General features: G+C 44.3%; 1 protein-coding gene across 1 annotated transcript; it reads left to right on the forward strand.

The window, feature by feature from the left end:
• The first annotated feature begins 48,018 nt into the window (after positions 1-48,018).
• Positions 48,019-107,783, forward strand: SPRED2 (sprouty related EVH1 domain containing 2). The gene is made up of 6 exons (XM_082302746.1): positions 48,019-48,133; positions 81,030-81,207; positions 82,531-82,699; positions 85,430-85,494; positions 103,816-103,965; positions 104,374-107,783. The coding sequence occupies exons 1-6, from the start codon at positions 48,087-48,089 to the stop codon at positions 105,022-105,024; spliced, it is 1,260 nt and encodes a 419-aa protein (XP_082158872.1). The 5' UTR covers positions 48,019-48,086; the 3' UTR covers positions 105,025-107,783.
• Positions 107,784-128,124: the final 20,341 nt, after the last annotated feature.

Genomic DNA, 128,124 nt, shown 5'->3' on the forward strand with positions numbered 1-128,124 from the left:
ACAATACATGTACAAATCACTAGCATGACACATCCTAGTGAAGATGAAGTTAATTTACAGGATCTAGCCTTTAAAATACAAGGATTTCACAACAAATCTGTTGCTATAGCAACAGAGTAAGCTTATGTGAACTTCAGGCATTCATATTCATAGAAACTCCTGAAGCAAGACTGACTGTTGGCCATAACATCCCTACTCTTGCCAAGTTTCAAATAGTGCATGAATTATGCCAAAAATAAATGGGTGTGACTAATACAAGCACACAGAACACCAAGGGAAAAAGAAACACCCAAGCTTTTGCCTCTAAGGCAACATTTGTTGATAGAAAAAATGGGCATTTGGAGAGTATGCCTTTTGCTTTGCTGTATCTTTTTTCTTTACTTGCACATCATAAAAGCCCTACATGCACATTTGCCTGCCATAAATTGTACGACTGCTAGTAATCGCACATCTTTGCAGTCTATAGAACAAATCTTTTTTTAAAGACTTGCTCCCTTTGTACTCCCCTGGTATTTAAGGAGCACGTGTGTGCTGGAGGAGGAAAGTCAATCTGTTTTAACTCATACCTTTCTCTGTCACATAGCTGCAAGCAATTCTTTTTGCAGCCTCTGAAAAAAGCATGTCCAGCCTTAGCCTGTGACAAGCTCTGTGACATTAAATTCATCTCTCTCACATCCTCTCCTGCCCATCTCATCTCTGCACCCCAACCCAGCCTGCCCACTCTCATTTAGCAAGGTCAGATTTTTCCAAGGGCCAGACTGCATTTAATGTGCTGTATCCAGACCCAGAGACTTCCTGCTAATTACTGTGGTCACACTTCCTAATCCAACAAGCATCAAACTGCACAGCAGTCTCTGAAGTGGAATAGGTCACCTGGCGATGTGCTGCAGGTCATTCAGTTGGCAGATTTTTCTTGATGAAAGACAGTTGTGTAAGGTAGCTGTCCCAACATGAACAGCTATGTAGACTAATTACATGTGATACACCCACTCTGACTCATGAGATAGCACAGAAGTAAGGGACAGAGGAAGGGGAAGAAGATGAAGAGAAAGAGGAAGAGGAACCACAGTAAGTTCTTAACGCACCCAAAGAAAAAATGAAACTTTCACCCTTGCCATTCTTCCCTAAGGCACAGAAAAGTTCTGCAAATTTTGGATTCCAAGATCTTGTTCAAACCAAGATGCAACCTCTCTTTTTCTGTCCCAGCTCCTCTGCTGTATAGCAGCTCCATTTCCCATTGCAATTCAGCCCAAATCACACTTCGTTCTCAGAACTCAGTAACTTCTTTTGGGTCTGATGGACTCTATAAAGGCTAAGCACATTGAAAACAAACAAGAAAGCAGTAGAGGCATCTCTCTGGCTTTCATTTCAGCCCATGCTCCCACAGATGACTTTACAGCCTTTCATTTTGCCCAAATCCTGATTTTTGCTTAATGATGGAATTAGCCCAAACATATGTTGAGAGAAGAATGTGTAGACATGGGAAGGCTCAGGAGACTAAGGCAGACCACCACGGACCAGGGGTTTTGCAGTAGGAAAACATAAATCCCTCTAAAAACTGATCTTGAAATTCAGAGTGGGAGATACAGAATAAGGGTTTCTTCTTTGCATGCATCATCTCAACAGTTAGTCCACCTTTTCATATCAAGTGTTAAGCCCTGAACCCAGGATCTTTCCCAGCATGTTTTTGACAGAATGGTGACCTCCAACATGCCTCCTGTTAGGCACGTCAACCTGTTTTCCCTCTTTTCAGGTGTGATGACATCCCCAAAACTTCAACTCAGCAACAGAATTTTAGCCAGGCCTCAGGATGATCCCCTCACCTTCCCTGTGAGTTTATTAGCATAGTTATTTTCATTTATCTTGACAGTTAGTTAAGTTCAATTTGTTTGAATAGTGTTCATTAGAGAATCTCAAGATAAACTATTTGATAAAAGTTAGCCAGGTCAACTGAAAGCAAGGACATGCCATCTCCTCAGAACAAAAGAGTTGGCCCAATGGAGTAGATTAAGTAACACACAACTTGTTGCAACAAGGTTGCTTCAGGAATGATGACACGTGGCCGGTTTCCGTGCATGTGACCTGTTCTTGGGGGAGGTTTTACTGATCTAGTTACTAAGTTGCAAATGAAACAACTTAAGTGTTGCTTACTAGTTATAGTATCTTCTGTTAGCATGGAAGGAATTCTCAAGAATGGAAAGCTGTGAAATACGCTACATCGGTATGAGTAAGGATGATGAGAACACAACTTGATGATCCATTTTGACAGTCCACTTGTGCATGATAAAGAAGGCTGTTTTCAGTTTCCAGGATTTAGGCCTGGAAGCTGGGAGACCTTGTATGAACACAACAGAAAAACAAGGGGGAGGGGAAGAAGGTGAGAAATCACAAAAGCTACTCATGGTCCATGGATTATTTAAGAATACCTGTGTTACCTGAATGCTTGACCTTGCTTTGCCCTGGATTATTCATAATGCTGGCATCAAGTCACCACTTGCCAGGAAAATCGTACTGGGTTACTCACCATCACATGAGACGGGCCTGCCTCCAAACAGAGCAGATTCAACCAATGCTAAAAATTGCACGTATCCATAACCCTTTGCCAGCTGACTGCCTATTTCCCAGCCATAAGGGTTTTGGTAGTTTGGCCTCCAGCCCTGTTGCTAACAGCACTCAACTGAACAAAACAACATCTCTTCTGAGCATGCTGGGGCACTAGCAGACACCACAAAGCCAAGTATGCCCCTGAGGACTTGCTCAGAGCTCCCAGAAAGGCTTACCTTGGCTAAAATATGCCTTGGGTCAAACTCTGCTGCCTTATATCAGGATACAAGGGCCAGGAGAGGAACCAAGAAGTGGAATCACCCACTAGATTTTACACCACCAGAAGCCATTGACTTACACTAAATTTGTGTTAGAAGTCGCTCAAATCTAACTCAGTCCTCCCTGTCATCTCATTCTGAAATGCTGGCTATGGATTTTGTCTTCTTGTTTCATAACTACATTTCAGACTCATTTGATGGCTTCTTGAACTCTCATGCAGCACTTTGACTCTGACTTGGTCACAGCATAGTACGGTATCCTATGAATACACTTTCCTCTTGGAGTTTTCAGTGAAGGACTTCTGGAGCATGCAAGCCTGCCCTCACTCAGGCTCTTAACCATCCATCCTTTCAGGACTATAATGCCAGCACCCTGGGGCAGTAGAGACAGTCCCTGGAAAGGACTAGCAAGAAGATCTGAAACTTGCTTTCAGTTCTACCCATTACACATTTTTGATGACCAACACCCTTTGGGAGAAACACTAACTACTGGAAAGCAGAAGCAAATTCCTACAGCTTCACTCTAACAGTAGCCAAGGCTGTGTTGGTGGGCCAAGTAGTGGCCATTCCCTTTAAATGTATTAATTCTGCTTTTTAGAGAAACATGAGTCTTGGCAGAACAGGTGGTAAGATTTCAGAACAGTTATGTTATAATTCTATAAGCTTAGCTTACAGAATTACAGCTGTTCCAGATGTGGGTCACTATATTCAAAGTGGTATTCTTAATACCAGTTCCCAGAACTGCTCAGGACTTGGAGCTTAATTTTCTTCGAGTTGAGATTAGTTGACTCCAGTGGAAACCTTAGTTTTTGTCCCAGTCAAGCTCTCATTTCCATTTCTGTCCTCTAGAACAGCTAAATTTATCTCAACCTGTTTGAACCTATTGCATGTCTTACTCTTTTCTTCCAGAAAGATGTTGGTTGTTTATAGCCTGCAGTTTTTTGGAGGGAAAGAGGTTTCAGGCCAAAAAAAAGCATGTAAGTGAGATGGTGGCATTTATAGCCAGGAAGACATTGTTCTGTGAACAATGAAAGGCAGCCTCTGCAAAAGAGCAGGATTCTGGGCACCCCTACCAAACTGCCCACCATCTACACAGCCATGTCAGAGACTGCCTATATAAGCCAGCCAGGAGCACCAGCAGGCCTAACTACCTCTAGAAGAGGGAGGTTTGCTCTTAAGTGCCTCAAGGCTGCCCTTTCCTAGACATACAGGCAATATCCAAAGGTCCTTTGATACTTTGCTCCCAGGCAAATGCCTAAATTCTTCTGGGAATTGAGAAGTCCTCTGCTAATTTACAGTGTCAGAAGTTTGAGTGACACAGGCCATGCTATGTCTTAAGGCTTCCTGTTTTCCAGCTCAGGGGATTAAAAAGGCCACGTACTAAAATTTAGTAAAGACCACACTGACTTCAAGATGAACTATTAAGGGGCCAATGGAACAGACTGCCACAAATACTCCTAGATGTGAAATGGAGCCACTGATAAGGTTTTGTTGATGAGCTCTATTACTCACCATAAAGGACCTTAACTACATCTAGAAGACAGGAAAGAAACTGCATTCCTAAGCACCGTTTTTAAAAACTCCAATGCTTTAAGTAAGAGCACTAAATATCTATTGAAGTGTCAAATTCAGAATGACTCTGCTCTTGGTAAATGAAGGCATTGGTTTTCCTGGTAGCAAGATGGAGATCTGGTACATAGAGATGAGAAACATTTCCCTCATTAATCTCTATGGGTCTGCCTGGAGACCCAAACCTTAAGCACATGCTTATATACTTGATTGAACACAGAAAAAACTTAAGCACACGTTTGAGTATTTTGATGAGTGTTGCCATATGAATTTCAACATGGCTTTACAGATCTATAGTTTGACTGACAGACTCAACCCTTTCAAACATATATTATCTAATTAGTGCCTGAAGGGAAAGGCCTAGATATAGAACATTTGTCTTTTAGCACACAACTCACACAGCATTTCATGATGTCTTGACAATTATTAATTGCATTCAGTTTGAATATAAACACTGTCACATGATCCTTAATCGAGCATTGGCTGAAATACCATAAACAAAGGATTACAAGCATAGAGCAGGGAGGATGTGTCTCAGGGGATGCCATGGGGAATTTTGGTTGTGTCCAGTCTTGTTCTCACACAATAAGGAAAACAGAATTATAAACAAGCCAAAATTTGTAGATGGTAGAAAACAGACATGAGAACAGCCAGAAAAACAGGCAACCTGGAAATGTTTGAAATTTGGTGGACAGAGAGAAAGAAAGAAAGAGTTGTAATGGAAAGGAAGTAAGAAATTTCTATCTTCTTCTCAGCTGGAACAAAGAAAATATTTTCAACACTTTCTGTCCAAAGAGTTAAAAAAACCTCCAAGGATTATCCAAAGTATGCACAGGACTCCAGTAGAGACAGTATCCCAGTATCATACAGATCAGTAAGACTGGGTTACTCTCTCCAGGAAGAAAGGCAGAAGTAGAAAGGTTCTGTAAAACTACCACGTCTTCTAAAAATCTCTAGCAGCAGGAATGGCACCAGCATAAACCCCCTTCCTGCCTCCCCTCCATCTGCCAAGATTCTTCCCTGAGGCTGTTCCAGCTTTGCCATCTCCAAGTCTATGGACTACAGACTTCAGTCATCCCAGCTCCCGTTACAGGATGGGACTTGTTACAGAGGCAAGACAAACTTATTTTCCTGGCTTGGTCATGATATCTGGGAAATTCCTTCCTTGCTCAAGCAATCAGAGCCTGGGACCCCAAGATGTGACTGCCACCAACAGGCAGTGGAAGAAGTGAATGATACAAAGGCACTCCAGGGTCTGAGACTCTCCTACAAGTGTGTATGACTTTGAAGGTGTTCACAAGAACATGGAAGGTCCTGTGGGATTGAAGGACAAGAGCCTAAACTTGCAATGAAAACTAAAAGGACCACAAACTTTGGCAACCTCTTTCTGGATAGAATACACTCTACCCTTCAGCTAAGATGAAGCCAAGTGCAGGAGCCTCCATTGTGTGTTTGTAGAGCTGCAAGAAGCTAGTCTAAACACATTTTTTCACATTAGTTTGGCATTTGCTAAAAGCCACTACAGCTGCATTTATAGCAATACATTTTTTCAGATGACCAGAAGACTTATTTTCATCTGCCTATCAATTAATTCATTTATCATTTCGACCTTTCCTTTAAGTAAAAGTGTTCTCTGATAACTTTCATACCATTGTAAATTTTTACCATGAGGGGGAATCAAGTAAAATTCACCAGAGCTTTCAATCAGTGTGAGAGAGAAAGAGATGAAGAAAAGTGCAGCAACAGTGTATTTCAGAGCAAAATAATTTATTCTGCCTAACAATAAAGCTCCTATCTAGAAACAAGACTGATTATTCATAATGCTACCCACTGCTATTACCAGAACTCTCAACAGCCCCGACAAGTTTCTATCCATGTTTAACATGTCAAAGTCAATTTGCCTTTCCACGTGTGTATTTCATAGCATTACTTCAGCTTACAACCAGCCACCCAAGTAACAAATCAAGTACACATTTGTTTGTATGTATTTAATATTACCCTAGCTCCTGACAGCTTTAAAAGAACACACAGATTAGAAATAACTGAGCTTTCTTTAGGAAAAGATCTGCCATGAAAAGTTCGTTTTTCTCTAAGCAGCCTAATGGTAGAGGGTTACTATTTTAAAGTACAGATTGTGTAATTGTATATCTTTACAGTTACATATTGCAATAAACAGCATGATTTATAGCAAGAGTAACAAAGGACAGGGATATCTCCCCTAACAAACACCCTGCAATGGCAAACTCCAGATAACAGGAAAAATAAGGGATACACCAAAGAGCACACAGCAAGCAAACTGACCATACAGATTCAGCTCAGATCCATCAGGCCTCCTAACCCTTGCAACATCACCCACCCCAAGCCAGCTACTGGAATCATTGATAGCTCAAGTAAAGCAAGAGTACATAGACATAGATCATGTCCATACAGTCAGAATCAGACTTTTCAGCCCCAGTGACACAGGACCAGGCTGTCTCTGCCTGTGCTCCCACTTGTAGGGGCACCAGCTCTTTCAGCTAACTGCTCAAGAGCTGTTTAACAGCAATGCCACCACTTCTGGCATCAAGCTACTCTTGAAAGATACGTAACTATTCTTGCTCCTGCATCTCAGCCAACACCCACCGTATCTCTGCTCAGTTTGCCCCACGTCCGGACAGCCACTCACAGAAGTCTGACAGCATCCTGCAAACAGTTTCATCTGCCCAAGAAGCACCCCAGCTTCAGCTGGAGTACCTGAGGGTATAAAGTCCACCATGTCCTCCTCAGCCCCATGACTGCCCCCCAGCAAGCACATCCCCATCAGCTCCCACACAACCAGGAGAATTAACAAGGGTTCACTCACCCTTCAGAGAACAGCTTCTGCTGCCTGGTAGCCTCAGGATCCTGCTGCACCTCAAACACAGGGCCCAGTCTCCATAACCCTCACAGCTCTCCCATTCCACTCCAACTGAGTATCTTTTTATAGCCCAGCCTCCTCACACTGCATAAGACTCCTAGGCTGACTGAGAGCCTCTAATGCTCCTCTGCCTGGTAGAGGGTGGGAATGTGCCTCCCCACATGGCTTTACAAATACTGAACAACTTCACATAGTCTCTGCAAAGACAGAGAAATTGTCATGTCCCCAGTCAGGGAAACCAAGGCAGCAGTTTCAGCATCACCCCTGCTGCCTGTCAGCACCAAACCTGTGCCTTTCTTACATGAGCACAGGCAGCCAGGAACAGCTGTGCAGGCCATAAGCAGATCAGCTCCTCACGCACTGAAAAGCTTGTCTGAAGTGCCCAGTGCCAATGAGCTCTGAAGCCGATTTCCACACAGTACTAGCAGGGCTCCCTTTTGGATGAATCACCTTCACAGCCAAAAAAATGAAAGCCTCAGGAAAGCTTATTATCCATGAAATGCAGACTTGCCAAAAAATACAAAGCCCCCAGCATTGTGAATTTAGCTTACCTTGGAGCATCCCTGCTATTTTAATGGAAAGACACCTAAGCATGCAAACACTGAAGTACAGGTTAAGAAAAGCTAGCTGAAATCTCCGGCCCAATTTTCTTCCTGCTCACATTTCTGAAACAAGCCCATTTGGGTCTGGGATATTCCTCTGCTTTCATATAACCAAAATCAGGACAATCTAAACTATCCCTGGACATTCAGCTTTAAAATACATGTATGCCTCCTTCACACTGTACACTGCATGTACCTGCTACCACAAGAGAATAACAAAAATCAATGGTTTTGTGTGCTCACTTGTGTTCTTCTGAATAAATACACAAAATACTGAAGATTTTCCTCTAAGTTACTTTGGGACAGCTCCTGCAGTCATTCTTTTTGTCTCGTGAGCATTTCCTCTAATAAACACAACACCCAGAGATACTGAGTTTGTGTCACAGAGACACTTCCTTACAGCTGAGAATCATCAGGCTTTGAATCCAGCTAAAAAGAGATGAATTAGCAAATACAGATGACATGTTACTATTTCCTCTAAGAGAAGGCCTCACCAGCACACATGATGAATTCTGAGACCCATACATGATATAAATAAATAGCAATGATTTTTTTTTTTAAATTATTATTTGGAGCATCAGGCAAGCTTTCTCCATTTGAGATTTGAACAAAAGGTATCATACTTTTTTCCATTTACAGCATATACCTTGGACAGCGCTGACAACAATTAAAATGAGGTAAAAAAGCTTCCCAAATACTTTGGCATTGTCTGGATGACCACTGAATTTTAATAACAATTTCAATTAATTAAGACAGGAAAACACCAGAATCATAACAACAGTGGTATTTTATTGGCAGGCTGTTGTGGGAAAGAGTATTCATCTGTTGGCCAGCAATAAAAATCAAAATAACTGCAAGTAGCCTTGGGGCTAGAATCTGCTCTTATTTACACCATCCAGGTAATTCCATTTATTGCAGTGGGACTTCTCCAGACAGATATTGTGGTTGTGCAGCTGTTTAACACCTCGTGCAAAATAGAGCCCTCCAAGGAAAATCTGGCTCTGTACATTTATGCTTTCTATCAGGCATATACTCATATGGGGCTGTAATGAAATGTTAAAAAATAAAGTAAAATAAAATTGGGAACTTCTGAATCAGGTTTTAACTCTTCCCTCCTGCACAAGGTTCCAACTGAATTACCAAGTTCATATTGTGCCTGGGAGGCACAAGAAAGTATAAGGGGTAAAGAGCTCATTTCTCCATTACTAATTCCAATTATTGTTAACTGGAGTGAAAAATAAGGTGGATCAGAGTGAAGATGTCAGAAGAAAAAAAGACCAAATAACTAGAACAGGCAATAATAGTACATTGACTAGCTATAGCAGCTGGATTACAGGTGTTAGTTTTTCCTCCCAAAGAACGGCTGGCATAGGAAACAATTTCTAAGGTGAAACAGAGGACACTACTCACGAGAGCAAGAGAACTACAGTCTTTCAATGAACCCACCACTGCAGCAACACGGAAGTAAGACATCCTTCTGGAAGGAGGAAGGTAGACTTGGCATTCTCACGTGCCCTTATGTTTCCTCCTGCTCCCTGGTGTTTCTCAGTAGCTGTGGCAGAAGTGCCAGATCAAATGCATCACTGGAAGCGAGTGAGTGAGATGGCTGGGGGGTCCGTCCCCTGCAAAGGGCCTTTCTATCAGGCTACACATGAAGATGATGACTTTGGTTGAGGACAATGCACCAGGAAATATTGCCTTGCAAGATTTCTCACATACCTGGAATAATGTACCTGCTTAAGTTTGAAAGCAGTAACTGTTTTGTACCTACACTACCCACTGAAGGCCAGGCAGACAAGCTCGTCTTTTGTGGACATGAAGGTGCAGAAAAGTCTCAGGCAAACAGCTTAGCAGAGGGAAAACAGTGTGTTCATTGCACAAGAAAGATGATATTTTTCTTTACAAAACACTTCAGATTGGTGGCAGGGTATTGGTACAGAGAAGTTATCTGTACTTGGTGACTAATTCACCTTTGCAAGATACCGCTTCTACAGCTGATAACAGACTCAGACAGGAGTCCTGCCCCTGAAATCATTTCCCATTAATTTCAATCACTCTGAAAGGTTCAGCCACCAAAAGTTTCCAAGTCAGCTGGCAGGCAAATGTGTCTAGGCCCTGCCAATATTTTGTGATCCACTTACTGTAAACACATAGCTAATGAATGTTCATTCCCTTGATGATTATTTTGGAAAGTGGAGACATGTCTAAGACTATTTACAAGGTATGTGGTCCTCCAAAAAATTGGTAAATAATCTGACACATCTTAAAACAGAGGCACCAATGCCTTCAGCCAAAGAAATAATGCTAATTATGTATAAAGACATGAGTTATCTCAGGAGCCTCAATATATTAATTTCATTACCTCTGAATATTGCAGTTGTTGAATATGCTGACCCCATAACTTGGAAAAGGACAGGAACAAGATTAATGAAGATGAAAATTGTTAGCTGTTGTGGAAACCTTTGCATAATTGTGATGGCAGTTTTGCGTCAGTCTGTGGATTGCATACTTCCACCATCAGCAATGGCCATTGCTAACTCATAATGTCCACTTAGCAGGACCTGAGACTGCAGCTCTTCCAGCACACAGGAAGCTCCAGCTCTGGGAGAAAAGCAGACCTGCAAGTGAAAATGAGATGTGCCAGGGCTCCTGTCCCCCTTTCCACAGAGCTAAGCTAGAATTTGGCAATGCACTAGCAATAGCCTACAAGAAAACTTGAATCCTTGATGCCCAGAGGGGCTGATCTTCTAAATATCTAGGCACAAGATAAAAATTCTTCTATAAATGCACTCCTGTGCAAACAGACATGCATACCCTTAAACAGAAAGTTGAAAAATATGTTTTAACAATATTGTGTTAAGAACCACCAAGAAAAATAAAATTGAGGGTTTTTTTCACTACAACTCTCTAAAGGCAGATGATGAGACCCTCTGAAGACACTGAGAATTTAGCAATATGAAGTAACTTGCAGATGTTGTGTCTGACATAGCACATCCCCTGTAAGGCTGTACTCACTGACTGCCATCTTAAAAAGCTTTGAGGCGTCCAGGAAGTTGAATGCAATCTTCCGGTCCTCGGTCCTTCCACAAGATCTTGTGTTTTCCAAGGAAGGGAACAGGAAACGTGCCTCTGTGTGTGATCATGTTGCCATCTAGTGACCACAGCCCAAAGACCGCTCAAGCCCTGACACTCTTCCACAAGCACAGACAATGCCGTGTGTGAAGCAACTGGATCTTGTATAACTGAGACCTCGGGGGAAATCGGAGCTGTTGCCAAGATATACAGGATTATTCCTCCTAAAGTTGCAAGTCTCACTTAGGCAGAAACAGCAAGTTCCTTGAGTAGGGCGATAGGAGCTAAAAGCTCATAGAGGTTGCAGCTCTTGCAGTATCACTTTCGTGCCACCCTTGAGCTCCAGAGCCAACAGGGGAGTTCCCTTTCCTGAATTCACATGCAGAGTTGGCAAGACCAGCCGCAACAATCAGTCGTGGTCAGCTGGTCTCTGCCATTCCTGTGAGATTCACTCAACTTGCCCTGTTAAGCACAAAGAAGAACAAAACATTCCAGCCTGGGTATTAAGAGTGCAAAGCCTCTTCTACTGCTCTTGCACCTGGATTCAATGGCAGATTTTCTGGGACAGGGGAAAATACAGTTATTTTCTACAGCCCAAAGGATGTAGGTACCCAGCATTCTTTTGTATTACCAAAATATGTAGGCAAATAAAATATCAGTATTACACATGCAGGCACTTCTGAAATCCAACTCTCACATGCTCTTTAGGCACTTTTTACCAATCCTGGCCCACAACACTCAGTTTCCATCAGTTATGATGGAAAACTTCTTTTTTGGCAGTTTGAGAAGGCCAACTTTCTTTCATAAACATGTCCATTCATGTCAGTAAGTATACATATGTGTGCGTGTGCATTTGTGTGTTTATAAATATATGTACACACAGAGCACCTTCCCCAGGGCCCAGTCTTTTTATTCTTTTCCTTATATACACATTGCTACAAAATAAGATGTAAGAAGCTGAAAAAATATGTTGAGATGCCCTTATATGTGACTTCCTGAAGTATCTTTTGAGAGTTTTTCACCCTGACTAATCACTACACATTACCACCCCAAAGTCTCTGGATCCTGAAAATTTCTTCTCCCCACAGTATCAGGGTTTGTGGAATTTATCCTTGTTTTTCCCCCCATTGAAAGAAGACCTTCTGTTTCCACCTTAACAGAGTCACACATCAATATGGATCAGTATCATCTGGATGGTTCTCACTATAAACACACACACACACAAAAATAGCTCAAGTGTCTTATTCCTATTACTATCAGTATTATCTCTTGCTTTTTCTTTAGGATCTGAAAAGCCACCAATTTGTTTTGTTAAAATATAAATAAATTTTAGGTCATGTATTTCCTGATCAAATACAGACAGTGAAAGACTAATTTCAGCATACTTTTCTCCTTAAACTGTTATAGAAGTTTCAGTGTGGTTTCCTGAGAGATATGATACACACAAGAATTGCTAGCAGATATTATTTACTGGCTCAAATTTATTAGAGATCAAAGAATGGGGAAAATAAGCCTCATCTTTCTTGTTCTTCCTGGCAGTGGAACTTTTGTACCACTGAGAAAACCAAAAGGCAAGAGGAAAAGAAAAAACATGAGGATATACAATTGCACTGGGGAGAAAAACATGATCACACTGAAATACCAATACCTAAGGGATCTAAGGACAGCTTCCAAAAGCTATCATAATAATTAAATGAATAAACCAAGTCAGATGCTGATTACCAAGCACAGTGGCCCCTATCACTAACAGGCATAAAAGAATCCTGATGTAGCAATGCCATTGTGAAACAGCTGAAGATCTTCCTGCACTGTGGCAGTGCTCTAGGATTTTGGATGGGATCGTTTCTACAGAAAATGGAGGACAGAATGCAGCCCCATACATCCCTCTCTGGGAATTAAGGGAATCACATTTCTTAAAATGAACTCAGCGATGAAACTAAGCTCTGCCGCTCCTGTTAAGTCTGCTCAGGATTTCCTGTGAAGCACTAAGAAAAAAAAAACATAAAGAAGAATGAAGAATAGCCATGTGCAGGATTCCTATTTTTGCGCTATTAGGCTATATATGATTCACGTAGCCAGTTAATTTTCCCCAAAATAACTTACTAGCTGAGACTAGAGACTGAAATTTTGTTCTATTCTTTCCTATGGGAACTTATATTCCTCAGGCAATCCCTTAAAATCAGGTTTTCTTTTAGTCTCTAGCAAAGTGTTTCCTTTCCAGAGAGAGACCATCCAGAAGAAAACAGGAAGTCCCATAGTTTCATATTCTTCAAGGAGCAGAATGTTCAGTTCCAGCCCCATATTTACCCAGTCACCAAGGAGTTAATGTGTTGAGCAACTACTTCATGTTCTGCAGATATGTATGCACTGATTAGCAGTGGTTGGAATAAAAGACTACAGCCCAAGGAAGGCGGAGCATTCTCAGAAACAGCAGTCTGGCAAGAAGCTGTCAAGGGAATAGATCCAGAACCCCCAAGAAGAATGAGACGGACTGACTGGGAACAATTAAGGAAAATAATTTCGTTCTCTGTAAAGGAGAGAACAGAGCATCCTTCTGAATTTTTGGAGTCCCTGGAAATTCCCATTAACATGGGATGCAGAAGGGAGTAAAAGACCAACAGACTGGACCACTCATAACCTATTGGATGATACCAGTAAAACCTCTCACGAGGGGAGTGGAAAGTCTTCCTTGGCATTACCTCCCTATCAAACATGCTAATGATGGCAACACTGCTTTTAGAGCAGTTTTCATCCCAGTGCAAACCATGCAGCTGCTGGCTGCTTGTTCTGGGGGTCAGTCACATATTACTACCTGGCTACACAACATTTTGCAGAGCAAAGCAGAATGCTCCACTTTCTCCACGCAAACCCTTATCTGACCAGAAGCTGCACAATGCTGCTAGAGAAAGCCATTCAAAAGGCAAAAGAGTCCATCCCCAAGCCCATTAGTTCTTTGATTACTGACAGTGTTAATGATTAGCAGTGTTAATGATTATTGAGAGATTTAGGATTGAATTGGCTGATTGACTGACAATACCAGCTCCTTTTATGCAGACATTGGAACAACCAAACCCCAGACCAACCTAATAATTTTATTACCAAATCTTACCTAATTCCAGCTAGGGAAGCAGACAATAGTAGTCATCTTGGAGAAAGATACAGGATTCTAGAAATAAACAATACTCTGTCCCCCATCCTTGTATTTGTACCCCACCTTCATTCCATCAGGTTTTGTATCTTATTAAAAAAAACATGTTATGCATAATGTATTATGAAACTGGTTATCCTAAACAAGCAGAAAAAGAGGATTTCTTCTCTCTGTCTCTTGCAAAGTTTTGGTCCCAATGTAACCTAGCAGCAATGAGTTTCATAGACTAATTCCACAGTATGTGGAGGTCCCAGGGGCAGGTGCAATCCTTTCTACAAATCAGCCAGTTTGAATTTTTTTTGTTACGGTGAGCATCACCTCTGTGGTTCTCTCTGCTTCTTTCTTCCTTCTGTGTGACTTCAGAGGGCATGGGCATGTTCCTGGCTGGACCTGTGTCACAGGGTGACAATCATGACACAAAAATAGCCCCCTTGCTATGTATTAAAACTAATAAATGATCCAGAAGGAAAAGTCCCCTTAAAGATCAGAGACCCAACTGGACCCACATTTCCAGCTGGAATGATGGGAGGTTTACAGACCCAGCTGATCAGCACTCTTTCTCACAAAACAGGGGTGAATGGGGGGCTGAGTCATGGAAGTCAGAGGCAGAGATATGTGAAAGGAGAGTGCAACGTGCATGGACTCAAAGGTAGGAGTCCCACTGCTGATCCAAAAGATGTGCCAGCAGGTTGTATTCCACAGATGATGGATCAAGGAGAAAATTCCTTTCACCATTCCTACAGTATTCCTTCTTTGGGGAACTTTATCGCATGCCATCTCCTTGATCCTCGTAAGGCAAAGCAATCCGTTCTATAGCAGTGACTCCCTTCTGGTCCATGGGGCCTGCACAAGATGAAGGCCTTACATGACCTCAGCACTTTTGTCAAGTCCCTGTGGGCCCCTGTGGCTCTCTGAGGATGAGACAGGAGCAAAGCTTCGTAAGGGAGTGCTATTAACATTACAGATGGGAAAGCCAAGGCCTTATAAGGTGGTAGGATTTATCCAAGGTCATTTTACAACCAAACAGTAGAAAGAGGAATATAAACTAAATTTCTTAATTCCCAGACCACTGCCAGTTTCCCTTAGCCTTAAGTCTATCACATGCATGACTGGAACAGCAGTTGATAACTAATCTGTTTACTCGTGGGCCCTCACATTGAGATTTTGTGAGAATCCATGTGGAAACCTGGGGGGATGCAACAACACTTAATGACGCTCAACCACAAATCACTCTCCCTTATGCAACTACAGGCAGCAAGATGCAACAGGGGCCCACTTCTGAAAAGCGAGGGCGATTTCATCCTAGACTTGAGTGAGATGACTCGCAGGACTCAGTATTGCTGCTCCCTAGTGCTCAGTATTGCAGATGGTCCTATTTAACATCTTTGTCGATGATTTGGGTTGAGTGCATCTTCAGTAAGTTTGCAGAGGACACATGTTGGGCGGGAGTGCTGATCTGCTAGAGGGCAGGAAGGCTCTGCAGAGGCTGGATCAATGGGCTGAGAACGGCTGGATAAGCTTCAACAAGGCCAGGTGCCCTGCCCTGCATTTGGGTCACAACAACCCCACCCAGAGAGACAGGCTGGGGGAAGAGTGGCTTGAGAGCTCCTCAGGAGAAAGGGACTTGGGGGTGCTGGTTGACAGGTGGCTGAATATGAGCCAGAAGTGTACTCAGGTGGCCAAAAAGGCCAATAGCATCCTGGCCTGTATCAGGAAGAGTGTGACCAGCAGGACCAGGGCAGTGATTGCCCTGCTGTACTTTGCACTGGTGAGGCCACACTTTGAGCTCTGTGTCCAGTTCTAGGCCCCTCAATTCAGGAAGGACATTGAGGTGCTGGAAGGAAATCAGAAAAGGGCAAAGGACCTGGTAAAGGTTCTGAAAAAAACCCTAAGTCCTAAGAGGAGCAGCTGAGGGAACAGGGTTTGTTTAGAAAACGAGGTTCAGGGGTGATCTTATTCCTCTATACAGCTCCCTGAAGGGAGGCTGTAGTGAGGTGATGGTTCATCTCTTTTGCCATGTCTCAAGTGAGAGGGTGAGAGGAAAAGGCCTTAAATTAAGCAAGGGGAGGGTCAGATTAGATATTAGAAAAAAAAAAACACTGAAAGAGTGATTTGGCATTGGAATAAGTTGCCTGGGGAGGTGGTGGACTCACCCTCTCTGGAAATGTTCAAGAGGCATCTAGATATGGCACTTGGGGATACAGTTTAGAGGTGATTATGGTGGTGCTACATTGACTGTTAGACTTGACGATCTTGAAGGTCTCTTCCAACCTTGTGACTCTGTGATTTCCACCAGCGGCTCAGAGTTACCTGTGGGGAGCCACAGCAGAAAACCCCGAGGCAGAGGCGGGAGCCGCAATGGCGGCCGGACCCTCAGCCCGACCCGGGGCTGCCCCGACGGCCGCGCCACGCGCCACAAGATGTCGCCCTCCCCTCAGGCAGGGCCGGGCCGGGCCGGGCCCGCCGGAGACCCCCAGGGGGCCGGGGCCGGGGCCGGGGCTGCCAGCGCGCCCGCGGCGAGAGCCAAGAGAACCGGGAGCAGAGAGTCGAGAGCGGCGAGAGCCGAGAGCGGCGGGGGGCAGCTCTCCGAGGCCGCCCGGGAGCTGCTGGGTCCCGCCTGCCGGCGGCTGGCGCGGGAAGGCGCTGCAGGGCCGCGGCCGCCATGTCGCGGAGCAGCTCGAGGGCCGCGGCCGGCCGTGACCGAGGGGGAGGCGGCGGCCGCTTCTCCGCCCCGCAGATCCACGACCTCATGGAATCATAGAGTCGTTTAGGTTGGAAAAGACCTCTAAGGTCATCAAGTCGAACCATTAATACTGTCAAGTCCACCATTAAACCATGTCCCCAAGTGTCACATCTACTCACAGGGATGGTGACTGCCACTTCCTTGGACAGTCTGTACAAGTGATGGACAACCTTTTTGGTGAAGAAATTTTTCCTAATATCCAATCTAAACCTCCCCTGGTGCAACTTCAGGCCCTTTCCTCTCATCCTGTTACTTGTTACCTGGGAGAAGAGACCAACCCCCACCTTGCTGGAGCCTCCTATCAGGTTGTCAATAAAGATACTAACTAAACAGGAATGGCCCCAGAACTAAGCCGTGAAGAACACCTCACCACCTCCACAGCTGGTTCATTCTGCTCTATTCCTGTGACACCAATGTCCTTAAGCCCAACTTATTTTGCACTGTATCTTCTGTACAGTGAAAAACTCCCAAATCCAGCAGTCTAAGAGGATTCCTGGTATTTCCTGTTGCTAGGAGAGTGCAGCAGCATCTTGTGGTGACTAGGTGAATACCCTATCTCTACTGAATACCCCATATGGGCCAAGCAAGCAACCCTCCAAAAGTGACTAAATCACAGAAATCACAAAATATTTTGAGTTGGAAAGGACCCAGAAGGATCACCAAGTCCAACTCTTAAGTGAATGGTCCATATAGACATAAAACCCATGACCTTGGCACTGTTGGCACCATGCTCTAACCAACTGAGAATGCAAACATTTACTCCTAAAACGGGTCTCTTGCAAGGCTCAGGAGACCCTGCTCCTGTTCACTTGACCCTTGGATGACAGTTGCAAGTTAGGAGTAAAAGACCTGGCTGGGAAGGCAACGGCTGCTCTGCTGGGAGATGTGTCCACCTCCCACTTACTTGTCAGCTCCCATCTGCTAGAGGGTTATCAGCTTCCCGACTTTATAGGTGGGATCACCTTATGTAAGTGCTGCCTACTCCACTTCAGGCACAGACAGCCTGGCCCAAGCAGTCTGAATTAGTGGGCTGAGCTCATTCAGTGGATGTTCCTTGAAGCCCTTTAATGGACAACTCCATTAAATTAATAGCAATGTTATCTTTCTGTAGATCCAACAGGGTGGAGAAAAGAATGAGTGTCCTTCTAGGCTGTCACTCTCCTATGGCTTCCCAAACTGAATGACCCTTTTCAAATGTACCACTACCCTTTCTCTAAAGATGTTTTGGTGATCCTGGAGGACATCTCCTGTCCCAGCCACACATAACATCTAGATCCAGCCCAGCCCACACACACTGGTGTTCAGGTTCTGAGACTGAGAGCTACACAAATGTGACCATAAGTGTGCAGGAGATGGGAAGAAAGAGGTCACCCACAGCAGCCTCTGAGCAATCCTGAAATGATGGTATGTATGTAAATGACATAAGAGGGTTCAGAGCAGGAATCTGCTCTCACAAAAATATTTGCCCTCTGTGACATGAGGAGTCCTGCTGATGTCAATGAAACAGGAGTGGCAAGCCCTGGTCCTCAGTAAGGAGTCAGATTTCCCTATTTTTTTATACTCACAGGATTATTATGAACATCTGGTAAACAAATTCTTTCCTAATGGTTGACAAGATTTTGACCATTTCCTTTTAGACAGCTGGCTTAGAGTAGGAAGACACAGACTCTAGGGTTTAGATTCACTCTTTTTTTCATAAGTAGCTTCTTCCACACAAGATCCAAGCAAAGATTCTGCTTACACATGATTGTATTCACCACCAAAACATAACTGCTGAGGGGAAAAGTTTTCCCTCAGGATCTATTTAAATCCATGAATCCCCCTTCCTTTACAAGACAGACGCAATGATACTAGCTTTGTATGTTCCAATGTTTGTTTGATACCTCTGGAAAATAAGATTTAACAATCCCAAAATCTGTGCAGGAAGTTAAAGAGTAGAGTTACATAGTGATTCAATGCACAACAACGAGATAATTAAACCTGGCACACAGGAGGATTCTTTCTAATTGACTTCCTGGATCAGATTTTGCTGGCAAACATTGGAAGTGGAGATTAAAAGAGTTTAACAGCTTCCATCTTCAAAAGGTGATTTTTAAGGGGAAAATATCATACTTCATTAAGAATTTCATTGGAGCTGCCATGAATTATGTTCTAAACAAAACATACTTCAATACTATCTTTGCTTACATTGGTTCTGTAGGTCCAAGTGCATTCTAGGGGAGCTTATGTTTTGTTACCATGGTGAAAATTATTTTAACGGTATGTAATCACCATTGCCCCCTCTGTTTGCTCATAATCTCTTCTACTCCTCCACTTTCCCCTTCCAAATATATAAGAATCAAGATTTTTTCCTTCTTCCTTTCACTCACACAGGTAACAGAAAAATGATCTCTCAAGCAGTCATGACAGTTGTTTATTTACTTGTTTGGATAAAAACCAGCTCTCTTTGTATTCCAGTATTGAAGACAAATCAAAGAAGTGTAATAACTAGATGCTAAACTCTCTTTTTTTTTAGCCCGCTGAGATGAGGCTTATGTGATCCTTCTGTCTGTTTTCCTGTCCTTTCCCACCCTCCTCCTCCATTCAAATGCTTTTAAACCTGTTGGCCAATTCCAGCTAAATTTGGCAGAGAAGTAGAAAAATAATATCTTTGCAGTCTCACCAAGCCTAATGAGAATCAGAAGTGAGCTGAGAAGAGATGACTGCCTTGGTTTAGGAAAGACACTGTAACTCCAGAGTCACCCATTTGGCTGATAGGGTGACCCAGCAGCAAGCACACACTAGCCAGCCTCCACACTAGTTACTGGAGCTTTCCCACTACCAGTGTCTGCTGCCTGGCCAGCTGGCACTGTAGCATAGGAAAGCAGGTGGGACTCATATGATGGAGGAACAGAAGGTGCTGTGGGACTGTGCAAGTCACTGCATGAAGCTGTATTTAAAGGGTTGTGTGTACAGAGGCATGGGATAAAGATGCATAGGAAGCAGCTTTCACTGCATCATCTGCTCCCAGAACAACTACTCACGGTGACTGATACTACCCACTTGGTAATAGCCACCTTCAAATAGCACAGCAATCCAAACAGGCACGATTCTTTCCCCGTGATACATTTTGCTGTTCTACATAAGCAGTTTGGGTAGGATACATACAAGAAGGTTTCCTGTACAAAATGATAAACAGAATATTCCTTATCATTCATAGTCACTGCCTACAAACAACCTATATTATGCCCTTTGCATCCTGGGTGGGAGCCAGGACTGCTAGAGTGATGAATCAATAGCATCCATAAGGAAAATGAAATGGAGGAAGCTCTTATTCAGTAGATTTTGCTTTTGTTAATTGTTGCTATATTTCATTCCAGCCCCACATCCTTTCAAATGGCTGGGACTGTGACTCAGCTTCAGCGACTTACATCCCCAGAAGAGAGAGGAGTCACCCTCCTGGGGCTGATTTCACTATTGCTTCATAGCTCCATTGCTTAGCAGGCTTGTCCATCACACAGATCCCTTTGCAGATCTCACATATCCCACATCCCACATCCCTATCTTGTCTGAGGCAGCTGACTACAATGAGCAAGGACAGGGACAGCCACAGCATCAGGGGCCAGTAAGATAATCCTGCTAGCAAGACAGCTGCATAGGGAAATGCTGGCTTTGCTCACTTGGTATCATTGTCCTACCCTCAGCAGATACATCATCTAAATGACAGAGCTTGAACTTGGCCTAGAGACAGAGGAGCAAGACCAACTCTCCAACCCTGCCAGCACCTGGTGGACAGGCAATCCAAATTAACAAGGGCAACTATGTCTTTGGCTGTGGCACTTCAATCCAGTAGATTTGGTTTGTCAGTCCATGAGTCAGCTCTGAAGTAAGCTTGTGCCTTCAAGGTATGGTATAGATGCTTCCGAGTTGACACCTCATAAGTCTCTCTGTACGTATAGAAAGCTTAACACTGCTGTTCCTAGGTAGCAATTACACTAGACAGCAGGTTGGGAGGAGGGGTTCACATAACTGGCAACCAGAAAGAAGGAGTCAAAATAAAGCTAATGAGATTTCTTTTTACAATAACTGCTGTGTCCTCTTTAAAATAGATCAAGGCCCCTTAGTTGAAAACTGAGGGAAAAGCATAATGAAAGCAAACCAAAAAAGCAATTAATAGCAGCAGGAAAATAAACTAGAAACATATGTAAAACAAAGACAGAGGCAAAACCAACAGGCCTTTCCAAGTCTCACCCTTTAAGCCCCAGGTCCTGGAACCAGGAGATTGCATATGGTGCCCAGTGTCATTAAAGAAAGTTATTTTCTCCTTCTTGCCATCCTCTCCAAAGAAGACTTCAAAAACCTGACATAGATGTGCTTTAAAGAAAATCCAGACAAGGCACCCAGATCTGGCCAGCAAGTACGGGGTCTTTAAAACCAGATCAATCTCATAATTCTTTGAGATTTGCCCCACAGTTTTTAAACAGCAAGGAAGTGTTCAAAATGCTGATAATACTTCATGGATTGGATTAATTAATAATAGCTTGGGCCCTGGCAACACTATACAATTATGCTGCTTTCTAGACATAATGAGACCATTTTAATTTTTTTTTTTTTTAAGTGCTTATAAAAGGTGTTTATGTGCAAACTTGTAACTTTCAGGTCAAGTTGAAGTCCAGTACCAGAAGGTAAACCACAAGGACTCAGATGTGGACAGACACACTGAAGCCTGTAAACTCCGTATTGTAAGCCCAATGTTTCCCAGTGCTTCTGGAGACAGTGCATTTATGTTGCTAAAAGCCCCAGCTCACACCACAATGACAATGGGACACTATAATGAAATTGGTGGGACACAATAATGATATTGGCAGCTGCCTGCAAGTCTTCTACTGCTAATGTTTTAGAATAGGTCAGACACCACAACCCATATTTAGAGCCTGCTTTTCAGTGACCTTGGCCACCCACAATTCCTACAGCGCTGGGCACAGACACCAAGCCAGCAGCTGTAAAGTTCTTATTTCAAATGTTGTGTTTCCAGTCAACACACAAAGCTTAGGTAGGGAACATATTGTTAGGAATGCCTTCTGGGTTTGTCTTTTTTTCTTTTTTCAGCCTGTTTCCCACATAGTTTTACTGAGGAACAAGAAAATCAAATGACTTGCATGGAGGTCACAGACTGAGTCATCAGCTCAGCCCAGTGACGGTCAAATAATGCTTATTTGTAAGACTATAATTTTATAGTGCTCTACTGCATAGCTTTAAAAATGAATGTATGGGAAAAATACACCCACGTATGACAAACGTACTTATACTTTCTCTGCTTTGGGTGGACATTCTGTTAGTCACAGGGAAGCATCTGTGTAAAGCTTTTTTTGTTGCTGCTTTTTGCTTTTCTAGACATTTCATCAAATGGTCCCTGAGTCAGAAGAAGTGGGTTTTGCTATTAAAGTCTGTGTGGAGGCTGCATTCCAAAGCTGTTGGAGGATTCAAAGATAAATATTCCTACTTTGGGGAAAAATTAAAAAAAAAACCCCTAACATCTTTGATTTAAACACAACAACAACAACAACAACAATCCAAAGCGAATGTAATGTTTATAAAGACAGCAGAAAACCAATGATCCTTCCTGATAGTCTCTGGAACCAAAACCCAAGAGGAGTTTCATTCAAACACAAGTTCCTTTAAAATTGCTTTCAATTGTATAGCATATGCGCCTACTGCGCTAAAAAAATGGTATTGATTCATATTGAAACTAATTCCAACAGCAACAAAATATTAGCCAGCAACCTCGCACAGCCACTATGCAATGAACAAAGCTCCTTGGAGCAGGAGCCATCTCTGTTCAGTGGTTTGTATTTTGTGTGGTGAGGGTGGAATGCAAGCCTGTAATAATCTGTCTCAAGAAAATATTTGGGGGTGAGCATATATGCTATGGCTCCTTTGGCTGGCAATTTTGGAACCCTCATGTATCCATCCTTGCAGATACACATCGAGAAAGTGAGGGAGAGCTGAGCAGTGGAAGACAGTGGAATCACCCCATCCTGTTGAAAGTGTTTCCCATATACATATGCTGCACAGCACACTGGAGGTGTAACACAAGGAGGTCAGACTTCAACTTAAATCTAGGTATGTTGCTCACAGTAGCACCCCCCCTTAGTTCAGGGCAGCTGCTGAGCAGTACCTTCAAACCCACAGTTCTCCCTACTCTGGTCTCCCATGAGCAGCAGAAATGACAAGGAAAGTCTGTGCTCTCTGTACATAGTATCTGTTATCATCCTTCCATGTGGCACCTAGGTCTAGATGGGCTTGGAAAGATTTTTCCCTCCCACCTGAACACATACAGAGTGTTTTCTCTTTTGCCCGGGGTGTGCTGATGTGCAGGATGGAGGGACTGATTTGTTCAAGGACAGAGAAGCCCACAGCAAAGCTGGGCACAGAGGCTGAGTGCAGATTTGTCTTCTTACCCCATCCAAATTTGCCCATGTCCAGCAATATCCCAATATCTGCTTTACAGTAAATTAATGTTCTGGATGATGGGAGGGAGTTTAAGGAATTCATCCAGCCTCCCCCACTCCTGTAGCTTTAACTCTTTCTTGCCTGGCTCAGCAGTGACTGACTGCAGAGCTTTGCCTCACCAGCTGCTCAGGGTGGAGCTGGACACAAGGGGAGGAGGTCTTTAGAAGTGGAGCTTTGCATAAGAAAAGATGTTGAGTGAGACTGCACAGGAAAAGGGGACAATTTTGTTTGAGCTGGCCTGGTCCCAGCCTCATATTGCCACTGTGATCACAGTCTAGGGAAAAACAGTCCTAAAGCCACATCGATCACAAAATCACAGAATCACAGAATATCCTGAGTTGGAAGGGACCCACAAGAATCAAATTTCAACTCTTTGGCTTGCACAGGACAGTCCCAAGAATGACACCACATGCCTGAGAGAATCATCCAAATGCTTCTTGAACACAGACAGGGTCAGTGCTGTGACCACTTCCCCAGGGAGCCTGTTCCAATGCTCAACCCTTTGGGTGAAGAACCTTTTTCTCTAATATCCAACTTAAACTTTGCCCAACTCAGCTTCATGCTGTTCCCTGGGATTCTGTCACTGGCACTGTCCATCTGCTGCCCCTCACAAGGAACTTGTAGATTTCAATGAGCTCTCCCCTCAGTCTCTTCTCCAGGCTGAACAGACCAAGTGACCTCAGCCACTCCTCATATGGCTTCCCCTCCAGACCCTTCACCATTTTGGTAGCCCTCCTTTGGACACTCTTTTTTATGTTTGTGGTGCCCAAAACTGCCCCCAGCACTCAAGGCAAGGCCACCCCAGGGCAGAGCAGAGCGGGACAATCCCCTCCCTTGCCCGGCTGGCGATGCTGTGCCTGATGCCCCCCAGGACAGGGGTGGCCCTCCTGACTTCCAGGGCACTGCTGACCCATATCCAACTTGCCATGAACCAGGACCCCCAGGTCCCTTTCCATGGCACTGCTCCCCAGCCTCTCATTCTCCAGTCTGTACATCCAGGGCTGCACCATCCCAGGTGCAGAATCTGGCATTTGCCCTTTATAAATTTCATATGGTTGGTGATTGCCCAGTTCTCTCTGCAGGGTCTCCTTGCCTTGCAGGGAGTCAACAGCGCATTCCAATTTTGTGTCATCTACAAACTTGCCCAGTATCCCTCCCAGTCCTGCATCCAAGTCATTTATGGAGATGTTGAAGAGCACAGGGGCGAGAATGGAGCCCTGCATAGCCCTGCCAGTGACAGGTCCCCAGTCTGATGTCACCCTGCTCACTGTAACCCTTTGTGCCCCACCCATGAGCTCACCCATCAGAGGACGTGTTTGTCCAGCTGGGGGATGGACATTTTGTCCAGAAGGATCTTGTGAGAGACAATTTCAAAAGCTTTACTGAAATCCAAAAGGGTGACATCAACTGGCTTCCCTTGATCAGCTGGGTGGGCTACCCTGTCATAAAATGAAATCAGGTTTGATAAGCAGGACGTTCCTGTCATGAAGCTCTGCTGGCTGTGACCAAGGAGTGAATTGTCCTTCAGGTGTGTTCTTCAGTTTCCCCCTCAATAATCTTCTCCATAGTTTGCCAGGCAGTGAAGTGAGACTGACAGGCCTGCAGGTTCCAGGGTAATCTTTCTTGCACTTTTTGAAAATTGGGACAATATTAGCCAGCTTCCAGTCAACCAGGACCTCTCTAGCCTGGTGCATCTCATCTCCAATAGCCAGACCACCAAGGCAATTATAGCTCACATCCAAGAAAAACTAAGAAGATGAATGAATGAATAAAAATGTTGAAATATTAGATCATCATCAGAACAATGAAAACCCCAAACAGATACAAACAATGTTATTGCTTTTTTTCTTTTTTTTTTCAACTTCAAGCTGAAAACCTGTTTGGGCCAGAATTCTTTAGAATCGTGCTACTGAATGTGCCTATAGTTAGGAGATAAAAAAAAGAGGCATTAAAGCTGTTAGGAGATGTGATCATCACAATGAGGGACTGGTTGCAGCCTGCAGGAACCTGAAAAGAAACTGGTGAGTGCAGGAGTTAGAAGGCATTGCTATGACAACAAAGCAAACCACCTCTGAAGAGAATAGAAAATATGTACAGCCATGCCAAGATCATAAGCAAAGAAAAGTATATTCTAAGAGGAGGCAAATGAAACATTGGCTTGGAAAACAAAATTATGCCTTTAGCATGATTTCTTCTTTATGCATGGCACCTCTTCAGGAAAAGCATGCTTTTAGCAGAGGGAAAGAAACTTTCACTAAACCACCTTTTTGCCCAGTCCTTATGCTTTGAGGAGGTAGCAGAAAGATCTGTGCTCTGTTTGCACTCTCAGATTTTGGTTATCTATGGTTAAGTTATCCATAAGACGATCTCTATGCTTTTTTCCAACCAATACTTACTGTACTTTTGAATAAATTTAACTTTCTTACCTTTTCCCTCCAAATAAAATTAATCACATTTACCAGAAGACGCCTTTTATTCACATTCAAAGCTCAGAATACTCCATGGAGGGTTAAACCCAGAAATTCCTCTAGCATTCTGGCAGAGAAGGTTTCCATGTTCTTCTACAGCTGCACATAAGTCATTAGCAAGATCGGTCCAAGCAGTTTTCTGGACCATACCTAACAGAAAGCTCCCTGGTGACACTGATGCTTGATGACAGTCAGCTCTTGAAATCAGAGCCAGCATGGATGTTGACAAAATGGTCCACACGTTGTGTGCTCAGCCAGGAGGGAGAAAATCCTCTGTTCCCCAAAGTGAAGGAGCAAATGAGCAAGCCAGAGGAATACACTACAGCAAGAGCCTGCTGAAGAGGTAATGAGCAGCATCCAGGGTTTGTGGCAGAGAGCAGAACTGGGCAGCTTTGTGCACAGGATTGTTCTGCAGAAGGGATGTCCTATACTGGGGAATTGAACAGATACTGCTTGAAACAGAGCAGTATCAGGCCCTACCTAGACAGTCTTATGGTGACTTTTGAGACTTATCTTCTAATTTAGCTCTGGAGTGATAGGACAGAGAGTGTCTTGTACACAGGCTCAAGTGAGCTGCCCTCTGTCTCTACAAGAGCCTCATGATGCAGCCCCCTGCCCCCCTCCTGAGCAGTTCTGCATTACTTTCTGGCATAAATACTTTCCTACTTCAGCCTCAGAGCCTTCATTCCCTAGCCAGAGCCTGAAACACAGAGCTCTACTGTTAAAAACATGTGCTGTACCCCGTAATACATCTAGAACATCAGCAAACCAATGCATGAAAAACATTGTCCTGGGCTAGGAGGTATCTTGCACTAACAACAGCAACAGCAACAAAGTAAGTGAAACTGTCCTTGCCTGTACTACTGCTGTGGAGGGCCGTGGGTTGAATTCCCTAATAGAGACCCGGCCTGTGCCACCAAAGGGAATTTCAGCCTACGGCAACGCCACCAACGTACCCAGACATGCTAAACTGTCAGAAACACTCATCTGTCAGCACAGCTCTGTCTACACCAGCACCTTGCCAGCAGTGGGGGAGTTCATTTCTTTCCACACCCTAGAATTACACTGGCAAACTCTGTAGGTTACACTAAGCCACAGAGTGCAGGCCACGTGTGCGTGCACTTTATTGGCCTTCATTTGATCCTGTGCATTAAAGGCAGCTGGGCTTCCTCTCTTTCCAACTAAATAATAATTACACCCATTGTTCCCAGTGGGCAAAGAGACCCTGTTCACACATATCCAGAAAGACAAGACATATAATTAACACCTTGCTGGGATAGAGAGCTTTTGTTCAGATTAGTCATTATGTGTCTTGCAGCCTGAAAACAGTGCTTCTTACATTCATTTCAACTCACTTCCTCTGTGCCTCAGAGCTTAACTCCTTGCCTCTTCCCAGGTCATTGTACATGCACGTGTCCAGCAGCACTACTTAGTAATCTGAAGCCAACAGCTTCATCCCAATATCCAGAGCAGGGGGTCCTGAGCTGCCATGTGCATCCCATGTTCTGCACATTGGCGGGTGCCATGGCTGTTGCTGCTGCTACCAAACCCATTTGCAAAAAAATGGCAAAGGTTTCTGCCAAAGGCCTAAGGCAGACGACAAGTCTCCTGCCTTGAGACTTGGGCTACAGGAAGAAAGTGAGGTTGCATGCAGTGGATGGGCTTAAATAACAGTTCATTGTTCTCCTGTTCCTCCTTCCTCTTGATTTTTTTTTCCTTATCCCATTTCCATTCTCACTGAACATCCCATTTTCACTCTGCATTCTGTCCCATCCCTTGTGCTGGACTCCACTCTCTTCTGATCAGTGTGGTCCAAAAATCTTTTTGTGAGTGTGTGGATTTAGTTTTTTCTTTTTCACTTCAGGTTTCATTTTTATCAAGCCCTTGGTTCAATGCTTTCAACTGAAGGATCCCAAACAGGCTAAAGAATGGCACAAAAGGGGAGCAGAATAGTCACAGTTTAGGGCAGAAGGGGGGTGCACAGAGAAAGAGGGGTTGCACTCCCCTCTTCTAGCAGCAATCTGCCATTAGATCAGCTCAAGCTCTCTTCAGTAACTTTGACATTTGTTTTGCCAACACAGCGATTTGGGTGGCAGTGCTATGAGCACGTAGGGAAGGCTGAACTACAACATTTTGTCAGTAATAATGGTGCATAGGTACAATTACTGCAGCAAAGAATCACTTTGTTTTGGGGCCAAAATTGCATAGCTAAAAGCCAGAGCAGGGTCTGTTTTTATGACATGAGCTTCCCAGGAAGAGAGCAGGAGCTGAAGAGCAGAAGCTGCATTGAGGAACCAGAGCAAGTTTGTCACAATCAATACAAGTTTGGGCCACTGACTGTCAAAGGAGCAGCTGTGGCTACTGCCTTCCAGCAATAGGTCCTGGCAAGCAGCAGGGCTACCAACACCCAACCCACAGGCATTTGCATGTAGCCAGCATTTCATCATTTCACTTCAAGCTCGGTCCAGCTGGTACTACTTGATTTGGCAAGGTCTTTGCAAGCCCACGGTGAGGTTTTGCCCAATGACAGCTTTAACCATAAATACCCAAAGCACCATACCAGTACAACCTGAGTGAGAAGGAGCACTTACATCAGCTTAAAGACACCTAAATACCAAGTTCCTTTGAGGATGCCAGTGTCTGCTGCCTGTCATCAACACGAAGCTAGAGGTCAGCTCTGCATAAGAGCACTAACAAATCAGTTGGATTAACTTAAAACCCCTTTGTCAGCTCCATAAACTAACATGGTGCACAGCTGGGTTGGTAGCATATAATGTTTTCACTGCCTCAACATAGATAAAGCAGCACTGCTTCTTTGAGGAGTAAATGTCTAAAAGAGACAATTTCACATCTGTACTAACTTAATAAAAAGAAAAATAGCTTTGTTTTGTAAAAGGAAAGTGCAGCCACACTCATGCAAGCCTGGCAAACTAAAAACTCCTGTAGCACACTGTTCTGTCTTCTTTTGCAGCCTCTAAATCCAATGGTGTCTAATTGCCTTGGGGTTTCAGCCCTTCCAATTAACTAAAGAGTTTTATCTGCCACTGGTGCAACTGAAAGGTGATTCTGTGATCACAAGAAGCATTGATTGCTCTTTTGCCCCCCCTTGCCCTAATTTAAATAACATCCAGTCCCACCCTACCAAAGAGCCAGGTGTCAGGAGCTTTACGGAGGTCTGTACTTAGCACAAGGAGATTGCAGCAGACAGGTAAGCAATCAGGCAAAATAAGCCCCAAGTTCTTCTGATATAACAGCCATGCAAAGGTACTGTTTGCTTTATTTGACAGCTGCAGTATCTAGATGATGTAGGATGTTTAAACGGATTTGACATGTAACATTTTGTTAATGATCCCTGGTTTCAGGCCTCAGGTGCTATGGAGTAACATGAAGGCCCTTTGTGTACATACCCCACCAAAACTGGTAGGACCTAGACAAGCATCTAAAACCACCATGACATCAATATCCCTAAAACACGTAGTGGTGTTATTGAACTATGATTTGAAATGTTATTGTTAGAACTAACAGCTTAAAGCCTGATGTAGCAAAAACCCCAAACCATAACAAACCAAAACAAACAAACAAAAAAAAAAAAAAAAAACCAGCTTCAGTTCTCCTTGTTTTCCAGTGCTATGCTCAACAATATTTCAGCAGCTGCCTCTGGAGAGGCTAAAATATCTCTGCAGGAGTCAGGCACTGCCAGGAGAAGGACACAGAGTACTGAAGATGCACACTTCTTCATTTCATGAGGAGAGCCAGGGCAGCAGCCAGAAGAGTGTTATTTTGGATCCTTCTGTAGCAGCAAGTAAAGAAAGTTCAGCAATGCCCAATGGGACAAGCAGAGGCAGAAAATATTTGTCCCAACTGCTCTGGACACTCCTTTCCTACTTTCTGAGGAAAGCATGGGAGGTCCCTAATCGGCTTTTGCTGCTAGTGGCTGGAGATAACAGTAGCTGTACTGCCTTAGGCATTTTTCTCCAAGATCTCATCTGCTCCTTTGAGTGAGGGCAGCAGATGCACTTCTCTGGGTCCTCTGTCCATTCCCTGGATGAAAAGTTACCTACCTTCCCAGTTATCTCAAAAGGACAGCTCTGGGAAGCATGGCTTAACCCTGGAAAAGGCCCCGCTGTGAAGAGACAGGGAAAGTATGATTAAAGACAAAAGCAGCAGCAAAGCTGGACTACAAAATCTGATTGAAATCTCAGGTTTTATTCACAGTTTACTGAAACTTTCCCCCACTTCCGAATTTTCTCATGACAGACTGAATTGCTCTATCAACAAGTGTAAAAGGAAATGATTAATTTACCCCTCCCATCCAAACTGATTAGCAAGACTTCCATATCTTCAGGACCTGCGTAATGAATGAGCTTCCTGTGATTATAATCAGGCACACCGAGAGGACTTTGGTGTTGGCGTTAACGCCGCTGGATCAAAAGCTGAGGACCACACAGCATATCTGTGCTCATCAGAAACAGCAGCAACTTCTTAGCATGGCGAATGGTAATCAGTAACCCCTGTAGTCTTTGACCTTGTAGACATTAGTAATCTGGACTAAAAAACAATTTAAAGAATCCCTGTTTCACACCACAAGATGCACTAGATTAATGGGAAAATGCTGGAGTCCTGGATTCTCTCATGCAGACCAGAGCAAGGGGAGCAATGCCAGCTAGGTCTTTCTTTACAAAATGTGAGGCACAGCTTACTGGGAGAAACACAAGAGGAATCAGAAGCTTCTATCTCTCAGAAAGACAAAATGGTGCCAGCAATTAATGGATGGTATCTTGCTTTCTTACACAACAAGCCTCACTCCCAGTGAGACGGGAATTCAGCGTGAGCTGGAAGCTGCAATTTCTGACAGCTCCTTCTCTTGTGGTGGCATGGTTCCCAGTCACTGATCTTACCATGCGCCAGGCAAAAATCTGTCCTCCTGCTATCTTTGGCCTCCATGCTATCAAATGCTGACCTTGATTCAGAGCTGCTCTGGTCTGAGTTAAGTGGCATCACAGCCAGACAGTAGGGCTTCCGTGCATTAATGTACTCCCTGTTGCTAACAGGGATGGGAAAACCAGGCTGGAGATCCAAGCAGGGACGTGATGGTCACCCTCCTCTGTTTTGTCCTTCAAATCAGATGTTGAGCCAAAGCCTCTTCTCCAGTTGCATTAAAGGTAGAAAATACAAGCTGTCACTGTCACTCTCAAAAGAATAGAAAACGAAGCTCAGCCTTAGCACACAGGCCAGCATCCCCCCTTCCCCCTGGAGGAAAATGGTTTCTGTGTTAAACTTTCACAACTAAACCCGAAACCCAGAGATGTTTGTTTTAGGTTTTGTTACAAAGCTAGAACACAGGCCAAGTTTGGGAAAAAGAAAAAAAAAAGAAAAAAAATCCGGGCACAGTTTCAAGCATATCAAGACCGATTTATGGTTTTGAGTGGAAACCCTACTCAATTCACTACTTTCACAGAGGTTTGATCTGAAACCAGGCACAGTCTGGCAGTCTCAAGCTGACTTTTGCTTCAGGTTACACTGAAAATCAAACCCAGCACATCTTCCCAAGTATCCAAGCCTGTAGGGTCCTTGTAAGAAGGAATCACCAGTGCTCTAGAGATCCCATAATTGCACAGCAGTACCAACAGACTGGTGTCACTCCAGTCTCACATGAGCAATGGATCTGCTATCAAAACAATACTGGAATACACAGTGAGAGTTTTTAGTATAGCAAGTGTTATACAATTCAAATTCTAGTCTGTGATTTTTCATTTGTTGGAGTTTTCCCCCCTCCATTTCCTTTAATTGTTTGTTTTGCTTTTAATCTCTGCTGCTTCGGTATAGTTGGCTTTTTATCAGATTGCAGACCAAAATTCTGGTGGTCTTGTATCAAAGGTGGTAAGTTGTTGCAGTAATTGAGAACACTGTTGTGGCACCGATAGTAATTCACCAATTTTACTGAGCGATAAGGTGCATACCCGTACTATGTGGACATACTACATTATCTCCGAGCTTTCTCTCCCTCTGCCTAACACTGATACTTGTGGATATGTCAAGCCTGCTTTCAAAATATTGAAGGAAAAGGTCCATTTGGAAAAAGTGATGGCAACTGTGCCATTTCTAGATGGACAGCGCAGGAGTCAGCATTTCACAGAGGCAGAAGGAAGGCTAAAGTAAATAATGAACAACCAAAGCCATTATTTAATGATCCTGTGCCTGGCTTCTACCATTATTTCACATCATTAAATGTAACTTCTTGCTTCTCCGTTTCAGCCCTCCATTTTCCAAGTCCCACTTAACACCTTATAGATCCAGACAGTGAGGGTTCAGGCATCCCTGAGTCTGAGGATACACTCCAGACATGGGAACATTCACAGCTGACAGCTCTAAGTCAGCACATCAGTGTTAGGGCCGTGCAGTCCATGTCTTATACAGATGTATGTGTGTGCTTGAATACACACTGGGAGTAGACTTTCATGGGATTAGCCACTGGGAACACTAAATGCATGCTTAAGATTTTGTGGGACTGGCAGGCCTATCTATTAACAAAAGAAACAGATACATAAATATTACTTTGCACATATCCAGTCCCCCATCCTAATTCTTTGTATTTTAATCAGATTAGACTTTGCAGAAACATATTATTTCATGACAAAAACACCATAAGGAACAATCCTTTGTACAAGGTATCAAAGAACCATCTTGAGACATGGCTCCAGTTAAGTTGGCATGGAAGAGGTAAAGCATCCCAGCCACGAATCCTCCCCAAGCCGGCAGGAAGCCACAAGGAAGTTTGCTTGCTGAAGCCAGGCTCCTGGAAATGTGCTGCTCTCTGTAGTGGTTTTGACAACGAAAAAACAACAAAAAATATGACAGCAAGTATGATGGGCTTAGCATATGAGTCTTCTCCATGCAGCCTGCTTGCTTTGCCTCAATAGATGCAGGCAAAATGTTTTGTAGCCCCCTTTTTCACAGGTCCCTGCTGAGTTGGGTTTTGCCTCCCAGGCAGCCCTTTCCCAGCAGGAGGATACGGGTGGAGCTGCACATCCTCCTCCAGCTGCAGCTGTGCTGTTTGAGTTGCTCCTACTGCCAGGCCCCATAGGTCCCTTGATCTGCTCTCTTTAAAATCTGCTCTTTAAGGCACTTATCGTGTCCATTTTCACCTTTCTGTGACAAGGAACTGCAGAGAGGCTGGGAGCAGCAAACATCTGCCTAGACCATCACAGCCACACCTCCCAGTGGCCAGGGGAGCCGGATGCTTTGGCATCCTTCTCTGGGACACCTTGAGCCATAACAGCCACCTCTGGGCAGTCTTCTGAGCTGGGGGACCAGCCAGTGGATTTTGTCTACAATTCTTCACCTCTACATGGACTTTGTAGGGGGTTAAACTGAATTAGTGAATAGCCCAGCACTGCCAAGAAATCTGAGTAACCCCAGCCCTTGCCAGCCAGAGGGCAGTTTGTGTTGCTAGTCCTTTATGTATACTTCCCAAATTTACCAATCTGTGTGATCTTTTCAAGTGCAAATCACCTGAGGTGACTAAGGTTAGGAATGAGTTTCTAGATTTTAATAACAACGACTAGCTTGTGCGTGGAGCTGCCAAGGAGCAGACCAAATTCCTCCCTAATATAATCCCAATGAAAGGAAGGTTATTCCAGCAGGGGTAATTCTTACTTCTTCATGCTAGGCACATGCCATTTCTTAAAACAAGTTTTCTATTTACATTTTAAGTATCCTCCTCAGAAGACAAGTGAGTCAGGCAGCCGTGCTGTCGACTAAGACTGACTGAAAAAATGAAAAGAGAAAAGTAGTCCAGCTGAAGCACAGCTGGACAACTTTTCTTGTTCTTATTATTTGATGCCCTTCAGGATATAAAGAAAGTCTGTGCTCCATTGTTCCAGTGACAGAATAAGGCCTGCTGAGACCCCACCACTTCATTACAAAGCATCTCATGATGGAGCAAACACAGAAGGCCACAGCTGGTCAGCTCTGGGAAAATCAGAAAAAGGGGTTTCTAACTTCAAATGGCTTGAATTCAGAATGTCTGTCCCCTGCTAGTCAAAGCACACAGCATTATTTCTTGGTTGGGAAGGAAATGCCTGTCACCTAAGCTGCCTGTTACCCTACGTCTGGTTTTAAAGGGCTACTGCCTCCACAGTGGATGTTATGGGTAGAAAGAGAAGCTCTAGGACTTGACTGTCCACTGAACATCACAGTGCAGCGCAGTACCCCTGGACCAGCTTCCACCTGTCCCTGCCTCACAGTGCCAATCAGTCAGGCAAACACTTGAGATGCAAACCACATTCTGCTTCAGCCAGTTGCTTGGGTTGTTTCCCTCATGCCTATCAGCATCACCTCTCTTATCTGGAGTGAGCACAAGGCATTTCGTTCCTCCATAGATCCTGAGCCTGCCTGGAGAGTGAGCAAGCCCACATCTAGAGCAGAGGGGTAGCAGCTCTGAGAGCACCTCCAGATCCATAGCCCTAACAGGGCAAACCTATCAAAGGAGAGAGCCCTGCAGATCCCCCCCAGGGGATGGGGTGCACAAGAACAAAACTAGCCCTCAACATCCCTCGCATGACCCGACACATCTGCCTCTCTAGGGCCTGCCAGCAAATTGAGAAAGCTCGGGATGCAAGGCTTTGTGGCGGTGATCTGGTTGATGGAAAATCAGCCCTCCAGCAGCACAGACACTTAAAACTGAGCTCCGTAAGGCTGCACACATCCATCCCCTGTTGCCTCAACTCTTTCCTCACTGCTGCTTCTTCAGTAGCTTTGCTGGGAAACAAGAGAGAGCTGGTCATGCTTTTGCCTTCAGCCATACACTGGCCTCTGCCCCAGGTGATGCAGTGAGCCCTGTCCTGTTCCCTGAAATCTCCCATTCCTCAGGTTACACATCACCCTTTTGTTGTTTCTGCAGAAGCAATTCCTTCATCAGGAATTGAGTAAGGCCAAAAAAAAACCCCTAAAATATCTAGGAAAAAAAAAGACAAACCCAAACCATGCAATTTTGGAGTTTCCAAAATGAATGAAATGTGGCAAACATTTTCATTTGTACCCAAAATTTATGGAGGAAATACATACATATCTACATTTCTTGAAAGAAATTGTTTGTTTTGAAAATGCCACAGCATTTTATTTCACTGCCTCTTAAGCACAACCCTCTGATTTGCTATTTTGAAGTGGCGTTTTCCACTCAAAAGAGACCTGAAATAAAAGAAAGTGTTAGAAACAAGAGGGGTTACTAACCTCAAAACAAAATGTTGCATTCAAAATGCCATTCGGGTTGACCCAAAATAACACATGGGGTTTTTTTCTTGTTTCTCCCAAGCAAAAACAAGTAAAAAAAAAAAAAAAAATTGCCATTTCTTTTGCTTTGACCCAATCTAGTTCTTTTTCTCTCTGTTTTCCAGCTCAGCCCCTGAACTGAGGCAGTTATTATTTCCCCAGGTCTTTCAGAGGTTATATTCTCTGCTTTGTGCCTTCCTGAACCACAGTGCATGGACAGACATGGAGCGAGCAACAAACCTTTGCTCCTTCAGGCCAAGCTGAGCCCTCAAGTGCCTCATTTTTACTCCATCCTTAACTTCTACATAAGAGTGTGTGAAGCAGGCAGGGTAAGGGCAATCTGTTCATATTTAATCTTTCTACCTCTGTCACATTTACAGTGTGGCTTTGGCGAGTTGATTTGCTCCCATGGATCAGTTTACCTAACTCCAGAGCAGAAATGAGCTTTATCAGCACAGCAAGCTGCAGTGCCTACTCACGGGTGAACTCTCCTGAAAACATCACGTTAACCACTGCACTGGTGTGCAGCGAAGTTTCTTTCCCTCTACTTCACCATCTACAGAACACCAAAAGGATTTAATGGACTAAACTTGCCTAGCCATGTGTCTCTTTTGTGATGTTACTGTGCTTGCAAGGGCAACCAAGCTTTGAGAAAAACAGCTTCTTCCCTCCCCGCCTTTCCCCTTTTTTTTTTTTTTTTTTTTTTGCATCTTCCTCCGTGGGTTTCCGGCAGTTCCTTACAGCCCCACAACAGACAGCTGTGCTCACTGTACCTGTGTGTGGGTGTCTGACTTTTCCCCCCAGGAGATTTGTCTGCAAGATAAGCACCAGCTTGCGGAAATCCTGTGTCACCGACCTCAGGGCAGCTTTTCGTAGTGGGGATCCCAGTGACATTTTGTCCTTCTGGACGTCCCACTGACAGACACATCCATGTGTTTTGCACCCCTTGAAAATCTGAAGTAAAGGTTTGAGTGCTTTAGACCATCTCCACAAACACTGGAGGCTTCACCACTGCTCTGTGGTTTTGCTGTGGCCAAGCTTTACTTTCGTTTTCACATGGTGGAGGGGAATGTGGTGTCTGGGTTTTGGCCAGGGAATCCTGGATTGAGGTTCTGCATGATGTACCCTAAAGTCACTGCACACACAAGAATGATCCCTCTGGGTGGGATTGACAGGGAACTTATCCCTTGAGATCTGGGAGAGCAGGGGTACAAATGCACCAGTTACAAAGCTCTTAGTTGGGTGATGACTCTGAAGAGAGAAAGGAGCAGTGAAGGGAGGATGAGGTGGGAAGGATGGTGAGGTGGGTGAGGCACAATTCTCCTGCATGGGAGACTCCTGTCTTCTTGACATGGAAGAAGATCGGATCACTGCAGATGAAGAAGGGATTGCTGGGAGAAAAACCTTATCCGGAAAAAAAAATTGGAACAAAACAATATCACAAAGATGCATGTTAGGATTCCAGAATGGACCTGGGCATTGGACATCTGGTTGTCCTGAGTCAGAAAGAAGTGGGGTGCAGAGTCCCTGTGGTTTTAGAGGAGTTCATGGGCACCTAAGAGCAGGCCTTTCCAAAGGAGCCACCTTAGTGCCTGGAATTGCAGCCTTCTCCTTAACTTTACAGCAAAACTTCCCAAGACTGACTCCTAAATATTGATAACAAAGAAACGCAAATATGCATAAGAAGACAAAGCCAGGCTCTCCTTTTCCTGAAGCTGGCACTGCATATGAGACAAAGCTTTTCCAATTCCATTCCAACTGAACGGGTAAACATATGCATTTCTTTTCCTAGTTTAGAAAAGCAAAAAGTATTTCTTTGGCCTTTGTTTCAAAAATCACTATGCTGTGACATTTTTCAGCAAAATGTTTCAATTAGGGTTTTATTGTTCTTTCTTTAATTTTTTTCCCAAGTAAGATGGTAGTATCTTGTTCTACAGACTCAGAAAGAGAGTAAATTAGAATTTCTAGGAAACTGGGAAGTCTCAAGTGGAAATACCTAAGTACAAAGCAAAGATTTAAGATTGGGGACATGGAAGTAAAAACAACATTTCCTTTGGGAGAAGCAGCTCTTGTATTCATGGCTTCCAGTTTAAACAGAAATGTCTTCCCTCAGCAATTTTGCATTGCTGGCAACCTGAGAGTTGTAGCACAACTAAAAGAGGGAAATCCCTAGGACTCGATGACAACATTAAGGAATTCCAGAGACCCTCCTACAGGAAACAAAAGTCAAAAAATGAAAAGGAAAGAGGCCAACAACACCTTCCAGTTCAAAACTCTCTGTAAGCCATTGTTTTACAGACAAAAATGTCAAGGGAGACAGTGTCTTCTGCTGGCAAATATTCCCATATTTCCTCTTCCTTTTGAGCTTGCCTAAGACATTTGTGTTAAGCCCAGTAACCCCACAGGAGGCTGAGTAACAACATTTACTGAAATGTCTAGACACAGGAGAGCCTTGCGCCTCCAAAATTATCCCAGGATACTCTCCAACCACAGCACTCCAGGCAAGGGATTGCCAATATCTGATACTTGAAAGAGATTGCAAAAAAAAAATCTTTCCCGTGAACAGTTACAAGTGAAACTGACATTGAACAGAGGCAAGAAGGGAGGTCTCACTCAGGCTGACGTTTGGGGGTTCCCTCTGTATACCTGCAGGCTAATGAAGCTGATGGCTCTCTGAAGCTACTGTTTGGTTCCTGGGAGCCATGGATGTGGAGAACGAATTTGGCATTAAACCCATATGAACCCCAAAAGGAGGTCTCTGGTTCTGCAGGAGTGCACAGTCTGTGGCAAGGTTTCCATAGCTGCAGGGAGAGAAGCTAAAGACCAGCTGCTGGTCTCACCATGAAACATCCAAAATAAAGGTGCAATAGTCTTAATCCTGGTCTATACCACCATACCAGAGAGGAAAAGATTTTCTCCAATAGCCTTAATTAGGAGAAAGACACCTAGAGCTAATCAATTAATTCTTTACATAAGGCATGACCAGCCCTTCTCAGCCTGCAAACCACTAAGCAAAGTTTTCATGCCATGGGGAGCCACCAGGTCCTGATCCCTGAGCCTGAATAACATGTGGAGGAGGAGCTGGGAGGGAGAAAGTGAGAGCTGCCCCATCCTTGAGTTCTGCGTCTCCCGGGGTCACACTGGGTGTTGGACCACAGGGGTTCCTGCACAGGCTCACATCCACCAAGCAGTCGACCACCCCCGATCCAGCACTGGGCTTAATTTTCACAGGCACATACATCATCAAACATCTCTAATTCAGTGGGAATTAGAGGCTTTTAGATCCGACTTCCATGATTCAGGAGCTTAAAATTTTGTGGGACGTGGGTGCGCTTCCCTCACGTGGGACATCTGAAAGGCCAAGGCTTGCTCATCTTCAAAATTACATGTAGTGTTTGGATATCTTTCATGTCGCAGTGCAATTTCCAGGATGAATGCATGTGCTGCACCCCTTTATGGTAAGTGTGTTTTAATTTAGGCCTCTGTGATGTAAGACCCTGAAAAGTGCATTAAAATTGAAAAGGCAGCTGGTCCTCAACACTAAAGGCACAAATATGATACCACAAAACATCTTCTGAAGGGTGTGACTTCTTCAAACACACCTTCATTAGAAAGGTTAAAATTCAGAAGAGAGACGGCACATGTCTTACAGTCATTATTAAAAAAAACAAAACCAAAAAAAGTCAGTGGGAGCATTATAACTAAGAATCTAAGTTTAGTTCTTTATCCAAGTTTCATGTTGGCACAAGTGCAAAGGAAAGGCTCTTGTTTAGGCAGCAAGTATTTGTAGGTGAAAACACTACTTTAAAGGGTGAAAAACGTGTTTCATCTGCAGAGTTATTTTTGAACTTGGAAATCAGGGCATAAAGGATTTTCCTAGGATGGAAATGCACACTGCAACACTTTTACTCAGGCCACACAAGGCAAACGACTACAACCATGTTCAGTTTGATGGGGCACCTTCACAGCAGCATTTCATTTTAACCCATGATGATATAAACTATAAGAAGAGAATTAGCAGTGTGCTATTTAGGCTTGAAGCATTTAACTTCGCTCCAAAATTCTTCTAAGTTTGGAGTAATTCTGGTATGTCTCACAAATATATTAGAATTTATTTCTGTCCTTTCCAATAGTACGTTACAGAGGAATGGAGGGTCTCAGGTGATTTATGCACCACTTACAGCCAAGCAACTAGACACACATAAACAAGCGCAGGGAATTAAACTCGAGTGGATGTTGTTTTCCTATCTTAAATGATTCCCAAATGCTCCTGAGTTCGAGTCTTCTTCCTGACACCCAGGTATCTCCTTGGGCTGTAGTTCCGTCTGCTGTAATGGAAGACCAACACTCTCCTCCACCCCTACAAATGACTGTGAAGGATACAAATGAAAATTAGTATATTAGATCAGACATGATTACGCAGATAATCTAACTAAATCAAAAGTCACAATATATATAATTTATTGTATTTTTAAATTGTTTTTTCAAGATCTCATGTTTCTCAGTGATTATCTCCAACCCAATACTTGAAAAATCAGTATAAGAAAATACTGTATAATGAAGTGCCATTGTTAAAAGGTCAAAGCCCCATTTGGGGTAGTTGTGTGAAGCAAAGTTACTGCAGAGCTTCCACAGCTTCCTGCAATAGGAGACGTTATGATCAAAGAAAGCTCTGGCTGTGATTTTGGTGACAGCTAAATGGTAGTGGCACAAAGCCCTTACCACTGCTAGCATTCTTTAGAAAGCACAGGGCAACAGGCTCTGGTGACCTTTCTCAAAAGGTGCCTTGCTCATCCTGTTACTAGGGTAGGTCCATCGGCAGGGGGAATAGAATTGACCTTGCCACAGGAAGGTGGAAATCACCTCTGCTTTCCACCCTCTCAGGATTTAAAGACAGCTATCCCTGTTTCTTTCAAGAAAACAAAGACCTATCCCGCTTTTCTTGCAAGCCAGAGAGAAGCAAAAATTCAGACTGCCATCTCACAGGATTTTGATCAAGTCATGTGGGAGAGCTTTCACGTTTGTGACTTTCTTAGACTGAAAAAACGTCAAAGAGAAGACCCAAATTTCTTTAGAGCTGAGCAGGAACCAATTTATAGGAAGTGTTTCAATGTCAGAGCTATTCAGAGCATTTTGTGCAGTAACAAATACCAGTAGTGTGGCAATGTCTTTGGCACAAGGAAAAGCAGTTATGTGCAAGGTATTGCATCCAGACCACGTGGTTATAGAGCAGTTCTTTCACCCCTCAGTGAGTTTTGGACTACAACTCCTGCTGTATGGAAGGAACAGATCAGGCGGGAGAAAAGAAGCAGAACGCAAAAATTAAAGGAAGAGCCCAGACTCTGATAGGTTTGATAAAGACAAAAACGATGGCATTAAAAAACTACTATCATTCACCAAAACGTCATCTTCATAAGCTCTCTACTCCCCTATTAGATTTTTTAAAAATGGTTACAAAATGCAGAGATTCATGTCCACACTGAACACGTGACCCTGAAGACATGCATGGTTCCAGCATACATGTGTGTTCTCCAGTGCATGAAATCAGGAGGCAGGAATTTTCCATAAGTCACTGAAGGTCGATAATGGCTATTTAAAATAAAATATCTCTTCTGGATCATCTGATCCTGCTGCCACTGCCTTCAGTGGGGCTGAATCAGACAGTTATCATCAGTGCCATGTAACTCCTCCCTTTCAAACCATCCCTCCAGCCATACTTTGCAAAGCTGCAGCCAAATAATTATCATGTGTAAAAGTACGTGCAGAAGGGGATGAAATTCTCTTCCTAAACATAGCTTACAGCACATCCATTTAAGTGTAAATGCTGGGGTTTCTAGACTTGAAGAGAAAAACAGAATCAAAGGCAAATGTTTACCTGCCATGGATCTGGAGGTTTCCTTCACAGTCTCTGCAACTTAAGCCAAGTACTCCTGGTTAGGGAAGTGAAGCTTCTTTTTCAGAATGTCGTCCATTTGCTATTTTCTAAATAATTCTTCTTGGTCACATTAAACCTTAAATTAACCCCAACTCCCACCCGCTTGCAATTTTAGCACGATGGCATTAACTGCAGAAGGAACAAAAAAAGCCCTTCAGCTGCCACTTTAGCACGCCCCATATCTTGGATTGTTTTTACTTTCAGCTTTTAAGGTCAGAACACGCATCCAGCAATAACCAGCCCTTTTTTTCCCCCTAAGAGACTGGAGAGTCTACTGTCTAAAACAAGGGAGTTCTGTGAGCATGATCAAGCTTGTGCTTTTGGTCTTGTAGGTGTGAAGCTCTCATAACCTGGGCTTGCTTTTCTGGGCTTTGTTAAGCCTGGCAGGAAACACTGCTGGGGATGCAGCTGGCAGTGAGCACCTGGAAGGCCTTGCACCCAGTACCTGCAAATGGCAGCTTCTGTTACCACAGCTTCTGTTAACAACCACACACAGAGCAGACCTGTGAGTCTTCATTCCCTTCTAGATGGATCTGGAATCCATACTGGAGTATATGTACAGTCCCCAAAGGTTTTTGTGTGGAGTGACTAATTACTTTTCTCCTTAGAACTGGGCAGGGAAGCATAATGTGTCTGTGATTACCAGAACATAAAAGGAGCATAGGATTATTTTCCATGGGAATCCTTGGGAACATCTTGGAGGGTGGCTGTCTAAGGAGGTGTTCTCTGCAGGACCATTAAACTCTCCTCCCAGTCTCTTCATCATGTGCTGCGACTTATCCCAAAGCTATTCAGTGGTGCATGGGGTTAATCATGAACCTTCTTTAGCTCTAACTCTCCACCTCTGAGTCCTTCCAGGACACTCATAAGCCATGTGCTATATTTGCCTAGCTGGAGTTGTTATGAGGATGTTGACACAAGGGAAAATATCTGCCTCGAGAAGAGGGTGGACTGGCACCCTTTGAAATTAAATATGGCCAAGCATCTGCAAAGGACTGAGTGGGTCAGTGTCACTAAGCAGTGCTGAAGCAAAGGGCTGGGTAAATGAGGATACAGGCAGGGTACATACAAGTCATTTCCCCTGTGTACCATACACCATTAAACATCCGACCCAGCCATGTCAGCATTTCCATATTTCAAAAGCTTAATTTAACTCCAGAAGCCTTTCCTGATTGATACCTGTGTGGGGGTTTCTCCCACAGCCAGGTCTGGACTGGGTAAACCTGCAATTATAACCACTCAGACACTGAATAGGACCCTGTACTCACAGCAAGACACCGGGTGAGAGAAGGAGGTCAAGCCACAAAAACTGGTTTTGCCAAAGTAGTCAGTCAACTGTTCATGTCACCTGCTGAGGCTGATCAAAGAGCTCTGCAATAAAGGGGACGTGGGTGTTCAGAGGGGATGGTCTCACAATAGCTGTGAGAGAAAAGGAGGAACACCCAAGTGAAGTTTGGCTATCAGAAGGCAGCTTTCTGAAATACACTTAAAGGTTTAAACCTAATTCAAATAACCCCCGAGGAGGGGAGGAAAAGGTACGCACAGCTCCAGTGTTTTTCCGAGATCCATCCACTTTTGTGCTCCCTGAAGTAAAACCAGATTATTTGGCATCTGTTCGTTCAGTTCCCATGAGGCCCTGGAAACAGCTGTATCAAAAATGCAGAAACCTCTCAAGGGTGGAAAGGCATCTCAAGAGAAGAGCAGCCCTTCCCTCATGCCAAAAGTAGCCTGGATTTAGGACTAATCCTGAGGTTGCAGTCACACTTGCAAAGTTCCTGCACACTTATTTTTCAATTTGGTGGGCTAGGGCATGCTGAGCCAGGAACGCACAGGAGCAAAGCACTGCTGCAGAACTGGCAGCATGCTGTAAGTGAAGGTTTTGTAGCAGTTTTTCCTGCCAAGCATTCAGCACAAAAAGGTATGCAAAAAGTTCAAGAAGCAGTTGTGGACCCATCTCTTGTTGAGTCCATGCCAGGGACTTGACTCTAGTGGGACTCCCAAAACCATCATCCTCACCACTACGTATGAAGGAATCGCCCCCATCAACACTGCTGTCTCGCTAAACCTGCTAATGCCACCCTCTCACCAGGGTGGAATTTGGGAGTGGGAAGGCTGAAGTGTTGAATGCAAGATTAGAGCATTTTCCTGCTATCTGCACCACAAAGACAATGTGTCATGTGCTTGGGAGACTACAATTTAGGTTTGTTATCATCCCTTTATATCAAAAGGAAGTTATGCACACAAAGGAAACACCAAACCACCATGTCAGGGGGGCTATAAATCACTTACTGCTGAATATTAAGAGGGCAACAGTGCCCAGTGGGAAAGCAAACAAGGTTTTTGAAAGGAAAGCAAGGGCTTTGAAAATAATGCTTTTCCTCGTCATCTCCCCATTTCAATAAACTTTGCTTTTATTTTGGGAGAGGATGAAGGAGAGCATGAGGTTTGATGAACACAGCTACAAATGACACCAGATTTGTCCCACAGGAATGACTCATGCCTGACTGCATGCACTGGTCAGTGCCTTCCCAGCCATCAGCACAGTCATTGCTGTTGCCCAAGACGATCCCATGGTGTCCAGGAAAGCCATACAGGCAACAGCACCGACATCGCCTAAATGTTGCCACTTTCTGTCCTAGTAAAATACAGGTTTACAAAAACCAAAAAATGGAGAAGTGGGATAGTCAGCCCATCTGGCAGCAAGGGTCCTTTCTGCTTGCCTGCTCTGGTCTTACCAGCCTCCAAAAGGACATCCTGGGAAGACTGCAAGGAGCTCTCCACATCCTCTTGCCCTGCAGATGCCCAAAAGGATCCCAACAGTTCTCCAAACCACATGTGGAAATCCCACTCCTGCTGAAAAAAAACTTAGTGTTTCCAAACTTTGTGACCTCCCAGAAAGTGTCAGCCCTGAAAGACTTTACTCTGACTGCAAATGTTGCAAATTGTTTCTGTAGCTCTTAAATTCTGAGCAATTATGATGGGGCAAAACACGGATGTAATCACTGCTTTTAAAATATGATTGCTGCTTGAAAGAATTATTGGGGAGGGGGGGTAATTGTCTGGAGGATGGCATGATTCAGGACTGCTGACTTCCACTCCTCACTCATTCAAAGTCACCAAGTGAGTCAGTGGAAAAATCATTGAATTGAGCACAGTCAACAGGGTACCAACATTCATATTTAGGTTCCTAAATCAACAGTGTGGAAGATTTCAGCTCCAAGGCTGAAAGGTTTTACAAGTGAGAGTAACTGAAGGTAGGAGGCTACATTGCAAGCCTGCAGTAAACGCCATCCTAAACTTTGACACTTCAAATTCCAGTGGTTCTCACCCTAAGTAAGTGCTAGCTAAAGGGGTAACAGCACTCAGGGAAGTTTATTCCAATCCAAGCAGACTCAAGGTTCTCTGCAACAGCTGAAGTATCACTCTGCAAAATAAATGTTTCTTTTGAATATAAAACACAGGACAGTCATAGCAGGCAAATCGTTAGTATGCAGGAGCTGCTGCCTTGAAGCTCTGCCACCAAAGGCTAATTAATTCTAGGTAACGATTGCATCACAGGGAAGCGCTATTCTGTGTCTGAGCAGAAGCTCTGTATACAAACAACACAACACACAAACAGAAATCACACCTCTGAGAGAGAGCCTTTTCATTCAGAAAAGTCAGTCAGCTCAAACACGCTACTTACAAGAACCGGCACAGTAACCTGAATATTAGAAAAATAAAATTCAATACTTCGGTGAAAGTAATAGTAAGAGGGTTGTGCAGTGAGTGAGAGAAATCATTAAGAGAATAAATCACTTAGCAGCTTGCAAACTGGCAGGACAGTGAAAGCAGAGATCAAATAAGAGATCTTGCAAATCCACAGGAAATGACTCAAGAAGCTAGATCAAGTAAAACTTCAGCTTCCAAGCCTCAGATACATTTGCTTCTCACCATCGGGGTAAATATGTGCACACACAACATAAACACATAAAAATACATCCAGATCACACAGACAAGCTCTCAAGTATTAATCAGACAGTGATTAATACCCAGTCCTCCTCAGAGGTATAACCATTATAATGGCCTTTTAATTACATGATTGTGCCCTCGGTTTTTCACATGGCTATAACTCTCCCCATATTCTGCTTCTGTAGTAACCAACTGCTAAATACCACACTCCCTACTTCAGGCACATCAATGTTCCTGCTAATCACAGAAATTTTTGGCATGAAAGATTTTGAGCATGTTAGAGGTCTGTGCAATCTCAGCATCCTTTGGGAAAAAAAAAAGACATAGGATGGGTGGAAATGTCAAATCATTACATCTGGTCTTTTATTGTACAGCAGCTGAAGACGTTCCTACCATTTCCTTGCCCCCGACCCCTTACTCCTGCCCTGACACTTCCTTTTGCTGCCAGCTCAGCTTTTCCAAGATGTTTATCATGCCGTTCTGCAAGCTGGATGCTTGAATAACTTTCCAAAAGAAAGAGGTATTGGGGGGTATTATTAGCTGGGACCATTTAGCAGATCCAGCAGTGTCACTCCTCAGTGACAGCCAAGGGGGTGACAAACTGTGATTTGCAAAGGAATGGGTGGGAAGGGGGTGGGGGGACAGGCAGCATTGCCACCCAAAAGAGCACCCACAGTCTGCCAAAGGGAGGGCAGCAGGCTTGCACTCTCACACATTATCTGGTGTTATGGCTGAACTTCTAGCAGTGACTGGAGCATTACTATAATACTGTGCCACAAAGCTGCAGATTCTGGTACCACCTCCAAAAGCCATGCTGCTTCTCCCTGAGGAGAAGACCTCAAAGCTTTCATCAGCTCCTGCCTCTATCTCATTACTAGCAGTCCACAGATTTCTCTCCGGGATTCCATTTCTGTTCCTGAAAAGAAAATTTACAGCACTTAGAAACTGAAACCCAGTGGAGCAGAAACACAATTTCCACACCAAAATCTGAAAGCCCCTTTAAGACTAAATACCATAGACTAGACTTGAAAGATAAATCAGTATGTGACTCCCTTAGGAACTGCAGCCATATCGAGACTTAATATCCCTATGCAGTGAGAGCAGAGATGGCACATCTCCCTACCTTCAGTGGGAAAGGGATGCTGCAGTGGAGCGGCTTGCAAAAGCTAGAGGGCAAGGTGATGTGCTTAGGTGGTACAGACACATTTCTTCTCCCAGGATTGCCTGATCACAGAGGACCTGATGGAGTAAGCAAACCCAAAACTCACAGCTGGTTCCTCAGCTTCATGAGCCAAACTTTCTTTTCCATAGTTGCCTCCTGTTACCCCTCCTCTGTGGACCAATCAAGTCCTGAGGGCAGATCTCATGCTGTAGCTAGGAACACAAGTTGGGAGAGTGTTTACAGTTATGACACTGTTCATTGCAGCAAAAAACATTTGAACTGACCTACGAGAAAAGCTGTATGATGTTACAAGCATGCTAGCTAGCATGCACCCCACAGCAATTCTGAATGTGACTCTAAGGGGCGATTTGAGCTCTTGTAGAGGGCAAGGTGGGGTGGGAAGAACACAAGGGTGGTGAGAAAACAGCACCTGAACCTCGGGATGCACTGCTGTGGGGGCAACACTGGCTCCCCAGGCTTCTTTACTGACTATCTGCCAGACCACTCACTGGGCACACAGCACCACAGTACGGAAACGCTTCCTGGGGGTCTTATCAGCCACGATGAGGAGCTGCGCAGAGCCAGGCTGCCCTGGGCTGGGCCAAACCCAAGCAAGCTGAGCCAGGCTGGGCTGAACCCAGCCACCCTGGGAGATGTCAGGTTGAGGCGAGCCAAGATGTCCAGAGAAGGTCAACAAAGTTGATGACGGGTCTGGAGCACAAATCTCATGAGGAGCGGCTGAGGGAGTGGGGGTTGTTTAGCCTGAGAAAAGGAGGCTGAGGGATAACCTTATCACTCTACAACTACCTGAAAGAAGGGTGTGGCCAGGTTGGGGTTGGCCTCTTCTCCAAGTCAACCAGTGACAGGACAAGGGGATACACTCTTAAGCTGTGCCAGGAGAGGTTTAGGTCAGACATTAGGTGGAATTTCTTCATAGAATTGGTTATTAGACATTGGAATGGGCTGCCCAGGGAGGTGGTGGAGTCACTGTCCCTGGAGGTGTTTAAGGGAAAACCAGACGTGGAACTCAGTGCCGGGGTCTGACTGACACCGTGGTGTTCGGTCATAGGTTGGACTCGATGATCTCAGAGGTCTTTTCCAACGTAATCGATGTGACTTTGAGCGCGGCCCGGCACGGCTGAGCCAGGTCTTGCTAGGTCCGGCTGCGCAGGGCTGAGCCGGACCGGGTGAGGCTGAACCCGGCGAGCCGAGCCGAGCCGGGCCGGGCCGTATGGCACAAGCCGCAGCTGGGCGGGCCCCGCCGCTCCGGCCCGGCCGAGAGCAGCGCTGGGTGGCGGGCGGGGCGCGGGGGCTGCGGCGCGGGGGGCGGCGCCGGCGGGCGGAGGCGAACGCGGCGGGACCGCACCCCGGGCGCTGCGCTGCGCCGCGCCGCGGGGGCTCGGGGGGCCGGGCCGGGGCGGCGCCACAGCCGGCCGCGTCTCCTCCTTCCCCGCCGCCGTCGCTGCGGCTCCCTCCCTCCTCCCGCCCGGGTCCGGCGCTGCCCTGCCCGCTCCCGGCGGCCGCGGCAGCGCCGCCGCTTCCTGCCGGGGCTGCCCGCTCCCTCCCTCCCTGCTCCGCCGCCCCCCGCGGCGCCCCGCCATGGCGTGATCGCGGCCATGGGGCTGGCCCGGCGCCGCCGCCTGCCCCCGGGCGCTGCGCCGCTCCCCCGGGCCCGGACCCCGCGCCGCCGCCGCCGCCGCCGCGCCCCGCCGCGCCCCCGCGGCGCGCTGACCGCCGCCTCTCCTCCTCCTCCTCCTCCACCCCCGGCCGCCGCCGCCCGGCGACGAGCGCGGCCGTAGTCCCCCCTTCTCCCCCCCCCCCCCCCCGCCGCCGCCCGCGCTCCCGCGCCGTCGGGCCCGGCGCGGCCGCCAGCCCCGGCCCGCCGCGGCGCGGCCTCCCTCGCCATGTGAAGCTCGGGAAGATGCGGAGGCGCAGCCCGGCCGCCCGCGGCGAGGGATGAGCCTAGACGGGGAGAAGATGACCGAGGAAGCCTACCCTGACGAGTGAGCGGGGCCGGGGGCGGCGGGCGGGCGGGGGGGACGGTAGAGGGGGCAGCCTTTGTTGCCCCGGCGGGAACCTGTGCGGGTCGCTCACCCCCCACACCCCGTGCACGGACGGACAGACGCACCGGCCGCGGGCGGACAGAGGGACGCGGACACGCGCGTTCGTGTGCGCGCCGCCCGCCCGCGCATCCGCCATTTCGCGCTCCCCCCGGGCCGCGCTCATTTGCATACGGCCCTTTCATTCATAAAAACCCCCGGGAGGGCGGCGCGGCCCTGCCGGGGTGCGGAGCCCCGGGGCACCGCGGAGAGGGGGCGCAGCCCCGCGCCGCCGCCGCTCCCCGCCCCGGCCGAGGGGCTCGGGGCGCCTGGCGGGGGCGGTCGGAGGCGGAAGCGGCTGCGAGGGGGAAGGTGAGCGGTGTGCGCCCCCACCCCGCAGCCCCGGGCCTGGGGGGGGTCGGGACGCGGAGCTGGGGGGGTACACACGACGTCGCGGATCCCCGCCCCGGCCGCCGCCGTTTTGTGAATAGGAGGGCGGCCGCCGCCGTCGTCACATGACGCCGCATTCATAAACCCGGTCACCGGCGGCCTCCCCATTCACCGTCACCCCCCGCCGCCCACCCCCGCTCTGCAGCCCTCCCGCCACCTTCCCACTAAGAAACCCCCCGAGAGGCCGCACCGTGGCTTTCAAAATGCCTGGCGGTGCCCTTTTGCCTTTTTTAATGCTTTCTTCCCCAAAATAAAACCTAAAGCTATTGCAGCGGAATGGCAGGAAGGCTCTTTCACGCCGTGCTGGCCCAAGGGCTGTTCCTGGCTATCTCCTTCGGGGTTTTGACAGTCAAGAGGAATGACTCACTGGCGTGCAGGACTGGGTTGGTGCCAAGCGCCATAGGATGTACCGTGCTTTAAAACGACTCCTTGCAGGGCTTATAAAGCAGCCTAAGCACTGTGCAACTTTTTGGCTCGGTTTTGAGGTCCGAAAAAATCATAATTGGTGGTATGTGCCACGCTTACACCTTCATCATGGTAAACTTATTTTAGGGCGATTTACTGGAGAAATATGAGTGGTGAAGGAAATGGCTTCTGCCCCCAACGTGCATGTTGAGAGGAATTGTTATTTTGGCAGCTCTTAATGAAGAGACTATAAATACGTGTTTATATGTAGCTTCTGAAATTGTGGTTATTTTGAAGATGGTAAGCTTCTTGCAACAAGAAAAAAATACCCAAAACAAACAAGCAAAAAAAGACAAACCAAAAAAGAAGTGGTTGAGATTCTCACATGCATATTACCATGACCTAACAGGCTGGAAAAACGTGGCCAGCTCATTTCCAATAAAAACCTTCTGGTTCTTCATTTGGTTTGGTTTTTTTTTTTTTTACTTAGTAAATTGCATGAGAGGAAGAGAAGTGGGTCCTTGTCTCTGCATTTGAGAACACGAGGCCAACTGTAACCCAGTTCAGTGGACAAAAATCTGGTGCTCACCAGCCTTTATCTTGAGGCAAGATACTACTCTAAATGTGTTTTCCTGCAGGGCTCAGTGCAGAGGTGAGTGTTGGTGTAAAACACCGAACACTTGGCTCTGATGGTTAGCTGGGGGGGGTTTTTTCCCTTAATTGTAGGCTGCAGTTTGTTTTGGAGTGAATTCTTCTTCCATGTGCTGCTGCACTGCCATGCTGACAGAGGCTTCAGCTGATGATTTTCATCTGTGTGGGAGCTATTGGGTCACGCCACATCTCCTGGGGTCACCTGTCAACCCAGCAACACTGTGCTTTGGTCCCTTGGAGGTGGGGAGGCTGGTGACCACAGGGAGCTGGTACCCAACCCATTCCCAGGCCACTGACAGCTGTTTTGTTGGGGTCTGGGTGTGTTGACTTTCAGGGTCAGTGATGCCTTGTGGTCCTTACATCAGTGCACGTCCCGAGTGGCTCTTCTGGAGGCCGCGGTTGGGCTTGTCAGAGTTTAGTGCAGGCCTTGGCTTTGTAGGGCACAGCGAGGCGTTTTAGGTAAGCCATGGTTTCCTCTGTAAGCTCCTCGCTTCCAGCCTTGCATTGATTGATAGCGTTGCTGAAGCCGGTGACTCATGGGTTGTTTTTTCATTTCAGTGGTGGGTGAAGTGATTTGATTTTTTTTTTCTCCAATATATATGGTGTTAAAAGCAATAAGGACAGGCTCTCCTGATAAGTTTTCTCAAGCTGTCAGAACAATGGTAGTATAGCGTGCTATTTGCCCTAGATATCTGGCTTTCATTTGCATAGCTATTCTTGTTTCACTGAGTGCACTGTGAGCAAATGTTAACAGCCAGATTACAAAAAAAAGGACCACTGTCAGGATGCCTTTTAAAATAACCCTCTTCAAGTAAATAACAAGGAGTTCCTCCCTCCCCTTTTTTTTTTTTTGCCTTTTTTTTAAAGTAGTTTCTTGAGAACAGCTCAATTAGACTTTGAGTTTTGAAATAGTTTATAAAACCGAGGAGGGAAACAAATAGGGCTTAGGATGCTGGAAACTCATCGGTCCCTTCAGAACTGCAGCATTTGAGATCGATACTTAGAGGTCAATTTGTCATTGCCAAGCCAGCGCCTCTTTCTGCATCTCAGCCTTTATTTCTGCTTCCCTCCTTCCCCCTAACCCAGCCCGTGCTGCCTCGCACGTTGCAGGGTGGGGGGAGAATGGGGATGCCAGGTAATAAATCAGAGGCTCGAAGCCGCCGTGCTGGGCGTAAGCGGTGAGGGGATTTCGGGCAGCGCTGCTTGCACCCAGAAGATGGGCGGCTGTGGGGGACTCTCTCCGAAACCATCCCGGATGGGCTGCCCGTGGCTTTTCCGCGGGTGAGGAGGAGAGCGGAGCTGAACCCTTAAAGTGATTCGGATATGCCCGGAGGCTGCCGCCTGCTCGTTCCGATGCATGGTTCCAAGAAAGTCACAGGAAGTAATTAAATGGAAAAGGTCAGAGAACGAGGAAGTGCTGCTGGTCCGCAGCCTTGTGCTGCTTGGGATGGAGCCGCGATGCCCGGGCTGAGCTGTGTCCCGGGAGTGTCTCCGCCACTCCAATGCACGCTTGGTTTATTCCAGCGAGCTGGGAGCGCTCCTGCCAAGTGTTTGCAAGTGGGACCGGTCCCCCGGAGGTTTTTAACGAGCTGGGTTAAGTGGGATATGTGTAGGGTTGCTGTGGTGGTGTCCGGGACAGCAAAATGCAGCGTGAGATCACACCGATGCATTTTTCCAGCCTAGGGAAAGAAAATTAGACTTAGCTTGCTCTTGCTGGTTCTTTTGCTGGTCCCAAAATCTCACTTCCCTCCACCGCTGAGCAGACACCAGCGATGTTTGCTCTGAATACTGAGTCTACCAATATTGCAGTTTGCCCTTTGTGCTGAAAAAAGTGTTTCCCCCCCTTCATTTTCACTACATTTTTGCCCCATTCTGATGATTTTTCTGTAGATATCAAAGGCAGCTCATTCAGCTAAATTATTTTGCTACAAGTTTCAGCCAGGGAGGAAGGCATGGGACACAATGTGTGTTATGACATTATCGCTCGCAAATAGGACAGGAAATGAAGGATTGCCAAAATATAACTGTTTATTTCTTGGCCTGAAAACATGCCTGTTTAAAATATGACATGTAAGTAGCTGCTTTGTTCGGTCTCTGGGAGAAGTTGTTGTTTATAAGGGAATAATAGATCTGTCAGATGAAGAAGAGGGCGAAAGAAAGACGGGATTTACCCTTTCTACTTCTGTTTTGGAAATGCCTTGATAGAAGTTGTAGGTGGAAGATGTATGGAGAGGGTGTTTGGTCAGACAACTGGAAGGGAAACCTGTGGGAAGAGGGTTGCCACAAGCGGAAGGGAGCTAGATTTTTAATTTCTCAGCACATTAGGCCAGGCTATGGCCCCATGCAGCCCATGGATAACCCAGATTCTGCACTGAAAAGGGGAAACCAAACCAACCTGCCTTTGGGCCAGAAAGTGAGGTTTTTTGGTGCAGCTCCCCTCCTTGAAGAGTGTGGTGGGGCAGTGGTGGCGGGACAGTGTTTGAGCGCAGCACAGATGCTGCACCAGCAATGGAATCATCTTTGACCTGGTTTTGCAGCCTGTTTTTTATCTCACTGAGGCACACCCTGGAGCGTGGGTTAAAAGGTAGGTTTTATCTACCTGTTTAATTAAATCCTGAGGCTGCAAACAAAAGTACGTTGTGTGGCAAGGCTCACTCTTAACATGGGCTTGGTTTGCTGTTAGCTGGATTTAAACCACAAAATTGTTTCCTGTTGGCCACCAAATTGCAGGGAGATGATGGTGGTTGTCCTCCTTCTTCTGGACCAGGCTGGAAAATAGGAGCTCAGGAGTGAGACACAACTTAACTATTGGTTTCAATCCCTCCTTTTTCTTTCTTACATGCTCTGGCATGCTTGAGGAACCGATAAATTGAATTTCCTTCCTTCCAGCAGAATGGATATAGGAACTGCTCACTACAGCAAATTCATTGAAAAATGTGGCTTTTTTGTTTTTCCTTTTTTTTCCCCCCTTTTAACAGCACAAGGTGATCTTTCTTTCAAGAGCTGTGCAGGGGTGGAGAGGGCACAAAGATCAGTGAAACTAAAAGTACAGTTCTGTAGACTGTGTTTTTGATATATGCCCTTTTTGCTAAGTGGAGCATTTGATTTTTGGAGGACTTAGGCTTCTAAAGCAGTGTAGAATTTCAAAAAGAAGTAAAATAGAAAAGGTCAGTTGACTAAAAAAAGGCACAAATAGACTGTGGAGTTGACTGACAGGAGATAGGAACTGCAGCAGGTCCCCATTTCTGTAGACTACCAAATGCAAGCAAGAAGCTGTTGTCATATAAATCCCAGCACTGGAAAGAGAGGTCTGCTCCAAGCCTGGCAGCAAGCAGAGCACGGCAGCATCTCCCAGCATCTTGCTTGCACTGGCCATTTCTTTCCACTTTGGCCATGGGTAAACTCAGCTGATGGTTTCCAATGATTTCTTTTTTTTTCTTTTTTTTTTTTTTTTTGTTTGTTTGTTTCTTTTTTTTTCTTTGTTTCTTTTCTTAACCTATTGGTTTTCTGCCAAGATCTTCTGAGTTTTCCTTCCTTCCCGTTTCTCTACCCACGTCCACCCCCTTTCCTTGTCAAATTTCCTTTAATCATTTATTTTTCTGGTGCTTGCTCAGTACTGTAAACCTGACTCTCAAGCTGCAGAGAAATGCAGCTGGGCTGTGCTGGCCGCCTTCTCTCTGCATCTGACCCTCACCTTGGGTTTTGCATCAGCTCTTGGGGGTAAAGGCTGGGTGTGCCCATGTGGTTTCTCAGGATTTGGTTCCTTGCAAGGCAAGGAGAACCATCTGCTGGCCCCCACTGCTGGATGAATGGAGGGCACAGGGCTGCAGGATGGAGCTGGGGTGAGGGGCAAGCCCTGCTGATGCAGTAAGAGCAGCAAAGCAATGCCCTAATACTTCTGCTCAGCAGCACAGCAGTTTGGGGAGGTTTATCACCGTCAGTCTTGGTACCCGCAAATGCTCCCAAGCTCATTTTTCTGCTCCCCCTTGATGTCAGACAAATGTTGCGTGGGCAGGTGGACATCACCTCAAAGTCCAGGAGGCTGTCTTCACTCCATCTCCTTTTCTGTCTGCATTTCCTTTCCCCCACACTCTTGAGGGTATTCTTTTGCCTCTTGCCTGTTTTATATCTATTCCTTCATGTGTCACGCTTGTCTAGAAGCAGGAATTCCACTGTCACCACCACTCATGCTGCAGCCAAGCCCTCATGGCAGTATTTTCTCCTCACATCAGGGGAAGGTGATCACCATGAGCCCAATGTAGCAAAACACTGTCTACCCCATGCAGTAGACATAGATGCTTCACCTTAAAGTAAGGTGTTTTATCAAAAGCACTATTACAAAGTCTGCTTTCAAGGCTGTTGGAGACCTTTCTGCCAACAGCCAGCAGGTTCTACCTGTTGCAGTAGGTCTACAGTGAGATTTAACCCAAATTACTGTTTTTGTCTCCAGCCTGCTTGTTCTTACAGTCTTTGAATAACTTTATTCTTTGACTTTCTTTGCTTGCAGCTTGCACTTCAAGGACTATGTTTTGGGGGTTTGTTTGTGTTTCCCCCCCCCCCTTCTTTGTTCTCAACTCCTATGTATATAATCAGAGGAGAGATCTTGAGTCTATCAGTTGAGTATTGCTGATGGCTATTCCAGCTAGGAAGAAAACTTCTTACTGGCAGGCGTGGGGAGGAGGGTTTACGGGACTTTCTAACAACAGAAGTTGATTTCCCCATCTGTGGTGTGTTCAAAAGTGGGATTGCAGAGTTGCCCGAAGTGCTTGGACTTGGACAGCAGTGCCTGGCAAGGAGAAAAGCGTTTCATGACCTGAAGACTGCGGTGGTGATGGAGCTCGTTCCTTGCTAGGTAGAGCTTTTTGTCTGAGGTACTACAGAAATGAGGCAAAATGCAAGCCAGAAATAACATCTTCAGTGAACTACCCAAAGAATAAATGGGCTTTCGAAAGTAACATCAGGGCTCGTTACCTGTGTACATCTCTCCTTAGGAACAAAAGTGTTTGTCTCCTGTTGAGAGTAACCATTTCCCCCTGTTTTTAAGTAGAAAGGTTGAGTTGGTCACTGTTCCACCTCTGCTGCTGCTCTTTGCCAGGCTGGCACTGATGGTGCTGGGAGATGTGCTGTAAAACCTGATAGCGTCTTTTGATCCTGCGTATGGGAAACGCATCTCCCAGCTTGTAAGGACCTGTGCTGCTGTGCAAGGACAGGAGCATGTTCTGCACACGCACTCAAGTCCAGAGGAGGTCTGGAAACACTTAGGTTGTTGGTTTTTTTAACTGCATTATACATGCATCCTGTTTGGATAGTCCCATTACTTCTTTTCTTTCTAGCTAAAAGTGGCAGCTTCCCTCCTGTACGTTAAAATGTAGAGCATTGATTGCCTGTTTGAGTAGTTGAGAGCAAGATTAGTTTCCACTGCAGTATTTGAAATACACTGAAGGCATTTGTCCAGCAGTCAGTTTCAACAAAGCTTCTTCCCTAAACACTGGAGCCTTTTGCAGCACCACAGTTTGCCTACCAGCTCCTTCCTGGTCCTCCCCTCACCTAGAGAAAAACAACATTTCTTAAATGATGTGGTTTTGTAGGAATTAAGTCCATGTATAGGATTAGTTGATGCCACTAGCAGCAATTAGTATCTGAGCTAAAGCACACCTGTGTAATTTACTTTTTTTGTTCGAGTCTCTAGACTGTTCATGCTTTTTATTTATTTATTAATTCCCATACTGGTGGTGGAAAGCATTTTTCTGGGGGACAGACATGAGGTGAAAGAAGGGTCTCCCACAACCTTGTGTATATCTGGTTTCCTCCCTTTTAAATATTGGCAGCACTTGCTTTTCTGCAGCTGTAATGACTCCCCTAACCCATAGCACCTTGAGCAGGTCCCTGTTTTGAGGGGGATGCTGCCCAAAAAGATACCCATCAGGTTCACCCCCCTGGCTTAAAAGCAGGGAGCTCAGCTTACCTCTGCTCACTGCATTTCTTTGCTGACATGTCCAAACACTCCCACCTGGGCTTCCAAGTGCTTGGAAGGCATGCTGGCTGTTTACCTGGTTTTATGAGTGGAAAGGTATGCCCTGGAGCTGAGAGGAGGTTACTAACTAATGATTCAAGTTGCAGCATAGAGGGAAGCGTGTGCCTTGCCTCAAGTTGGGACAGAACGAGGCGAGGGGCGGGTGAATAGCTGGGATCATGCCTTGGTAGCGATCGGCGTTCTGGGCGGCTCGTCACCGTATCCACCTTTGTAAAACCTTGAGGGCTGTGAAGGGGATAAGTGTCCAGGTTTTAATACTGGAGAGCTGCTGCTTTTGTTTTCCAGTGATCCAAGGGATGCCATAAAAGAGCTGCTGGAAGGCATCAGCAGACCTGGCGAGTACAGTCGGCTGCTGCTGCAGGCATCTGGCTCTGGGCTTGCAGTTATTTACAAACTGTCTCTTTCTTAAAAATTATGTAGAGATCTGAATGTATTACCTGGGTTAATTTAAAGCATGCTTGGAGGTTTTGAGATGTGTAGCTTAGTTTTTGTTCAATTACTCACTTTGTTTCATTTATTTGTGCGGTAACTGTGATGCTTGGACCTTTGCACCTCTCCATCATTCATCCATACTGTGTAGGTGAGGGTTTGAGGTCAGAAGTCCAGTGGTTCAGTGGGATGATGAATGCCTAATTTTGCCTGATGCCCCATGCAGTGGCTCTTGATGAAGTTGACAAGCTGAGAAATTCACCCTCCTCTGCTGCCAGGTTGGCTGTGGAAGAGCTGCAAGGGAGAGCACATTGCTGAAAGTGGGAGCCAAACCTAGACCTGCCTTCTCCAGTTTTCTCCACAATTTCAACAACACTGCCACCTTACATGATCATATTTCTAAAACCCAAGGTGCCTGATTCCTTAGTGCTGATTTCTTTTTAAAATCTTTATTTTCATATTTTACATTGTATTAAAAGCCCTGCTTGCCTTGGTGGCAATGGAGGGCCGGCGTACAGGAGGCCCTGTTAGACCTCAGAGTAAATCTCTGTATTTCAAGAGCTTGTTATGCTCCATGTATTTAAAGTGTGTGTGTTTATAAATTACAGAAAAGCCACTGATACTTCAGTGGTGTGCTTTTTTATTTTAAATACTGGTGAAATTACAGCAAAAACTTTATCACTAGAGGTTTATAATGCTGCCAGCATAATTCATCTGTGACTGAAATTTGGCATGGGAGGTGTTAAGCTGGTTGCAACCCATCATTGCTTTACATGTTGTTACTGTATGTATGCAGTTTGGTGGCTGTAAACATGAAAAGGGTTAGGAAATGGTATAGAGTTTTATAAAATAGTAATTCTGATACTTGAATTGCTTGAATGACCTTGTGTTTTTAAAAAGGCACCTGGTGGTTAGCTGGACTAGGAAGAAAACAGAGTGCAGAGCTTGTGTTCTGTGTTTAAAAGCAAGAATAAAAGGCTGCAGTACAATTAAGCCATTAGAGCTGCTTAAGAGAAAAATTTCCTTCTTTCTTTTCTGTGCAAGTATTTGGCATTTTGGTATAGTAATACTTCATGAGTGTATTGAATGGCTGGAAAATTACTGAGCAGTGCTGGAGATGAGCTTCCGCTTGTTATCTGAAGGAAGTGAAATGTAGAGTTAACCAGATTGGTTAAAAACAATAAATAAAATGGAAAAATTTAAGGGGTATTGATAGGAGAGAGGGGCAGGCTGGTGTGGAGAGGGAACTGGAGGTGCACAGAGAGCGTGATCTCACAAATGCAGTCAGGAAGTTCTAGAAATACCCTTTATAAACACTGCATCCTACAGGAAGAACCTAAAAGCCCAAATAAACCATTTCCCCTTGTGCCTATGTATACATAAACTCCACTGGTTTGGAAGATCTTATCAGGTCAGTGATGTGCCTTTTTACAGTAGTTCCTAAGACAAGTTACATGATAAATATCAACTTTTTTTTTTTAGCTGTTTATCAGGTTTGTTTGTGCTTTTATCAATTATTAAAGTCTGTGTCTCTGTCCCCCTTACCCAGAATTCCTAAACCTTCCCAGGTCAGTCTGCCTGGATAAGTGACCATTTTTGGTTAATATCCTTACAGACTCAGAGTTGTGCAGATGGGCAGAGTCAGGAGGAAGGTGAGGGATTTTATCTGTTCGACTTGATGTGTACATGGGGGAGGATGATCTTCCCCCACCTCAAAGTTATGATTATAGGAATGTGGTACGTGTAGAAATGGTTAGCAGACAGCAGATACAGGGGAGACAGAAATAGGCTTATTTTGATGCCTTGGATTGAACTGCAAAAGAGTTTGTTGATCGTGGGATTGCCATGGCCATCTCGCATGATGCTGGGCTGGATGATGTTAAAATATGTGTGCTTGCCTTACTCTGATGTTTTTACCCAACTTCTCTCCTGTGCTTGCCCATTAAAAATCTTCTTGCTTCTCTCCCAGGCTTATTACTGGGTCCTAGGAATAATTGTGTGCCCAGAGGCCAGGATCAGGATCTAGCCAGGGTCTCCCAGTGTTTGGGTGTGGAGATAGCAGTTGGTGTGCTGGTGACCTCAGCTGTGCTGATCCTCCCCCAGTGAGTAGCTGAGTAGCCCTTTAAAATCACAGCCTATGAATGAAAAGAATTACAGCTTAACAAAGTCTGCCACCAACCATTCATTTGGTTTGGTTCTGCATGCGTGCCTTTAAAAAAAGAGTCCTGAAATAAATTTCCAGTGCATGCAGAAAAGCCCCCTCTTCATTCCAAATCCCCATAAGCAGCAAGAGCGACTGTTCCCTAGAGTTAGCACATGGACTATTTTAGAAATGGTCCTGAAGATCCATAAATTAAAACACAAAAAGCCCCCATCTGAGGCATTTTTAGCTTGGTTTGACTATGGAGCACTGAAATTCTGCAGTGCTTAGTGCTTCTACATCCGTGTACTCTATATTTTCTAGTTAGGAGAGCTCTGGGTGAACTGTAGACTGGGTTAATTTGTTGATAAAATTTGCTGTTCTGCCCAAAAGTTATTAAATAATACATCTAGCAGCTTTGTTGCTGGTTGGGATGTTTGGTGGTTTGTTTTTTTTTTTTTCCTCCTTCCCTTTTCTACATCCCTAAGGAAGCATGAGCTACCTTTATCAGAGTATTGCTGGAATAGCTTCCCCAACCTTTCATAAGGTCAAATAAAAAAACAAACAGCCCTTCTTAAGGGAAGGAAGGGATGAGGAAAGAAGGGTGTTTGTGTACACTTTCCCATTCATGTTTTAAAGAGAAAATATATAAACTTCTGGAGTCAGTGCCGTGTATCTCGTGCGATTATAGGAGTTGAGAGTTGGAAGCTTAATTTGCATTCTCAGTGCTGACTTAAACAAAACCAAAGGGGAATAGCAGTGAGCAGGAGAGCACTTTGTTGCTTTGGGTTTGCCTCTCTTGGCCAAATGCACTCCATGTTCTGCAGTGATTGAAGCAATAAAATCACAGGGTGCTTTTGCTAATCCCTTCTCTTTGGATTGTGAGTGCAGCTAAGGTTTCTGTGTTGATTTGGTGTAAGGTGATACAGAGGAGAAAATATGTCCTTTGTTCCAGCACTTGAATGTTGTGATTTTAAAAGGCATACCTTTTGTGCAAATTTCATATAAAGAAAAAAAAAGGTAATTAAATATTATTAGACTGTTTTCCTCTTTTGCTTGCTCTCTGCTGCAGGAATGGGAGGAATATTTTCTAAGGAGACAGGTTTTGTGGTTCTGAATGAGTTTAGTACCCTCCTGAACATTGTCAACTGCAAGTAGTGCTTGCCTGTACATATTTTAAGAAGGAAAAAGTTGCTCTGATTTCTGTGCTTGGGGTACGAATGGTAGAGGTGGGACTGAAAATGAGCATTCCTGGTTGGACATTCTTCAGATGATCTTCACTTTGGGTCACAAGCAGTGAGCCCTGGCTATACCTGCTCATAGTGTGGGTGTTTAAAACAGCCAGGTGCTACCTTTGTCCGGTATTAAAGAAACCCCTGCCCTTACAGGGGTAAGCAAGGGTTGGAAAACCCAACTGCTTTGCAAGAGGCATCTGGCTCTGTCATCTCTGACCAGTTGTCTATGGAACAGTTAGAGGCAATACATAGCATAAGCTTTTCGTTGTGATTAACGCTGTAAAGAACTCACTAATGGGCCCCAGAGATCTTGCTGAAAGCTGCTGCTGGTGGTTGCAGAGAAGATGCCCGTGTTTGGAAGAGGTTGTCTCTTGAAATGGTCAGCATTAACTCTCCTTCAGTTGAGAACTGAGCATCAAAGACAGATCTTTCACATCCTCTCTTATCTTAATATGAAAGTGACTCTCCAAATCTTAGCATGCGTTAAAAAATACTTGGTAAATAGCTACTGATGTTACTTCTGGGTGTGGTTAGCACTGGATTTATTTTACAGTGGATGTTGAAGTAAACATCCCTGTGTGTAATGAGAGCAGTGGGGAGAAGAGGCAAGAATGGAATGGAAGAGAATTTTATCTTAATTGGTGATGGGTCAGCAGAAGTAGTACTATTTCTTTTGTACTGATTAATTTCATATCATGGTTTTATTAACTGCCATGATGTGAATTTGGGCCAGCTGGGTCACCCTTTGCTACAGAGGGCACAAGGAGGTGGTGACTATTTTTCTTAGACCAGTAGAAGTGAATCTTCTTTGTGTCTGCAGATGGTGTCTTCCAGTGTTAGATGGTGAGAATCTTTGTTAGCTTATTGTTGAGGGGCGCATTCCTTACCAGATACAAAGCACCTGGCTATTTTCTTACCTGTTAAGCCTTATCATGTCTTATGTTCTGCATTCTGCACTCTTTTAAGCTCTTGTTTCCTTAGGTGGATGGAATAAATGTTGAACCCCTTTCCTCGACTTCTGCCAGGAAGAAACTTGTGCTGCTCCCTAAACTTCTGAGTAAAGCCAGCTTCTCAGGACAGAAAAGGGAAACTCCTTGAGAGCACTCTCCAGCGTCGAAATGGCCCGCATAAAAGCACGTTTGTACATTTTGTTACATGAAGGAATTCCTGGCCTTACCCAGCCCTAAGTAAATAGCCAGGGAGAGGCAACTGAAGCATGACGGGTGGCGGTGGTTGGAGAGCAGGGACGTGCGGTGTGGAAGTCTGCGGTGCAAAGCAAACAATGCAGGGACCCGTGCTGTGTTCTACAGAAATGGTGGTGGTGTTAGGACAAAACTGTCCAGTGCCTAAAACCTCTCCTCAAGATCGCATGCAGCAAGTACAGAAAATGCTGAAAAGTTTGTTGAATTTTATTTTTTTTTTTTAATCCATAGGTAAATTTTCCTGTTTCAAGACACTTGAAAATTACAAGTATTCACTGATGAAAGAAGTAACCACTTTGGGGTGTTTTGCTGATTTGATGTTTAGCTTGAAATTCTGGACAGCAAAAAACTTGGAAAGTTTATCTTTTTTTCGAAGTTGCATTATTTAAGGTCCAGGGAAGTCCTACCTGTAAATTGCCAGAGCTGTCCTTAGAGCTCCCTAGGTTAGTGAGGTGGCAGAAAACCAAGGAGGGTTTTCCTTGGATGGCTTCAATGGGATTGCCCTTGGTTGAGCACTCCTTTCAGGCATCTCTTGCTGTATAATTCATAAAGGGGATTTAGAAACTCATTTGACACCAGAGGGAAGGCTTTGAAACCCAGGAAGAAACATATGACTGGAGAGAGGGCGAAGTGTGGCTTGTTGGAAGGTGCTGTGTTCCAGGGAACATGAATGAGTTTCTTCAGTTAATTGGATAAAGACAAGTTGAAAGGTTTGTTCTTGTTTACAGCTTGTATATGTTCCTGCTATTTTATATTTAACTTATTCTGAAAACTAACCCTTAAATAAGGAAATAGCTAAAAGGCTAAAATCCAGTCTCTATATTCATTTTATTTTGGAACATTTTAAATATAGGAACTTCTTCTGCAGCACTGTAGCTTTGTCATGCATGAGCTAATTAAGATGTTAAATATACTAACCTCTTCTGTGCTTAAAAAAGATCCTTGCTTCTGTATGTGATGACTTCCCCTCTGCAGGATAAGCCTTAGTTTTGTCAAGAGTGCCTTGTTGGCAGCTTCAAGGCTTGTGCAGGCTGTGTCCCCACGTTGCATAGCACAGCACTCTTGGCTTGTGTTGTCCATGGCTGTACCTCTAGTTTTGTGAACACTTCTTGACATTCAGCGCTGCGCTGCCTTATGGGTCATGCATATACTAGTCAGCTCATGTCATGAAACAGAGTGGATTTTTGTTTTATTTTTGTTTCTTTAGCTAGGCAGCGTGCTGACTCTGTTCTTCCTTTTGGCTAAAATTAAACCTTCTCCCTACCCCACGCTGCTCTCCCACCCTTGGACTTCCATTACAAAAGGCATGAGAGACATGCAGAGCAGACCATAGGTTGGCATGAAGTTTCAATTGACTATTAAGTTTTTTAGCTAGGGATGTGATCTAATTAAGCTTGAAGAGCGTGCTTGTCCCAGGTGAATAGAAAGCCTGCCCAAACAAGCGTTGTGGCACTGAGCAAAAATTACTCCCTATCAAAGGAGAAGCTTAATTTTATCCCTACAAATCTAAACAGGATGTAGCACCTTCAGCAGCCCATGGATGCAGGTTAAAGTTAATAAAGCCAGCTATTTGGAGATAGTGTGAGCACCTCTGGGCTCATCAGAGCCATCTGGGCCTATTCCACAGCAGCATTTCAGGAAAGCAAGCGAGGTGTCTCTTGGAGCTTGCAGTGCCACATGCTTGGCAGAGGGTTGTGAGGAAGCCCCAGGTGCTATCCAGGAGTGGGATTTTTGAAATAGTGCCTGTGCCATCCTCCATACTGGCAACAGCTGGTATTATAGGCATGACAGGTGTCTGGGGTCCCTGGAACCAGAGCTCAGCCTTCCCCATCACTACCTTGGCAGGACTTGGTTCCCCATCACTTGGTTGGCAGGACAGTCCAGAGTCTGTAAGTGCCATGAAGATTTTTGAAGCTGCTTGAATTTTATTGTTGTTGTTGCTGTGATTTTGTTTCTGATGTCATTGGTGTGCCAGGTACTTGTGGACCTCAAACACTGGTTGATTTAATGGATAAGGCAGAAATGCCTCATGCAGTCAGCAGTGTGCAAAGCGAAGAAGCCATGAGATGTCCCAGAACAAACAATGCTTTCAGCATCATCTGGCTTACAACTGTCCTGGACACTGTGTCCTGTCACCAGAGCTGCCAGAGCTCAGAAGCTGGATGAGGCACCCCTCATTTTATTGTGCTTTGCTGTTACTTCTTACTATTTTTATATGCTTTGAAGAAAAGGTCTTGAAAAGAGCCAGTCCATGACTTCTGAAAGTGTCTCTTGGGTATTGGCAGACAGTGGAGGAAAACACTGTTGTATTTTGCTAGTTGGCTCTCTCCTGATGATCTGCCTCAATGGTAGGAGCCAGAGTTCGGTACTTCTGTGGAAACATTGCACAGGGGTTTTTGGTGGCTCATTCCTTCATCTGGAGCAAAGAATGGGTGAAGTCAGAATATCTGGGTGTCATTTCAGAGTTGAAATGACTTTCCTGGGTGACACATCAGGGTGCAAAACACAGGAAGCCTTGGCAAGCGCTGTGTATGGGCGCAGCTCCTTACCACCACCTCAAGTACTTAATTAGCCAGAGAGCATGAACCTTGACAGTGCTCCCGATAGTGATTTCCTAGAAGCTGGTGCTTGTGGGCTCCGTCTGTTGTTGTTGTTGTTATTATTATTATTAAAATTTCTGCTTGTAACTGATGTGAGTTGTTTAATTACCAATACCAGTACTTGACAGGAGGAGCTACGACGTGGTATAGAACATTTGGTCCCATAAAACCCTGGCACACGAGCACACGTGTGGCAAACAAACCCAAAAGGTAGCAAAGGTAACGACTGGTCTGTTGAGTTTGCTGCAGCTCAGCAGGATTTGAATGTGGAAAGGGAATGTGAATTGGCAAAAGGCAGGTGCCCACTGATGACCATACTGTTACAGGCAGTCACTGTCCTGCTTGATACAAAACCAGAAGGCGTGTGGCTTGGTGTAGTGCGTGTCAGACAAATAGCAACTGCTTAATATTTGATCCAATATATAGATACGTATATATTTGTATGCAATAACCATACAAATAACATCTGCATCATTGTCACAGTTGTGGTAGAGGTCAAATCCAAGTGGAAAGCAGGCCTGATGGTATTGATGGTATTTTTAATGTAGATAATTTCCTGCCTGATAGTTAACTAACATCCACTAACTAACACAGAAATTTAATTGTATTTCTTAAACAGTGAATGCCCTAGTTCAAAGGGATGACTTTCAGTGGACAAAAATAATTCAGCTATAAATGGTACTGAAGAGTGAAGTGATGAGGACATATTAGGAGCATAAATATTTAAACCTTTTTTTCAGGTTAAGTTAAACTTATTTTCTGCATTGATGGCTTTCAGTGCTCTGGGAATTCTGCAGACGGATTTGAATTCTGCTCTTAGGTTGGTATTGAGTACACGTGCATAGCTTTGGTTCCAATGGGAATTATCTAAATTTCTTGCAGGCTTGTGCAAGAAGAAGATGGAGAAGTTGCTTGAAAAAGCTCTTAAGTGAAGACAAATTGATGTGGGGTCCCTGTCTCCTACTCTCCCCACCTCCTTTAATAGCAGAAGACCCCTGGACAGTGCTGTGCCTCAGCCTGACTCACTTAAGGAAGATCAGTTATGTATGATAAAACAGGAGTCTGAGGGCTCCTTGTGGTGCTGCCATGAGCAAGCACAAGATGTTTCTGAGAGAAGTAAAGTTGGTGCCTCCAGACAAAGTGATGGGGTCTGTTCAGCTTTGGTGACTTGTGCTGGTCTGAAAATAGTTGCGCCACCAGGTTGGTGTAGAAGTGGTGGTTGGCCTCAAGCACGTCCCAGCTGCATCCTTGTCATTCACAGCAGTGTTGGTTTTATTTTCATTTGAACAAAAACTTAAGGCAGGAAAGTCGAGAACAGCTTTTCTGTTTGTGGCAAAGCCCTTCATTTCCAACAAGTGCTACCTTAATATTGTTACAGTAAATGCACCGAAACACATATCTGGAGGGAACGCCTAGCCCTGTGGCTGTAGGGGAAATGCAACAGCAAAATAACTTGATTTATTGGTGTCAGCTACAGAGTATTGTCCATGCATCAATTCATAATGGCTTTAGATGAGGTGAGAGCCGAGCAATGGTGTTGGTTAGGGAAACAGTAGATCTGTAATGTGCAGGATGGCCTCCCCATCTGACAGCTCTGGGGACCTGGGTGAGGAAACTCACTGCAGCTGCTTTTGTATAGAGAATAGTGTGACTTGCAGATGGACGTTTTTGCTGGTATCTTAAGCTTCAGAAAAACAAATATTCCCTCAAAATAACATTAAAAAAATAAACTTCCACTTCTTCCTGTTTTTATAGTTTGCTTGTTTCCTCAGTGTCATGGTTTTGTCTCCAGTACTGTAGATCATTAATCTTCAGAGGATCAGGACCTTCATAGAAGTATTTCCTGTACATGTTTATCTGTCTTTTTAACAAATTAGTATCTGCTTGTTCTCCTCTGAATTTTCCTGCAAATAATAGGAAATGCTCTCCTCAGTAATAAGACTTTTTGCTAGAAAAAGATATCTAGATGAATCACTGCCAGGGGTTAAAAGTACCTTTTTTATGATTTTATTGATGGCATCCTTTAGGACATCTGCAAGTAGCACCAAATTCCAGAGGTCACTGTGTTAGTTTTGGCGAAGCATTGTTTCAGCTAAACTTCATTTACTTGGTTGTGAGTGCGTCTGGAAGACTCCTGTCCAAGTGTTAGCTGGAATTCCAGAAGAGGCATGCTGCTACATCCTAGGCTTTCTCTTGAGACAGCCACAGATTTCCACCTAATCCTTTAGCAAGGTGAGCATTGGCCATTAGTCAACAGGGAAGTGCCTGTTTTGCACATCCACATGTTGCATTGCCTTGTTATAATGGGATGGAAACAATCTTCTCAGCTGCTACGCTACTAACTTTTGTTACTTTTAGCTAATCCCAACACAGTTTGTAAATACATGCATTAAATGTGTAAATATATTCCTCCTAAAATGTGTGTGTGTGTGTGTGTGTGTATTGGATGGGAACTTAACTCCCATGTCCTCCCTGGACTCATTGCAGCCCAAGCACATCTGGACAGGGTGAAGACAGGAGAAATGTGATTTCTCCCCTCTCAAAATTGATGGTATGCATCATCCATGCATTTCCACAGGAGAGCATTGGATTTGGATGAGTAACCAACTTTCCCCCTCAGCTTTCTGTTTTGAATGGAGCTGTCGTCATCTGACTCCATCTCTGAATCCGCTGGAGCTGGGCCTGTAACTCAGAGCTCATTCTGGCACTGCCTCGCGTTTCCGCGGCGGAATGCACTGACTTGTGTTGATATCCACAGCATCCTCCTGGCATTGGCCTGGTGGCTCCCAGGGCTGTCCCCATGGTGGAGGAAGCACAGGCTGGGCACCAGCCTCCTCATGGTGCTAAAATTAATAAAAAGGCATCCCTGGATTTTGCAGGTCCTTGCTCCACCTTTCAGATTAATGGTGGAAATAGCCCTTTATCAGACTCGGAGAGGCCCATGGGAGTTTTCTTTGGTTTGGGTTTGGGGTTTTTTCAGACGTTTTGTTGACTTGTGATTTCCCATCATGGTGCAAACTGTTTAGCAGAGTTTGTACTCACCTTGCTTTTGGGCAGTGAGTGCATACATCTCTCCCTTAGAAGGCCATTGCTGTTTTCTCTTAATATTAATTTCTAGTGGAAAAGGAGGCCTTGCAGGGCAGTCTTGACACATCACTCTTCCACTGCCATCTTGTCTGGGAGCCAAAACATCACAGTGGAGTGCTGGGCATGGAGCTGCCCTCCCTTTGCACAACTACAGCAGAAACCCATCTTCAGACCAAGGCTCTTCCTTGCTATAATTTCTCTTGCTCCAAGGTATTAATGGACATAGTGGCAGAGACAGATAAATCCTAAAGTCAGACTTATAGCTGGATGAAACTGCCTTAAGAAAAAAAAAAACAAGTTTATAGGTGGAGCATCAAAGGGTAAGCATGCACCTCCTGTCAACCTTCTGTCCTTGGAGTTAAAATCCTGGTTAAATCTGAGTTTAAGGAGAGGAAAAAAAAAAAAGAAGCCATTTTGGATTGAGATAAACATTCGCGGTTTCATTATCATGCGCTGAACGTGCGTAGAGTGGTTGTTACACAGCTTGAGACAGAGAAAAACCAGTGTGAAGTTAGGGAAAAGAAATCAGGGTATATCTTCTTCCTCCTTTGTAGATACTTCAATAATTTATTGGAAGTCGATAGTATAGATTGGGCTTTACCCAAAGATAAAAGGTAGATGCTTTTTTCCCACAAATCTTTTGCAAGAAGATAATGTTGCTTCTCTTCAGTGTTCATGTTTTGATGTTTTTAAGCAGTGCTGTGGCCGTTTAAATTAATAAACTGGCATAAGCTGTTAGCAGGTTTTTTTGGTCTGATGTTCTGGTATTCCCTAATGAATCCAGAAGATTTGAGGTGGCAGCTCCCAGCTAATAGTGAGTGTACCAAAAACCCTGATGGGTACAGGATGAGAAACTGCTTCACCATCTTTGCTGCTAAAAGGAAAGACCATGGGAGTCTTTGATCTCCTTCATATATATCTGGGGACTCCAGCTGTCCCTATGCTGAACCTTTTTGGAAGGAATGGGTGTGAGAGCATGAACATGCAGTGTGTTGAACAACTCATCCTTACCTGCCAGAATGAGAAAAGAGGATGACCCCAAGATGTTTCCCCTGATTGATTTCTCTGCTGTGTGCAAGCAAAATCCCTCTTGCCAGGGACACATTCAGCGGGCACTTGGCACCACCCTATCTTTCAGCATTTAAAAGATTCTGCCTATTAAAGCAGAGCACAGGAAATGCAAGCCATTAAACGCATGTGACAGTGTTGTGACCAGGCGAAGGACAGTGGTAGGGAGAGAGGCACAGGCACGCAACTGCCGGCATCTTGAGGAAACGCTTGTTTGTTTGTCCTTTTTCCAAAGCCCTTCGGCTGTGCACGGGAAGCGACGGCAGAGATGTAAACAGGAAAGCTGACTGCAGGGAGAACAAAGTAGGGGTTAGGAGATGCACACAGTTGGCCAGAGGAAACTGAAAGGTACTGGTGAGAAATCTCTGCCTGCTATAGGACTTTAATAATAAAATCAGTAAACTAAGAAAGAGAATCATAGAATCATAGAGTGGTTTGGTTTGGAACGGACCTTAAAACTCATCTTGCTCCAAAGCCCCTGCCATGGGCAGGGACATTTCCCAGTAGACCAGGTTGCTCAAAGCCCCATCCAACCTGACCTTGAACACTTCAGGAATGGGGCATCCACTGCTTCTCTGGGCAACCTGTGACAGTGCCTCACCATCTTCTGAATAAAGAAATTTTTTTTAATATTTAACCTGCCTTCTTTCATCTTAAGGCCATTCCCCCTTGTCCTGCCACTGCATGTCCATATGAAAATAGTTTAATGCTGGATGTCCTGATCCAGGGCAGGCATGGTGACACTTGCAGTACCCTTTACAGGAGGGGAAGCCTGCTCCGTGTTGTTTCTGTGCTCCGAAGGAGGCAGATTGTGAGGATCACTGTCATAAATGAGCAATAAAATAATTCCCACATTACTAAAAATGTAAGTGGAGTCATAAGCGTTAACCATCTTCCTTTAAGTCTATAGAATAGCAGCTTGTTCCCAAGAGTACTGAAAAGAAGAGCTGGACAAGGTACATTTTAAGGGCAAGATAATGTTTTACTAACACTGACAGGAGAAGCAGAGTGATCCTGAAAACTTAAGTGGGTTAGTTCAAGTCAGTCCCCAGCAAAACAGGGAGCTGGCTGACAGGAAGCACAGTCAACATCAGATTGAGAGGGTGAAATTGGAGCTGCTCAGCACGGTTTTATGGGAGTTTTCAGTGATTTTAGGAATGTAGGTGGATAAAGATTATCGTATCCTTGTGTCTGCCTCTTGGTCTGCAGGTGGTTTTACCGTGGAGTATTAAGTCGTGGCGTGGGGGCTTTCCAGAAGATAGTGCCAGCCCTCAGAGAGCAGTAAAGATGATTTGAAATCTAGAGGGAAGAAATTGGAGAAGACACAAGATGATATATCTGGTTTAGGATGTGCATAATTAGTCTGAGAGTACTCGCATGGTAAAAAAATTTTATCCTAAAGAAAGGGAAAGCAAAGATGCAGTGGATAAAAGATTCACACTTAAGTACCTCTACTTTGAGCTAAGTATTAAAGTGCAAAAAAAAAAAAGGGAGGAGCAAGGCCTTGGTTTTTCAGTAGCTTGTTTTTTAAACCAGTTTCCTATCAAGAAAATGAAAGTTTGCAGCGTGCTGTGTGATGATTGAGGCCATGTCACACAAGTAAGGCAAAGTACAGGGTTAGCTTTCCTGGAGATACATTACAGCTGTTTGTCCAGGTATCAATTAGGAGCCATGGAGGAAGGGTTTAATTAGAAGAAAAGCACATGAGGCTTTTCCGGCGTGGAGGAGCTTGGTGCATGTCATTTGTGTAACCTCTTTTCTGGTCATGGATGTTTATTTGGAGTCAAGTAAGACGCTCTTGGCGTTTTCCTTTGATCTGTCTGCAGGGAAATGAAATCCATATGGCCTCCACCCAGATCCTGGCTGGGAATACCCATCTATGCTGGGGTCATTTTTTTGTTGTCAGACATATGTACAAAGGTCCATTCATCTATGAGAATGACATTCAAAATAGGGAAAACATGGTCATGATATGTAGGGAGGAGCATTTTGGTGCTCCCAGAATGTTCAGCAGCCTAAACCATATCGTAAAATGTCTGAAGTCCTTCCTAAGGATCTACTTTTGTGCTCTTTTTCCTATTTTTTTGCCATACATTCTGCTCTTCCCTACAACACAGCTTAATAAACCCGGTGTTCAAGAAAGCTTTGTGGACAACAGGGACAGCATGAGTGAAACGGGTGTCTCTCAAGTGCTGGGCATAAAACTACACTGATCATGTTTATGAAGTCTTTTGTTTGGGTTTGTTGTTTGTTTAGGGGGGATTTTGATTTGTTGGGGGTTTTTTTTGTTTGTTCTATTTTGGGTTTTGTTATTTTTTTAAATTTAAACAAAAATGGAGAAAAGTGACCTTCTTTACCTCTTACAAGGCACAGCAAGCAGTGCTCAGGCAGTACTGCTGTGGTTAATCTTGAATGCTACACCTAAGGTGGGTAGCCTGGTGTTCCCAGAGGATGAGGCATAACAAGTTTCAGTATTCCCAAAGTGGACCTGGGCCTACAGATACTCAAACACTTCACACTGCGCTGGAAATGAGTGCAGAGACATCTTTGTGCCCAGTTCACCACTGCCAGGGCTTGGTCCTGGGCACTCTGTTAATGTTTTGCTGCAGAAGTTCAGCCCATTGACATGACTGCTATTAACAAGGTGACCGAATTTCATTCTTCTCACCACAAGTACTCCAGCAGCTGCAGTAAAAATGGGCTCCCCTTGCTCCAGCCACTGTCTCAGCTCTTTGAACCATGCTTGCAGTTGGCTGGCGGGCAGCAAAAGGCAGATCCACCACCTTGCTGGCTCCCCAGGTGCAATGTTTACTTAAGATTTCTAACAGCAGAGCCCTGTAGCAGCATGAATCTTGCTGGGAAGTGGGGAAAATATTCATGTGTTGGCACAGCCACTCTTCGATCCACACTAGGAACTGCAAGAAAGCTTTAGAGGATATTTCACTGTAGCACTGAGCTAGTAGGGTTGGGTGTGCAATCTACTGGACAGGGCAGTATTTAAGGGGAAAAATAACAATTATTTTAATATTAATGTTTTTTTAAGTGCAGCATCATTTCCAGTCTTGGAGCTGAGGTTTGTTAGCTTAGCCTTAAGGTTAAAGAATGTGTGCAAAGGTGAGAACCCAACCAGTGAGTGATTCAGTTGATGCTGATCCAGTGGCTTGATATCTGCTTCCCTTTGGAGAAAACTGTTGGGAGCAGGGCTTGAAGCCAGCTGAATGAATTGGTGGTTCTTCTTGACAGATGCAACAGCTTCTGGGTGTAGACGAAAGCCAAGGGCATAATTTCCATCCCTATGGATTGAGCATGCTGTAACATTTTAACAGAGAGCTTTTTTCCGTCTTGCATTTTCACACACGCCGTGTTTGTCCCCACCTGCCCCTGACGCTGTGCTGAGCAGCAGCTTTGCACAGATTACCCAGGTGGTGGCTCAGCCCAGTCCCATGAGCTGAGAGCTGCCCCACAGCAGCTGCGAGACTGTGGTACCTGTACAGTGTGATGGCTTTCCTATGTAATTGGTCATGCTGGAACTGTTTGTTAATGTTGCTCATTGGTAAGAACCTTCTGACAGTCCCAAGTCTCTCTGTGTGCTGAGCCTTGAGTTTTTAGGAGGACCAGTGGCAGGATGGTCTGCGGACCAGTAGGAAGGCAAGAAAACAGACAAGCTTTGGGGAGATGTAACTGCTCAAGATGTTGTTTCAAAAACTTTATTACAACACAGCTTATTCAAGGATAGTTTTGTCTTACACAGGGAGGCTAATTTCATCTTCCCCTGTCCCTTGGGAGAAAAGCTTTAGAAACTGGACTTGCAGCAAAAAGTGCCAGACAGCTTTCTTGAATTTTTCTCGCTGACGTTGCTTTGGACTTGTGTGCTGAGTTCTTGCTGGAGACAGATGAGGATTGAGCTGATGGGTGCTGCATTAAGCATTTGAAGGTAAAAGCAGTGTTGCTGCAGAGCTTGAAGAGGAAAGTGAGGTGGCAGATTCCGGCACATCTGGATAGGATGAGATGTGGACTGGGGATGTGCAGTTAAAATCTAAAAAAAAAACCCACCTATTGTTTTAATTACTTGCATAGCATGATACTCTGACTGATGAGTTAACCCACTGGTTGCAAATGCACTTCTACTAACACAGACTGCCCTTTGGCCATCAAATTAAAGATCTTTTTATGCTGTATATTGAAATTCAGTAAATGCAGCTGTCCATTGATACCATTGTAACAAATTTGACATGCTGCTTGTTGCCTTTGAGCATCAGGGTCATCAAGGGCTTTGGACTGTGGCTTGATTCCACTGTCATGACAAAATCCAGCCAAGCTGCAAATAGGTGCCTGCAGCTGCACCTGCACAAGTGCTCACTGGGTGCTGGAGAGAAGCAGTGAACAAATGTTAGTGACTTGGAATGTCATGGAATCAAAATAGTTTGGATGGGAAGGAACCTCTAAAGGCCATCTAGTCCAACCCCCTCTGATGTCCCAGCATCCTCCATGCAGCCTGGTGCCTGCTCACTGAAGCTGGGTTCAAGCCTCGTTGGTCCTTAGCTCAACATTTCCATGGTCCAAGCATGAAGTTTTCAGGAGCACATGTGATTTTAGGTTGCCAGTGTCTGTAAAGTAGGGATGTGGCTGTCCTCTAAAGGATGCTTGCAGGCAACATCACCTTGGTCACCATTCTCCACCTTGAGGAAAAAAGGATTTTTGTCCCAAATCAGGATTGAAACCGTTTGGGTTTGAGGCAGACAGAAGCAGCTGAGCCTGGAAACACTTAGTTAGCTTTCTTCTGCCCTCATGCCTAATCATCAGCATAGATTAGTTCAGAAACTGGACAGGTATTTTTAGAAGCTGCTTTCAGAGCCCCAGTGTCACAATTTTTATTCTTCTTGTTGGTGCTGAGGCATTTCTTGAGCAACATTTCTGCTTTAATGAGAATACGTTGGGGATCATCATAGAACTTTTGGGGACATGCATGGCACCCTGGCTGAGTGAGGGGTTCCAGCAGTTGTGAAGGTTTCTGAGCAGCAAGGGAGCATTTGAGACCAAGTGTCCAAAACGAAGCTTGTGTGCAGGGATGTCACTGTTGGCACTTCAGTTGTGTGGGCTGCCAGCAAAGGTGGGGTGTATGAGGATCTATAGCTGATACCAGCTCGTTGCCCACTGGAAGTATTTAAAACCCCATTAAAAGTTGTGATGGAGGCAGACACATTGGGAGGCTGAGCGCTTCCTCCAAACCTTTTGAGTGGTTTGGACCCTTGGTCCCAGTGCTGTGTTGGCAGCTTTTGGGTATAAAGTGCTGACAGGCTACCAGAGGAAATGACACCTGCGTTCAACTTTGGACCTGTTTGCAGCCCTGGGTGCGTGGGTGACATGCCTGCTGGGCTGGGGCAGCCTGTCGGCAGCACGTTTGCCCCATCAGCTGCTGCTAAACACCCCCATCATGAGTTTATGGCAGCTGTATCATAATTATTTTATTTTTTTTCCAGCCTATAACCGGGGTGGGGAAACAAGGATCTTTGGTCGATGTGCTCTTCCGAGCCAGGAGGATATTGCGAATGAGTAATGGTCCGGCTGGGGCTGTAATGTGCAGAATACCTCTGGGATGACTCACCCCGCACAATGCAGCACATCCCTCAAGGAGACTGAATCACGAATGGGGGGAAGCCGCTTGCCTGCCCGGCAGCAGCCAGCTGGGACACGGGGTAACCAGTGCAGGCAGGGAGGCTGGCGGTGGCAATGGTGGTAAAATGGAGCAGTAAAGGTTTAACATGTAGAGGAAATGGCATCCCCCAGCAGGTAAGTGTGCTCTGGATGCATATGATTCCATATTTTTTACTCTTGGGCGTTTTTTTCCTCCGCCTTCCCCCATCTGCCCCCACAGCCCTTCTGAATGTTGTCTAAATCAGCATATGATTTATCAGTGAATATGTATGAATTCTTCTGTGAAACACAGCCTTTCATTTATAGTTACATATCAGGTTTTTTTCAGAACTAATGGTTCAACATTCACCCTTTCTTTAAATACCAATAGGAAAAATAGATGCTGCCTGCGAAGCTGCTTCCCTTATTGTCCCTCTCCATGGACATTTGATGGAGTAGGGGATTTAAAGAGAGGTTGAAGGCAAAAACAATGTGCATGCTGGTTTTGATATAGCCAAGAATGTCTTCTTTTTTATGTTTATTTCTCTGGCAAAAGATGAAAACCCTTTAGATTTAGAGGCTTACTCCCTCACCTCTCCTCTGATACAGACCCAGCTGGAATTGAGTCACAGAATTATTTTATTTCTTTAATATTTGCAAAATATTATCTACTCTTCATAGTTATAACATACGTGTCATTGAGGATGTTTACAGAGGGGTAAATATTGTTGTAGTCTCCACTGATCAAAATGGAGGAGAGTGGGGGAAAATTCAACTTCCTTTGGGTGAGCGATTTTCTTTCTTTTCTTTGTAAACTTTGAGTTTACAGGAATACTCTGTATATGTTTGTGTGCAGACATAATCATTTTTCTGGAATGCAGTTTCTGTGGTTGTGTGTTAGGGAGTTATTTTGCTAAATATTGCTATTTATTAGCTAACATAGGATAGCAGTAATGGAGTGCTTATGGTCAGTTTATGCTAGGAAAAAAATTAGGGCAGAACTTGGTTGTGGCTTTTTTTTGAGGTGGGGGGAATCAATTCAGGATGCAGATCTTATGAATCTACCTGTTTGGCTGGCTAAACTTCAGTGTGATTTTTGCTTATCTTACACGTGATATAAAACAAATACCATCTGTCATGCAACAACAATTTATTAGTCATTACTGTAAATGATAGTGCTAATTAGCTTCCTTGTAATCTTAATATTTTGTACCCTTGCACGAAAATAGGAGGACTTGAGGCTGCAACTCTTGCCTGTACTGCATGAGGTGCAGGGCAAATAATTCAAATTTATTATGCTGTCCCTTTTAACTTTTCAAGACGTGCCACCATGTGCAGCTATAACCATTTGTTGCAACAAATTTGAAGGAAAGTCTTTTTTGAGAGCTTCCCTTGAATGGTTGCTCATTAAAAGTTTTGTCATTAGTGTGCATGTCCCAGTGATGTCATGGCTACCTTTTAGCAGAAAAAAAATCAAAATACTGTTTTGGGTCTTTTTGTAACAAAATTGGCTGTGGCTTTTGGTAGCTCTAGCACAGTTTCAACAATGTTACATAAATGCTTCAATACAGACACAAGTCGTAAGTTAATCTGCCCCAGTGCCATTAGACTTTAATTTTAATTCAATATTGTTTGTGTAATAAGCTGATTTCTGGGGAGAGACTTTAAATTCTGTGCGCTTGAGCTGCATCAGTGAATCTTTGCTTGCCTATCAGCTGGCTTGTAAGCCAGCTTTTTTCCCTAAAAAGCTGCTTCCAATTCACTTGAGGTTTTCTCCACATGTAAGCACTTTGTGGGGATCACTGGGCAAGTCTGGCACAGGAAAAGATGTTATGCTGGTCAGAAAAAAATTGATTTAATCCATGCAGGACTACATAATACATATATTTTTGAATATATATATGTATATATGTATTTCAGGAATGAATTCTCATGTACTTCCTGGAAGGACCTGAACTAATTACGGGATTATGAAATCCCATTTGAGCTAGTTAGGATAGAGCTGTTTCTCGTAAACTCAATAAAATCAGCCTTAAATGTTGAACAAACGTTTTGGTGAAAGGATTCCTTTGTTCCTCACTGCCTCGGCATTTAAGGGAGATGTGGAGGCGGGCAGCTGGGTTGTTGCAGGTGTCTTGGTTTTTTGAGAAGTCCTTTTTCTTCTGGAAAAAAAAAAAAAACCAGACCAACCAAAACTGCTATTAGTTTTTCCTATGGAGGATTTTTGGATGCACTGCAGTGCTGGAAGCAAACCCAGTCTTGCTGAACACTGGCTGTGGAGACCTGACCCCTCTTTCATTTTGCCCTTGGGGCTGCTCTAGACTCAACCAGCATCTCTGGAGCAAGAAATGTGGAGACTGAATTGTTTGTATTTACTCTGACTGTGTGGAAACTAAAATTTCCCAGATGCTCTTTTATTCTGCTGGTATTTGAAAGGCAGAAAAATACAGGTTGCAAATTGGTTATACAAGAGTTGGGTTACAGGTAGAGTGGTTCTTTTTTCCTGATATGATGCAGAGGTGAGGGCAAGGAAGACTTTTGGGAGGTTTTCCATGGTTTTCTTCAGATTCCATTCTAACATTTGATCTGGCCAGAGAGACACAGATGTCTTTTTTTCTTGGTGATATTTAATGAAAAAGTTTCAAACCTGCTGGAAATCTAAATGGTATGGAAATATCAACTTAATTTGCTGTAGCTGCATGCACTCAGAAGGTTTCTTTCAAAGAAATTGGTAAGTTAGGATTTGAAGAAGAAAATGCTGGTTATCATCTGCAGATACATCACCCTTGCTAGAAGGTTCACGAACCAACCAACAGATAAAGGAAGTGGGACTCCAAAAATGGCAGCTTTTCATGTCTTCCACCAAAATGTCCCTGCTTTCTGGCTGTGGGATGAACTGCAGAGAGGATCCTTACAATATAACCTGCAGCAATCACCTGGGCAGGATGGGATGGCTTTAACTCCAGCTGTCAGAGCTGCTGGGGCAGGGAAAATACCTGGCGCTGTGAAATACATCCAGGTCAGCCAGAGACAGGTTATGCCCCAGTAGTTGTAAAGTTACATTTGTTTGGATTTAGATCGTTTAAATTGTGTTTATGTGCCTCGTTCAGCTGAACAGCCTGACTTTTGCTGCTGTTCCATTAGCAGCCTCCTGCTGTCCTTTTGGCTCTTCCCTGAAACCTGGGATCTGGGAATGTAGATGCGTGCATTAAAAGACAGAAATCCATAATGTTGAAACCCATTATATGCAATTACCTTTTTTTCTGAGACCTGAATCTCTCCTGGCCTTGTAGCTGTTGAGTTGGGAAGGGAGGAAATACCAAAGTGCCTTATGGCAGCAATAGCGTGGAAGTTTATAAGCTTATATTTTGATCAAGTAGCTTGGCTAGAGGGAAAAACATTACTGAGTTATGGAAGGTGTCTGTGAAGTGTTTTAGATGCTAGATGTGACTCAGAAAAAAGTAGTAAATGTGGTGGATTGGACTACTTTTTTTTTCCCCCTTGGGATTTTTAGACATCTTGGATGGTATTTGCAGTTGCTGCTTTGGAAGCAAAGTGGAAAAGAAGAGCAGCTGGTGGAAGGGAGTTGTCTGCTTTGACCCTCCTTTTACGAAGACAGTGGTGAAAATAAAGCCTTAACTAAGGAGTGAATTGCTTGGTGTTTAGTCCTGGATGAAGGATTGCAGCCATAAGCCCCCATTGGCCATCCAAGGGGTTCATGTCTTTGTCCCCTGCTGGTGTTGCTGGAGGTGATGTGGCTCATGTCCGAGAGCACAGGATGATGGCAGCCACTGTGTGCATGCTGGGGGCAGCACTTCTATCAGCTTTAAATGTCACCTGTCTCTTAGGCACACAGATGCTCTGTGAGTTGGACTTACAGCTACTGCAACCAGGGTTCAGTGATGACAGAGGTAATATTCAGTTCCCTTCTTGTTTACGAAAATTCTATGTCCTCCGGAAGAGCACTTATACATGCACACACTCTTTTCTACTTTTGTAGATATATATGCATACCCACGAGCTATAATTTTTAAAGAGTTCTCTTTTTCCTTCCAATGAAAACAACACGTGCTTTTCAGTGCTACCTTTACTCCCCAAGTTCTTTCTGGTTTTTTTTTTTTTACTCAGGGCGGGGCAGGCAGACAACCTGGAGCAGCTCTGGAACATACTGGCTGCCTGCCATTGCAGCTGGGTAATCCCTTCAGATACTTTCTTCCCAAGCTTTTAAGGCTGTTGAAGACAACTCTGTAGGGTTAAGATAGCATTTAAGACCATAATTAAGAATAGTTTGCATGAAATAAATCCAACAATTAGAGCAGTCTTAAAAGTTTCAAGGATCCAATAAAACAAGGGGAACTAAGGCTACTGTGGGGTTTTCTCTAACTTGCATTTTTAGCTATGGACCAAATATTTTCACATACCTCATTAACCGTTTCTTGTGAAAGAGTCAAATTGCACAGCTGCCATGCCAAAAATGCAGGTGGATGGCTTGAATGTGGTTATTCTGCTACTCCAGTGCACCAACGTTTCATCAGTGGCACGCACATGGGATTTGCAGATCGCTCCTTTGCTCGTCAGGATTTGGAACACTTGGAACCAGCCAGAGCCTTGATGCAGTCGTGTAAAATTAAATAGCAAAGAAAATAAACAGCTTTTACACTAAGGAAGCGAGGTCCTTATATGGAACTGAAATATTTGAGTACCTCCCAAGTATTTATCAACACTGGCATGAGAGAAAGAAGCATTGCCTATTCTAGGCTTGTGGATGGAAACAGCAGGCAGGATTTAGACATAGAAGACTGGAGGAAGCTGTGTGTAGGCTTGAAAATTCAACATGCAGCTTCTGAGTCCTAATCCAGTGATTAAACCAAGATGTCAAGCCCTAAGAACCCTTAACAACCTCCTTTCCTTCTACCTTTCCTTTCTTTTTTCCGAGTCCCTTGGCACAGGTTGCACTTTGGGAAACGTGCCTGTGGCTGGAGCAGAGCAGGAGTGGGGATGGGGCTCTGCAGGGAGCCCAGCGTCACTGGTGACTTTTGATCGTGCAGGAAAGCGTGCCAAGGGATTACGTTAATGGAGCCAGAGCTCTGCCTGCCCTGCCAAAGGTGAACCCTTCTGCTGGACAAGGCTCTTGTCTAATAGGGGAACAGAGGTCATCTTGCCATGGTAGGGGAGTGGAAACTAGATTTTCTGGCTTAATAAACTTAAGGAGGTTGCTCTTCAGGATGGGAAGAACACAGTTTAAATGGTGTTCTCTCAGCGTGCAGGGGCAGTTTGTAAGGGCCACAGGTCATGGATAGATGTGGATATGAAGACGAAAACCGTGTGGCTGTGTGCCCCACCAGGTTGTCGTTACAATGGGCAGCGATGGTCAGGGCTCCTAAGTTTAATGAATAGGTATCCAGTAATACTCAAGTGTAATTGTGAGCCTAGAGAATTAACTGAGAGGTGATAGAAATGTGTAAATAACTGGCAGGAGTCACAAAGTACCAAGTAGCTGCTACTTGCTTAATTTTCCTTTAAGTGGACAGTTTCTGCAGCAAAGTAACTGAAAACGGCATTACTTTTGGGGCAGCCAAAGGCTCCAAGTGCTGCCATAAAAGTGAATGGTAAATCCGGCAGGAAGCTATAATGCCAGTGGCAATTTTCAAGTGTGGAAGGAGAAGCAGCAGTTTCTGTGGATGACTTTTGTGGGAGGATGGGAGGGAAGGTCGTATTGAGTGGCTCCGACTTCAGAAGAGAGCTAAAAATAAGTCCAGAAAGTATCCTTGGGGAATAAGTAGAAAGATACAGAAATGTATAGTTGGCTTTCTTTTTACTTCATCTGCTAATTGCTAATCCTTATAGACTATATGGGAGAGGTACAGAGAAGAAAACAAAAACTGTCTTGGATGGAAGCAGCTCAATTTTTGCACAGTAGGAAATTAGCTGAAGTATTTTGCTTATTTCTGAGTATCAGGAAGTCAGGAGATTAACGTTGCTACTGTAAAATCTAGAAACAGGTTTTCATTAAAATATAAAAAGGTAACGATCTATTTATGGACACACTTGCCCTGTTTACTGTACCAGGAAGCTGCTTTAAGGACTCAAGCAAAAATATTCTTAAAAACATAGTTTCTCAGTTCTGTGAATACTTTGTGTGTTTCAGCTGTGGCCGTGTATCAGAGTGTGTTGGAAAGCTTTTTATCAGCCAGTGCAAAGTACTCAGGCAGCAGGGGATGAACTTCTAGCATCTGTGCACTCCTGTCATTATGTAGGTCCAGCGAGAAAGTTGGCACATCCATAAAATAAAGGCTGTGAAGAGAAAATTGCAGCATGTGTTTTGTGAGATCTGTGTAGCTGCAGAAGAGATAAGCTGGTCCCAGAAGATGCTCACTGCTTCCCTTGGTTTGTCCTCAGACTGCCTTCAGGTAGGATCCGTGAGGCTGCTTGCTTAGATGCTAAATCTGGTCGTGTTAGAGAGAGGGAAGCTTGGAACTGAAGAACTAGCACCTGAATTGCTGCAAAAATAATGTCTGAAAATGAGGCAGTTCTACCTAGTGCAGGATGAAGAAAGCTACTACTGCTTGTCATGCTGTACAGGATGCTGGGAAAATACCTGGATACAGAGCTTTTCTCAGGAAGGAATTTCTCTCCATAAAGGATGATACCTGTCATTTTGAAAGGCTGCCTCTTGGAGCCCTCTGTGTGTTGATCTTGCTTCTCCTGGGGAGGTCACCTGGTAGCCTGGAGATGGACAGTCCCTGGGCACTTTTCTTTGCACATCCCTTTTTTTCACCCCTGTTGATGTTCCCAGGTTTGAGGGCCCTGCAGCAGCTTTGTGGGCACCTTTGGGTGCCTCAGCAGCTCTGCAGCTGACAGTGCCATGGTTGTGCATGGCTGCCATCCAAGCACGTCGTGGTGACCTCCCTGCCGGGGCGTCACAGCTGTCAGCGCTGTCCTCAGCATCTCTGTGTTAATCAGTGTCCAGCACGTGATGGGCAGCACTGGTGCAGCGTCAGCATGAGGACAGAAAAGCTAATTTGGGTATTTCCCAACAGTTCTGTGCTGGGGACAACCCATTTTAGCTTGCAGTCTGTTGTATATTCCATGCAAGGTGTGTGGCTTTTGCTTGTGTTCCGTAGGGGCTTTTCTGCTTCCAGATGACCCTGGTGATGTCCCCAGCAGATAATGGAGTGACTGCTTTGTGGAAAGGGTACAGGAGGAGGCCTGGAGTCTCCCACTGTGGGGGCTCTTCTGAGCCCTTGTGGTGGGCATCTGAATTATCCCCAGATTTTAGGTGCTTCCAGAATAGTTTCTTGTGAGGTTATGACGCTCTGCCTTTCTCAGCCCCTTGAAATGCTGGTGAAATTATTTCAGGGACATGGTATGGTCCTGATGACCTGAGCTGAGCTGATTCCCATCTCTTTTCATCTGAGGTACCAGATGGAGCCACCTTTGTGGGGTTTTCCCCATAAAACTGTCCCAGATGTGGAGGAATTTGAGCATCGTCTTCCAAAGCCCGCTTCACAAATTTGATCACAGAAACCTTGAAACGTTTTGTTCATGGGTTATTTGAGCTCCATGTGTTCTTCCAGCACTTTGAAAACCTAATGTCCCAAAGTGGGAGTTGGGCTTGGGGTGGTGCCTGGTTCACCCCGCTCTCCTGGTCCCTGTACGTGGCTTCATGAGGCAAAGAGTGTCAGGGACCATGGGTTGTTTGATCTGTGTGTTGACATCTGGAAACCCAGCAGGTTGGTGGGTCTCTTTCCTACGGTAGCTTGAGTGTTCCAGGCCATCCATGACAGAGGTGGACTTCCATCCTGGGCAGAAACTCTTCGCTGGGGTCAGCACAGCACCATCTAAGTACCACCCTCAAGAAAAACCACTGCGATGTGACTGTGATGCTCACAAAAGGTTCTGTTTTTGTTTTGTTGCCATTGCAGTGACAGCTATATTGTGCGAGTCAAAGCTGTGGTTATGACCCGAGATGACTCCAGTGGGGGATGGTTGCCGCAAGAAGGAGGCGGTCTCAGTAGAGTTGGCGTCTGCAAGGTCACGTACCCGGAGGGCAATGGAAGAAGTGGATTTCTAATCCATGGTGAAAGGCAGAAAGACAAACTGGTAATAGACCCTAATTCAACTTTTGTCTGTTCTTATAATGAGAATTATCCCAAATCTATTGCCATTGTATTCTTGTGCAAGTTTTTTTTTAAAAAAAAAAAAAAAAACCAGCCATATGCAAGTAATACCAGATTGGACAAAACAAACCCATTCTCATCTAGAATTGCCATCTTTTGCTACCTAGGCTGGCATAATGCCACCTGGAAGGAGCAGGTAAATTTTTGACATCCACGTGCAAAGATCCCCTTTGAATGAAAGAGGGCCTGTGGCTTTTTCCTTTTTTTTCTTAGACCTAGCGCGGGGGTAAGTGAGAAGTGAATTGAAGTGTAAAGAGCCCATGAAGCCAGTCACATTGCACTGAGTAATGCAGTGCAAGCCTTTTAAAAGGGCCATGAATTATTTATGCTGTGTGCTGTTCAAGGTTTGAACAAGCTGAGTGAGAATATGAAGACAAGTTGTCTCTTATGAATTGACACACTTGGTTTCTCCTGGTAGCTGTTTATCTAAAAAGGAGCTCTCTTCTATCCCTGCACAAATCAAATTAATAAAGCCTTTTCCTGATTTCCAGGGGCCACTTGAAATGTTATAGTTTGCTATCTTGTTTTTATATATTTGATTCTTCTGAAATGCACTCCTGTGAAGGTATGGGTTAGCTTAAAAACAGCACTCCCTCCACAGGCTCAAAAAATACCTTATTTGAGTCAGAAATGATCTTGCTTTCAAAAAGACTGGTGTTTTAAAGCTGTTTCAATTATGGTTTGTCTTTTGCAATGCTGTTTTGCTTAGGATGATTCTTTTGACATTATTTGGGAGCCATGCTTATGGTTTTGAGAGGTGGAGTAAGACATGACAAGCTATTCCTGTTGTCCCTGAGCATCACTCTAGAGATGGTTTTTGGCACAGCAGAACTTGAGATGAGTGTCTGGCTGGGGTGAACAATTTAAAAACAGTGAGGGGAGTGTTGCAGCACCTCCTAAATCTGCTGCTGGTTAAAACTTCTGTTGAGCAAAATTATTGAGGGAAGAGGTTGTCCTTCCTCCTGAGCCCCCCGCTAGCTTAACCTGTGCCACACTGGGTCCAAAACATGCTCCTGGGGTAGGGAACAAGCGCCTACTCAAAGCACAAGCAAAAGATGAATGTGCAATGGTTTTGAGAACAATTACTGTGTCTGGTGTTTATTAGTCATCATTTGGTAGGGAAGGATGTTCCCCTATGCGAGGCATGACTTGGCTTGCTTTTGGGTCCAGCCTGAGACGGTGCTGGCTGTGTCCTTTGGGTGGGAAAAGTGACTTTGCTCCTCTTTTGGGGCTCACGCCCTCCCAGGTGGTGCTGGAGTGCTTTGTGAAGAAGGACCTGGTGTACACGAAGGCAAACCCCACCTTCCACCACTGGAAAGTTGACAACAGAAAGTTTGGGCTCACTTTTCAAAGCCCCGCTGACGCTCGAGCCTTCGACAGAGGAGTGAGGAAAGCCATCGAGGACCTCATCGAAGGTAGCGTGGGGGTGGACACTTCCACCCTTGGAAGAGTGGGCAGGGGGTTTGAGTCAGGGAAGTGTTTAAAATCAGTTCTTGGGCTTGGAGTCTCTTGTGCATGTGTCCAAGTGTAGCTGGAGCCCTTATCCCACAGTGAGCAAACCCCAGCTTTTAAGAATTGAGTTTCCTCATCCCTTAGAGGACATAAGGTGTTTCACTCAAGTATTTTTCAATCCTGTCTGTCCAGACTTCTCCCCATTTTTTATCAAGTTTGTTGTTACTGCTTTTTTTGATAGGCTTGGGTTTCACACTAGTGATGGCAATTCAAACAGCCCAGGCTCTTTATTTGCAGTCAAATCTCATCTTACTGAGTCTTTGTTAAATCATAGGATTTCATTCCTGCCTGGAGTTGAATAAAACTTCGGTTTGTTTTTGGTTTTATTTTGTAGTAATTAGTTTTGTCTGCATCCTCTTAAGCTGAATGGTAGTTCTTGAAGACTTTGTTGTGTTTTGGGGTGTTGTTTTTTTAATTCTGTAAAAAATGCGTTTGAATTGTCTGTGCTTTGAAGTTGTCATAAATTTTTCCTTTTCACATTTCATTGCAATCAGGCAATCACAATACAGCTATAATTCAATTGTATGTTATTTTAATGAAATTTGATTCTTCATACATTTTTTCTTGATTTTTTTTTTTTTTAGCCATACTATTTTATGTAGGGGCTTAGTAATCCAAAGCCTTTTGCCTTCTCTTCCAGTGTGACCAGGGTATTTTTATACACAGATGGTACATTTTCTGAAGATACTAACTCAGATGTATGTATAGATGTATATTCTTTTTGAGTACATCAGCTCCATAAGACAACCTAATGTTCTGGATGGTCTGTCCTTGCTTTAACATGAACACGGTAGATGCTGGGAGAGAATTAATCCCCCAGGGCTCCTTGATGGTAAATACCTCGTCAGTTAGAGGAAGGATCTTCTCAATTCATTTGCTTTTTTCTGTGCCATTAACATTGAGAAGTTACAAGCAGACTTTCTTCTTCTGGTTAAAACTGTGAAGCATTCTGAGTCATAAAAGTGATGTTTTATGTAAGTGGCATGGGATTGTGCAGAGTTTCAAGGAGATAATAACTCAGCTGTATTGAGTAGTATTTTGGAGATGCCAATACTTGGCAACTCCTGTTTTGCTCTTCTTGATCCATTTTACAGTGGAGGTATTTAAAATCAAGTTCTGCTGTATCTCAGATACTTCAAAATCAGCAAATCTATATTTATCCCATTAACAGTCCAGGCTGATCCTCATGAATGTGTTCCTCCTTAAATTCCAAATGAGGCTTTCTGAATGAAGAACAATAACTGGCTCATGCACGCACAGCGTCGGGCAGCGGATTTCATTTATCATTCATTTTTTGTTCACATACTTGATCAAATTCACCAGGTAATATTAAGCACAACTAAGTGTGCATTCAGAACTTCACTTAATCACTGCTTTATTGTGAATATTCAACCAGTAGTTCATTCCTTGTAGCATCAGAAGTTTGGGGCACAGGTACAAGAACTCTATGCAGCTCCGTAGAGCTTCAGCTTTTTTAATTTTAAAGCTAATGTAGCAAATGGCACAAATGTTTCCACATTACTCAGTGTTTTAAGTGGGCTTTCACACTTAGCTCTGCAGATCTTCGTGGTGATGCAACTGAGAGCAGCCAAGGGTGGTGCCAATAGCATTATATAAAACACGTTATTTTAACAAATTTCCAGAATGAAGGCAGTACAAACTGTTCTGCCCTGTTGGTCAGGGATGTGATGTGGCCATAATTCAGTCTAGCAGTGGGCTTCCATCAAAAGAATAGACCTTTGACTTGAGGGTTCTCCCCACCAGCACATCCTCTTGCTGCATCCTTCCTCCTTGGCAGCCTTAGGCAGCCAGGAAGGGGGTCTGGGATCTTGATTGGGTACAGGGAGAGGAGTCACTCCTTTTTAGGTACAGCATAAACTTGGTGTCAAGTCCAGCGATGGCGAGTGCCCCCTTCCCTGAGGCCTTTCTGTGGCACGGGTGCTCACCAGGCTCTGGAGCGGCTCCACAGGAACACCTGCGGGGTGAGGAAAGCTTTTTGATATGCTTTCCTACTTCTCCAGAAGATTGTCTAATGTACCTAATGAAAATTGCACCCCAATATTTTTCTCTTGTCTGTGATTTTACACATATCAGCTCCTTTCTAATACTTTGTTTACGTGGGGCAAGGTGATTCTCTGAGAAGTAGGTGATAACAGAGATATAACAGCTTCCAAAATTAGAAGGAAAAAACCCAATCTCACTCTTCATTGTCAATGTGAGGTTCATTTTTTTTTAAATTAAAGGTTATTTTCCCCCCCAGATTTAAGGAGTAAGTGAAGAAAAACTCATACATGGTTTCTTGACAGCTGAGAATCAGCCTGGAGCAATGATTAGTACATGGCTTTACCATTCTTCAGAAATTAGTCTTCTGTAATTGGAAATTGTAACTGCTATTTTTACCATTGTTAATTAGCATTGGCAGCCACACAGTTGCGTTTCAAGAAATACTTTCAGATTTTACCTCTCCAACCCAGCTACCAGCAGATGGGTTGTTCTTCCTTAATTTTAGCCACTTCCATGTATCTACAACACACAAACCTGTGAGAATCCAAATGTTTAACAGCCTCAAAAAAAAAAAAAAGTCTCGTGGCAATGTCGTGTGTTTAAAATGCTGTTGGTTTGGTTTTTTCTAGGATCTACGACTTCCTCGTCCACCCTTCACAACGAGGCCGAGGTCGGCGATGATGATGTCTTCACTGTAAGTACCTGTCACCCAAGGTCCTTCTCTTTTATGTTCAGGTTTACATGGTCAGGTTAGAAGGGGGTGGGTTTTTTTATGCCTCAGGGTTGGCGTTCAGCCGCCATCATGTTTGGCCACTGGGTGTGTTTTATTTGATGGAAGTATATCCTCTACAGAATGTGAGGCCTCCTGTTGGCCTCCCGTCACCACGTGAAAGGCATGTCAGAGCAGGTGATGTCAGGGGCTAGAAGTGAAGAAATAATCACCCTTGAATTTCTTTTGGCTTAGACTGAGTGGTGCACACCCCTGCTAATACTTCTCTCTGTCCTTAAGAAGCTTCCTGCAAACTCAGGTACTTAGCAAGGTGACTGCTACTCAGGTACATACTCAAGGAAATAAGGTTTTAAACACAGTTTAAATCAAAGTCACAGTTTTAAACAAAAGCCAACTCAAAAGATGTTTTACCTGTACATGGAAACATAGAAAGTTCAGACAGGTGTTCTTCGGGTGGAGGAAGGCACAGAAGTGTGGCGTCTGTCTAAGCAGCAGTGACTTAAACAGGAATGAGCTGTTGGAGTTTAATTCGTGCTGTTGTGTAAAATGCATTTTGGAGCTTTACTAGAACTAAAGCTGCTAACCTTGCGCACTTCAAACGGAAAGTTAAAAAGCAAAATAAACTTGTCAGGTGAAAATGTGACTGATTAGGGCTATTCCATGGGCTGGAAGCAAGTTGCTCACATTTTATACGTTTTTTTAATAAATTTTTTTGCTAACCTTAATTCAACCCCCCATGTGCACTTACATAAATGCTTTAGTTACCTTACAAGTGCCCTCCTTGTCCCCTGGGGCCCAGAGGGCAGGAAAGGGGAAGGTGGGATATCTTCCGTGCAGCACCAGCAAACTCAAAATTGTCTTTGGGATACTTCCCTGGATTTTTAGGGTGAAGGAGGAAAAAAACAGTACAAGCATCATGCTGCTTGAAAATAAGTCCCAGGAAGCATCCAAAGCCAAAAGGTGTTTTTGAGGGTGATGTTTGGCCAGCATGGGACCATGTCAGGTTCCCTGCTGAGTTTTGACCGGATCGAGTTGTCCGCATCTGTCCTTTTGTCACGCTCAGGGAGACAAACAACAGCAGTCAGGGTTAAAAGGTGACTTCCTGCACTCTGCAGCAAAACTGTCATTAGCAGCTGCTTCCCAGCTACCTGCCAGAAGTGATTTATAGGCACTGGGAAGGGATGGGACAGGGCGGGGGGGAGGCACCAGTGGAGCCAGAGCCTTTTTACCGATACGTGCTGCTTTGTTCCCAAATTTTCTGGAGGAGCTGTGCTCTGCTGGGGGTGGACAGTCACTCTTGATGTGTGTGTGGCTCTTCTGTGTTCATCGGGAAGGGGATGACTGTCGAAATCTTCCTTGGATGGGTGTGTACCAGCTCTAACTGGGTTACACATTGGAATACTCAATGCTTAAACAGTGATGAGTGGCCGTGGAACCAGGAAAGTATATTTTTGCTGAAATCCTACTGGCTGATGTTTAGGGACCTGGGAGTGCTTCTGAATTTCTCCACAAGCTCAATCTTGTGTTGGTTTTTAAAGTCGAAGAATGCTTTCTTGCAAGGAGAAAGAACTTGTTGCCTTTAAGTAGGTGTTGTTTTACATTGGAAAATTTGGATGAATGGTGCTCCAGTTGTATCAAAATCACTCAAACTTCTGTGTTCAAAATGAAGAGCCAGAACTGCAGGAGATTTTTCCCACCTACTTGACCCTGGGGAGGTGACAGGTGACTCCCTGCCATGCAGACATTTATGGGTAGGATGCCTGACAGAGAAGGGAGAACAAACTGCTCAATAGCGTTAGCAAGGAGGGAAACCTCAGCGACATCGGCATCTCGTTGGGACCTGGGAGAACAAGTTGTGTCCTGCCTGGCAGCGCTCCCTGCAGGGTTTCTTGATCTCCAGAGTGCAAGAAGGACCTCACTGGTGGTGGGACCTCGCATGGTGCTGTTTGTCAAGATCGCACACCAGGCAGATGTGTTGTCATACTCCAAAACTAAGGCTTTGGGGACATCTTCTTCCCCAATATTTCTTTGGTTTTCTGGGATGAAGTCTTTCCTTTTCCTGCAGTCCTTAAGCTCTTCAAAGCTCTCAACTTCCTATTTATCTGGTAGGTTATGGTGGAGTATGAAGACTGTATACGCCAGAAATAACTTACTGAAGCATGGAGCAGTTTAAAACTGGAAGAAATTGATAGGGCTGTGAAATGTTTTATTTTTACCGTTCTGTTCCATTCTTTCTTTCCACATATTTTTGACTTGTGTATCATAGTCCATTTGGTCATCCTTCCACGCTAAACTTCTGTAGAACTTTCTCTAAACTCTTACCGAGCCACAGCAGTGGATTTTTTGGGTTTGGTTGGGGTTTTTTCTCTGTTTTAAAGAGAAAGTACATTTGTTCTTTTTATTTCTTAAGGTAGTTATTAAAATCTTCACAGTCCTCCCCCTCTCCCACACATGCATGAATAAACTTAACTGCGTGCGGCAGAATTTTCAAAAGCATCTGCATGATTGAGTCATTTAATCAGTCATTTACCCGTCTCTGAAAATCTCAGCCATTGCTGCTGCACTGCTGCCTCAAATATTTGGCCCGAGGTCCTGCTCTTCTTGAAGATGTTTCAATCTGTTCAAGCACAGCAGTCCAAAACTTCACATTTCTGAAGCTGCTTTGTGGCCGGCCACCCCGACTTCATCGTGCGCAGATGTTTGCACCAACGTGATGCTCCCAGCTTTAGAGCAGCCCCCCTCATTGCACACAAGCCCTGACCCCGATACAGCTGTTGGCCATTGATTGACATGGGGCTTTTATAAAGCCCCTGATCCTGTTAGCTCCAGTATGGCTCCATGGGATGTGCGTAGTTTTGTGTGTGCAACTGGTGCATCATCCGTTTCGTTTATTCCTCAGCCAGCGTGCAGCCCTTCCAGGCATCCAGCAGGTTACTTCCATGGGGAAGAAGAGAAGGTTTGCTCCAGAGGTGGAGCTCTCCTGCAGGCTGTGACCTTGCATGGCTTAGTGGAGGACCATTATCTTGTATCAGAAGGTGGACTTTTTTTGGGTTTTGAATTATCTGCAGCTGTGGCTGTGAGAACATTCGCTTGGTGTCAGTAGTTGTCTCCTCCCATGACTGTAACTTGCAGAGCCAAGATGGTGACTTGGGCAGCAGGATCCTGCCCTATCCCTATGGCATATGCTCGCCATCCATCTTTCTGAAGCATGAGTTACATCTTCAAAAACAGGGCTTTGCCAGCTAACACTTTTCCTGTGGCTTAGACCTACAGCATACAACCTGTTCTGAAATTCATACCTGACAGGGCAGGAAACAACAGTATGTAGAACTAAATGTCACAGACTCGAGTTGAAAAATGCTTATTTCTAGAATGAAATCTCCATTTAGGAGTTTTAACAATATGTAGTTGTGTTTCTTGAGTTTCAGATCCTCTGAAGAGCCCATAAATGTTTTCCATATGTTAGCAAATAAATTTCTTCTGTCTTGTACATTATAAATCGTCCTCTCAAGAGATGCAATCTGAGTAAGACTGGCCATCCGTTCTGTCTCCATTGGGGGAACACTGTCGTTGCAATGGGCTGAGATTGTTCTGTTTGTCTTCATCCATCCAGCCTGCATCTTCAGCCTTCTTTAATTAACATTCATTTCAGAAGTAGGGTTTGATACAGACTGAATGCATTCTGGAGTTCCTCAGCCACAGAATTTGCCATATAATTGAGTTTTTGTGTAAAATTTTTTTCCCTAATCTACACTTCTACTTTCAATTACAGATAATAATCCCACATGACCACGAAGTGAAAAATGTGAATTGATTCCAAGGAAAAAGGGTCAATGTCTTCCAGAGTCTGCAGAGTGCCTGAAATGGTCTCTTTTAGCATCCCATCTGAAAAAGCAGAGGTGTTTGTTCTGAAACCTTATGACCAGTTCAGCTGAAACACCACTCGTGTTTTTCAGATAAATCTGCAGCCTTGTGCCTGCTTTAGTGCTAAAGAAAAGACACCCACTGGCAGGAGGAGCAGCAGCTCCCATGTTTGTGACTCTAAAAATGACTGCAGTCTCCTTTTGCTTTAAGAGGAATGTAAGGGAGAAAACAGCAAAACTCAGCCTCATTAAGTTTGATACGCATGTTAAAATCACAGCTGTTTTATATAATCAGTAATATTTTTTTAAAATCCTAGTTTTTGTTCAATGTGAGACCTTCAGAGTTTGGCAGGTTGAGCAGGCAGGATCTAGCACATGGCTGAGCAAAAGTGGCTTTTCAAACTGCACACACTCCATCCATTGCTTCTCTTGTTGGCTCCTGGCTAAAAGCTTACTTATCTTGGTTCCCTGACTGCAAGATGGGGGAAATATTCTCATGAACGTGGATTCCTGTGCTTGGGGATGTTTGAGTTAGGAAGTTTGTTATGTGGCTTGGACACTGCTGACAGTCATTTCAGAGACAGACACAATTTTACCTCTTCTCCACCAGAAGGGTGCATATTGGGGCAGATGTTTGCATTACAGTCCCTCTTGCATCTCTTTTGCTTTCCTAATTAAAAAAACAGATTTATCCCTGCTGCCTTTCCTTGAAACCTTTTGTCTACTTTCATCTCCCATCTGGGCCTCAAGCATGTTACAGCCTCACTATTAAAATTTATAAGATTTATGTTAGTTAGATAAACACTAAATGTAATTTTTCTTGCTGGCTTGGTCATTTCACATTCAGCTGGTTCTTTTGAAGAATAACTGTGGCTTTTTTTCTTTAAAGTAGACAGTAGAAACCCAGTCCAAATACTTTGGAATATATTTGTAAGTTCTGTGGGATGCTGGAGCATCTCTCATCCCAGCCCTCTATGGAAAATGGTGCTGCTGAGAGTAGAACAACAAGTTGCAAGATGTGTTTCAGTCAGAAGTTGTGCTCAGGGATTGAGGAGCCACAAGAGCTTGCAATTTCCTTTTTCTTAATGCTGTCCTCGAGTAACAGAAGGGGAAAATGCCTTTTGGAGGCTCAGAGCTCTCTGTGGGAATGATGGGGTTGTCACCTTGAGCAAATCTACCTTCTTTGCTCTGTGAGGCTGAGCAGAGCAGCGTGGGGATTGTTACAGTGACAGGACATGATGGCCTTACTTCTGTTCTTCTTCCTGCCCAGGAGCCAGCTGTGCTCTGTGTGAACAGCCAAAGGGTTCATTGCTGCTAGCCACATCCTCTGATGTCTGGATTTTGGGCTTGCATTGTAAACCACAGCTATTCTAATTCAGATTTTAAATGGAAAAAAAAAAAAAGTACTTGCCAAGAAGAGAGAAATTCACACACAGAAAAACCAGCAGGCTCAAATCCTTCCCTCAAAAACAAACAAACACAAAATAGCCATTGCTGGCTTTGACCAATGAACTGGACTGAGATTTAGTCATGTTCTTTTATACAGCTGGGTCACTCACATTGTGCACAGGGCTCTGGGCACCCCTGCCCAGCACCTGAGCAACCAGTGCAGCCCCACCTCAGCAGCTCGGCAGTGCTTGTAGTGTCTGAACACGGCTTTGGCTCTTCACACCTCTTCTCACAAGAAAAGCTGCCTAGAGCTGTTCCAACAGGCTGGCTACCAGGGTAGTCCCAGAGCCTGAAGTTACTGGTTTATCTGTGGTTTAATTGGGTTTTTTTCTTCATCCCATTAATCCCAGGCTGTATCAGGAGGTTTTCAGTGGAATTCTTCCTGCTGGTCTGCCGAGGGTCAGAAAGCAGGAGAGATGTCACTAAAACACTGAAAAGGTCCTGGCTTTTTTTAGCAGTTTTAAGGCTAGCTGCCCTTTATCTGTTTGGGTTTTTTTCCTGCCTTCAGGTTAACTTTGCCCACACAAATTCACATCACTCAATGAGAATGGATACCAATGCTGAAAGAGATTTTTCAGTAGGGAAGGTCAAATGGCAAGTTTTTTATCTGGCTGTCAGGTTTATTTTCTAGTGTTGTATTTCTCCCTTTCTTTCAGGATCTCCTGCTTCTTTCAAGTGGTGCTGGAAATTAACCCATTTATTTTCTTGCTCTTTCTGCAAATACAAGCAGGCTGTACTAACTGATAATTTAATATTATTGTCACTGGAACAGTGTGGTATCATCTGGCAGGGCAGCTGCTCTTTTCCTTAAGTCCTTCAAAAATGTGGGGGCAATTATCATGTACTTCAGCCTATAGATTGCCCTTGCTTACTCTTACTCATAACTTGTCATTTGGACAGAAGGAAATACAAAAATGACTGTGGTGCGGAGGTACACAGAACATAAACTCTATTTATTCTTGTGTATATAACAGATTCATGAGATGTAAGTGAAGAGCTCAGGGGAGCTGATAGGAGAAAGATTCATGGGGTAAATTTGAAGCTTTGTGTGCTTCCTTTGAAAGAAAGGAGAGGGGCTAGGGGTCTCGCACAATTTATGTATTGCTTTATTGTATTTATCATGGGTTTTTTTTGCTTTTGTGTCACTCTCTGATAGGTAAAGCATGCTTTTCTTGCTGCAGATCAGGAGTAGGCATTTTAACACAATTCCCAAATGGACCGAATTTCAGTTGCTTTGGTGTTGTTTCACTCTAAGTGAATTACAAATAAGAAGAACAAATTATTAAACGGAAAGTATCTGTATTGCTATCAGATATTCTAAGGCTCACTGCTGTGTAGTTTTTATGTAGCTAATTATAGCAACAACTGGGATGTGTTGAGCTACTTTGCTGAGGGTAAGCAATTTCTCTTGTCACAATTCTTCCTCTCAAGACCATTTTTTGTAGTGTATTTTTTGGCTCTGTACCATTCCCACATACAAACACAGTTGATTGTGCAGTGGGATTGGGATATGTCCTACAGGAAACGGAAATTTGATCTTTTGCTGTGGTGGAAGTTTCCTTATAGCTGCATCTTGCCAGAACTTGTGTTGTAATTTGTGCACCAGTTAAGTACTCAGTTTTGTTCAGTTTGCCCCAGCAGTTCAAAAGAGATTTCCTTCTCTCCTAATTCTCTCCTTTACTTCTCTCCTAATTCTCTCCTCTCCTTCTCAACACAAATTTTGCCCTTTCCGTGTGCTTGGATGATGATAAGTTGTCGTATTTCAGTGTGCCAGCTCTTTACATTTTATACTCTATTTAATTTTTATTATGTGTAACCAGACTTGCATTAATTTAAGTAATCTTCAGATTACTGAAGGCCTTGTTTTCTTGTAGTATGAGCCTTTAAGATGAAAAGGGTCACCAGCAAACCTGCCTGTGGGATTCCTTGTACAAAGGTGACTTGACTGGTGCCTCTCTAGCTGTAGTTTCTAGATGGTGAATTTGTGATCAGAGTGTGTTGTAACAACATTTCATGCTTGCAGTCAACAAGCTGCATGTTTGTCTTCTGAAAAAATAACTTGGCTGTGTAAGTAATGTACTTAAACTGTGTGATGAGTTAAAGTGTGAAGCCATTTATGAGCGTGTTCCCTTTTAGTTCATCGGGAGCTGAATGCTGTAGTGCACTTGTGTGTTTAAGGCACAAATGTGTCAGAAACAAGATACAACCAAGAGTAAACTGCCCTTTCTTAACATACAGTAAAACAGAGGGGGAAAGGATTTTTTTTTTTACTTTATTTTACTTTTGCTTTTGTTCAGCCATGGTTTCCAGGGCATTTCTTTGGTATTATGTAAGGGGGACCTGATTTGAGTCAAGATGCCTGTGAAAAGCAAGTTATTTTCCAGCCAGCTCAGTTCCCCCACCTTGCTTTTGCAGCACAATCATGCCAAGAGCATGATTGATGTGGGGGAGCAGGATTTGGGGTTGCAGGAGTTATTTTAGCACCTATGTGAAACCACAGCTGACGGATGCAACTTGACTGATGTGTCTTTAGCCTCAGTGGAGCAGACAGGGGCTCCTCCATCCCCCTTTCCCTACCACAGCTGACCCTGTGCTGAGCCAACCCAGGGAAGTGAACCAAAAACTAGCCCTATAAAAGAAAGCGAATACTTTTCCGGTGGTTTAGCTTCTGGAGCCAGCTCACTGTAGGGCTGGAAAAGCAGAAGTGCTGGCTCAAGGGAAACTGTAGCTGGTGGGCTAAGCGGGAGGCAGAAAACCTCTACCACCCCACCAGTACTCATTGTGCCACCTGAAATTCATTGCATACCCCAGCCCTGGATACATCACCTTCTGCAAGACCTCTGCTGTGCTGGTGGTACAAGTAATGTGGTTCTTGCACTTGTGTCTAGTTTAGGATTTATGGTATTTTCCTCCTTAATTTCCTGCGTTGCTCCTTCATGTTTCTACTCTGAAGTTCGTCCTTCAGTTGAGACAAGAAGGAGATGCCAGGATAGCTGAGGTGGTGTTGATGGGGGTGTGTTATGGCCAAATGAATGCTTTTACCTTGAAAATACATGGTTGATAAGACTGTAGCTTTCCATTAGATTCCCTCTTTAATCTGGGCTATGCAGTCAGCCTTTGAAGTGTATAGGCCTTTCTTTCAGCTTCAGGGTGCTTGAAAATTTCACAAAGGCAGAAAATGGCCTTTTCCATTACTTGCATATTCAACCTGAGGAAGTGGCTTTCAGCACAGCTATATTTGTAAGCTGCAGTCTCACTGGCTGCTGTGTTGGAACAAAATGCCTTGTCCCAGGGCACTCGCAGGAGGAGGCACCAGAGACAGCTAGATTTGGGGTGTCTTGGCTGGCCCCAGGCACTGCCTTTGAAGGTGACAGGCAGAGCAGATCCAGCACAGGGTGTAAACACTGTTGGAAGAAGGCAGCCTTGGCCAGAGGGAGAGCGATGATTGACAACTTCCTGTACTGCTGCAGAAAGGATTAGGGAATGGCTGCCTGGCACATAACCCAGCAGTGCCGTGGGACTGCAGGGATGCAGGTCTGGAGTGAGCAGGCAAAGCTGGACTGTAACCTCTCTGCATGATTGAGAGAGGGAAAAGCATTTGGCTCCTGGTGCTGAGCTGGAGCATCTGTCTGAGCAGTGATGGGCAGGGAGTTAAGTTGGAACTGTGGGGCAAATGACTGTGTTGCTCTTCCCTTCGTGAAGGAACCTGTAATTCCCACCTGCTGTGTAAACACTGGCAAGTCTGATTTGAATCTGTTGTCTTGTGTAACAGACAGAAAAGAAAAATCCAAAACAAACAGAGAGTTGAGGCTGCCTGGAGTGTGCCCTTGAATTTTGGATCCTCTCAAATGGTCAGGGTTGGGATTTGTTAGTTTGTTTGTTTGGGCTTTCTTTTTTTTTTGAGAGTTTGGAAAAGAAAAGGAGGAGTTTGGTAAAGCTTAGCAATGAAACATGCTTTTATATGAGGCTTTAAGCTTTTCCTTTAAGTTGACAGACTCCCCCTCCCACCCCCAGGAAGAAAAAACCAAGCAAAAAAGAAAAGCTGTAAAGAACCCCCACAACCTTCTTCTGACTGACAAAATATTGCAAGATGGTGTCCCCTCTGCCCCCAGGATGTGTTTGGTAGTAGCTGAGGATGAACAGCAGAACACAAGTTGGGGAGCTCAGAGTGGATCTCTGCCCAGTACAGAAATGCATTATAAAGAATTGCCTCTAAATAGGCCTGTTTCCTTCCCTCACCTGTCTAATGTGTTTTGTTAAGGGTCTGCTTGCCCTGTATCTCATAAATACTTCATGAAAATTAAATCAGAAGTGATTATAGGAAGCAGTTCATATGTCTCTGGCTCTTTCTGCAAAATGAGAAGGAAAGACAGAAGTAAATAAGTACCATTACATTTTTAAGCAGAGCCTGACATATTTGCAGTGCATATGAAGAGGGTATTTTAAAAGTTTTCATCAGCTGTTGGATTCTATTTTGGTGATAAATTCCAGCTAAAATATCATTGATGCTCATAACTGTGGGAATAAAGGCCCCTAACTGACTTCTTAAAATATCGTATCAGTCTGCTGTGGGAAGTTTGCATTTAACTTAGTTTTTTCTTCCTCTGTTTGTGACCTGGTGTATTATACAGGAGGACCACTGCTGAATTTAGAGGCTGCAGTGCACATAGCAGAGACATTAATGATGGATTAGGTGCATCAATTCTTTTAGCTTGGCTAATTTAATTTTCATTAGCACTTCCCCCCTCCTTGAAAGTTTCTGTATAGGAGAGCTGAGATTCAGTGGTGAGTTTTGTGGAGCCATCTGTTCCCAGCTGCACTCAGCTGTCCAGTATGTAACACCCCCTTATGAACTTTCCTCCTTTATTTCCTAGCATCCTTATCCATCTTGCAAAAGGAATGCTTTTTGGCAGCATTGGATGTGCTAAGTTCCCTGTCAGCACCTGAAAATTAGGAGCTCCCCTTCCAGCCTCCCCTACCTCTGCTCTCCGTACCTCCTGTGCCACCACATGGATGGTCAGCTGAGGTCAGGGAGCTGACGCACAAATGATTTTGGGCTGCATTCCTGTGGTCCTGCACCCACGCATGCCCACAGAGCAGGTGATGGGACTGGTGGAGGGGAGAAGCAGCGACCATCGCCTCCCCTCAGCAGCTCAGACCATGGTGGCCATTCTCTTGGCCTTAGCAGAGGACAGCTGTGGTAATGTGGATAATATTGTTAGAGAAAGGAGCTTTGCTAATCTTTGCCGAGCTGTACAAGCACAAATGTTGGATGCTGGAGCATCCCAACAATGCTGTAGTCCGCACCGGGATGTCATTTTCAAGCCTCTGCAAACAGAAAATGCCACCCTCTCTCCCTGGATGGTTTTTAAGAAATTGGTTAGCTTAAACAGTTGCCAGGTTTAAGTAAAAAGATCCTGTTGAAGCAGTGTAGCTTGTCTCAGCATGGAGAAATCCAATCAGGCCACAGCACGGAGGAGTTGCAGGAATGAAGAAGGAAGCGTGGGAGTCCTGGTAAGGAGAGGCGCTCCACATGGATGAGGACACAAGCGCCTTGTGGGTAGACAGAGCCACTCTGCTCTCACCACTGTACTGTGGGATTGCTGTGCTGCCTGGGGAAGCAGCCCTAGAAGCTGGGCTTGTGGTTTGGGTTTTTTCCCCCCTTAAAACATTCTGGTTTTCCCTTGTAAGTACCTGATGCAAAGACTTTCCTTTCCATCAAAGTGGTGCTCTAGCCCAGTGGTGCAGTGAGAGGGAGGGGTATCCTGGGAAGTGTTGTATATACCTGCTCAGAGCCGCTAGTCCAGGTCTGAGTCTGAGCAAAATGGGGTACTGACTTGCTTCAGTCCTCCTCTGACTTTCGCAGGCAAAGTTTCTCTTTGTATCTCTTCAAATGCCTGCTTTTGCAGACGTGTCTGATGGCTTGTATGAGGCAAGTAGTGAAACAGGAAAATCTCCCTGAGGTTTCCCCCTTACCACATCTGAGTGTTTGTCATGTCATTTAATCGTGTCTGAGTCTCATATATTCTTTTCACTTCTTGAAGTGAGCTGTTAAGCCACATCTGTGGTCCATGCAGAGCTGCCCAATGATGCCAGAGTCGGGTTTAGCAGGAGTTTAATGGAGATGATCTTGGTGCACTGAATTCTTGTAAATGTTCCTTAAGTTTTGCTGACTTCAGCCAGCACAGCCACCAGCATCTTTCTGGCACTAAAAGCTGTAACCACAAAAACTTAACATAAAAAAAGGTAGCAGTGAAAAATTGCTAGCCTTCTGCACTTTATATTGGCATTTGTTTAAGGGATGACTAGAAAACAGTCCAAACATCTGAGAAATTCTAGTCCTGTTCTGGTGTTGGACAAGCCTGAATTAATGCTTATTTTAATGCTTGTGTACAGCCAATTAGTCTTTGAACTGAACTGGAATATGATCTAACATGAAGCTTTTCCTTCAAGACTTTCAACAGAGTAGAACTATGTTCAGCTCCAGCCATCCCCAGTGGATGAGAGTGGCAAAATGTTTCCAAAATGTGTGGAAGCAATTTTCTGCAATATGATTTCTGTCTTGTCTTCAGTGACAGGAAACAAACAGAAATTTGACAAAAGCATTTCATCCATGGCTTTGTCTTGTCATGACAAATTAAAAGCTTGTGCTTAGGAGACAGGAGTCTCAAATCTTAAAAGATATTTTACACTGAATCTTTTTCTTAATACTTGGATAATCTAAGCTCCCTTTGAAATGGGCTGTCTTGAATACACAAGGCACACTTAGAGATGGATGGAAAATGTCAGCTGTTCCCTTTTCTAAATGTCTTGAATAGAGAGAAAAAGGTGTTTTGAGACAAAATTTAGGATTTGTGCTGTTCACTATCCGTGAAACTCAGAAGTGTTGTATCTCTTTAGGCTTTAAAAAAAAAAAAAGCTGGAGGAGAACAGAAGGACTTGTCCTGGTCTGGCAAGATTAAGCTGAGGGAGTTCTGGGAGACTATATTTTATCTTAATTTCTTTGGAAAGGTGGATGTTTCTTTGCCATGCATCCGAAATAACTCTCAGACTTCCTCTTTGTGAAGTTCCTAAACAGCAGCTCCGTAGATAAGCCCCAGGCCAGCGCAGAGCTCGGTATCACTCGCTTGCTGTGCTGTTTCGCTGGCTTTATCGTTCTTCCTTTCCGTACTGATAGCACAGCTGTGCCCTCCCCGTGTTCCAGTGAAAGGAAAGGGTCAAGTGAAGAAGAGTTGCCTTGTGCCGGGGCTCCGAAGGGATTGCACCTGGGCAGAGCACACCAAGGGCTCCGGCTGCCAGTGGGGAGCCCACTGCAGAGGTCTCGGCCTGGAGGTGGTCGGGCTGTGGCACAGGAGGATGCAGCTCTCTGGCTGTCACTTTTCCAGGCTCATCCTCAAGCCATGAGTTGGTGTGGAGCTGGTTTTCTTGTCCTGGGAACGATGGGGATGCCTTCTCTAAAGATGAGGTGATGCTGGGCTCTTCAACATGTCCAGGCTTCTCCAGGTGAACCCAGGAGTTACTGCAATGAGCTTTGGCTGTTGCAGAGGGATGCCTTCCGTAAAGATGAGACTGTGAGCCCTACCAAGTTTTGCTTTTCTGTGCTGCGTGTGAAGAGGCCCTCTTGGATCTGGATGTTGTGGTGTGTGGGCTTGCATGGCAGTGGGAGATGGGCAAAGTGGAGGGGGGCAATAGAGAGCAGGTTGCCTTGTGCTTTGTAAAGGCCAGGCTGGCATGAGTTTTTGATTCCTTCAGGACCATTACTTGCAAAGCTAATTGTTCAACATCATGGTACATCAGTTCCCCCCCCCCCCCTTCATGCAGCCATTAAAATTCTAGAGAGGAAAAAAGTCATCTTGTCTTGCTTGACCCACAATTATTTTTGACAGTAAATCCTTTAGCTGGCAGAGAGCACTTCTGGAAGTTTTAAGTGACAGAACTCTATAATTGCCCTCTGGCATCCAATTTCTGACAAGCTGCCACAGATTGTATTGCTTCATAATTCTGAGAGGAATCTTTCTTTTTTTTTTGTAGTCAGCCTTGCATGTTGCATCACACAGAGTGAACATATTCTGTGAAGCCGTTAGAGGCTAGGTGATCAGTCCAGTTCAGAAGCAGGAGAATGCTTCTTTTTCTCATATTTTTTTCATACATGCTCATCTATGCCTATTGCTTGGGTATCTGATTAGCCTTCTTGTGTAACAAATCCATTTCAATGAGAAATAAACTGCAGTAAATGATTAACATAATCTTCTTTACTAATGACTGGGGTTTTTTAATTTAATGAGTCACTTCTGAAAGTCTGAGGGGGAAACAAGGACATGTTTTTCTTTTTTTTAAATTACCACAGTGCCACCATTTGCCAGTAGAAGCCCAGTGTTGTTTCTTAAAGCAGCCATACCACACATGCAGTACATGTGCTTGCTCAGATATGTCCAGCTTGCTTGGAACAGGAAATGTGTTGCACAGGTTTTATAAAATCACTCTTATGGTTGTGATTAATGATTTTGTTATCCAAGCAGTGAAACCACAAGAGTTTGTGACCGCTATAGCAGTCAGAAGGTTCTGGTACAAGCAGCACAAATGTCTCGTAATTGAGCGTTTCAGGGCATGTTGAAACAGAGTTTCTTATCGGACTCCCTGTTCCAGCAACTTTAGTTTTGGGTTCTTTTCTCTTTTGTGACTACCAGGCATGTTTTCAATAGTTTCCTCTCAAACCCAAATGCTGGAGCTGGATTGGTTTCAACAGGTTTTAGAAGAAGATGCTATTTCTCTGAAAGACCAGTGGCTCAGTGGTCTGGGACCTGCTTTTCCGTCAGTGAAATAGCCTGGCTCTGGAGACCATGTCCTTTCTAGATGTATTCCTGTAGGTGAGTGTGTTGTATTTGGATGACTTGCAGCAAACCTCTCATGTCTCCACCCTTCGCCCCCCTCCCCAAAATTTTCTGTGCTATGCTGATGATAGAAAATCCCAGCCAAGTCCCAGCGTTGTTGTGGGGGACAGAAATTTTTCCCTGCTTCCCTCACTGACGAAGTCTTGCCATCATTTGTTCTTAATGGCACTTGGCTGAAGATGAGTGTGCCTTTTCTTTGAGAACATGCCTGATTGTCACTGGTCACCAAGTCCAGGTTCAGTCCCAGTGGAGTGGCACTGAGAGAAGAGTACACCTTCAGAGGCCTGAGGCGTCATCATGCCTCTAATCCTTGGTCGATTACTTCCTTCTGAGGGCTTCGCTCTGGCTTCTTGAACTGCGTTTTAGCTGTGGGCACCATCAGAAGTACCTCCTTCTGCGTGAACCTTATTGAGCCTGTTCCAGTGAATGCCTCATGATCTTCCTTTCTGAAGGATGCTAGAAGAATAATCCCTTCCTGCTCACATTTCTATGGGACTCACAATTCAGTAGAGTTCTCATCTTCTTGTTCCCTTCCATGATCTCTTTCCCAGGCTGGAGAGACCTAGGATATTTAGTTAGCTGTTGTTGAGAAGCCATCCCATGTCCTCTATGGTCCTGGCCATGGCTCTGTGAGCTTGCCATGGTGGAAGTACCCTTACTGGACCAGTGTGGAGGACGGCCAGCACCACAGAGAGCTTGGAGAAGCACAGCAGATACACGCAGTGCCTCGGCGATTGTCTTTGTGGCTGCTGGTTTTTTTTAACCTGTTGCTGGGCCACCAAGTGGACACTGTCACAGAGCTGCCTATTTTAATCCCAAGACCTCTTTCCTGAACAGCAGTAACTGGCTCAGAGGGCATCATTCCATGTGTCAGACCAAGGTGTTTATGTCACATTGCACTTTAGGGTTAATTATGTTCAGGGGTTTTTTAATATCTAGCATGTTAAAAGTCTTCCAGCATCATGAGATTCTTAAATAAGTTTTCAGGGTCAGCTTTCATTTTGACTCTCATGAATAACTTTAGTTCCATCAGAAAACTGTGTCATCATCTTGTTCATCTCTCTCCTCATATCATTGATGAGTATGCCCACCAGCACAGGTGAGGAGCCTGTGGGGTTCACTGGTGACCTTCTGCTTGGAAGGCCGGTATTTTCTACCTCTTTTTTTTTCTTCAATCCTCAGACCACACATTCATGTATGTTGAGAGCACTCTTCTCCTATGTCAGTTTGAAACTTCAGTCAGGGAACCTTGGTGGAAAGTACCAGTGCTTATCCCAGCTGATGGTCAGCAGGGTAGCTCTGCAGATACTGCCTTTGTGAACCAGCTACTGCCTTTAATGTCACCAACCAGGAGTCAGCATAAACTTCTTTGTGGACGAGTGAGCAGAGACCCAGTCTTGGATAGCTTGATTTCCCCTTTCTGGGTGCTTAGAGTAAGTAGTTGTGTTGGCAAACTGCCCCTCTAATCTGGGGACATTGAATGTGGAAATGCAGCAATTTTTAATAAGGTGAAAGCGGAGAGCAGTGTCACAGCCTCTGGTATGCTGCAAACAGGTTCTGTAGCCATGTCAACACATGTGGAGGAGAGGCTTGGTTGCCCTGACGGGTCTAAAGGAGAAGAAGGTGTGGAGGAAAGCAAAGGTAGATACAAATCGGGCAAGATAAAAATCACTACAAGCTCTTTTCTGTTGCCTATTGCAGAAATGCCGCCTTCCCGGAGAGGCAGCAAATAGCACAGTGCTTGGAGGGCTGGTTATAGCTCCCAGCTGCCCTGCTGAGATTATCGAGGAGTTATATCCAGTTTGGGTGGGATTTTTATTTTCATCTAGGACAGGGAGGCAGTTGCAGGACAGTATGTGCAATGACCTCCCACTGGGTAATTTCCCCAGGCTGTGTTGTTAGGACCATGAGCACCCATAATGTTTTCGAAGTGTATCCACAAAAGGCTTGTCCCAGCAGGGCTCAGCTGTGGCTACAGTGAAGGGTCCTGCCTGCTGCCATGGTACCATTTTAAGGCCCTGCCTCTTTTTTGCTTCATGCCAGTCGAAGTTTAACTTTGAGACCAGGCCGGGCCTGCCTGGGCCATGGGGTGTGTTGTGTGGCTTTCTGAGGAGCTTAAATCACAGCTTAGCATCCTGGTCTGCACCACATATAGAAAAAAGGTACTTGTGTGAGTGCCATCGTGGCTGTTGTAACTAAATCCTGACTCTTCTCAGAGTTTTCAAAAGGGTTGTAAGCTTAATGTTACTACAAAATGTTTGTAGGAGCTGCTCATTTTCTTTTGAAATGTCTCCAAAATGTGCTAGATACTGTAGGACCTGAAGTTAAGTGCACAAGAATTAGTTTGAAAAGGTTTAAACTCCAGCTTTGAAATGCTTTTGTCTAATAAAAGTTACAAAGACTGGGCTGATGAAACCTCTTTTTTAAAAGAGCCTGAATATTGGTGCAGTTACACTTCAGAGGTGTTGTTAACTATGTTTAGAGTTGATCTGCTTCTATGTACTTGTTTAAAAAAAAAAACCTAAAACAAACACATGCATTAAAAGTCTGTTCTTAATGGGAGTCAGCCATTCAAAACTCATCCTGCTTGTTGTACCTCTCAGATAACCCAGCCTGGCTTTACATCACACTGCAAACAATTGTGTATTTGCTTTCAACAAAATAAGTTGGGAGCTCGGTGCTTTTAAAGTGCTATAAGAGTTAAAGAGAACCAACATCTATTTTTGTGTTGCAATGCTTCAAGGTGTTCTCACCTTTGGACAGAGTCTTTCAGAGTGCTGTTTTCAGAATAAACAAATATTCACAATGAGGGTTCTTTTATTCTTGGAGCAAGAAATGTGTCTAGTACGATTTATTGGAAAATAGTATTTAGAGAGTGCATTCTTGACAAGGAGAGAAGCTTTTCAGGTAAAACCAGTCTTCTGCTACTGCTGATACAGTTCTTCTCTGCTCTTGAGGTTGTGTCTCAACTGACTGCAGTGGCAATCGGGAACCTTTTCCATGAACTTGTAGCTGCTGCACATCTTGTTAGTTGAGACAGGGATGGGGTGGAGATTTTTTTTTTTCAAGCACCAGTGTTTCAGGCATGTGCAGTACTACAGCTGTTCTGTTTGTTGTGCATGGAGGCTCTCCTTTTCCTGCTCTTGGTTTGCTGGTGCATTTAACAACTGTCCGTTGATATTCATGGTAATATGAAAAAGCCCAAAACCTACAAATAGAATTAATGGGCAAAATCCTGAATATTGTATGGCAACTGTTTTAACCAAGGAAGGGCTGTGGAGAGATGATGGCTGACATTATTACCCCACTGTGTGTTTCTGCAGGAAGATAAATATGATTGTTAAGAAGCAGCAGGTATTGGCAACAGCATGTTCTTGTGTGATATTTCACCCTTTTGTGATCATTGTTGCATAATGATGTGGTTAATTAACCTAAAGAAAGTGCTCACAGGGAAGCCAGGAATGTATAAAAACACAAGTAACATTTATTGCACATTAATTGCGAGGGGCTAAAAAGTGACAAAACAAGAAAAAAAAAATCCTGAAGTTTTTAAAGGAAAGCTGATTATTCAAGTAGCTTGTGATGAACTGGAATTCAGTGAGTGTTTGGAGAATGTGTAAAGGTTAACAAAATTGCCAGTATTTTTGTAGCCTGGGTAACTGGTGGGGTACAGTGTGGACACACAGATGCTCTGTCTGAGCCTGCAGGACCTGCAGGATTGTGTCATTTCCCAGGGTTTAACTTTGCTCTTCAGAGGTAGCTCCTGGTGTAAACTCATCATCCCACCATGCCCAGGATAACAAATAACATGCCAAGCAAATACGAATGGTGTTGGTGAATATGTCACGGGCAGGCTATGGCATATTATTTTTCCATGTGTGTGGCGACAGCTTTTATGGCCTGGCAACAGATCTGCCTCTTTCAAGTATTTTATGTGAAACTTCATGAAGCCTCCAGCGGTCAGGTGTTGCCAATATTGCAGGTGTGCGCGAAGTCAGTGAGTGGCAAAACATCTCTTAATGCCCTGTGCGGTAACAGCTGAATGTATGACGATTTTTTTCCGCCCTTTCCGTTTAAAACAGAATGCTACAGATAGCTCCTCCAACTCCTCTCAGAAGAGGGAACAGCCTGTGCGAACTCTGGCTTCTCCTGCATCCTGCGAACATCGAAGAATTTGCACTCGTGGCCACCTTCACGACCATTACAGCTCTGACCACTACCATCTAGAACAAGTAAGGTTTCTTCCCAGTGTTGCGACCTCTGTCTGCCAGAGCTAAGGCTGGTGGTTGGTTTTCTTCCGCATGCCTGAGAGATAACTCCCTCCTTCTGCTCTCCCTGTTTCTTTCTCAGTTAGTTTTAAATGGCTTCCTGTTATTAAAAAAAAGGGGAGGAGAGGAGGGATAACGCTAAGGTTTAGCATGTTATGTTGTACCACGAACACACAGGCCAGTGTAGGACTGTGACCGTTGTGCTCCCTCCTGAGCCGAAGGCTGAAACTCTGTGATGGATCACGGTGAGGGGCATATAAAGAAGGAAGGACACAGTTGTTAAATATTGGCTCTTCATGAAGCAAGGACACAGTGATTACCAGTAGCAAAGTGAGCTTATTTCTTTTTTCTCCCTCCTTCCTACTTCCACAGTCAGTACCACGATCCTACCGGCACGTCAACTTTCCAGACGATGATGAGGAGATAGTGCGCATCAATCCTCGGGAAAAGATTTGGATGACTGGATATGAGGATTATCGCCATGCTCCAGCACGAGGAAAGAACTTTGATCCTGATGACATGGACTCCTACGTACGTTTTGCCAAAAGCGAGGCCTCGAAACACGAATACACTTATCCTTACGTAGACAACTCAGACTTTGACCTGGGTGAAGATACCAAGGGTGCTGTGATAAAGACTCAACCTGTCAAATTCAAGCCCAGGCGGAAGGAAGATGGTGAGAGGTCGCGGTGCGTGTACTGCAGGGACATGTTCAACCACGAGGAGAACAAGCGGGGTCAATGCCAGGATGCTCCAGACCGCGTCAAGACTTGCATCCATCGAGTGAGCTGTATGTGGTGCGCAGACACTATGCTCTATCACTGTATGTCCGACCCAGAAGGAGACTATACAGATCCTTGCTCGTGCGACACCAGTGATGAAATGTTTTGCCTCCGGTGGATGGCCCTTATCGCCTTGTCTTTCATTGCTCCATGTATGTGCTGTTACTTGCCGCTTCGGGCTTGTTACCACTGTGGGGTCATGTGCAGGTGCTGTGGTGGAAAACACAAAGCTGCTGGATGACTACAGATGCATTCAAAGTGTTAGGTTTTTCCTGTAGTTCAAGGAACACGTTGGTTTTGGAGCACTGAGGTCACTCACTTTAATGCAGCCACTGTGCCCGACAGCATCCGGAAACCACCAGTTTGGATCACTTTACATTGGGTCATCTGGGGCTCACACTGCATTGATTTGCTCATCAACTGTTCTAACTAACTAACCTACAGCATAGACTTTTGTATTATTAATCTGTAATCAAAACAGACTGTCTTGTACATGTTTATATATTTTTTTTCATTTAAAATGAGTTTGAGAGAAGAACTGCTTTAAATGGTGGTGGATTGTAGAACATCTCCAGGTTGTGTCTGTCTTGCCTCCGCTTGTGTGGTACCATCAGTGTGTTAGCAAGCTTTGGCATTTCTAGAAATGGGGCGGTGTAGTGAATGAAATCTCACTTGGAAGATATTTTAACTTACCGTCAAGCTATTGTGCGTGTATAGAAGGTGTGCTAGTAACAAACTTGTACCACAACAACAGTATTTCTGTCACTGGTTTTCTTTGGGTTTTTTGTTCTGTTTTCCAAAGCTAAAATAGCCATCTAAGCTGCAGTTTCTCTTCTAGGGTCCATCGTCATTTCCTTCAGCAAACATCTTAAATTATTTCTCTGTTCGTAAACCTCTGTGAACAGAAAGTAAGGCTCAGTTACCATAGTCACATAACCATTGAGAATCTGGTAGTCCTCCTTACCTGTAATCATTTCAGACCACTACTTGAAAGGGAAACTTAAAATTTAGGCTTTTCTCTTTTCCCTAAATAACATTGGAAAAATAAAACTGTGTTTTCAGAGCTCTGCCCAAAAAGAAAGGGAACTTCTTCATTAGCCAGCAACACAGTGATCTGTGAATAAAACACTAAGGTTCCAGATGAGGAAGATTGTTGATATGCAAAGAATTACTAACAATGCAATGTCAAAAGCACTATTATGGCAATTCTGGGGAAATGCTGCATTAAGTGGTGGATTATATGGAAAATCGTGTGTGTTTGTTTTCTGTATACATGAGCACGAGAACATTCGCGTCCACTGTAGTAACAACATTTAGCAATCTAAGCAGGTATTTAAAAATCCAAAGCCAGGATGTTAACTACCACTTCCAGTCTGTGACCTGCGGTCCCAATCCTCCAGATACTTCCACGTGTCCCAGCGCGTTGCGCACGCGGCCGGCGTTGCTGTGAGCCTGTGTGTGGGATGGAGCATGTGAGTCTTTGCAGGAGCCAGACCGAGGCATCTGCCTGGCTTTCCCCCTCCCCAGTTCACCACCCAGGTTTATCAAGTGGATGCATAAGGTGCATACAGCAGGATAATACTACTTTAATTTTTTTTTTAATTATTTTTTTTTAATGTCATGTTGTCTTGTGTACAAGGCTTGTAATTAGCTTGGAAAAAGAGTATTTTTCTAATATATTACAAGGAATAGCCAAATAATTTTTATTAAAAAATAAAAAAAATGATTTAGCGCAGTGAGCTCTAACTAGCATAGTACAATCCGAATACTTTGAGGCAGCTAGGGATTGGCTTGTCAAAGCTGGCACTGCTGTTCCTGCCATAATTTCTTTCTGCAGTAAATTGCCAGTGGACGCATGTCCTTTCCCTCCCTCTATTGCACATTGACATCAGTCTTAAAAGAGAGGAATTTTTTTTTTAAGAATTAATTTGCCAAATAAATGTAAAAGGAACGCTTGCCATTCTTTCTTGGTGGAATGTCCCAACGGTTCCTCTGAGAGTTAATCACAGCTTTTTAGTCAACCATGAATTAAGTATGCAATGTGCTTATTATACACTATAGAGTTGGGTAGGTTTAATTCATAGCAGTTACTGGGGATTTTTTTGGTTGGAGAAAAAAAAAATGAATGATAGTGGAAAAGGGATGGAGTGTTACACTCTGGGTGATGTGTCTGGGTTTGCTGAATGAAATACAAATATTTTGTGCCTAATAGCAGTTGACAAATCTCTCAATGGTGTCTAGTAAACATCAAGCCAGCCTCGTAAAAAAATAATTAATGAAACAACCTTTTCCTTTTATTTCTGTTCTCAAAAGTTGTTTCATGTAAACAAACATCTGTAAGATCTTCTCTCTATAAAGCACAACACTACAAAAAGATCTTGCAGTTTTTTGTCCGGTCTTGAAGTGCCCCTATTTATTTAAGTAAAATAGACATACTCCAAGCCTTTCTGTATGTCTGAAAATAAAAGTTATTAAAAAAAAGTCCCTCTTTTTTATTTTTTTTTCTTTCCCTCTTCCTTCCTCCCTCTTCTCTTGGGTTTTTGTAATACTTGTAGATTTTGCTGCGTATGTTATTTGGTTCATGATGGCAGTGGTGTAAGGGCACAAGGATAGAAATGGGTGGTTTTTTGTAAATATTTCTCCTTAATTTCCACACTGCTGCTGAACAGTGTGTAGCATTCTCCCAGTCAGCTTTGCAATACTGACATCAATCATTTGAGAGAAATTATTCAGATTTTATTTTTGTATCTGTGGTAACAAAAACATTAACCAATTTTTTTTTCCTGTTGTGGAAAGGTTTTGGTTTTTTGTTTGGTTTTTTTTTTTCCAAGCTATTGCTCACGTTAACAAATTAAAGTGCCTGAAGCCTCATCATTATGTATCTATATACTAAAAGTTAAAACCCTGTTGTATTGATTTTTATAAGCCTTTTTACCTCTGTGTAAAAAAAAATATATATACAAGTGTATGATGTACATTTTAGTTCTTAACTTCTTTTTTTATTGTTTCTAATATGTATGATCAGTGTAGCTATTGCTTTAAAATGTACCATGTAAATATAAATACATCATATCAAAACGATGCCACTTATTGTCAAAATGATGCTGTTTATTCTTGTTGAGGTGGCTGGGAAGTGAGGGGGAAACAGAATGGGGGCATCTCCAGAGCTTGGGGTTTCTAAGGAAAAAAATTGCTTTATTTTACGATTTTGGGTGGCAAAGGCTGCTAAGCTTTGGGCACAGGCCATTCTCATGCAGACACAGCAAGAGAGGCCAAGGACAGGTGGGTTTTTTCAGGTGATTTTTAGGTGTTTTTCAGATGTTTGGCACATTTGGCAGGAGGATGCAGCCTGGTGGCACCAGGCCCTGGCAGCCATGGCAGTGGCCAAGGCTCCCTCCTGCTCTCCCTGCTCATCTCCCCTGAGGCCTCACCCCACACACAGCTTTGGGCTGAGTTAGAGATGCAGCAGGGCTATTGTTATTTTACCTTGTTTCATCTCAGCAGGGCTCCAAGGAGAAGGGGGGAACAGGGAAAGGCTGCAGATGTGGCTGCTGAGCAAGGGCTGTCCTAGTTGCTGAGGGCCCACGGAGCAGGTTTGCAGCCGCTGGGAAGGAGAGATGTCTGAGGTGCCTGGCACTGCCATCCCTGCTCAGAGAGGTTTAGCACGGAAAGAGAATGACCCAGTTGAAACGGATACCAGGCTGCTGCCAATCGACTGGGAAAACCAGGGGGAAACCTGTGAGTATATCTGAATTTTTGTAATTATTTCCAACAGCTTGGTCAGGCCAACACTGACCACATCTGCAAAGCCCAGGTTTATTTTTCAGTAGGTAAGTGCTAACTGAGCTGTTGCTCCTTTTTTATGTGCTGCTGCTTGTTTTGCTGTTGAACAACAAAGCTGCCTCAAGCAGTATGTAAGGGAGGAGGCAAAGAGCACACTTCTTATTCCTTTATATTTGTGTTTACATAATCCTAGAAACATTATATGCTCATATAAACAAATATTTCTGTGTACATTTATTATACAACTAATGGTATGTATATGTTACATGATTTTAAAAAGACTTGCCACCCTCAAGTGCTCACTGTGGGTATGGTGCTGTGTTCAGGACTTGGTGCACACAAAATCACTGTGTTGGTGTTTGGCTCCATCCACAGCGAAGCTGCAAAGTGTTGCTCACAGTCCATCACACTCTCTTGACTAATGGAGAAGAACTCCAACCCTATTCCCTGGCCATTTGGATTTAGCTTGTCCCACAAAATGCCTGGCTAAACCATGTTTCTTGCAGCCTGCAATGTCCTCTTCCTTTCCTCCATGAATCAAAGGTGTTGCTTATGCCTGGAGGTTTCTAAACTGAACCAGAAAATACTACATTTGGGCACTGGATCTGTGGAAAATGCAAGTGTCATCAAGATAGGAGGCACCATGAACATCAACTTTCTGCAACGTAATTTACTGCTGCTGTCTGTCTGGGACAGGTACTGTCCTCTTGGTAGGATGCAATCACAGATACTGTAAGCTTGCAACCATATGTTGAATATTTTATGGTTTAATAAATCTAGTTCACTAGTAAATTTATTAAAAAATACATTTTAGAATAATGTCCTCACCCAGACTGAGTTTTAGGGCCTGTCAAATGCAGCTTGGCATTTTCTAGAAGGGACTTGACACCAAATGTGCTGCTACCATTGCCTGGGTCAGAGTGGCTCTCCAGGCGTCTCTACCCTGCTTAAGCAGCAGCTGTGCTGACCCCGTTCACACCCAGGCTTTTCCTGTGGAGAGGCATCCTTGGGTTCAGACAAACACAGTTCCACCTGTGTGAACTGTTCTCCTTGTAGCTTGTGAAACTGAGGAGTCAGAGGGTAAGGAGAGGATTTTCTTGACTGCTCCCTCAGGAAGCCTACAAATGCTTCTAAGAAGCCTCTCCTCATAGAAGCAGCATCAGGTCAGGAATGGCAGAGTGAGTGGAGGGCAACTGCAAGGGATAACCAGTCAGGATCCCTCCAGCTCTGTTCTTCTGTACGGGGACCAAGGTAACAAGCATTTCTCAGGAATGCAGCTGCCTAGCGTTGCCTTCAGGGGCAGGGTGCATGTGAGGAATTCACCTGGCCTCCTTTAATCACTCGGTAGGAAGTTTTTCTCACTCTGCTTGGAGAGCTTGTAATTTAAATAGGCAAAAAAGACTTATTCCTGTTGAGAAAACAAGTCCAAGAGTTTGAATGACTTCCATAAAGTCATATGGGGGTTTTGTGACACAGTCTGGCCTGGAGTATCCTGAGCACAAGTTCACCGCCATCTTCATCCAAAGGCAATTTCTCCTGTCATCCTGGAGGTTAATCAGGAAGTTCAGGCTTTGTCAGGAGCCTTGCTGCATGGAGCATAAACCAAGCTGCCAGCAAGAAGTGTGTAAATCTCCTTGCTCTACTAATTCCACTTAAAAATGCAAATTTGAAGTAGCTGTCAGGATGCCTGGAAACGAGGTTTTGCATGTGTTCTCAGTTCTTACCACAGATAGGACTTGTCTTCTGTAATAAAAGAAATGCAGCCTTTTTCTGTGAGAGCAATGAGGAGATGCTTTCCTTTGTTCAGCGCACGATGTTAGGAGAGTTAACATCGTCCTAACTCCTTTTCCAGGATGTTCAGTCTATTGGTATTTTCTTAACATTTGTACTTAGGCAATTAAATTCCTTAGAATCTTGATGACATACGTGGAAATAAATAGAAAAATGTTTGGCTTCAGCCCAGAGACAAGATATTTCAATGGTGGAAAGTATGTGTGTATTTTTGGGGTCGTATACTTAGATCCCCACAAATATTTTTAGTTGCTTCCCTGCATTAAAGCACAACCATCCCATGCCATTCATCTCATTCCCTCATTCCCCACTTGTAAATTCATTTAGGAAGAGTTGACAGGCTTTGGTTTGGCTTCTGTTAGGTTCCAAGCCTGCTGCCTAACGCCATGTGAGACGGGATCTCACGGCAGCACTCTGGGTGGTTGGAAAGAGAAAGGTTTGTGAGGACTGAAACGCGTCCCATCTCTCTGCGTGAGCCATCCGAGGTGGCGAGGAAAGTACAAAGTGATTTTCAGACTTAATGTAATTCATGTAATCACCTAAGAAGTCACTGATGTTAGGAGTAAGTATCATTGCCTGAGGGAGTGAGAATTAATGCATACTTTGGGATGGATAAGACATTGCCAAGTCATACACAGCCTTAATTCTTATCTAGATTACTTAATTATTATTAATTATATAGAAAATGTCACACGAACTGGCATTCCCTTTTTTGCATTTTCTGAGGTTATGTCACAATGAGCTACTGAATTGGCCAACATCTATTTTAAGGCGACAGGAGTACTATCAGGCTTAGTGCTTTGAGCAAGCACTTTGCCGATTTTCACACTCCTAATTTCCCCACTTCAGTGTTGTGCCAATGTTATCTTATTAACTGATAGAGCTCTTAATGTGACATTTCAGTTGTAGAAAAGAAGAACAGGGATAGGGAACTTGTCAATACAGGGAGACCCTTGAAGTATCAAGTCTGATATGTTTCCAAATGTACCCTATCTTCAAATCTGAGATTTACAGTATGCAGATTACATTTAGCTCCGACCTGATTCAGAAACTAAAAGCTAGGACACTTCTAAAATTTGAAGTATTATCATCCTTGTGCCCCAGAGAGTAATTTCCAGCTTTAAAAGCCCAATTCCAGAACAACTGAACACAAGTGATTTCACTTCAAAAGTGCTTACTCTTTACAACTTCCTGAGAACAATGAAAAAAGCCAGGTTACAAAGTATAACTTTCAACCACATTTTGCAAAAGTGCTGGCCACAACTTACAGCAGAGAGTATTTTGGTGTGGGCAGCCAAAAGAAGCAGTACTCCGCTGGTTTTGTTCGGGAGTCTGAATATTGCAAAATTCAAATCCCAATAAACTTGTTTCAGAAAACTCTGAACAGCTGAAAAAAAAAAAGGAAATAGAAGTTAGGACTGAATGCAGATGTAGGATATATGGTTCATCCTAGATATGAACCTAAGAAGAAATACAATCTTTTTTTAAAATTTCTTTTGAGGGATACCTAAAAGGAAGCTCCCATTGTCACAGTAATGTATGGGTATGGGGCCTGATGTTCAAGCCGAAGTGCCCCCAGCAGTTTCCATGTATTCCTATCAGGAAGGGCAGATGGTCCATGCCTCCAAGAGGAGTGTTCAGACCAACACTGGGGCTCAGGCTGTCGAACTGGTAATGTATATGTACATACGGATATGTATGTGAATATCCTTTTGGAACAGAAATCCAAAACTACCAACATGATCTAAAAGCCTGAGTGATAGCTACCCTTTAAATAACTAAATAAAGAGGTAAAACTCCAGCTGTGTGGCTGACCTTGGTGGCTTGGCAACAATGAATGGGGTTTTCTGTGCAGTGACCCCAAGTCTTGAGGATGGCTGCAGGATTTCTCTGTTCGCTCAGTGAATAGATCTCATTGAACATCCTCATCTTGAGCAAAACCCCAGAACCCTATTAAGTGGTTGAGCCAGCCACAGAAATGAGAAGGCTTCCAAATAGCAAGCAAAATAGCAATAGGATGAAGCAGAGAGATATATTCTGCTCAGAGGAGTTTTCTGCTTTGCTGTGGCTCGAGGGTCACGTGCTGGATGGTCAATGATGCTGTTTCTCGGGGGCCATTGACTGGGCTCTGGGGAAACCATGGGCATTTTGGCAAGCAGGAAGCCTGTGCATTCATTCATCTCTGAAATGGAGGGGTTTGTGGCAAGCCATTTGGCCAGAGCAAGGCAGCCATTGCAACAGTGCCAGTTCCACAGTTTAAATACAGTTTCTGCCACAAGGCTGAGACATAATTGTACTTCCACATGTGGCCAGAAATGCCACAGGCCTGGAGCAGGCTGGAGGGTGATAGGAGTCCTCACACTTAACCCCTGTCTTTGCAGAGAGATTTGAAGGGCTGCAATGTCCCAGAGAGGTAGCAAAAAATACCACATATGTTTAATTTCAAAACTCTAGCAGCCATCACCAATGCAATGCTATCTGCTGCATTTGTGCTTCCCTAGACTTTGAATAAATTGACTGCTTCCAGCAACAGGCAGGAGACAACTGGAGACTGTTCTCCAGTTCCCTGCGGTAAAATCCTGACTCTACTTAAGTCAATGGCGAAAGACCCATACGCTAAAGTGAAGCCAGGATTTCTCTCCTGGGATCTGAAGGGTTTGGATGCCAGTATCTTAAGGCTTGGCACCCAAAATACCTTCTCGACTGGCAGCTCTCTGAGGTGAATTTCCCATGCTGAACTTCTTGTTCAGCCTGGAGGAGACTGAGGGGAGACCTCACTGCGGTTACAACTTCCTGTGGAGGGGAAGCAGAGGGGCAGGCACTGACCTCTTCTCTCTGGTTACCAGTGAAAGGACCCAAGGGAATGGCCTGGAGTTGTGTCAGGGAAGGTTTAGGTTGGATATTAAGAAAGGTTTGTTCATCCAGAGGGTGTTTTGGCACTGGCGCAGGCTCCTCAGGGAAGTGGTCACAGCACCAAGACTGACAGTTCAAGAAGCATTTTGGACAAGACTCTAAGGCACAGGGTGTGGTTGTTGGGGTGTCCTGTGCAGGGCCAGGTGTTGGACTTTGATGATCCTTGTGGATCCCTTCCAACTGAGGATATTCCATTATTCTCCTTCCCCCATCCTTCTCAGGGACACTAGGTACAATGGCAGTCTACATCCACAAAAAGGGATTTCTTATACTACACAGTGCACCAGCTCCCCAGCTCTGTCTTAAAAGGGCTGTTTGAAATGGGAGCCGCTTTCTGCTCCTGTAAAGGAGCTAGTGTCCTAGTGACAGCTGAGGAAGGGTTTTGTGGGACCCTAGGATCACTGATTTTAAACTTAGCACCTTGGCTTGTCACCCATATTTCCTGTGTCTGATTACCAGAACTTGTCATTTACTTGGACCTTCACAAAAGAAATGTAGCTAGGAGGAGTAAGCAGTTTTGACTTAAAAAGTTACAAATTGGCAGGGAGATTCGCTCAGCCACATTTCACTCATTTTTGACAGCTTGCAGGGTTTCAAGCTGGCAGCAATTATTTCTGATATTAAGTTGAAATTCCAATCAAAGATTTAAAAAAAGGCTGAAAGGATGCCTATGTACTAACATTCATGACCAAAAGGTCCTGCAACAAAGAAGTACCTCTGAAAGGACTGTGTTTTCAAACCCACTCACATACATAACATTTTAAGAGCTGTCACCATCAGAGCACGTTTTATGGCCAGTTCCTGAAGGAAGTGGTTGTAAAGATGTGGCATGAAGAGCAGCAAATCCAGGTGCTGAGCAGAGAGCTTTTGAAATTAGAGCAAATGCGTGATGCTTTTTTCTAACCAGAACAACTGCTGTTTGTGACCATCTGAACTTTGAGCTACAAGAAAATGTCTTTAGGGTTCATCAGGCTGATATCCTGTCTCTAACCACAGCTTGTACCAGATACTTCAAAGGAAAAGAATACAAGAAACTCTGTATTGGAATCATCTGCTAGCAGAGGAAATTTCTTCTCAACATCAGACAATTTGTCATTGATTTATCCCCTCAAACAGGAAAGTTTATGTGCCTCTTAAAAAAAAATCCAGTTGAATGTAAGTGTGATGTGAGTTTATTCATTAACCCTAACAAAATTTTATTTGAAATATGTTTGATTTCTCTAAAATAACATAGCAACCCTTCTACCATTTTCTCTGGTTGTTTTCCTAGTGCTGAAGTGACAGTTTGAGGCTTTTTTCCAGTCACCCTTTTGTACAGATCACCCTTGAAATGTGACAATGTTCAGGAGCTGCAGCCCTATGGCAGCTATTTTGCAAATGACAGTGTCTCCTCCTCCAAATCCTTCTCCTGGCAAGAGATTTAATCCCCTTTTATGGATCCTATAATTGTCATTTCCTTATTGTTGGGATGATACTGCGTTCTTATTGTTGTACAGTTTCTCTGGAGCCTCCTGTATATCAAAGACCCAAAACAGATTGAGGGTGTGAGGCAGGTGGTGAAAACACAGCAATTTATTGGTTTGTTTATTTGTCAGATTGCTGACATTGAGCTGGATTTATAATATTTGTTTTCTAGAACTCAGATACTTTCCAAAGCAGCTGTGCTGTAGCTGTGAATGTAAACTAGGATGAACGGGGTGTCTGACAGGAAGGTGTAAAGTCTGTATTTAGGCTCGATGGGCTTTGCTCTGAGAGGTGTTGAATGTCTTAATTTTTTCTGAAACCCACAAGCTTGGTAGGTGTAAAACATTGGCCCCACTGAGGTCAATGGCAAACTTCCCACTGACTTTAGTAAAGTATAATCACCGCCAAAATACAGGGTTAGAACACTCTAATTTTTGGCAGCTATTTCTCTAAGAGCCTGGCTAATGCTCAGAACAATACCAGAATGCCTCTGTGTGCTTTATTTCTTTGTGCAAAGGTCTGTGCATTTTCCCAAAACCTATAAAGAAATACAGGAAAATTCTGCAGCCTAAGTTGCCATCACAATGCATTTAAGGCTCATTTATTCAGTCTTAGTCACAAACAACACAAAGAACTGCTTTGCTTAATACAAGGCCTGGACAGTTGTGCAATTCAGCCAAATAGTAGAAACTTGGTGGTTCTGATGCAGAAACGCACTGGTTGATGTTTGGACTCTAATGCAAGACTTCTAATTTGGTTGTTTAGTGAATTTTAATTACTTCAACATGAAGTACAGATGAGCAGCACCTCCGGAAACCAGGTCACAGATCACTGAAAATAGTAGGTACAGAGCTTTCTAAGATGTGGGTCCTAAGGCTCTGCGCCTCATTGAATTTAATTACAGCTTGGAGTAAAAAGACACACACAAATTCATCTTTGGCTTGGTTTCTTACAGATTTGTATTTGCACCATTAATCTTCTGCTTGTCCTGCTCCAGTAATGCTTCTTGAGCCACATGTCCACGGAAAGCCAGACTGAGGTCTCAGAGACATTAATTTCCTACAGGCTTAATAAAAGTAGGCGGCTGGGTAAAACAGAGAGCTCTTAGTACTCTTGCTGAGCTCATCCCTGATTAGACACTGGGCAAACAGTGTGGGAAAACCCTTGTTACAAGTGCCTTACCTGTGGTTAAACTCAGCTGGCAGTCATGCCCTGCTGGACACGAAACAGCCACCCCACAAGAGCAGTTTTGCTTTCACACCATACCTGGTCTCACTTAAACAGCCAGTCGTGCTCAGACACATCCTTTAGAAACCAAGCCCTGTTTATTTCATCGCTTGTGGAATACTTGTTTTAACATATACCAGTGATATCTCGGAGGGAAGTGACATGTTTTCCCAATCAGAGCAAATAAATATGTCGAGTAATGTCCTGGGTTTTTTCAGTCTGACTCTTAGCTGCTAGAGGGTCTGCTTCACAATTTGTCAATTCAGCTGCGAGTGTTGGCTGCATCTTTGAAGGACTGTAGGTGGATGATTTTTTTTGTTGTTGTTGTCAGATTAAAGTCTGCTTTCACCTTTTTTTACCACTTTCTTTTGCATCAATATGAGTATCTTTCCATCATGCAGCTAAATTATTGTAGCTGGAAAGCCAATGATTCCAAGAGATTTCCGTGGGCTTCTGCTTGCATGATGAGAGAGATTCCAGTGCTCCAAAAGGCTTAAAATAACTTAAAATACCTTGCTAATAATAACAACCCAAAAGGGAATAGTCCAGCTGACTGTATGTGGACCAGACTTAATCAATTAACACACTGAGATAATGACATGCCAGCCTATGGAGCCTTCTAAATATAATCATGTGTGAAGAAGGCCACTGACTACAGGAGGGCTTCGCGAGTTAAATAGCACAGAACTGCCAATATTTAGATCTGGGATTTCAGGAAGGCCACACAGAGATGGAGAGCAACAGCGACTTCTGAAGAAATGTGCATCTTTCCGTGTTAATATCTCTACTGAAACCATGGTTCAGGGGACACTGACACCAGAAATTTATTTCCACTGCCATCCTTTATGGCTGGTGGTTGCAAACTGATACCTGTTGGAGTTGTTCAGCCAGTGGGATTGTTCCCACGTACATCATTGCAGAGCACACGGAAACTTTGCTTGCCTTGAAGGTTTCGGTCGTATGTGCCGCCGTATTGTTCGAGCTCATGTGAGCTGAAGTTTGTATAACAGCTCTTAAAAAAGTGGGCCTCAAAATGTCAAAGGGAGCCCCCTTTCATGTAAAAGATGAAAGCCACATTGTCTTGGCTGAATTCCAGCATCTATCCTTGTGTGTTCGAGCGGATGATGGAGGATTTCTGGTGGTGCCTCCTGAACCGGGTGCCCTTTTACAGCCAATAAAGCTAAGTCGATTTGCCTTGATTTTGCCGTGAGCTAAGTTGCGTACAAAGGGGTTACAGTAACCTCTTAATTGGTGGCTGCTTGAATGTGTGTGTGAGCCCCCAGTTCACCCATGTGTACAAGGAAGGCAAAAGAGGGGTGCCTTCCTTTTTGATCCTTTTATTTAATCTGGTTTGATTGTAAGATCTTCCAGGCAGAGATTTTTACCACATGGTTGCACATTGTCTGCTGTGTTGGGGACCCTGGTTCCAGTGGTAAATAACAGCCCTCAGCAGTTACTCTCATGTGAATAAAATATGACCAGCAGACTGATCTGAGTCATCTATCAAATAACCCACAGCTCCACCCGCATACAGCTCCTCCATATGAATCCTGAGGTTAATTAAAAGAATCTAAAGAATGATAGGGTTAGAGTGATTTTGGTTGAGCACCGAAGATTGATGTAACCTCACAAGCTCCCCATGCTGTTCTTCCAGGCTTGGGGTTTTGCATTGTTGCTGGCTAGTCCCCAAAAGACCAGGACTAGGTTTCTAGCTGCTCTGTGGAGGCTATGCCAAGCTACAGGTTTAAATATTCATTGCATTCTTCACATGCCAAATCATCTAAGTTGGAAAGCAGGAGTCTAAGATTTTGCAAAGCTGCTCTTGCACAAAAAGACCATTAAAAATTCATCGTGACAGAGAAAAAACAACAACATTGCCAGTAGTAGGGAACTTTCTGTTGACTTGGCTAATGCTGTGTGGAGCTAACCCACATTAATCCACTTAAATGGAAGGGTGAGACTGATCCAGTAAAAGCAATAAATCCTCTTTAGAGCTGACCAGACTCAAGTTGCACTATAGGGGAACCAGAATGAATGGCAAACAGTTGGCAGGAGGTAACTGGATGGGGCCTGAATTTCCAATTCACCAGGTAATTTAACCCACAGCATCCCCTTTCCCTTATATGCGCAAACCAGTTGTGGGTAGGACCATATCCCAAAGTTCTTGGTGGAATAATAGACTTCAGGATGCGGAAACTCCTTGCCAAGACAGATCTGGAAAGACTGAAGTAGCTCTCTGTCATCACAGGGACTGGGTACCTGAGATGCCTGTGTTGGAAGAGTTATTGTCCCAGGCAGCTCAAGCAAAAAGGGTGAAATGCAGGGAGCAGAGATGGACAGAGAAATGCCCGTCCTAGAGCTGGTGGGGCTCTGCCTTGCCTCGGAGGCAGCTTGCAGATGTTAAGAGAGAATGGCCAGCTGCTTGCTGCCTTGGGACTAATTGGGTTGCTGTTAAACTCCACAGAATTACATCCGAAGCTGAACTGGCTTGGGAGCAAGTGGATCTGTGTGCCTGGGAAGTGGCTGTTACTATCAAAGAGCAATTTTCTCAAGGCTGACCTAAGACATGGAACTATATCCAGACTGGGTGAATATCTCTGTTTCCTTATTCCTCTGAGAAACTGGGCCTGAATTTAAAAGGCTGTTTAACACTTTGAAGCCACCCACAGTTCTGTCTTTGCCTCCCACGCAAGCTCCAAGGAACTGACTCATTCCCACCGTATTTTCAGCTGTGCATAGATCCTGCTCACAGCCCGGGAAGTTCCCCGTTCAGCCAAGCAAATCAAGTGCACATTGTGACTTGAGTTAGCTGAGCTTGAAAGGGTTTTGCGACACCAACTCACAGCCGACCGTATCTGAAGACATCTGGCCTGCCTTTTAAAGTCGAGTCGCAGCCATATTCTTGAGTTAGCTGTATAATTTATGCCTTATCTCCTGTTCTCTATTCATGATGCTTCTTTATGTTAAATAGTTGTTTGTGAAAATAAGTGACACTGTCATCTGCTGTTAAATGAAAAGAGGTCTGCTCACAAGCAGGCATTCACCTCTCCTCTCCCCTTCCAAGTGGCAAACTCTTGTTTCTCTCTCCATGAGGACACTGCTTTGGGTTTTGCAGCACTTTGAAGGGTGTGAGTGGTACATACAGCTCTGGGTGGTTTGTGACTCAGGAAAGCTTTTCTGCGAGGGGAGATGTAGGGTTGTCCCTCTGTCTCTTGCCAATCTGGTGAGCTAAAATGCTCTTTCCAGTTGGACTAAAGTCCTGACATCCCTGGATTTCTAGTTCACTCATTCTTTCACTGCTGAGAAGAATAACTCACTTCTTGCTGACATCATGCTGTCCTCCCGCTATGCCATATCCACTGTGAGTCTTTAAAGCTTCATGCTATGCCTGAACAATTACACCCACGTTTTGACTGGGAAACAGAGACAAATGAAGGCAGTTAGAAGGAGGAGGTGGGAGCCTTGCCTTCTATTTCTGTTCTTCACACTGGGCTCGTTACTGCCGTCTTTCCCCCTGCCTGGTAGCAAATTTCCGGCAAATGTATTGGGGTCACCACTCCCTGCTTCTCTGCAGAAAATAACCCTGGTCTATTTGGGCTCTGGATCACTTCTGCATGCTGTTACACCACAGCACAGTCTTTACAGATAAACATTTGCAGGTTTGTAAGCACAGACCTACTTACTACATCATTACAGAAGAGATGGGGAGTAAACATCCTTTGCAGTACAAAGGAATTGTCAACAAACTCAGAGAAGGGGAGGAATATCCAAAGGGACCCTCCATTTTTGTCTTGTTGCATTTGGTTTCTTTCATGCAACTCACTGAATGTTTGCCCCCCTCTGCAAAAATCCAAGGCAATGGCCTGGCTGTTGTCTGCACTATTAGCTAATGAAGTCAGGAATTTACCTCTGTCACCACCTGGGAACTGAATAATATAAAACCCAGCTCCTCCAGCCTACTGGCACTGGGCTGAGTTCCATCAGCTTCTGAGGAGCTTTTTGGAGTGCAGAGTCCTGACCTGCTCACAGTGGCTAGTATGAGCTGAGACATGAATAAACAATAAAGGAGATAAAGGAGAGGCTGGGTTAAAAGCAACAGCTGTTTCCTATGGACTCCTGAATAAACTCTAGCTCCTCTTGCTGATGGGCTGGGCTTTTGTCCTCGTGCAAAGGAATGAACTGCTCTGGGAATCACATTCTGATGTGAGAGTAGTGGTATTTGTGTATCACTAAGTATAAAGGGTCTGTTCAAAAACTTCTAAGAAGAAAAAAATGTATATTTTAAAATGTATTTATTTCAGGTAGTTCCCAAACTTTTAGCTGTGTTATCTAACTTCAGCTGTGGTTCCAGAACAGAATTACACACAGACTTGCACACATAGCTCTTATATGGCAAAGAGGAAAGTCCTTAGCCCAAGAAAGCCTTTTGCTGACTCCAGATGTGTTCCTCTGCCATAAAACACTTTGGAGGCCCAGCGCTACATTACATAAGCCACTCAGTGGTTTTGACATTCATTTCATCAGGAGCAATCCCTTCTCTGTGTAACCAAGCAAAAGGTTTAGCTTGAGAATTTCTAAAGCTGGACTTGTGGGAATGACTCCATCTGTTAAGCATGAACCTCTGCTCTGCTCTACCCCCAGGAGTTCACATCAAGTTTTGGAGCTTTAGGCATTTGCTCCTGATTTCCACCAATGGAGCAGAGAGATGAGCTTGGCCAGGAGAAGTGGATTTTCCTCATACTTCTGTTGTGTAAGCTCATCGCATTTGTTTGGAAATCAAGCATTTTTCTTTTATAGAGAAGCAGAGGTTTTGGTTATCTCAGTAGTACAGCAAGAGGAAATTCTAATATCAGATCCAGGAAACAGATAAACACAATATATCTTAATGCAACAATGTCCTTTGCAGTTTACTACTAGCAAGTTACTATATCTGAAAATTCTTTAGAAAGTCTATTCACTCAGGTAATCTCTTACTTTGGTGAAGGCCTGGTCACTTTTGATAACATGTGTAAATCCTCCCACAAATTATTCCAGATTAGTGAGTTCCCTATCCTCTCTGTGTCCCAGCTGCAGAAGGGTGGCCGCAAGCTGCCGTTGACATTGTCACCGCAGAGACCTTCCCCACAAAAATAAAGATCATGTAGGGAGCCAGAGTTTGAAGTAGACCCATTTTTAATTTTTCCTCCCTTTTTTCTTTTTTTTTAAATTTTTGTTTTCTTTTTTTTATTTTTAAGCAGTGTGTATAACCTGTTTTAATATGTGAATAAGCAGAACCTGGAGTGGGTCCAGTGGTGTATCTCCCTCTTCACTATGAGGCACTTGGCTCCAGCTGCAGTGGGAATTGAGGGCATCTGGGTCTAGTGGGCTGTACTGTGGGGCTATTTTTGACTCTCTGGGGTGGCTGCAGGGTACCTGGGCTGCTGGCAAACTGGCCAGCTTAGGAGAACAGAGCATACCAACCCCGTCTCCTCAGTGAACAGCAAAACGGAGCTGTGACTCCATCAAGGTTGTCTGTATCTTCTGGTTTTTTAAAGGGGGAAGGGTAGGTAAAATCCTGGAAAAGTGAAACCTAAGAGCAATCAAGCCTCAAAACTTCTATTAATATGTTTGAAATGAGTAATGCCTTGCCTTAGAGCAAACCTAAATATATAAAAATACAAACCCACTAAATTTCTAATGCTGTTTCAGAAGACAGTGTGTTTGTTTTAAAGTTTAATATTAGTTACAACTCAAGTCAATCCCTTCAATATTTCCTTTTTAATTTCTATTTCTCTTTTTCACCAAGTCTTGCCCATCTCGATGGCTTTCCTGAGGCTTTTTTCTGTTTATCCTACACGATTTCCTTCCTTCCTTCAAGTCCAGATCCCCTTGCTCCCATGGGACTTTGTATGATAGCTAGGCACTAATCATGTACTTCTGCTCCAGAAGCATAGATAGAGGCTTCCTCCCCCTGCTTCCAGTCAAAGGAGGATGTAAGGCATAATGGTAATCTTAAACAACACTGCTATTCATTGTTTGGGAGATCTGGGAAATATCCTTGAATTCAGCTTGCTAAATTAGCTGCTTCTTGAGTAACCCACAGCTGCTGTGTATCTGTCCCATTACATTTTACAAAAATGCAGCAGTTCTCATTACACATTATATTCTCTCAACATATGGACCTTCCACTAGTTTATGTCTCTGTGTAGCTGTTGCCATGAATGTACACACAGAAACATTTTCTTTTGTACTTTAAAAAAAACCCAAACCCAACAATTCTTGAAAATAGATTAAAGACAGGCATTTGCAATTACTCAGATGGAGCAAAGATGTTAGAGCACTTCAGAATACAGCCTTTGTCAGGAGCCAATACTTAGATTAAAATGTTGCTTCAGGCAGTAAAAGTGTACTACCAGTGGTTTTAAAGCTTCATCCTGCGTGTTGTGCTCATGAACATCTCCCTTGAAATTGGCAGGCATTGCCCTGTGCTTGCAGATATTGAAAGTCAAGATGGACTATCTTACACTATAAGTGATGCTTAACTGTCTATATGAGCCAATGATGTGGGGTTTGGATTTGGTCTTGGGTGTTTGCTCCTTCACATTGATTTACAGAGGAATTTGGTTTGAAAGAAAAAGTATTTCTGCTGTTAAGTGTGTTTACACTTCCTACCCTTTAATATCTTCTCTGCATGAGCAGAGAACTTGAGCAAATCTTGAGAAGGAAGTTTCTATGTCTCCTCCCTCTTGTGCAGTTTTCTAGGCTTTGCCCTTCAAAATGGAGCAGCAACCTTGAGGAAAACCCAAACTTCCATTTTCCCTGTGACATAGCTGGTTCCAACAGGGAGTAATTGAAGCATCAAGTACTTTAACTAAAAATGCAATGCTAGAACAACTGAAAATTTTTCTTGGACCCCTAGAGCTCTGTTCAATGCCCCTCTGGTCCCATTCAGGGCTTATTTCATCAATTTCAGGAGGAATCTGACCAGGGATGAGCATCTACTGTACTCTAAACCTTGGGAGAAGTGCCACACATTTGCACATTGACTGTTGTCACCTCACACAAAACAAGGGGTGACAAACCACGTACTCTGTAGTGCATACTTGGGCTATGCTTGATTGCGTGGTCACCAGCGAGGGCCAGCAAACGTTTCTGTCACAGTGTCTTGACTGTTTAAATTATGGGTAGTAAGCCAGTGGTATCCATCTCATTGCCTTCCCTCCCTCAGTTCCTCATCATCTCTTGTCCCTCTTCTGTTTTACTTCTCTTTGCTCCTTTTATAACTAAACATGTCCCCTCAAACATACCCACCTGAGTACAGGTACAGCCTGATTTACTTCTGTATCTGAGCCTTCCTGCAACACACATTTATATCCAAACCCTGCTTAGTGATTTGGTGTTGCAGGAGGGGAGGATCATGTCTCTCCAGCAGCAGCTACAGAGCAACTGGAGATCTGAGTCTATGCAAGGATGTGGCTTTTCTGCAGCCTGAGGGAGCTGCCAGTTCTAGGGGCTCTCAAGTACCTCTTCCATGCTGGTGCATGTGGAAGGGTGTGTAATGTGTCCCTAGGAGTTGGTCAGCTGTGGGCAAGGAGCTGCCAAACCGTGGCAAATGGGAGAGGTTGAAGACACCACTGCGGCCCCTTGAAGCCAGCCAGGTGCTTCATCCTGTGTTACAAGGAGATGTCTCCTCCTCATCAGGATGCACAGGCAGGAACTCTTTGCAAGAGAGGCCCTTCTCATGAAGAGAGGAAGAGGGTTTGAGTTTCCTTTCAGTGGCCTCTAAATCATTTGTCCAGAGCACAGAGCTGTCTCTTCCTGGAGATACTTAGTCTCATTTCTTTAGAAGTCATCTATGATTGTGTTAGTATTTGTGCATAAATGAATATTAATGGTGAATGTGGTCTGACTACTGGGCCCATTTCCTCCCACAGCTGTTTTTGTGAGAGACCTGATCCAAAAACATCTTGAGCACACATCTTCCAGCCTGTCTCCTCCGCAGGCGAGCTTGATGGAGAATGCTTTGCTGGTTGTGGTTTAGGCATGGACACAGCACATAGCTACTCAGTGCTGTCAGGGTCTCAACAGATCTGCATTCACCTCACAACAGACATTTAGATACTGAGGGAACTTGTGTTTTAACTGGAAAAAAGCTTATGTGCCAAAGGCCTTCTGTTTGTAGGGGAGGTTGCAGCTGAGCAGAGGTTTGGAGGGGCTTAGTGCTGGAGTTGGCTGCTCCAGCTGGCAAGGAAAGCCCACCCACAGCTTAGGTGGGAACAGCACCTGAAACCAAGCATTGAAACACCTGCATTATAGCACTTTTATTTTATCTGGATACAATTCTGTGCAGTTCTACGATTATCTTTTTTTGTGGATTTATCCCAAAGATAGGGCTGGGAGTGAGCCTGGGATTCGTGCAGAAAAAGACAATCCCAGAGATAACAGGTTCTGAGAACAAATACTCCAAATGCCCCATTTTTTAATCATTAAATTAGTATATCCTTAGAGATGTAGATTGATTTAAGTAGGGAAAGGGATTTGCTGTATGACTCATGTCTAAAGTATTGCTACCCATTTTTTGATGTAAAACTCTCTCAACTGCTTGCAAATTATCTGCAAAGGATTTGTGTGCTCAAAAACTCTTGAGCAAGTGACTTTGGCTTTGAACACTTGAAGAAGTTGTTTATAGATGATGCACATGCTGACCACTTCTGTTGAGAAGGGGCCTAACTCAGAGTATACACCAGGCAGCAAAAAGGTTCCCATTGCCCCAAATTAGTCACGAAAAACTTGCCTGCCTCTTGGTTTTAATCACATGATCCAATTACGACTTAATCCCATCAATATGAAATAAATGTTCCCACCTTTGGTTATTTTCTTGGTGTGGAAAGCTGCTCACAGCCTCATGCCCAGCAATGAGTCTGTGTTTTGTGTCCCTGTTGCAGAAGAGGGAGGGGGACACAGGAAGGCTGGTTGGGGAAACAGGCAGCTTGAAAACTTTTCTTTCAGCCCAAAGTGGGAGCAGAGAAGCCCATGGAGATACTGTCACAGATCCAAGCAGGCTGGGGTTAAACAGCTTCCTCAGCTTTTCCTAAATCAATTTGAATATTCTTGGCAAGCTCTGTTACTATGCATGGTGGGCAGCTGTGATTCAAGCAGGGAATTTTTTTTCCTCTTTCTACTGTCTCAGTCTTCCTGTCTTGTGCAGATGTGATCCTTTCCCTCTGTCTGCCTAACAGCTAATTATTTTACCAGATGAGCCAATAGTCTGAAGAAAACAGACCATGCGTATTCTTGAAAGCAACAACTGTGTTACAATGTCGGGGGGGTGGGTAATTAAAAAAATAAGGAGTCACTTCCTTCTGACCCACTCCACTCCTTAAGAAAACCTCCAGGAATAGCAAGCATTCTGATTTACAAGGGATCAACCTACCTCCCAAGTTAGTACCCCCCACATTTAACAGCAGAAACTTGCATTATGCTTTTTGGGAAAGTAGGGGAAAAGTCAGTTTGAATATGTAAGACATCCAGCTAATAGCTCTGCAATCAATGGCAACCCAAAAATGTACACACCCCTGTAACTGCAAGAATGTGGACAAGAGTGCATCAGCTGCTCCCCAGAAAACTGCCTGGGTGTCGCTGCACTCACTGAACTTTCATTCCTAATCCAAATTATGCTTTTCTGATTAAAATCATTAGTCCCAGGCTCTGGAAAGGGCAGAAATTCTGCTTCTCGTGTTTGGTGGTTATACTAGAGGGGGCTTTTCTGGTGCGGTAGATATCCGGGCTTTGTAGCTCGCTGCGAAGCCAACAGTTCTAAACCAGCGTCTGCCACGGTGTCCCAGGTGTGAGCTGTGAGCTACCAGAGAGCACCATAACCACGCAGGTGTGTTTTATAGCCTACAGACTGTGTTTTGAGAATGCCTGCAGGATCGGGTTACACAGGCAGGACAGGCAGGGGAACGCTGCATTTCCAAATCCCACAGAAGCTCAGCACCTGTTGCTTGCTGGAGCACCGCTGCAAGAGACGCTGAAGTGTGTGGTCCTGCTGAGCCACGCCTGCTGTCTGCCTTCATCTCACTCCAGCACCCCAAGAACAGCAGCTCAGCAGTGTTGGCCCTGGAAAGGCTGGCATGTCCCTTGTATAGGGGGGACCCTGGTTTAAGCAGCGAGGGGCTTGGTGTTCTACCAGGGCAGCAGTAGCATATGAATGCTGAGATGCAGGAATGAGAGTGCCAAAGGAAGGCATGTGGCTCAAGATGAGGTAGGGGCTGTCTGGTACTTTTTGGAAAGTTAAATTAGGGCCTAAGATGCTAATCATTGTCAGATTTGGCAGGATAAGGGTTTTTACAGAGGTCTACTACTGCTGGAGCCAAAGCTGCAGGGTCTTGAATCATAGAAAAATGCCACTGCTTTTTTTTTTGACAGGCAGCTACTTTTCCTAGGTGGAAGCACCACCCCTCAATATGGGGTAAAACCAAGGCCTGCCCTCAGCACACTACACCCACACCAAGGGACCAAGTGGTCCAGGTATCTATCTTTAAAATTCTGCACAAGCAAATGTAAAAGGTGACCCATAGTGCTCTGAAGGCCAGCATCGGCTGCCTTCCTGGGTAACCTGGGTCAATGAATTCTCCTTCATTCTGAGTTGTAGCTCAAGAGTTGAGGTAGTTTTGACCAAGCAGAGTACTCTCCTAAAAGCAAGCTTCCTGCCTCAATCCCTGTGGCAGGATGGAGAGAACTCAGTCCATCCTGGACTATCTCATTCACTTCTCAATGAACACATGACTTTGCTGACAATGGAACAAGAGCCAAAAGAATGAATTTTCCTCATTTTTTGGTTGCCATTTTAAGAGTGGATAACCATTTAATTAGTTTTCACTCCCTGGGGCTGTAAGTTCTTGTATAATTAGATAATGAGCAATTATCATTACCGCATTTTGTTCTCACATGGCACTATGTGGATTCCAGCAGTGACCACGTTTCAGAGGCTTGTGTTCCAGGTTATTACCCAGCAATGCTATGAGAAGCCCTAATACCTCTTTTACAAGAAGACTTTAGAGGGGACAAATCTGTCAGTTATTACAGGTGCTAGCATAAATCCCACCTGCTCTTACTGGGCTAGTCCCACATGATTTGTGCCAATACCCACTACAACAGGAAAACCCTAAAATATTCCAGGGAGATTATGTGGTTGGGTGCTTCCCGAAATACCGCCTTTCATGTCCTTAATGCCACCCTTGCTTTTCCTGCTTTGGCAGGGAAAGCCAAAATCAGGGTTACACAGAGTGGTTTAGAACAGAAAGTTACAGGCCAACGCTAAGGTTTCAATTTGGAGTAGCCCCCAGACGTGCTGCTGCGCTAAGAAAAGTGCCTGATGTGAGTCAGGACTTACAGGATCTACTTGCATTGAGGTCAACAACTGGCAATTAATTAATTCGTTAAAATACCTGGAGAGATTTAAAATGGGCACATGGTGAGAATATGCGTGCAAGAGGAGGATCTTGAAACCACTTAAGCTTTAGGGCAAACAAAAGCCAGATGGGAGATGGGTGCGGAGATTAAAAGGTGTAGGCAAGGGGCCCATATCAGTCATTATTCCTGCAGCTACAGTTTAATTACTACTCCTAGGCTTTAGGGAACAGAGGGGTTTTCTTAATAATTTTTAAAAAAGGTATGTGAAGGAACATGGGTTCTGTGACTGAAAATGGCCCTTAGTATCATTCCAAGTCTCTGCTAAGACTCTTAATATGTTTTATTTATGACCCAGAATAGAAACTGTTTCCCTAATCTTCAATGTTAAGGTTGCTTCCAAAGGGAAAAAAGAAATTTCAAAAAACCCAAACAAACCAATTGGGAAACAAAGCCCCATCCTGCTTCTTCCCCCTGAACTTCTACTTTTTCCAGCAGCACCACAACAGAATTCTGCATGAGGCACAGAGAAGGCAAGAAACTCTTCTCCGGCTGTTTCGACAATAAGCAGATATACACAGAAATCTTGTTTTGTGCAGTTGTTAGTTGGTTCAATGGGCTGCAGCACCAGGTTACAGAGAGGTAAGCAATTTACATGGAGGATGTTATTAAGGAACTATTTTAGTGTTGTAATGCAGTGAAGGTAAGAAGCAAAATAAGCAGCCTGTTGTGGATGGAAGGGTTTTTTTCTTGAGGCCTGTAATGGCAAAGT

The sequence above is a fragment of the Coloeus monedula genome (genome assembly GCF_965178545.1).
Source record: "Coloeus monedula genome assembly, chromosome: 2".
Lineage (NCBI taxonomy): Eukaryota > Metazoa > Chordata > Aves > Passeriformes > Corvidae > Coloeus > Coloeus monedula.

Coding starts and splice junctions, on each gene's coding strand:
- SPRED2 (XM_082302746.1), top strand. CDS start 48,087: ATGAGCCTAGACGGGGAGAAGATGACCGAGGAAGCCTACCCTGACGA. Junction 85,495..103,815: donor GCGATGATGATGTCTTCACT/GTAAGTACCTGT, acceptor CGTTTAAAACAG/AATGCTACAGATAGCTCCTC. Junction 103,966..104,373: donor ACCACTACCATCTAGAACAA/GTAAGGTTTCTT, acceptor CTACTTCCACAG/TCAGTACCACGATCCTACCG.